The sequence below is a fragment of the Odontesthes bonariensis genome, chromosome 18, assembly GCF_027942865.1.
Source record: "Odontesthes bonariensis isolate fOdoBon6 chromosome 18, fOdoBon6.hap1, whole genome shotgun sequence".
Lineage (NCBI taxonomy): Eukaryota > Metazoa > Chordata > Actinopteri > Atheriniformes > Atherinopsidae > Odontesthes > Odontesthes bonariensis.
Window position 1 is genome coordinate 32,347,296 of NC_134523.1, and position 129,153 is coordinate 32,476,448.

General features: G+C 42.4%; 5 protein-coding genes, 3 long non-coding RNA genes and 3 other non-coding genes across 11 annotated transcripts; 8 read left to right on the forward strand and 3 right to left on the reverse strand.

Annotated features, from left to right (window-relative positions):
- The first annotated feature begins 22,024 nt into the window (after positions 1–22,024).
- Positions 22,025–28,939, forward strand: LOC142367602 (uncharacterized). The gene is made up of 7 exons (XR_012767130.1): positions 22,025–22,074; positions 24,469–24,538; positions 25,912–25,939; positions 26,118–26,151; positions 27,088–27,125; positions 27,652–27,833; positions 28,458–28,939. It is a non-coding gene; the product is annotated as an uncharacterized LOC142367602 (long non-coding RNA).
- On the forward strand, positions 25,972–26,044 carry LOC142368353 (small nucleolar RNA Z40). The gene has a single exon (XR_012767321.1). It is a non-coding gene; the product is annotated as a small nucleolar RNA Z40 (small nucleolar RNA).
- On the forward strand, positions 26,758–26,890 carry LOC142368358 (small nucleolar RNA SNORA18). Its single transcript, XR_012767327.1, has one exon. It is a non-coding gene; the product is annotated as a small nucleolar RNA SNORA18 (small nucleolar RNA).
- Positions 27,158–27,295, forward strand: LOC142368355 (small nucleolar RNA SNORA8). Its single transcript, XR_012767324.1, has one exon. It is a non-coding gene; the product is annotated as a small nucleolar RNA SNORA8 (small nucleolar RNA).
- A 10,080-nt stretch (positions 28,940–39,019) lies between the features above and the next one.
- txnipa (thioredoxin interacting protein a) lies at positions 39,020–43,166 on the forward strand. Its single transcript, XM_075449181.1, has 6 exons — positions 39,020–39,389; positions 40,003–40,078; positions 40,188–40,335; positions 41,300–41,659; positions 41,832–42,137; positions 42,235–43,166. Exons 1-6 carry the CDS (start codon positions 39,134–39,136, stop codon positions 42,280–42,282), a joined length of 1,194 nt encoding a protein of 397 aa, XP_075305296.1. The 5' UTR covers positions 39,020–39,133; the 3' UTR covers positions 42,283–43,166.
- A 7,849-nt stretch (positions 43,167–51,015) lies between these two features.
- LOC142367131 (uncharacterized) lies at positions 51,016–61,249 on the forward strand. Its single transcript, XR_012767021.1, has 5 exons — positions 51,016–51,119; positions 51,447–51,472; positions 51,557–51,704; positions 58,201–59,195; positions 59,512–61,249. It is a non-coding gene; the product is annotated as an uncharacterized LOC142367131 (long non-coding RNA).
- LOC142367130 (uncharacterized) lies at positions 60,111–62,980 on the reverse strand. Its single transcript, XR_012767019.1, has 3 exons — positions 62,039–62,980; positions 60,490–61,777; positions 60,111–60,334 (listed from the first exon to the last, which is right to left on the reverse strand). It is a non-coding gene; the product is annotated as an uncharacterized LOC142367130 (long non-coding RNA).
- A 5,301-nt stretch (positions 62,981–68,281) lies between these two features.
- snapin (SNAP associated protein) lies at positions 68,282–76,810 on the reverse strand. The gene is made up of 4 exons (XM_075449641.1): positions 76,671–76,810; positions 76,312–76,358; positions 76,042–76,160; positions 68,282–68,878 (listed from the first exon to the last, which is right to left on the reverse strand). The coding sequence occupies exons 1-4, from the start codon at positions 76,784–76,786 to the stop codon at positions 68,771–68,773; spliced, it is 390 nt and encodes a 129-aa protein (XP_075305756.1). The 5' UTR covers positions 76,787–76,810; the 3' UTR covers positions 68,282–68,770.
- Positions 76,811–77,237: 427 nt separating this feature from the next.
- chtopa (chromatin target of PRMT1a) lies at positions 77,238–83,884 on the forward strand. Its single transcript, XM_075449512.1, has 6 exons — positions 77,238–77,537; positions 78,353–78,442; positions 79,538–79,688; positions 80,916–81,093; positions 81,747–81,890; positions 82,573–83,884. Exons 2-6 carry the CDS (start codon positions 78,378–78,380, stop codon positions 82,773–82,775), a joined length of 741 nt encoding a protein of 246 aa, XP_075305627.1. The 5' UTR covers positions 77,238–77,537; positions 78,353–78,377; the 3' UTR covers positions 82,776–83,884.
- Positions 83,885–87,478: 3,594 nt separating this feature from the next.
- pex11b (peroxisomal biogenesis factor 11 beta) lies at positions 87,479–96,244 on the forward strand. The gene is made up of 4 exons (XM_075450068.1): positions 87,479–87,777; positions 88,513–88,628; positions 92,405–92,606; positions 95,184–96,244. Exons 1-4 carry the CDS (start codon positions 87,722–87,724, stop codon positions 95,593–95,595), a joined length of 786 nt encoding a protein of 261 aa, XP_075306183.1. The 5' UTR covers positions 87,479–87,721; the 3' UTR covers positions 95,596–96,244.
- A 7,449-nt stretch (positions 96,245–103,693) lies between these two features.
- ilf2 (interleukin enhancer binding factor 2) lies at positions 103,694–114,714 on the reverse strand. Its single transcript, XM_075449547.1, has 14 exons — positions 114,391–114,714; positions 113,872–113,931; positions 111,619–111,661; positions 111,326–111,430; positions 111,149–111,226; positions 110,856–110,958; positions 108,801–108,866; positions 107,821–107,937; positions 106,507–106,585; positions 106,325–106,412; positions 106,082–106,143; positions 105,880–105,994; positions 105,688–105,778; positions 103,694–104,435 (listed from the first exon to the last, which is right to left on the reverse strand). The coding sequence occupies exons 1-14, from the start codon at positions 114,393–114,395 to the stop codon at positions 104,248–104,250; spliced, it is 1,200 nt and encodes a 399-aa protein (XP_075305662.1). The 5' UTR covers positions 114,396–114,714; the 3' UTR covers positions 103,694–104,247.
- Between the last annotated feature and the right edge of the window lie 14,439 nt (positions 114,715–129,153).

Below are 129,153 nucleotides of genomic sequence, written 5' to 3' on the forward strand. Positions count from 1 at the left end.
TGGTTCCATTCTTCCAGTTTTGGGATTCCGTGTAAAATCTTGGGCATCTATGCTGATTGCATCTGGGCAATGCTTTTGCAGTCTACTGATATTGTATTTATCAACCTCTGCATTTGTAGCATATATGTGAATGTCTGTAGAGTCTTCACCAGTTTCACGTTGCTTTAATGCAAAGACATCATGCCCACTCAGATCTTCATTCTTTTTATGAACTCTGAGACGATTCAGCATTTCCGCAAACTCTGCATTTTCTTGCCTTAAAACTTTGGTAAGCTCAGCAACTTCAAACTTGTTGTCCCACATGTTGATTTCTGTGTTGTCAGAAAAAAGAGGTGTGCCTTTGACAGGTCTCAACTGAAAGAAGTCACCCACGCAGATCAGGGAAACATTTGCAAACAAAGAATAATCACCAGTGTTTGATTTGACGTAGTCTGCCATGAACGTAGGACAAAAGACGGTGGTCAACCATGGACACTTCAATGATCAAAATCTGCAAGTTTCGCATTTTCATCCTTAAAGTATTTACCTTCTCATCACCAAGAGGTTGATAAGGCAGTTTAACATTTGCACCAATGGAGAATGTACTGTGAATAGTTGCAGCACCAATGTTATATGCAGCCACACCAGTGGGCGCTGTAAGGAGCACAGTCAGATCATCTGGATTGTCAGCAATCTGTGACAGCAGTCGTGTAGATTCGTACTGGATGGCTTTGATCAAATGGGATTTGCCCGTTCCTGCTCCACCAGTAATGAACAATCGCAACGGTTCAGGATTCTGTCCAAAGAGTATCTGCAGACACCACCGACGTACAGCATAAAATATTGCCGCCTGCTCTTCATTCAATGTTCGCAATAAACCTAGTGCAGCATCTTGGGGCATTGTCATGTGATTAGTTTCCAGAGTGCACGTTGTCTGTGGATTTGCTGTCAGGTCAGGAATAAGAGCACCAACATCACTGCCTTCATCTACAGCTTTGCGTTTCATATCCAAACAACTGAGACTTTCGCTTTCTGTTTCCGGACATATCTGAGCCCAAGCGTCTTCTAAATCAATGTCGTTATCCAGCAACTGTTTGGCTTTGTCAATCTCATCGCTTTCTTTTTCAAATAAAGCTTTGTTGGAGTCCACAATTGACTGCACTTTCTGGATGTCAGAGCCACATTTCACAGCGACACTTGTGTAGAACTGTTCGTATGTTTCAAACTGAGGCGGTCTGAGGTGGAAGTCCTCATAATAAGGCAAAAACAGCTGCAGCAATGAATGGAACAACATTTCTGGATTTTTTGTGTGTGAAAACCTGGGATACCTCACAACAGCAGACTGTGTTCTGGTCCTTTTTCTGATAAAGCCATGCTACTGTCATCAGACTGTTGGAGCTGAGCTCTAGCTTGGAGCACATGCAAAGGCAAACTCATTCTAACAGGATTTTCGCCAACAGGAATAAACTGTACATCACGAGAACATTCCTTCAAGTGCATACGTGTCAAACGATACACTGCCTCGAGCTGAAACTTCTGTTGTGCAGGTAGACGCTGCCGAGCTGTTTGAACGCAGCTTTTGCATCAAGATTGCCATTCATCGCCTCCTGTGCACGCTGTAACAGCAAACCCATTTCTTGCTCTGCTTTTGTGATGTATGACAGTATATAGACCACAACAGAAAAGGCGTTGGTGATATACTGAATGTCCATGTTTCCTTGCCAAGCACGCAGTAAGTCTTTATTGTATTGGTTCACCCAAATATCAGACGGATTCCGCTTATGGACAATGCTTTTCTTTTTGGAACATATGCTGTATGCTCTCTCAAACAGGCCTTGATGTATCCCAAGAGACTCAAAAAAAGCATCAGCTGTATCAAAACTCAGGTCAGGATTGGCCAGCGCTGTTTTCACCTTCTTTATTGGCATTTTCATCTTTTCCATTCAGGTCCTCTGAGTTCCCAGCTCTTGTAATGAAAGTACGGCTTGATGGAGGTCGTGGGAAAATGAATCGGCACACTGTATTTTTCTTACGGCATGTTTTTGAGTGTTTTGTGCTATGTTTTTGTACGCTGCTCACAACCTCATGAAGCTCTGCATCAGACTCTGGTGGAATATCACAGGAAATGTATCTGTCTATGAAACTTACCACATCAGCATCACTGTCTTTATCAATCTTTGGTGCATCTTCCACCCAAAACAAACAGTGAACATGAGAACCACGCTGTTGGAATTCAACTCGATAGAAGTAGTCCTTTATTTTGCCTATGGGTTCAGCTGGTGACAGGATTACGTCACGAAGAAAACAATGCCATCGATAGTCAAACATTCGCTGCAGTAACTGGATTTCTTCCAATCAGCCCACATTTTTGAGACCAGTCAAGATCCTCCACAGGTGTTTCTTTTCCTTCCAACCTCAAAAGAGAAGCAAGCATTTCAGGCCATCTCAGATCAGCACTGGACATGCTTATGAAAAACGTTGGAATTGACAGTTGTCGAATCATACTGAACAAATCTTTCTGTACTGCCATCCAGTAAGGTGGGGTTCCACGAATTCCTCGCAAAAACTTGTACCCTTCATCATTTCGGAATATTTTACTTAGTGAATCCGAGTTCAACAACATGTCTGATGCTTCTTTCAGAGATGATTTGCCACCACCTTTGCGCATTGCCACCGATACACCAGATATGACTTGATGCACTTCTGATATGTACCGTGCATAAAATATGTAGTCTGTGTTGCGACCAAAATGTCCATCAACGTTGAGAATGCGACAGTTCAGATAACGTGACAGAGTTATTTTTGATTCCCTTTCATCGTGGAATGTTGGTCCACCCAATGGAAACAGAGCAGGAAAGCATTTGGCCTCGTTGGTTTTATCAGATAGTAAACGAACTGGACTGTTGCCTTCAGCTGGTGCCACGCTCAGTACATCTTGGAAATTTTGATCAATGATCTCTGAACCCAGATTGACAGGTTGCAATGTGTCTGACAAGAGGCCACTCTGGTCTTTAATGTAGGTCAGTTCCTCCTCTGCTTGCTCTGGCTCAAGTTTACTTTCATCATCACTGTTATTTTCATCACTGTTAGCTGGCAGCTGTTGGGTGTTCGCATTTTCCTCACATTGATCACTTCCATTCAAAGTGTTTACCCATTCATCATTAAAAATGACATCATCATACCACTTATTGTTTGAGATCAAATACCTCAGTGCATTCCTTACACGATCAGTGTGGACATACATGTACTCATAATGACCTTTTTATGTCAACTTGCGTTTGAGTTTGACTCTTATCATTTTGTCATCACACTCATTCCTTGGAAGAATGTTTGTCACGCTACTGTGATCAACCGGTACAGAGACACATGGACCATGGCAAGCTCTTTGGCGGCCTCGTGGCAAACACAGCAGCTTCATGAAGGGAATGTGACGAGCAATGAGATGTTGCTCCAAAGAATTCAGACATTTCAGCTCAGGTGGAATTTCATCCAAATGCATGTTGTTGGTGACACTCTTCTGGTAGTTTTCCTCCAAGCATTTTCCGATGACAGGAATGGCAAACCCATAATTTACTACAAGGACTATCAGCCAAATGACATTCTTGCCCACATTCAATATCACAAACATGTAAATATTGCAATGTTATACACCTCTTAGCCAGCGCAGCAATCTCTGGTCTTCTGCTTTCATAATGAGATCTTTTACACTCAATCACTTGTTTCCTGAAAAGTAAGCGATGACAAACAGAGCATACGTATTCAGGACCACGGCTTACGTCTTGACGAAACTGACTGATGACAAAGTCAATGTTTTGTTGCTTCTTTTTCATATTTGCATAAGTGTCACTGCTACTTTTCAGTTTATTTTCACGAATTTCATCACATTGATGATATTTCTTCTTGCTATCCTCGTTGACCTTATTTTGAAACACGATGTTGCTCTTATACTTCTTATGACTAATCACGGACTTTATTTTGAAACACGATGTTTGTCTTATAAGTGTTTTTTGAAGATTCACACTTTGATTTTTTATAATTTGGATCAGAATCATATTTATTTTTACGCTGTGCAAGTATATTTGTCTTGAACTGCACATCGGTTCCATAGCTTGTGTTGAAAGAATCACATTTCTTTTTCTGAAACTCAATTTTTGCTGTTCTTATGAAAATGTTTAAGAGAAGTCTCACGTTTGGCACTCCTAATGCACTCATATTCATTATACTGCTTCTTTTGATTCTCAGTTTTTCGCTTCTTCACATTGATGTCACTGTATCGTAGACGTTCTTTTTCTGCTTTGGTGTCTGACTCAGTGAACTTTCTTTTCCGCTGGGGTCTTAACGTTCCCTCACCAATAGACTGGCATGTTCCGGCACAAGGACTCTGCGCATTTCGATTCTTGACACATGTTACAACCTCATAATGATTGGCGGTGTGATTTAAATATATACAGTTCTGAATACATGGGCGTACAGTAGGTCTGTGCATGTTCCATCTCCCATCATTTAAGGTGAAGATAGTAGTTTGGAATAAATCGGCAGCAACAAATATGTCGATCTCTTTTGCCCAGGTCCCACTGTAGTATATCCTTGATTTGGTTACATAGTCCTGTACAGATGTATATTCATCTCTCAAATAAGTCTCAAACTTATTGCTGTATTTCTGGAGGTGTTTCGTTACAGCCTGTCTAATTTTCAAGTGCTTCTCTTCATTATGACAAATGCTAAAGGCAAGACTACGGAAAAAGCAATTCCCATCTGGCTTAATGGTTTGTATCTTACAAGGACAGCCCATATCATCAACACTGGTTGCTGCTTTTAACTCAACATTTTCATTAGAAAGTCCAACAGTTTTGCAAAGTGTATCCTGATCACTACGAGTTAAAGGTTTAAATGCCTGCTTTGGGACATGTGCGTCAGTGATAATTACGTCATCGCTGTGTGTTTTACAAGTCGTCTCGTGCAGTTCAAAATCGCCTTTTGTTTGAGCACGTTTAGTGTTTTTTTGCAGAAGTGTCTTTTCGATTTACCTTGTTTTGTCCAGTACCATTACGTGCAGCCTCCGATCGATCGATTGTAGCCGTCAGCTTGGTGTCATCTTTACCCAACAGAGTTTCAGGAACACATTCAGGCTTTGCAGGCTTCTGTGAAACATAACTTACAACACGTCTCAAAACATCGCTGTACAAAGGTCTGGTATTCGGGTTCGATTCACTCTTTGTGGGTGCAGTTTGGTTGTTTACATTACCTGGAACAGTAGTTGACGTTACTGAGCAACTTGTAGCCGTCTGATGTTTGTGCAAACCTTTCGGGCCTGTTACCGCATCGCTGTACAGCTGACGTACCTTCGCATGTTTCAACGAAGTCGTGCTACTACGGGAGGTGTCGTTCTGTGATCGCCGTTCATTGCCAGTTGTGGTTACCACAGCACTAACTCCTGTTACCTCAAACCGTGGGTTGCTTACTCCAAATGATTGTGCAGAATCATACACAAAGCTGACCAGTGACTGTGCAGAGCTAAAGTATGTAACGCAACTTACCCTCTGACCTTTGTGATTAACCCAGGTGTTTGCATGTGAATTAACAAAGGCAAATCTGGTCTCTCCATTCACGATGGCCCAAGTATTTCCACAAATAGTCAACAAGCAAGCATCATGAGTGAACAGCGCGCGCTGCAGTGCTTCATCAAAAGGCAAAGTCACATCACATAAAGCAGGATCGTAATTGTCAACACAAACTAACCCAGTGTAAGAATCCCCAAAGCTTAATGTAAAATTGCAATTCCACACACTGTGTTGCCTAGGCAATTCTGACACAGCGATGTAACCTCTTCCTTCAACATGGTCTCTGATTTGATCATGTGCACTCATGGACTTATACAACAGTTCCCTTTATCAAAACATCATCCAGATCTCCAGTTTCCCAGGTCCAAATGTTCTTTACCTTGGATTTCAGAACAGCTGTCAGACTGATGGCACCGCACTGCTTGTTGCCCACGTTACCAAAACGCACATCACCTTGATGAAAGGAGCCCGTCAGGAAAGACCTCTCTGGAAAATCGTCAGGCTGAGTCAAAGTAACACACTTATTAGTAACATTGGGTTCATTCATGCAAGAAACATTATTTGAGGATAGCTTGATAGCACAGTCAAGAGAGAGAGAGCTTGGAGATTCAGTTTGGAAAGAAGTTTGAGAGTTTGAGATATTTTTGCCAAGTTTTGTCAAGCAAGGTATTTCAGCAAGTTTTGTCAAGCAAGGTATTTCAGCAAGTTTCTTATGAGCCTTTGCAGGCACTTTTTCAGGTATATTTGGCACCTTTTCTCCAAAAGGTATATTTGACACCTTTTCAGGCAATGTGTATGTTTGGGCTTTATAGGTGCAAGGACGCCCAACCTTGCTTCCAGGAGACCCTAAGTCACCCTGGGTGCCTGTCGCTGCTCTTTTGGTGGAACACACCTGCAACACACAAATTCAATAATGTCATTTACACCTAATTCTTGCTCTTTTTTAAGCACATAATACATCACGTCCTCCGACATCTCATTCGCGTTTTCCTACAATCAATACACAACCTGACTTACTGTTTTTACACTGCGCTACATGTGCTGCTTTTTGTAGAAAAAAAAAAAAATAGAAAAAAAGTAAAAGATTGCATAGCACTGAGATTGGAATTCTTAGCGAATAATGCAATGTCACTTGTAAATTATTTTGCATATTTGCCTGTTTTCCTTAAGTTAGTGCTGTTAACACAACTATTCTCTGCACCAGACCCTGTCAATCAGTGATATATTTTAGACATGTGAAAAATCACCTCTGAGAGCCCGCGATCAGCCAGTCTCTTTTTTGCAGCTGCAGATTTCTTGGAACGTCCCATCTGCAGGGTGATAGTGTACAAATACGGTGAGGGCATAGAGGGGAGTACAAGGTCAGTGCTAGGACAGGAGATGCTCTCTGAAGAGCTGGGTCTTCAAGAGTTTCTTGAAGATATTCAGGGCCTGTTCTGGTAGTGCTCAGTAGGTCATTCCACTATTGTGGAACGACACGTGAAAAGAGTCTGGATCGTCTTAAGCGTGGTGTACATTGCTTTTTACATACTGACTGCACATAACACTTCAGCAAAGCAAAGACATACTAGTAGCTGGCAATAGTACTCCAAGTTAGAATACTATTTTTCTATTTATTTTTCATAAACGACTTGAAAAGAAATTTAAGACAAACGCATTTTACCACATTAACATCGTAGTGCATAACCTTTACTCACCTTTACAAACAGTGGTTTGCTGTCTCTGTATCTAAAACATACAAAAGTAATTAGTACCAAGCTCTGTAACACATTCAAAAGGTTATATGTGAAATCGCAAACCTGGTGCACATTAGATGGCCACTGACTACAATTTACTCTACATTGCAATTACTCTCATTACCCATACTGATTATTTAAAAATAAAGAAAAACATTTGTCCTAACAGGCAACAAATATCCAAAAACCCCAAACATTTTTTTTTTTTGATTAAAAAAAATATTGTGCTTCCATTATGATATTAAAACATGAGGTAGGCATAGGCTAACTGCCATATTTCCACATTGCTTTTTGTATACTCCGACTACAGATTACACTTAAGCAAAGCAAAGACACGCTAGTAGGTGGCAATATTGCTCAAAAGTAGAATACACAATTTACTCTACATTGGAATTACTCATTACACATACTGATAATGGTTATTAAAACAAAAAAAACATTTGGTCTAACATCAAACCTAAATATCCAAAAATGCCAAACATTTTGTAAAAGAATCTTGTGCTTTCCAGAGCCAAAATCTTATCAAAATTAAACTATTAAAAGTTTAAGACACCCAAAAAAATGCCCAGACTTTGAATCTCAGCCTTCGTCATGCTGGACATGCATATCTGAGACACCGAAGCATACAACCTCCACAGACCACCTGAAATGTCTCTGGATTCACAGTCTCAGCTCTGATAATCTACCCGTGTGGGTCTTCTCATTTTTTATTTTATTTTCTTCTTTTCCCCATGTACGAGCTTCTAAATCTGAACACCTTCAATTATAAAGGAAATCAGGTTTAAATGTGTATATAGTAAAGAAACAAGATTCCATGTGAATGAACGAAGAAGCTCTTACTAGCATGTAAAGTTGAAAAGGGAATGTGTGCAGGGTAGTGCACTCTTTAAATAAGGAGTGAACAGGTGAACTCAATTGGGTAAGTCAGGTAGCAATTAAGAATAGCTTATTAGTGGAATGAGAAAATCAGTTGTGTTCAATATCGGAAGACATGTAGCCAAGGTGTTTTAAATGAAGAATTCCTTCCATTTCAATCAGCGCTGTTCTTATTTTGTGTTGACTGTTTTAAAAAGGTGTGTACATTGCAAGTTTGTGTAAATAAATTTTTTCAAATGAACTATCATCTTGTATGTGATTCTTAATGGGTTTTCTATGTAATTTTTGGTATTCTGATCACCCTGAACTGGGTCCTGTATGGAAACTACATTAGACTGCTCAAATCTGAATGGAATTACTCTAAAGAGGGTACAGAGTCTTTAAAACACTTTGGTCATTGAAAATTCAAAAAGGTCATCTGAGATTTTCATTTGGACCATCCAGAACCTGTATGAAAAATTAAATATGGGTTTAATCATTCATCACATGATATTTATATCAAATACACTTTATAATTTGAAACCTGTCCCAAAATTCACAGAAGTCCTCGCCTCCATGTTCATTTTAATTTCCATGAGGATCTCCTTTCTCTCACTACATAGGAAAAAGTTCATGCATGCATTAATCATGACCACCAAAGTGAAAATTTCTAATTGATTACATAACAGATGAAAGATTCCCATCACTGTTGGCTGAGAATCACTCCTGTAAAGTATATTCCTGTACACTGCTGCTGGTTGGACAGCGGAGCTCCTTTTCTAACAGGCTCATCCAGCTCTGTCACAAGGAACGATTCAGGAAATCCTTCCTACCAGCAGCCATCACCATCTACAACACCTCCCCTCTGAATGGAAGAGAACTTCAAGCTCAATAGGCTTGAAGTCTCTCCTAAAAAACTTTTCATACTGTAGATTTGTATATAGCGAATGTTTATTCACTATTTTATTCTATTTGCTTGTTTTCATATATTTTACTGTATGCTGCTGCAACAAAACAATTTCCCAAATTGGGATGAATAAAGTATTTATCTATCTACACATTATAGATATGTCTTCCTTTGAGCTATCCAGTGTGCTGGCTTTGTCCAATTGAAGAAAAAGAGTACATCGCTCATCTAGCTGATGTTCCATATTAACCATTACAAAGTCCATTGGAGTTTAGCATTATAGGTTGTACATTGAAGTAGAGTCACTGTCGTGTACCTTATAGTAATTGCTATAGGTCAGGGAAGGCCAATCCGCAGCTCGGGAGTCGCATGACAATAACCTCAAGACTCGAATTCTTATTGGCTAAGAATGTGAAACGGTAATTTCTTTAAAATTATGGAACCATGATGGTCCAGGATGCTAAATCTATGGTCAGTTTGTAATGAGAAATGGAAACCAACAACACCACCTGGAATTGTACTCCAGGAAATTAAATCGGTAAAAGGACACAGGTTCGTCTTACTACAAGAAGGAGACAAGATTCAAGTTGAACAAAGTTTATTAGTGTGCCAAACAAGTCAATAGTTAAAAGATTTCTTTTAAGTTCCAGGATTTTAAAATCACAAAAATAAAACAATTCGATGGTTGTTCACTAGGGTTTGGGCTGAACAAACAATGTTTAATTTCAGGGGAAACTGAGGCTTACCAGTGAGGGGGTATATCCTTCACGTTCTTCATCCAGTGAAGAAAACGGGACCACCCTAGACACTACAAAGAAACCACAACAAACGAGAAAAAGGGTGCTCCGACAAAATAAACACAAGACGAGACACCGCCATCAGGGGTCACCCCCGCCACCACACAGAGTCTCAGTTCCTGGGAGAAATAAACAAAAACAGCCTGAATAAAACGTTGGCGTCACAGAAAATACAAAAATTCGGTCAATTCGATTTAAAAATGGTACAGTCAAAGCCCCAGCCAACAGAGGAAGATTAATAGTGTTCAATATCGGAAGACATGTAGCCAAGGTGTTTTAAATTAAGAATTCCTTCATTTTCAATCAGCGCTGTTCTTAGAACCTCTTAAAGGATAAGACCGTTTTTTTGACATTGGGCCCTTGATTTCACATTATAGCATGATGTTCTACTCACCCCTGCTTGTTGTTGAACATTTGGAGCTGTTCCGAAGATATTCGAGAGGCGTCTGGCTGCTCTCTTGAGATATTCGGCCATGAAACGGTTTCCTATGGGCAAGTTTATACAGGCACAAACTATGCTGTTTATAATTTATTAATTACTGTACATTAGCACTGATAACGTGGAGGTGCGTCGCTTACTTAAAAAAATCCGGGTTATTGTAATTTGGATTTTTTTTTGTCGTAAAGTGGGTGTTACTGACTTCCTCGTCGTGCTACTGCCACAGACAGCCCACAGACCTGCTGCCTATTTATTCATTCGGCTAAAATTCAAAATTAGTAACCCGGATTTTTTTTAAGTAAGCGACGCACCTCCACGTTATCAGTGCTAGTGTAGAGTAATTAATAAATTATAAACAGCATAGTTTGTGCCTGTATAAGCTTGCCCATAGGAAACCGTTTCATGGCCGAATATCTCAAGAGAGCAGCCAGACGCCTCGCGAATATCTTCGGAACAGCTCCAAATGTTCAACAACAAGCAGGGGTGAGTAGAACATCATGTTATAATGTGAAATCAAGGGCCCAATGTCAAAAAACCGGTCTTATCCTTTAAGTGACCATTTGCGCACCAAAGGTTGTCCTTATTACTTTCTTTCAAAAATATTTTTATTGAATTTTCCATATCAACAGCAATGTGAGGGCACATCCAGCATAAAGAGTAGAAGTAATAATAAATAAATAAAATAAAGTAAAAACAAAACAAACACCTTGGGTATACAGACAGTAAAATAAAAATGAAACAAACCCCTTGGGTACGCAGGTAGTAAAATAAAATAGACAACACAAACCCCTTGGGTATATAGAAAGTAAATTAAAAATAAAAACATCTTGGGCAGGTTGTCCTTATTTCTTAATTTAAAACACCTTGGCTACATGTCTTCCGATTGCTAATTGCTCCCTGACTTACCCAATTGAGTTCACCTGTTCACTCCTTATTTAAAGACTGCACTACCCTTCACACATTCCTTTTTCACTTTTACATGTGGCTGCAGTGCAGGTAAGAGCTTCTTTGTTCATTCACATGGAATTTTGTTTCCTTATTATGTACATTTAAACCTGATTTCCTTTATAATTTAAGCTAAAGCTAAGAAGGTACATGACAACGCGAACAAAAAGGCCAAAGATCGAAATCCAGGAAGACATCATTGGGTACATACATGATGTTTCGTCACTCAATCTCAAAAAGAATACCCAGTAGTTCACTACCACAATGCAATCTGGGCAGGTGTACCACCACTTCGTATGCTTCAAGTTGGATAAACGGGAGAACTTCAGTCGAGCGTCGTTGGCTAAGACGTGTTTGAGGTTTACGTCTGTGCGTAAAAGCATGGGTAAGTGTTTTGGGAAGCTTTTTATTTATTGTTTTTAGCAACATGAATGTTAATCTAATTGTTTCTCTACATAGGCCAATCTGACCCCAATGGATTCGACATCATTTATTCTGAGAGCAGCGGTCACACGATGGTTGAAGCTGCATTTCCATGGAGGCAGCGTCACAGCAAAGTCTCCACACTTGTAGAGGTGGTGGCTTGCGGGAAAAACCAAAAAGTAAGTGCAGTCACGCAAAATCAACACTTACTGGCTCAGACTATTAGGTTTAGGCCAAAGTTGTGCTTATTTGGTTTGCTTTGTTTTTTTTACAGTTGGATGTTGTAGAGGTAAAAATCCTTCCGGACATGGGCACATCCAAAAAACGTCAAAATAAAAGGTGTAGTGCTGCGGGAGCTGGAGGTGGGCGACCCAACAGGCAAAACCACACTGACGGTGTGGGTAAGAGTTACCAGGTGACCAACCTGGCGACTCGCTGCTTCAGCAGCCGTGTCACACTGACCACCCCTCCGTCCTCCATCATAAAGGAAATCCAGAACTGCAGAATCTGCAGCAGCTGCTGACACCCGACGACGTGAACTTTGAAGGGGAAGTTTTTTTTTTTTTTTTTAAATAGCTTGAAATACAACTGCTGTTAAAAGCAAACACTTAAACAAAACTTTTACTCACCATCACTAAATGTACACACCTTTTTAAAACAGTCAACACAAAATAAGAACAGCGCTGATTGAAATTGAAGGAATTCTTCATTTAAAACACCTTGGCTACATGTCTTCCGATATTGAACACAATTGATTTTCTCATTTCACTAATAAGCTATTCTTAATTGCTACCCGACTTACCCGATTGAGTTCACCTGTTCACTCCTTATTTAAAGTGCACTACCCTGCACACATTCCCTTTTCAACTTTACATGCTAGTAAGAGCTTCTTCGTTCATTCACATGGAATCTTGTTTCTTTACTATATACACATTTAAACCTGATTTCCTTTATAATTGAAGGTATTTGGATTTAGAAGCTTGTACATGGGGGGAAAAGAACAATAGTAGCCTCAATAGTATTTAAAAAAAATAAAGTAGGCCCGTCAGACACAAAGCGTGCAGCAACAAGTCCACCAAGACCTGCATTTGGTGCAGTCTTTCACCTGCTTTGTGCGTTTTAGTTTTTTAAATGGCTTGAAATACAACTGGTGTTAAAAGCAAACACTTAAACAAAACTTTTACTCACGTCACTAAATTCTTCCAAACCAACACTCTGCTAACATTTCTTGTTCAATTTCTGAGTGCACAAGTGATGTGCCCTCAGATGGCTTGGTGTCAGAGGTAACTTCCAGATTTGCAACATCCGTTTTCGCCGGGGACAGTGAAAGCACCATGCCATTAGAATTGACATGGACTTCTTCTGCACACAAGAGAGCCTCTTCTACGTCCTCCATTTGCAGGCCTGTCACAGACCCAAAGCGTGCAGCAACAAGTCCACCAACGCATGCGTTTGTAAGTAAGGTGCAGTCTTCCCCCTGCTTTGTGTGCATTTAAAGTGTTCCACTATAGATGACAGGGTATGCCGACACCTTTTGCATCATTTTGCAAAAATCACACCTGTAAGTCACATCCCTTGAGGGTAAGTCGTCCTGTGTTGCATGGCACCGACAACATCGGTGCTTTGCTCGGATCTGAACAGCGACGACGAAAGGTGTTTGTGGTTATGAGTATTTTTTTTTTTTTTAAATACTATTTTGTGTTGACTGTTTGAAGACAGCGTGTGCTTTGCCAGTTTGTATAAATAAATTTATTTCAACTGAAAACTCATCTTGTATGTGATTGGTGTTCTTTCCGCTGCAATCTATGGCAGCCCCATTAACACAATGCGGGAAAGTTGAAATTTGGCACACATAATCAGCCAAGTGCCAAAGCCAAGAAATTTCATACCCCAAGAGTGTACTCTAGCGCCACCAAAATGTCAAAGTTCAAAATACATTAAGCTTAATAACTTTGGACTACTTAGTCCAAATATCACAAATGATGCGTCACTGGAATCCCTGGATGCAGTCGGGGTCAACGCACCTCATGACGTCATCTGCACCATATTGGATAATCCGCCATTTTTCATTAAACCTACAAAAAGCATTTCAGGCCACGCAGATTGTCCAATCTCGATGGGACTTGAGACACAGAATCTTCAGACCAAGCCGCACAAAAGTTATCATGTGGATTTTTTTTCATTTCACTTTCATTTGCATGTGGCAGCCAATCAAACTCCAAGCCCATGCGCAAACAAGACGTTAAGCCATGTCTTTGCCATTTATTGATGTATCGATGCCAAACTTGGTGCATGAACTCACGACGCCTTCCTGAGCAGCCCAAGCCTTGCCTATTGTGGCGTCCTGCTAGGACCCCCACATCGCTGCTTGCAGCTATATTTACATTTATTTTCACAGTGGGATGCCATGACCTAAACATGTGGAAAGTTATAAATCATCTCTGTCCATTCTGCCTTCTTACACTTGCTCTGATTTAAACTGCTACTGTGTCAATGCTAAATTATGAAAAGAAGTTCTAACTCAAAGGTCACAACAATAAGGATCAAAGGAAATATGTGTCCCTGTACAGGTCCCTCACTGTGTCAGGAGAAACTGAGTCCTTTCAGGCACTGGAACCTCCAGGGACTCAATGAAGAAAAGACTTGAGCCTGAAAAGTTGTCCACAAGACAAAATGTATAAAATATGAAGTATACTATTAATTTAAGATGGCTCTGTCAGAAGTCAGCCATGGTGCCTGAGAACTTTAAGCAATGAACCTGTATTTAATTTGGCCAAAGGTCATTTCTATCCGTGCCCTTGATTTAGCATGTGCATGGTGGAATGCCCTCTCCGCCCTTGTTCCTGGATCAGGATATGGCGTGAGGAGGTACGGCCAGCATGCATAGCCTCTGTCCCCAAGCAGGACACCACTGAACTCTCCTGCAGAATAAGAGAAATGTTGGATGGATATACATGTGTTAAGACTTCGCAATTTGATGCAATATGTGCCTTATATGGCTATCTATAATAAAGTATGACGAGCACTTTAAATTCCTTAAAGATCCTATGGCCTGAAAATAAATGGAGGCTTTTATATATTTTTATAGGCTTTAGTGGTCCCCTAATACTGTATCTGAGTTTTTTTCCCCAAAATTCTGCCTTGGTGCAGAATTACAGCCAGTCCCAAAAATGAGCTTTCCTTAGGATCCCTAGAATGAGCTGTTTAGTGGGGGTGTGGCCTTACTTACGCCCGTGGTACCTTGCGCAAATGTTTTGTGAATCGCTATGGCACGTAGATGGCACGGCAGCCCTATGCCTTAAAACTAGCGAAACCTGTTGAAATGAGCTTACTTTGACAATATGACAAACTAGTTACTGAACAACTCTCCTAACACAGTCAAACATCAAGCAAGTGCTACACCAGACACAGCAAAAAAGGCGTGCGTGAAGGGGAAAGCAGGAGTGAGGATTTTGACATTCTCATCTGATTGCTCTGGTTTGTAAAGATGCACGTAGCGCTAGCGCTGGAACCATGAATGAATCATTATCCTGATGAAATGCACTGAATTTACGGATTCATTCTTCTTCAGGAAGCTTGAATTAGGGGGTTTTGGTCTGAAATGAGCGAGCTAACCATCTCATGGGCATGCAAACACCTCCAACAGCCCAGTTAGCAGAGATAAGAGCTTGCAGATGCTATTAGCTGCATAGCTAACGATACAAACCCTTTCCTGTGGTAACAAGCTATGTAACTATACTGTACATACAGGAAAGCAACACAATAATAGAGCGTTAAATTACTTACTCTCGGGAATGAGATCCTTCCCCAAGTAAGGGGGCGAATGGAGCAGGAGATTGACAGGCGGATCGGTGCGGTGTCTGCAGTGATGCGGGCTCTGCACCGGCCCGTCGTGGTGAAGAAGGAGCTGAGCCAGAAGGCGAAGCTCTCGATTTACCGGTCAATCTATGTTCCTACCCTCACCTATGGTCACGAGCTGTGGGTAGTGACCGAGAGAATGAGATCGCGAATACAAGCGGCCGAAATGAGTTTCCTCCGCAGGGTGTCTGGGCTCTCCCTTGGGCTCGGTATTGGCCCAAGTTCTGGAAACATTCGTCTGTGAAATATTTGGCGCACACACAAATCTCTTCGGTTCTGTCGTCACTTTCCCAGAAAAAACCAAATCTGTTCACTGGCTCTTTAGAGGTTCTGATGCAGGAGCTCTAAACAGATTTTTTACATCCATGTACAGCGCAATGAGCTGGCCAAAGAGCTGTGGGCGGGGAAAGGCAGTTTTGGCATAGCCATCAGTGACGCGCGGGTCGACGAAAAAACATCCCTCAACAGACCGCTTTTTCCACTAACCCGCCCGTTAACTCAGATCGCAAGAAATATTTATGAAAAAATGTTGACCCGACCCGCTTTTAAAAAAAAGTAGCCAATGGTCTTAATGAACATCCTAGCGTCATTGGCAACGCACAACGGACCTCATATAGCCTACCTGCATTCATTTTTAAGGTGTTAAATTGTAAGATGGCATTGCTTGTAAGTTTATGTTGACAAACTTCCCCCGCTTCAGCATTCAAAAGTTAAATTAGCACTCAGCATCTAAAAGAATACAATAGAGGAAGCCTTCCTACAACAATTGGCCATAGGCAACTTCGTCACATGACAAAGCCTGCACTTTGCTCATCATCTTTGATGATCTCGGCGAATGAGTCCCAAACCTTACTTTTTCTGCTTGTGTGTTTGCGGAGCTTCCACTCTCCCAACTGGACCTTCTCTCTTGCCGTCTCCATACCTACTGTACTTCTGACCACGTACGTCATCTCTGCGGAAGTTATTCAGCCAATTAAGTGTATTTATTTAATAGAACATTGTGCCTACTGTTTGAATTACAAACGTTTACCACGTTATTTTTTAATGTTTATCTCAAACGACAAAACAACCCGACCGATTGCAACCCGAATATCATCAAAAATATTTTTTTATGACCCGCAACTGCGGGTGACGGTGGATGCCTGCAGGCGCCCGCTGGCTTCGGGTCAGCCCGCGCATCACTGATAGCCATACATGGGCTCTGGGTGGAAACAACCTCCACGTCATAAGCGGCGGCTTTCCCGATCAGGCCATCTGCATGGTCACATTTCCAAAGGCGGAGAATAATTTCCAGTGCATGGTTTAGGTCTATCGTCATTTTTAGCCACTGGGGGACCGCAGGCAGGCTAGAGGAACTCATATTAATGTTAAACAACCTTAAAAAGTGAAAATTTCATGCCATGGCTCCTTTAAGATGACCTTTACATCTGACCTCTCATTAGATTACCAACATTATGCCTATGCTATATACACCTTACTTCAAAAGTACACTCCTTCGGGTCAGTAAAATTCTCGCGCCTTGTGCAAACCTCTGTGCCAGTGAGGATGCTCGGAAGATCCTAGAATCATGAACCGATCCCGGCCATTTAGCCTCAATGTTGGAAATGAAATGAGCTCCATCACAGATCATCTGTATGCACGGAGGATAGGAGTCAATAATGAGGTAAATCAAATCAAATCAAATCAAATTTATTTATATAGCACATTTCATGTGTACAATTCAAAGTGCTTTACATAAAATAAAAGCATTGCAGCAGGGAGTGTAAGAAGCATTAAAATACATAAAAGAATATAAAGAGAAACAAATAAAATAATTTAAATGAATTTAAAAACAAGCAACAGTCCAGATAAGTTCAAAGATATTTCATGCATAGACACATGAGAACAGAAATGTTTTTAACCTGGATTTAAAAATGTCTACATTTGGTGAAAGTTTAATCTCCACTGGCAGTTTGTTCCACTTGTTTGCAGCATAACAGCTAAATGCTGCTTCTCCATGTTTAGTCTGGACTCTGGACTGGACCAGCTGACCTGAGTCCTTGGATCTAAGAGCTCTGCTGGCTTTATATTCTCTGAACATATCACAGATGTATTTTGGGCCTAAACCGTTCTGGGATTTGTAAACCATCAGCAGGCTTTTAAAATCTATTCTGTGACTGACTGGAAGCCAGAGTAAAGATTTTAAAGCTGCTGTGGTACTTGGTTTCACAGGGCATAAATGTAACACTTCTCAGCATAACTCAAAGGGGTTGATGTGGTGTTTTTCAAAATGAGAAATCCAGTTCAGAGTCTATGGACAATTATCCCCAAGTATACCTGTACATTTAGGATATGGAAAAATGTTCGGTTTACTCGTCAGCCTCCACGGGTCCAGCAGGGGCCTGGATGCGTACATGGGTACAGTGTAGTGCACCGATAACATGGGGAAGCCTGAGGGAGATGATGAACTTAATGCAAATACTTTTTTTTACATTATCGGCTTCTGTAATGTGGAGCAGCAGCCTGAAACTCAAAATTCTTCTGTACACATGCCATCCACATGTGTTAAAAAAGCTCCACACGTGACGCTCCCGCTCAGCCGTGCTCAGCCAATCACACCAGCTGCTGTGTGTCTGAAGAAGGGGCGCATCGATACAGGCGGAAGGACATATAAGCTAGTCCCTAGCAACTGGTGGGGAATACAATAGGGCTCGGGCACGTGACGTCACTACGTGAGCGGCGGCCATACTGGAGGCTCAGAACTGTTTTGTTTACATTGTTTTCCACTGCGCGCAGACGTACTCCCGCCTGGTCTAGGAACTTTCTTCGTTGGTTTATCTATTTTACTTATTGTCTTTGCCACTATGGTCGCACGTTGCTGTGTCGTGGGGTGCAATAGCGTAAGCCGTGACAGGAATGGGGGGGAAATCGTAAATGGTTTATCTTTTTAACGGTTTCCTGCTTGGAGGCACACCCACGGAGACCAAGTGTCCGAGATAACAAAGCGTCGTCGACTAGCATGGATCGCTGCTGTAAGACGACCAAGCATAACTTTCCACTCAATCCCGGTGTCGATGAGAGTGTGTTCTCTGCATTTTCATTCTGGTAAGTTACAGACTTTTGTGTGCTGAGGTAAAGATCCCCGCCTTCACAACAGGACACTGTCAGTTGGAAGCAAGGGATGTCTCAATGGGTTAAAAGCGGAGGACAAATTTCGTGTGTATGCATGTATACATGACAATATATCTGATCTTAATCTTAATTTAATGTGGAAAATACAAGGAAAATTGCCCATCTCCAAATTCACATGGAAAGGGCGATTGGAACTGTCAGAAACACCTTTTTGTCAGCAAAAGTACCTATCAACATAGTTTTGCCATGCGTAGGTGAAGACAAAACATTCTTTGACAAGATTGTGTCTGTATGTTGTACTCTGACCACCATGAGCAGGAGTGTTGTGCAAAGTTAAAGTTGTCTGAAATAAATATGCTTTGAGATACAGCCAAGTGTGTGTGTTTCATTTTTTATTTACAAGTAGAGTAACATGACAAAAGTGTAAAGTGTCATTATAATTGAAACTGTTGCAAAGTATAAGCACTGACACCACATACTATATACGCAATTATGTCCGAAAGGGTGAATTTAGGCAGTAAATCTTCGTCGACAATCCATTCCTTGCTCGGTATTTCATAAGGGTCCAGTCCGTTTATAACGCCAATCTTCTGCATGTACCGATCTCTGGCTTCCTTCTGTAATGTATCCCGGTATATCCCACATCCTTTCTTCGATTTTAACATGCTTTTCTCTCACTTTTCTCTCACTGTTTGGTCCTTGATCTCCGTCTTGCCTCAGGGTTTGTTTACGAGATTGTGCCTCCAATATGGCGACCATATCCCAGAATGCAACGCGTGTGCCCGAGCCCTATTGTACCATAGACATAATAAACATTATACATATAATATATATATTATGTCAATGAATAGTACTGCGTTGGAAAAGTACCCGTTAACACAAAATTAGTGCAGACTTATAAAAGTATCGACACTTTTAATAAAGTATAGATCCTAAAACGGAAGTTAGGGATGGCAAATATGGATAGTTATGTTATGTATAGATCCGCACAACACAATAAGTCAAGTTTAAAAACTGAACGAACCAAAAAGTGCAGCCGCCAAACGACTGAGCACATGATATTTCTGCACACCTGACAGCAACCTTCAGACAGTGCACAGCGCCTTAGTCATTTTACCCTGAAATAACCGAAGTACTGCGCATACATTACGTGAAACGAAAGATTTGCGGGTGGGGTTAAGCCCCCAATGTTCCTAACAACCTATCCTAACAACACTGCTTTTAAGATTTGTTCATTTCGCCGAAAAATAAAGAAAAGTGTTTGGGAGTGACATAGTAGGCTGTTTTCAAAGATTGCATCTGCCGTATCTAAGTAACGCAAACCTTTTCTTTTTGTATTTAACCCTTTTTTTTTTCTTTTTTTTTGTAACAACACATCAAATACAGACAGAAAATGCGGGGTACAGTGCAACAACTAACCAAAAGAGGAAAAAAAATTATAAGTTGCCATTAAATCAATAGTCCTTTCAGCATTTCGGCTGTTCAGTCCTTCTAAAGAGTTCAAATAAAATTTGAGTTCGTTTTTGAAAGCAACAAAAGATGGTTTCCTCCCTCCCCATTTACATTTATGAATATGGTATTTTCCCAAGATTATAAAAAGGTTTAAAATAAAGACATACGGTACACAAAAATCATCTCTTTCAAAGAAAAGTAAAATATCTTTCATACTTAAAGAAACATGACAAGACCATACCTCACAACACAGACGCTCAACCTCAATCCAAAAAAATCTTGAGTAAAAACATTCGTAAAATAAATGAAAAATAGACTCAGACGTAATACCACAGAAAACACATAAATCTGGTAGATCAATTTTGAATCTTTGTAAAAGTGTGTTTGTGGGGTAAATTAAATGTAATATTTTAAATGAAACTTCCTTGACTTTATTATTTAGTACATATTTATTAAGGCCAGGCCAAATTTTATCCCAATCAACATAGGCAAACAAGCCATTCCAATAACTTTTACACCTTGGAGTAACAGGTATTTGTATCATCTGTCTTAACCATTTATTATTACATTTTCTATCTCTAATGTTTACACCATTAAGAAATATATTACTTTAAATGTGTGGATTAGACTGCTCGCAGGGAGTTTGAGATAGTATTCTCATAAAACCATTAGGAATAGCATCAAATACAATACTGTACTCTCTAGGCTGAATTGGGACAGCAAATTTATTTAAAAATTCTGAATATGTAAGGAACAAACCTTGATTGTTAATTAACTGAGAAAAAAACAAGATGTCATTACTAATCCAATTTTCAAAAATTATAGATTTCTTTTTAAAAGTAATGAGATGATTGTTCCAAATAATCTGTTTGTGAGGTGAGAAGTTGTGTGTGTAGGTCAAAAGCCAACAGAGGAGGACTTGTTTATGAAAATTAGACAACTTTATGGGGAGCTTATTGACCTGGAAATTACAGTGAAGAAGGAATTCTAAACCACCAACTTTTTGGAAGATCAGGTTTGGAATAAGGTACCATATCTTGTTCTTGTTTTTGATATAGTCTTTGATCCAATTTACTTTGAACATTATATTAGAGGAGTGAAAATCTAGTGCATTTAGTCCACCACGATCATAAGGGTTACTTAGTATTTGTCTGTTTAGATAATGTGGTTTATTTTTCCAGATAAAGTTAAATAAGGATGAGTCTACTTCTTTGACAAAAGATTTTGGGGTATCGAGAACCCTAGCAGGATAAACTAATCGAGACAGACCTTCCGTTTTAGAAAGTAATATGCGTCCTCTAATAGAAAGGTCTCTCATTAACCATAAATTAAACCGGTTTTTAATTTTAGGGATGAGAGGATGAAAATTGCAGTTGACTCTTTCTGTCTGATCTTTACAGATGTCAATACCCAGATAGGTGACCTTATCTGATACGGGAATGCCTTCAAGTTCAATAACAGAATAATTGTCTTTTAGTGGGAAGAGAGCACATTTTTTAATTTTTTAATGGTCAACATTTCAATTACTAAAATAAATAAAAACGGTGCAGCAGGGTCACTTTGCTTTATACCTCTAGATATGCTGAATCTGTGAGTGGTACCACCTGAGAGTTTCACCGAGCTATTACAATTACTAGCCTATATAAAGTTTTGATAGCCTTCTTAAAGAAATGACCAAACCCCGACAAATCTAAAACATCAAATAACGTGTTATGTCTTACTGTATCAAAAGCTTTATATATATCAATAAATAAAATAAAACTGTTGTCAGTCAAAAGTTCTCGATAATCAATTAAATCAAAAATTAAGCTAATATTATTACTAATATGTCTACCTTTCATAAACCCAGATTGGCATTCATCTATAATTGAAGGAAGAAGTAACGCAAACCTAGCTGTCGAAAAGCAGCTTCAACTGACGTAACGTAGCCTATAAATACTCCTGCTGTACGTCACTGCGTCCTCTTTCCTGCGTGGCTTCAGCCGGTGAACACGGCCGCTCAGCAGCTTGGGTGAGTAAAGAAATAACTGCCACATTATTTTATGAAACACGCAGAACCCATTCGGCTTTAACAGGCAACTGTAACTTGATGAAGACGCTTTTGGATACCGCTTTATCTTCGTGTATTTAGCCTAGCATTGCAGCTAGCTTGATTACAATATTACAGCTTCCCCAAATATGTCTTGATTGCATTAGTTTGTGATGATTGGTGCCGTTTGGAATCCCTCCTTAATGGTTAGTGAGTGCATGTTTGTGGTCAGACGGCCTCGTTGGGAGGTCGGAACACGACACGGTCTGCCTTCGCCCTAGAGTTCAGCTTGTTGGATCAGATCAGTTTCTCCCTCGGCTTCCCTAGCCTGAAAAGTGCTGCACGTTTCGATAACCTCGTGCTACAAGATCACTCAAATCTTATGTCAAACAAGTTAAAACCGCGCACGCAAGTTCGTACATTTTGGATTTAACGCAAGACTTCTTCTTCAGTTATTTCTGTGATATCAGGGGGCTAATTTCCTCACCAGCGCCACCTGCTGTTTAAGAGGAGAGCTGCTGGAATAATCTGGTGTGGTACATTGTTGCATGTGGACGTCCCTGATCTAGAGTAACTATATAGCTAGATAATTTCTCCCTGAAGCGCTCAGGTCCAAAGATAACGACTTCAGTTTTGTCTGAGTTTAGAAGCAGACAGTTCTGAGTCATCCAGGTCTTTATGTCTTTAAGACATGCTTGTAGTCTGACCAACCTATTGGGTTCATCTGGTTTTATAGATAAGTACAGCTGAGTATCATCAGCATAGCAATGGAAATTTATGCCATGCTGTCTAATAATGTTACCTAATGGAAGCATGTATAAAGTGAAACTTTCAGCAGTGCAGTTTCTGTGCTATGATGCACTCTGAATCCTGACTGAAACTCTTCAAACAGATTATTTCTGTGCAAGTGATCACAAAGCTGAGCTGCAACTATTTTTTTCAAGAACTTTAGACATAAAAGGGAGATTGGATATAGGTCTATAATGAGCTAACACTTCTGAGTCAAGAGTAGGTTTTTAAGTAAAGGTTTAATTACAGCAACCTTAAAAGTCTGAGGTACATATCCTGTCAACAAAGACAGATTGATCAAATCCAATATGGAAGTGTCAATTAATGGTTGAATCCTTGAACAGTCTGGTTGGGATTGGGTCTAAAACACAAGTTGATGGTTTAGAAGAGACTATTGCTGTCGTTAGTTCAGAGAGATCAACTGGACAGAAGCCGTCTGAATATAAATCAGGTTCTAAAGATACTTGATACATTATCTTACCAATTTGTTGTATTTAAAATGAAAAAATTGTGTGGATTTTTAAAAATGTATATTTAACTTGTCCAGTGTCTTAACCTGCTGCGTGATAAGGAGATGATGCTGGACCTTTTAGTTGGCGTGGGTTGAATGGAACTGAAAGTGTTTGGCTGGTTTGAGGTGATTACGGGTCGCGTGCTGGCTGAAGAGCAGTGCAGCCTACACCACAGCGCTCCATACTGTTGGAATTTTCCTATAAAGTGGACTGATTCCAGAGCAACGGTGGTTATAGAACGTCTGTCAGATTTTGCTTTCACCTCTGCATTATTGGTTGTAGAACGGTGACAATGAGGTCTGACACAATGACTGTCTGCAGTGATTCAGGTTGACGTTGGATGTAAAGGTGGCTGTCAGTGCTCGGAGGCCGTAATGCAGCGCCTCTGGAGTTTGCCTTCCAGTAAAAATGCATAAATAAGGCCCGCGGTCTGGATGATCTTAATCTAGAATTTGAGACCCATTTCTGCAACAGCCACTGAGCTCTGTGGTTCTGGTGTTCAGGGGGTGGCGTGCAAATGTCACTCTGCTGCTGTGTGCTTGTTTTTTGCTTTGTTTTGGAAACTTGGTTAATTTTCTTGAGCATGTGGCATTAATGTTTGCAAGTCGCTGCTTTATTTTCTGCTCGTGCAACCGTAACCCGTCGATTGACCCGTACGCTGGTTTCATATTTTGCACCTAAATTCACATGTTGGGATATCAACAGAGATCCTTCTGTGCTTTGTTGGAGGTGGGTTTCTGCCTCGCTCTGTATTGTGGACGGCTGCTTCTGTGCATCTGCAGGAGTCTCCTGCCGTGAAGCGTTGGTGTGAACAGCAGCTGCAGGGAACCTGTCCACACTACATAAAAACAGCTGAAGCAAATGATTCTTTTGTAACTGAATCAGGATGCACTTCATGTTGGTGCAGCTGGTTTTAAAGGCAGAAATGATGGCAATGAACCGACGAGCATCGGCTAGAAATGCCTTTCCCAGAGAGTCAGTCAGTACAGGCTCAGATAGATGGTGTCCCACTGAATCCTCAGTAACTGCTGCACATTTGATTCCTGACTTTCTGCTTTTTTTCTCTTACCACCAGGGGGCGATCTAGTACTGGACCATAATGATGAGCTTTCAGGGCACTTGGTGCCCAACCAATCTGTTACCAGGTAAGCTGGACTATAGGGATATTGTAGCAGTATACTCTAACTGCAGGGCCCTCGGGCCTAACGTGGTGCTTTGCATTAGCACTGAGCTCTGGTCTAAAGTCACTGTGCTTTAATCTTACTCTTCATGACACCACTCCCCACCAGGGTTTCAGGAGCTGCTGTTTTTACAGAAGTGTGTGCAGCTGAAACCAGAAGTTTATGTCCACAGTTTAAAACGTTTTTTGTTTTTTTTTCTGTCTGAGATTAAATGAGACTAAACTTTTCCTGTTTTTGGTCGGTTAGGATTACAAAATGATTTATTTTTGCTAAATGTCAGAATGAGATGCTGTCTTCATTGTCACAGGTTTACATGGATTTCCTTCATGTTTGGTAGCATTGCCTTTAAACTGTATGTTTCCTTCCAACATGAGTTCTCACAGTAGTTTGCTGTAATTTTGTCCCGTTCCTCCTGACAGAGCTGGTTTAACTGAGTCCGGTTTGTAGGCCACCTTGCTCACTCAAGTTTTTTTAAATTTTTTTTTTAACTTTGTTTGCTCCGCCCCCAAAATTGCTATGGGATTGAGATCAGGTGTTGTCCGTAAGCCACTTTGTAACTAATTTGTCAGCATGCTAAGTCATTCACCATTGGGGAGGGAATGGTACCCAATGGTGAAGCAGAGCTGTAGAGGTCGGCGACCCTCTTCCTGATATCTTGGCTGACTTCTTTTGATATTCCCATGATGTCACACAAAGGTAGTGTGTTTGAGGTGTTCATTCATTTAACTCAAATGTTGTCAACTAACCTATCAAAAGCTTCCAAAGCCATGACATCATCGGCTTTCCCAAATTGTTTAACGGTCTAATCTTAGTGTACGTAAACATGTGAGAAATTCTGGCATTTGGCAAGTGGAAATACTTTTGGTAATCCTAAGACCGGTGAGGTTCAGGTCTCATTTAATGTCAGATGAGGAAAAAGGTTCTTTTTATATGGTGCATGTAAAATTCTAGTTTCAACCCTATTATCTTGGAGGGATAAAACAGACTTTAGAATTGGCCTCTGATTGGCTTTTCAGAGGAACTTGGTCATTAAATGAATAACATTACTACTGAAACTATGCTGGTGCCCAGTTGAGGCAGTTTTTATTTCCCAGTAGCTGTAAACGGGTAATGCAGAGTGGAAACGCTCATTGTTCTGTACTACGTGCACAGTGTGAGCGCTGGTCCTGTCAGGTGGGCCGTCGGGCTCACACACTGCATAGAGCAATCAGTTCTCTTGCAACCCACTGATGTTAACCCTCTGCGGCAGTGTTACTGATGAGAAATAACAGGAAGTCACACATTTGGAAGTGAACGTGTTTTCCTATTGCCAAATTTAACTTGTCACTTTTCACCAGGTGTTGGAGATGACCTCAGGCCAGCATAGTAAGTCCTGCTACAGAGTACATGTACTGTGGGGGGGTTATGATGAGTGGCAAAATATGTTCAACTGCTCTGAAGTGTGAATGACATCTGCCTTTCTGAACTATCTGTGCTGAAAAGTGCATGTGCTCCCTGGTCGGGTGCAACCGTCTCACTTTCATCCTTCTGCTGCCTCCTGCAGGTTTCCTCACCGTGGCCCTCACCAACAATACACTGTAAGTAAATGTACAAACGAGAAGAACCGAAGTTATTTCTTCCATTTTGTTTTCTGTCACAGAACATGCCTAATATGATGAAACTAAGTCGAGCCGAACTTTAGCTGAAAGGAGCTTAGCCAGCCAGCAGCCTCTCACCTGGTATCAGCAGTGATTAAAAGTGAAGGCATGAGGGACGTTCTGGGGTTTCAGAAACTTTCTAAGTCTGACATGTGCAACACTTAGCAGTAAAGCTACATGTCACCCCCACACAACTTGGTGAAGGCTGGTCTCATAGCATTAAATAGCCTTGCCACGGATTCCATGGGAATATAGTTATCCCATTGTTTTTACATGGAAAATCTACCCAGTAATCTGAAGCATTTCCTTTTAACATTTAGGTGACGAACAAAGGTCCAGTGTAGTTTTTCTTGCTGTAGATGTAATTTCTATTATAGCTGAGGTTGAATTTTCAACAGATGTCGTGTATTTAAGATTTTTAAGAAATTTGAATTGGCAAGTTGATCCTTTTTTTGGCTATTGGCCAAGAAAATAATTGTATCTACATTTAAGCACCCTTATATAGCGTATGTCTGAAGCGATGTCTGCAGCTGGTCGGACATTGGCTCTGAGGTCTATCCCGACGGGCCCTTCACTGTAGGGCCATGTCGTTGGAAATGCCTCGGACAGTAAATCTGTGGTTCGCTTTACCCACATGTTCCCTGCAATGAGCTTTGTGGGATATTACTGCAGAACACGTGAGAAGCATTAAAGTCAGAAGGCCATTACCTGACAGCACGATTTCTATAAAGTTTAAACCAAACCTCCATCAGGAGGTTGGACCGTTCCTCTGGAATCTATTCAGCATCATTTAAGATATTAACTTTATCTACATATAATTAGAACACATCTATTACTGGGTGGTGTAAAACTCAGCTAAATGTTGTTTGTCCTCAGGTCATGGATTTGGCAGAAATGCGCACATCATGCTTGTGGTAAGTTGAGGTCCCCTCACAGATCTGTTTAAAGCACTGTGTGGTATCTGCAGCCAGTTGCTCCGTCTACTGGTTTGTTCAAAAGCCAGTGCTAGAGCAACTCGGCGTCTGGCATCGTTGGTCTCTAAGCTCCCTGTGTTTGGAGTCCTGGTAGTATGGCTGAAACATCCTTATCTTGAAAGCTTTAAACTTTTTTCTTTCACAGAGTATACTAATCTGTGATCTGAAAGCACTGCCAAAAACTGTTCAGATTTGCACTTGTGGTTTAATGTTTCTATGATTCCTGCATGCATAAACACACCACCTTATCTGAAGAGATGTGTAATTTGCTAATCTGTTTGCATGAGCATGGTCATAAAGTTGCAGTCTAGTTTTCCACATGGGTATTAACAGCTGTGAAAAGGATGAAGTGACTTTGTGCCTAAAAGCTAGTCTTCCTCTGCACTTAAAGTGGAAAGTGCTGTAGAGAAGGCTCAAATAGTTGAGCTGTGCTAGAGGAATGTCACAATAAAATTCTTTTCTTTAGATGTTGGCTGATGCAGAGCTGGCCTCGTAACTACGCCCCAGCAGGAAGATGACGGCAGGCCTGTGAGCTGTCAGGTGATTGGGTAACTGGGGTCATGTGTCATCTCGTCCATATATAGGGGCATGCTCCTATATATGGATATACGCGGATCATCCAAAGGATGCTGACTTTCAAACTTATCGGTGAGTAGATGAACGTCTTTTGCCAGAAATGAGGTCCAGGTTTTTTATAAAAATAAAAAAAACACTTACTAACTTTAAGAAAGCAACTTAAGAAAATGGCATTTCCATTTAAAACAAAGTCAGCCACAATGTTAGGCTATCGAATAGTTTTGTATTGCATGTTTTTTCTTATACAATTTTTACAATGGAAGTTCCAAGTGTGGCTATTCTATAACTTTTGTCAGGGGTGGTAAAGGTTCTGCCAAAATCTTCACTGCCAATAGTTTTGTTACTGTAGATCAAGATGCAAGATGAGCTTTGAGGTTTGTTCAACTACAGGCAGCCACTCCACACCACCAGGGAAAAACTGAAGTGGAGGATTAAAATTGCTTAATTGTATTTTAAGTCAGTCATATACTACTGTTTAGGAATGGTCATATACCAAGGCTTTCAGGATTCTGTGTTCCTGCTTTGCTGTGGAGTTGACCTGAAAACAAAAAGCATCCCAGTGGGCTTCTTCAGCAGTGACTGTAGAGGACTCACTGGGAACAGATCAATCTGCCATTAACATAATTCTTTTGGATGAATGTACCACTTTGGACAAAACCACTAAATAACAGTTCGGTCTTGCCTGTCTTTTTTCAGAAGCACATTGGTGACAGATCAAGATCTGAATAGTTACCGACACAAGGTCGTCACAGATCCGAGCGGCTGAAGTGAGTTTCCTTCAGAGGGTGGCTCGGCTCTACTTTAGATATAGGGTAGTTGAGCTATTCCACCCAAGGAAATTCGGAGTAGAGCCGCTGCTCCTCTGAATTGAAAGGAGTCGGTTGATGTGGTTCAGATGCCTCATGGGCATATCTAACCGGGAGGAGGCCCCGGGGCAGACCCAGAACTCAACGCAGGGATGGAATTTTTCCTAGGAACAACTAGTTCCCTCCCAGACCTGTTGCCTCTGTTACCCAACCCTGGATACGTGGAAATGATGGATGAACATCGGTGATCAGCTGAAAGCTGTCAGCCCTGCTACATGGTGTCCTTGGCTTTGGAATAAAATGTAACCAATAATGTGTTTGAACTGAGTTTTCCTCATCTGTAATAATAAAATCCCAGTATTTGTTAAGTAATAGTTTGTTTTTTGGTTTTTTTTCCCATATCATTTTTTTCAGTCAAAGGCTGCATTAATGTTGGTGTGGATGCGTTTTTCAGTGTTCGTGGAATCTAAAAGGCGGGAGTCCATGAATGATCGTGATCAGAGATCATTTAAACGTTTGGTGAAATCAAGTCATAAAAACAGAACTCATGGTTAAGTTTAATAGTGAAAGAGCATTTTTACAGGCACAATGAGAAGGGAACTCAAGTGATTGGAATTAAACAACTGTGTGGCCTTATTTTAAAATAAATGCTTATCAGTGAGGCTAAGCAGGGGAAAGAAATTACTTCAGTTTGCTAAAGGGCATATAGATAGGACCTCAATAGAACAAGGTCATGTAGTCTGAGTCATGAGTGATGGGCGCATCATCTCGTAAAATGAAACATGGATGAAGTGATGCACCAATGGTGCCTACAGTCTAAATGTGCGGGGGCAGTGCTGTGATCTGGGGGTGGCTGCAGTTGGTCAGGTCTAGGTTCAACATTATGTGCTGAAAGAATGGGGTCTGCTGACTATACTGAAGGGCCAGGTTATTCCATCAGTGGATTTTATTTTTTTTTCTTCCCCATTGACCCTGTCAACTTAACCTTTAATTAGTGCATAATTTAAGTCAAACAGAATGTCAGCATCATGGGGTATAATGTATATATTTTATGTGTTCTTCAAAGTAATTAAATATACAATCCATTAGTCAAGCAAACTTGATTGGAATAACAGCGGACTATTTTAGGAAACTCCTACGACAGGTCTGGATCACTGTAAATTCTGTTCGTACCTGAATTAAATCACTTGTACGCACGACTTAAGAGCAAATCTGTGCGTATGAACGGTTCTTGCATGAGGCCCAATGTGTGTAAGTTAATAAAGATATGTTTTATGGATCGTTAATGTTTTTCTATGCTCTGTGCTGAAAAACGCGACTCACCTCTGCAGCTTTCACAGACTGGGCGGATTACCGGAGCCAGCAGCATATAACCAGCCACACCGAGAGGGGGCGCAATTTCCCCATTGCACTTATACATAAAAAGTGCATTTTTTTTCCCCCTTGTCCTGTCCAGCATTATGGCAGCAGAATTGTAATCTGAATACCGTTAATGCCAAACACATTTGCTATGCCAAGGGAAGCTTTATGAATGTAAAGCTCCCCTTGACGCCCATCAACTACTTATTTATTTATTTATTTTTGTTACAATATTTAACATGATATGATAATAGTGCCGAACCGGACCGGGGCACAGAGAGAGAGGGAGAGCGAAGAAGAGGAAAAAAAGGAACAGAAACATGAAGAGACAAACATAAAAAACAATGAAAAGTCAGACAACCAGCTGCTACACCTGTAAAAACAAAACTGAAGACAAATCACGGCTTTCGTGGGGAATCCAGCCTTAGAAGCACCAGGAGCACCTGTAAGCAGACAAGCAGAGAACAAACACACAAACAGACAAACAAAAAAGCACAAGCAGCAGCAATCACATGTAATATAACTGTGGATACAGATGACCTTAAACCACAGGACAACACAACAGCTGCTCAAGTGAGCATGCTACTGGGCTAATGATTGTGTGTGTGAGAGTGTGTGTGTGCGTGTGTGTGTGTGTGTGTGCATGAACATGCAATACACATAGATGGTCCCACATTATAACCATGCTTAAATATCAGTGTATAGTGTCACAATCCCCACCCCCCCAGCAATCAGAAGCAGGCCGAGAGGGCCCCCAGACCCAGGCCACCAACAGCCCCCAAGGAGCACAGAACCCGGGAAGCCCACCATAGGGACAACCACGCATCCCCCCAGAAGACAGCAGAGGAAGCCCCCAGACAGAGCCCCCACAAGCATTGGGCAGAGCCCCCCCGGTGACCAGAGGTGGCAGCCTACCAGCCCCGCCAGGCTCCCGCCACCCAGACATGGGCCGTGCGCCGGAACCGGCCCCCGCAAGCCCGAGCGCCACCAAACCCCCCGGCAGGGGCCCCGCCCAACACCCGAGAGGGCCAGGCGCCCCAGACAGCCAACCGGGGAGAAGCAATGCCCCCCCCCCCCATCAGGAACAGCACAAGCAGGCCAGAGGATAGCAGGACCCAGACCCAGACCCAGTCACCCCATAGATCATATAAGAAAAAAAAAAAAAGCAAGTATATATATATATATATATATATATATATATATATATATATATATATATATATATATAAACTAAAAAAAAACACATCCACACACACTCGCACAGCACATGCATCCATCCCCCACCTCCGCTGGAGTGTGGCGCAGTGGGCACATCCGGGGGCCAGCAGCCCCCCAGCCACCACAGACCCCGAACCAGCAGGACAACTCCTCCTCCTATATGTGAGGGTGTGTGCGTGTGAGAGTAAGTGACATGTGTCACTAAACTACATTACTTGTACTGAAATTTTCATGTCTCTATGACAAAGCACCAAAAAGATCAACAACCTCTCACTGAAGTTGAGCATTTTCTGGACGAGTTGAAAAGCATGGCCAGAGCATTGAAACATTGAAACATCTTGATTCTTTCTCATTAAGAAACACATCTCTGCTTCAGCTGTCACTGGAGTGGATATGAGGATGTTCAACAGAGCCACAGTCTGTTTCTGCGAAAGTTGTATCTCAGTAGAACCTAATATAGTGCACCACAGCAGCCCTTGAATTCAGGATTTTTGTAGATCTTGAGCTTTGCCTTGTTCAGCATGGTTTTTAAGGTTTACACAGACTTTTATGGTTGCTGTAATTAAATCTTTACTTAAAGGGATAGTTCGCCTCTTTTGACATGAAGCTGTATGACATACTATACTAGCAATATTATTCATGAACATTTTCTTACCCCCTGCTGCGTCCTGTGAGCAGAGTTCCAGCCTAGTTTTGGCGTTGACGAAGGTAGTCCGGCTAGTTGGCTGGGGCTTAAAAAATAAAGCGTTTTGCTTCTCAAAACAATATGCGTTCAAAAGAGTAATACATTTGTATCACAAAATCATCCCTCCAGAAAAAGTCAGACCTCACAATTGCTTGGAGCTATTTTCTCTCCCTTCGTAATGATCACGTATCATCATTAGAGAGAAGATTGATGGAGTCCTTCCCACTATTATCAGTGATGTATCATCAAGTACAGCAGCTTTAGAAGTATCTTTAGAACCTGATTTGTATTTAGACGGCTTCTGTCCAGTTGATCTCTCTGAACTAACAACAGCAATAGTCTCTTCTAAACCATCAACTTGTGTTTTAGACCCAATCCCAACCAGACTGTTCAAGGAGGTTTTCCCATTAATTGACACTTCCATATTGGATTTGATCAATCTGTCTTTGTTGACAGGATATGTACCTCAGCCTTTTAAGGTTGCTGTAATTAAACCTTTACTTAAAGCAATACAATGTAACTTCTCAAAAAGCCCATTATGGAGCTCCCCCTACAGGCTTGGAGGTAATGTACGGTTACACTGTCGTAAATACAACACCCTTTCGCTTTCACGTTTGTTGACGAACCGGCGAGGAGTCAGAAGGTGCAAGCTATGTCGACCGAGAAGGTAAGAGTAATCAAATGTACCTGGGAGCGTGAGAGGGGTCTATTTGTTTTTGCGGTAGGTGTGCCAGAAAGCAAGTCGAAGTACTTCCGCTCAGCTCCCGGGCCGCTCCCGGGCCGGTCCAGCAAAGTTACATAGCACAATTTTTCCAACTCAGACCCCCGGAGGGCATAGGAGACAGGCCAATCGTAATATTAAAACTCATTCCAGCCGCACAATTTTTTTCAAGCTGTTATTTTAAGGTAGAAATGTTACATAGTATTGCTTTTTTGTTCTAGAATGCGCTGCTGAGGGTGGCAGCACGTTGGAGTAGCTCTGTACCTCACATTGAGATTTTTCTTTTTTCTAAATTTCATTCCTGTTATTTCTTGGAAGAAATTGCATTTTTTTGGACAACTGATCCTTCCTGCCTTGGATGCGGTGCAGCTGGATTAATTTTTCCCAATACTTTTGTATATTTTACTCTTTTGTTATGATGCATAACCATAGCAACAAGGTGGTTTACAACAGGGAGCAGCTGATTAACATTGGAAAAGCAGAAATAATTCGACAACTGAAGCCAGAAATCCCACTGGAATTGAAAAGGAGGCGTCGTGGATGCAGAGCAGGAGCAAAGAGGAGAGAAAGAAAGAAGAAATTCAAACCATCTCTGCCATCCGTCATCATGGGCAATGTAAGATCATTAGCTAACAAGTTGGATGAACTTCTAGCCTTGACAAGGACTCAGCAAGAATATCGGGAATGTAGCATTATGTGTTTTACTGAGACATGGCTACAGGATCATATCCCCGACTCCAGCGTCTCTCTCTGCCGGGCTTCCTGACTGTACGAGCAGATCGAGATTTAAAGAGTAGCAGGAAAAGGAAAGGGGGTGGATTGGCAGTGCTTGTCAACAACAGATGGTGTCACCCAGGACATGTTACTGTGAAGAGTCGTCTCTGCAGTCCTGACATTGAACTATTGGCAGTAAGTTTTCGTCCATATTATTTGCCAAGAGAGTTCACCAGTGTTGTTTTGGTGGCTGTTTACATTCCACCCTCAGCTGTTGCCGACACTGCATGTGATGTCATCAGTTCCGTTGTTGCTAAGATACAGACACAACACCCCAATTCTTTTGTGGCAATATCTGGTGATTTTAATCATGCCTCACTCTCTGCTACACTGCCAACTTTTCAACAGTTTGTCAGCTGCTCTACCAGAGAAAACAAGACATTGGATTTGTTTTACACAAATGTCAAGGATTCATACATTTCCAAATCAAGACCTCCCCTGGGTAAATCAGATCACAACCTTGTTTTTCTCTGTTCAGCATATAAACCCCTTGTCCAGAGACTACCTGTCACAAAAAAGACTGTTAGAAAGTGGTCACATGAAGCTGAAGAAGCCTTACAGGGTTGTTTTGATGCAACCGATTGGATTTCTCTTTGTAAGCCAAATGGAGAGGACATTAATGCCATGACTGAGTGTGTGACTGACTATATAAACTTCTGTGTGGACAACACCATCCCCACCAGAACAGTGAGATGCTTCCCTAATAACAAACCCTGGATCACCAGTGAGCTAAAGGAACTATTGAACAAGAAAAAAAGAGCCTTTAGGGAGCGAGACAGGGAGTTACTGAGGAGTATACAGAAGCAGCTCAAAGTCAAGATCAGAGAGAGCAAGGAGGTGTATAGAAAGAAGTTTGAGAGTAAACTGCAGAGGAACAATATCAGAGATGTGTGGTCAGGAATGAAGAAGATCACAGGCCTCAAGCAGAGGGAGGATCGGATGGATGGAAGTCTGGACAGAGCAAATGAGCTGAACACATTCTTCAACAGGTTCAGTTCAGGAACAAGCTCACCATCCTCCCCTCCTGTTCCCAGCCAAAGAGACATCCCACCCTCCTCTGACCCACAGCTTTCCTGTAACATCTCCACCTCTACCTCAGTCATGGATTCTTCTGCTTCCACTAGTTTGTCTTCAACCCAATCAGGAGATGCTGCTGTCCCCTTTGCCTCCCCCTCCCACTTTTCTGTTTCTAGAAGTCAGGTGAAGAGGCAGTTGGAGAGACTGAACCGGAACAAGGCTGCAGGTCCAGATGGTGTCAGCCCCCGAGTCCTGAAGGCCTGTGCAGAGCAGCTCTGTGGGATTCTGCAACACCTTTTCAACCTTAGCTTGAACCAAGAGATGGTACCACTGTTGTGGAAGACATCCTGTCTGGTTCCGGTACCAAAGAAAACTCACCCTTCAGACATCAATGACTACAGACCTGTTGCCCTGACATCCCACATCATGAAGGTCCTGGAGAGACTCCTGTTGACCCACCTGTGTAAGCAAACCAGCACATATCAGGACCCCCTGCAGTTTGCTTATCGCCGTGGAGTTGGAGTTGAAGACGCTATCATACACCTGCTTCAACAAACCCACTGTCATCTGGACAAAGCAGGCAGCACTGTGAGGATCATGTTCTTTGATTTCTCCAGTGCATTTAACACAATCCAGCCTGATCTGCTTCGTCTGAAACTCCAGAAGACTCAGGTGGAGGCCTCAACAATCACCTGGATTAATGACTACCAGACAAACAGACCACAGTTTGTCAGACTGAAGAATTGTGTGTCTAACCAGATGATCAGCAGCACAGGAGCACCACAGGGGACTGTACTCTCACCATTCCTTTTCACTCTGTACACTTCAGACTTCCAGTACAAGTCAGACTCCTGTCATCTACAGAAATATTCAGATGACTCTGCAGTTGTCGGGTGTATCAGAGATGGACAAGAAGCTGAGTACAGAGAGCTGATGGACCGCTTTGTGGCATGGTGTGGGAACAATCATCTCATCTTGAATGTTAACAAAACAAAGGAGATGATTGTAGATTTCAGGAGAAACAGGATCAGATCAAACCCTGTTTCCATCATGGGAGAAGAAGTGGAGGTGGTTGAGGAATATAAATACCTTGGTGTTCATGTGGACAACAGACTGGACTGGAGACACAACAGTGAAGCAATCTACAAGAAAGGACAGAGCAGACTGTACTTCTTGAGGAAGCTAAGGTCCTTCAAGGTTTGCAACAAGATGTTGCAGATCTTCTACAAGTCTGTTGTTGAGAGCGTCATTTCCTCTGGCGTCATCTGTTGGGGCAGCAGCATCAGAACCAGGGACCTAAAAAGACTCAACAACCTGATAAAGAAGGCTGGTTCTGTTCTGGGGACGAGTGTGGAACCTCTGGAGACAATAATGCAAAGAAGGATTTTGCATAAAATCAAGAGAATTATGGACAACCCTGAACATCCTCTCCATGAGACTGTTATTGGAAAACAGAGTCTCTTCAGTCAAAGGCTTCTTCAGTTTGGATGCAAAACGGACCGCTACAGGAAATCTTTCCTGCCCACAGCCATCAGCATCTATAATAACTCCTTGATTTAATTGAGCTACATCAACATTTAATTTCCCTCTGGGATAAATAAAGTATTTTTGAATTTGAATTTGAATTGAATTGAATTTAAAAAACCTACTCTTGACTCAGAAGTGTTAGCTCATTATAGACCTATATCCAATCTCCCTTTTATGTCTAAAGTTCTTGAAAAAATAGTTGCAGCTCAGCTTTGTGATCATTTACACAGAAATAATCTGTTTGAAGAGTTTCAGTCAGGATTCAGAGTGCATCATAGCACAGAAACTGGACTGCTGAAAGTTACCAATGATCTCCTCTTAGCCTCTGATAGCGGACTTGTGTCTGTGCTTGTCCTGTTGGATCTCAGTGCTGCATTTGATACGGTCGATCACAGTATCTTATTACAGAGACTTGAACATGTTATTGGGATTAAAGGAACTGCATTAGGCTGGTTTAAGTCATATTTATCTGATAGATTTCAGTTTGTTCTTATAAATGAAGAATCTTCCTCACACACCAGAGTAAGTCATGGAGTTCCTCAGGGTTCTGTGCTTGGACCGATTCTTTTCACTTTATACATGCTTCCATTAGGTAACATTATTAGACAGCATGGCATAAATTTCCATTGCTATGCTGATGATACCCAGTTGTACTCATCTATGAAACCAGATGAACCCAATAGGTTGGTCAGACAACAAACATGTCTTAAAGACATAAAGACCTGGATGACTCAGAACTGTCTGCTTCTAAATTCAGACAAACTGAAGTCATTATCTTTGGACCTGAGCGCTTCAGGGAGAAACTGTCTAGCTATATAGTTACTCTAGAACTGTCTTCACTGAAGGTCTTACCAGTTCAGTTGATTGAAGGAAACAAGTCAGCTGTGCTGTTGCAGGGTTGGAACAAAAACCTGCACCCACACGGCCCTTTCATGGATCAGTTTGACACCCCGTCTCTAGATGGTATTTCCTTGGCTTCTAGTTCTACAGTGAGGAACCTTGGAGTTATTTTTGACCAGAATTTATCATTTGACTCACATATAAAACAGGTTTCTAGGACTGCCTTCTTTCATCTTCGTAATATTGTTAAAATCAGGAACATCTTGTCTCAGAGTGATGCAGAAAAACTAGTCCATGCATTTGTTACTTCAGAATTGGACTACTGTAACTCTTTATTATTGGGCTGTCCCACATATTCTCTGAAAAGCCTCCACCTGATCCAAAATGCTGCAGCCAGAGTTCTGATGAGAACTAACAGGAGAGATCATATTTCTCCAGTTTTAGCTTCTCTTCATTGGCTCCCTGTTAAATTCAGAATAGAATTTAAGATTCTTCTCCTTACATATAAAGCTCTTAATGACCGAGCTCCATCATATCTTAAAGATCTCATTGTAAGATATTTTCCTAACAGAGCACTTCGTTCCCAAACTGCAGGTTTACTTGAGGTTCCCAGAGTTTCTAAAAGTAGAATGGGAGGCAGAGCCTTCAGTTATCAGGCCCCTCTCTGTGGAACCAGCTGCCAGTTTGGGAGGCAGAGCCTTCAGTTATCAGGCCCCTCTCTGTGGAACCAGCTGCCGGTTTGGGAGGCAGAGCCTTCAGTTATCAGGCCCCTCTCTGTGGAACTAGCTGCCAGTTTGGGAGGCAGAGCCTTCAGTTATCAGGCCCCTCTCTGTGGAACCAGCTGCCAGTTTGGGAGGCAGAGCCTTCAGTTATCAGGCCCCTCTCTTGTGGAATAAGCTGCCAGTAAATGTCCGGGAAGCAGACACCCTTTCCACTTTTAAGACCAGGCTTAAAACTTTCCTTTCTGATAAAGCTTATAGTTAGGGATGGCTCAGGTGATCCTGAAACATCCCATAGTTAAGCTGCTATAGGCCCAGCCTGCTGGGGGGCCTCATCTGTCACACCTTTCCTCACTTTGCTCTCTTCTTCCCCTGTTTAATTTCTCAAATGATATTATGTATATGTAACATTATTGTGGTCATTAACTCGTGTTTCCCTGTTCCAACAGATATCCTTTGAATGGTGTTACAGTGTTTGTTGTCCCCTCTTTCCTGTCTTCTCAAACCCCAGCTGGTGGAGGCGGATGGCCACCCTTCCTGAGTCTGGTTCTGCCAGAGGTTTCTTCCTGTTCAAAGGGAGTCGTTTCTCTCCACAGTCGCCTCAGGCACGCTCAGGACGGGAGATTGGACTGAAGACAAGTTTCGGTGCAATCTGTTGGTTTCCTTAGCTAGGAAATAGTTTTTGAATTGGCTCTATATGAATGAATTGGATTATTTTTAAATGAATTATGATTACAATGAATTGAACTCCAATTGGTTTGAATTGGACTATATTACTTAAGTGCCTTGAGATCACATTTGTTGTAATTTGGCACTATATAAATAAACTGAATTGAATTAAATTGAAAAAATGGTGGATGAGGTTTAAAGATATAATACCAAAATACAGTATATTTGGACGTATCAACAATATTGAGTATGAAAAAACAACTTTCATCAGCACCACACTTGCTCACCATATTCACACCGCTGCTGTATTCACATAGAGGCATACTTGTAGTTGGCAGAAGTCAGGAGCAAATTCAGACCTTTGTTTTCTCACATGTAGCTCTAAGCTTAAGAATTGTATCTGAGACTTCATTAAACTATTATGAAATTTGATTGAATATTCACATAATAAAGACCAAAAACTACATTTGTAAGTTATTATGTGTAGTTTCTAACTTCACTCATCAGTTAAACTTGCATACACTATAAAGGTAACTACATCGTTTACTTGCCAAATGCAATGTTTCATTCCCAAATAAGTGGGAGACTATAACTCAAACATATTTCCCGTTGGTGACAATAGTACGCTGTAGGTTTGTCAGGAACACTGAAAGTAACACTGAAATTACTCATATGTCTGAGCAAGTCTTCGTAGGCCTCAAGGTGTTTACTGCAAAGTAAATTTTCTGTCTCCAACTTCCTGTGCTAGCATCTACTAAGCACGCTCTACATTTTCCCAGACACGCAGTGTCCACGCGTCGATCTCATACGCTGATTGGCTGGATCTGACACAAACAAAGGTTTTCCACCAATGGGAGTGTTGTGCACGCGCTGAGCCAAACCGTTCATTCTGGCTCCTCATGCTCAGCTCGGGCTCGTCATATAAAACCAGCCCGTTTCCCTTTGTTTACAGCAGAGAGAAGTGAAAGGTTCATCAGTCCCGTGCATAGTACTTACACGTAACAGCACCTTTCTGTTGTAGGTGTCAGATAGCAGTCATGGTGGCAATGACGAAGAGAGTGAAAACCTTCCAAATCGTTTTATCAGACCCTTGTAAGTCTTTTTACTGCGGCGGCGACAAGCTGTGTGGCCGGATAGAAGTGGAAGTTAACGAGCCGACGCGCGTGTCGGCGCTGAGGGTTCTGGGTCTGGGCTGCGCGAAGGTGGAGTACGCCAAAGGAAAGCAGCGGTGCCGACAGGAGGCCGAGTACCTCCGACATGAAGAGGTGCTCCGTCTGCAGGACCAGCCCACAGGTACAGACAGCTGCTTCATTTCAACTTTGTATCTGATACAAGTACTGTCCATGAGCTGTAATGTGAAACCGTTTGAGCAGTTAAAGCAAATTACACCGATTTTTTTTCTCCTGTGGTCACTTAACTGACTTAAAGATGGCCCTTTAAGGGTTTCTCTCCACAGTCGCCTCAGGCACGCTCAGGACGGGAGATTGGACCGAAAAAGAAAAAGTTTTAAGTGCAATCTGGTGGCTTCCTTAGCTAGGAAATTGTTTTTGAATTGGCTCTATATGAACGAATTGGATTATTTTATGAATAATTATGATTACAATTAATTGAATTCCAATTGGCTTGAATTGAACTTTATTATCTAAGTGCCTTGAGATGACATTTGTTGTATTTGGCGCTATATAAATAAAAATGAATTGAATTGAATTAAAGATGGCCCTTACAGATGTAACTCCCATCGTTAGAGAGATATTTTCTGAAAGATGACGTAGTTCGCATGTCCCACCCTTATTCTAACCCTAACCCAACAACAGGGGATACTGTCTTCTTGCAACGCTTTGTTCAACGTAAAATAAAAAGTAAACATGCAGTTAATAAGTTTTTGTGATTTATGCTTTCCTTTCAGACTCTGACGGGTCCATCGTCTTGAGACCTGGCAACAAATATGAGTATACGTTTGGATTCGACCTTCCCCAACAAGGGTAATACGGAGTTTTAAATGTCATATTTCATGTGGATGAATAGCTCTCCACTGACTGATATTACAGAAAGTACTTTGATCCTTAATGCTACTGTCATATGTGCTCACAGGCAGTTGGTGTCGTCATACAAGGGGAAGTTTGGCTATGTTCAGTACTATGTGAAAGGCCTGCTGGAGAGGCCCCAGCAGCCCACGCTCGAGTGCAAGAAGGCCTTCGAGGTGGAGGAGCCTCTGGATGTCAACACGCCAGACTTGCTTGTGAGTGAATCAATCAACAACAGAAAATCATTATGTTAAATATAATTTATTACTTATATATATATATGTTAGGGCTACTAAAGGCAACACAATAAATGGAGGTAATCCATCTTAAATACAAAAATAATATAAGCTGAGCACGCATCTACCAACATTGGCTCCAGTTCCCTAAACGTTTCGGTACAATAACCTTTCAGATGTGCAGTGCCTAACTCTGGGGCCAACACTGGGCGGTTGGCCAGTGTTGGTACACATGGCTGGCTTATTGCTGTTAAATTGCCTTGATGTCCGGGGCTAATTATTGGGTGAAAGGAGGGCCAGAGAGACAGTGCCATAACTTTGTTTTAACCAGGTCCAGATGGTCCTGTCGCTCTGGACCAAGCAGTCATTTTTTTTATGCCATAAGCAAACATCATAAACACTTCTGCACTCACAGAGGAAGTTCCCATGTGAAGAAGCCATGTTTACGTCGTCACGTTTTCAGCAACGAAGTTTCATTTTGCCACGGTTACCTTTAGAAATGAAGTCTGTTAATTAATTCCATTCCCAGAGGTTACGGGAACTGTAGAGCATCAGAGATGATTTCTGAACCTCAGGGTTCACCATTGAGCTACCACTGTGTTAGATTTAGCTTTTTAGAGAGTAATTTTAAGAACAATTATTTACATTGGTGTTTTCAGGGTTTTTTGTAATGTCAGCTTTGAGTGTTGCATGCATAGTCTGGACCAGTCATGGTATAATTCATAGGCTGAGAAAGTGAACATGATATACAGCATTCACTAATAATTCTGACTAGTTCTAGTTAAGTCAACATGACTTCCCAGTCTGGCAGCATGTTTATGTATGTGTGTCTGTAGCAATACATGCCATATATGCACATGAGTGTGTGTGTTGTCTGTGTAAAATGTAGGTCTAAAGCTCTGTTTGAGTCTTCCGTTGAACTAAGTTCTTTGTGTCTCATCAGTCTCCAACAGGTGGCATGAAGGAGAAGAAAGTTACCTGCATGTTCATCCCTGACGGCCAGGTGTCTCTGAATGCAAAGATCGACCGCCGTGGGTTCTGTGAGGGAGAGGACATCTCCATCAATGCCAAGTTTGAGAACACCTGCTCCCGCATTGTGGTACCCAAGGCTGCGATAATCGCCAAACACACCTATCAGGCCAACGGCCGCACCAAAGTCTTCCGTCAGAAGCTGTCGTCGGTGCGTGGAAACCACATCATCTCCGGCATGTGTGATGCATGGCAGGGAAAGACTATCCGGGTGCCCAAGATCAAACCCTCCATGCTGGGCTGCAACATCATCCGAGTGGAGTATGCACTCATGGTAAGTCTGTGGGGTCTGCGGGGTCTGTAGGGTCTGTAGGGTCTGCGGGGTCTGTGGGGGTCTGCAGGGTCTGCGGGGTCTGTGGGGGTCTGCAGGGTCTGCTGCTTTGGCAACAACTTTCTGTGAATGAAAAGGCAGGACTAACGCACAGGTTTCTGATTTGTTTCACCAGATTTACGTCCACATACCCGGTAGTGAAAAGTTGATCCTGGAACTACCTCTGGTCATTGGGACTGCAGGCCTCGGTAGTCGTAGCAACAGTGTCAGCAGCCAGGAGGGTTCCGTCAGCAGTGCCTCCCAGAGCTGGGTGTCTCTAAGAATGCCCTCTGAGCCTCCAAGCTACTGTGATGTGAGCCATGACTGCCGCTTGGACCAACCCCTGACGCCTCTTCTGGACGACTTTGACGGTGACGACAGCCCCATCTTCATGAATGCCCCCCCTGGCTTTCAGTTCCCACCACTTCCATCATATACTGAGGTAGGCACTTTGCTTCTGTTGGGGACGTTTAACACACTGTTCGGGTGAAAAAGGCTCTACATCTGATGATAATCTATCTGAACTATTGTTTTTCCAGACTGAAGAGGAGTACAAAAGCAACGCACGCATGCTGCCAGTCTGCTGAAGTCCAGGAGGGGGAATCCTGGAGCTGGAGTCTGGCTCTAAAAGACCATTTATCTAAGGCACTTAAAGAGCAGGAGGTCCAAATGGCTGATGAGAAACTGTTGGCTTCATCACCCAAGCAGATCAAGCAGCAGTCTTCCTCTGGGTGCTCTGTGGCAGAGACCCTTATGTTGAGCCACAGTTGTGCTGCGTACTGCTTCTCTGAGTAAGCTCTTCTTTCACAGACACTGGCAGCATCTCGATGTCTGTTCACAGAAACCTTCTGACTTCGGTGCCAAGCGTTGTACGAGTCAGATCCTTGCCTGCTAAGACATGTTGGTTTTTCTCCGCGGTGCTTCGTCATTCCAGTCAAACCCTTTATTTTTAAGGGGACTTCTCAGAAACTTAAAAGAACTTCTTAGCACCATCCTTATTTTCATGTATGCCTGTGTTTTATATGTCTTTTGTTCCTGTATCTTTTTGCACTTTTTGCCCTTTATTCCACTACTGCTGTTGAGTTTGTGTTTAAGTTTTTGATTGACAAATGTTTTTTGTAATTGTATTTTTTGTAAGTTAAACAATCATAAAATATTGAAGCCCCACATTAGATTTTCACATTTCCTGCTTGGATATTGGCTGTCCCTGACAGGTTGACTGTACTTCCAGCATGCATGCTCAGATTTCGTGCAAAGCACCTTAACGTGACCAACTACTCTATGGCCGGCAGTGGTCTCAGATACTTCACTTCTTTGTGGTGGTTGCTCAGTTTCTGTACTTTCAGGGCCCATTGAAAAGAACTGTTTCAGACTGATTTGTAAGAAAGTATGTTTGCAGTGCATCCTTGATACATAAAATTATTTTTGTATGAAAACCAGATTTTTTTTATTAAAGAAATGCTGAAAAATGTCCCGACTGTCTGCTTTTTCCCTTTGAACTGTAAGGGTCTCCAGTTTTCAACACCTCATGGAGAGAATACTTAAACTGTGTGTGTTTAAATATTATTATATTTGGACCACTACTAGCGGTTGAATGCACTAAAACTGGAGCCTCGGCCATCTCCCTTAACTTGATGACTCAACGTTAGCTCATTTCACACATGAAATATATAACATTAATGGCTTAATTATATTCACCATTTTCTTAAAGCAATGACGCCCGGTCATTCACATCATGGTTAATGTTCCGCTGAGAAGGGCCGAGTATGCACAACATCAAGTGTTTCACCATAACAGTGACAACATAACCATGGCATGGAAATGTTGGGTTTCTCCATGATGCTTTCTCATTCCAGTCAAAGCCTTTATTTTTTTTAGGGGAATTCTAAGAAATGACTGTATTATTCAAATATTTCCCAGTGTTTTACATGTCTTTTACTCCTGTATCTTTGGCACTTTTTGATTGCCATTTATTTATTACTGCTGTCGAGTTTATTCCACTGCCATTTATTTCACCACAGTTTCACCATTGCATGGTTCCGTAGTTTTTGTGGCATCATGGGGAGAACATGCTAACTGACATGGAAAGGCTCTGCTTAGATTTGAACCTTCTTGCTGTGAGGAAAGCACCATTCCATCATGCAGCACTTGTTTTGTTATCTCATTTCTGACCTGTCTGAATGCTTTTGATGCTTTAGGCTTAAATCCTCAAATGACCTATTATTATCTCATTGACATTACATGTAATTTCATATAACATATGATATTCATAAATGGTTGATTCAAAGTTTTTCTTACTAACAGCATAATTTGGTGACCGCAGAATGTGAGGTTGAAATCTGCATTAAGATGTTCTTTATTGTCATAATTGGGAGAGATTTTATATCTGCTGGTATTTTTAGATGGGCAGACTAAACTACCAGAGAAGTTGGGAGATTTTTTTTTACGCAGAAACAACTTAAATCTATGATTTGTTAGTTTGTTTGAATTTTAACTGACACAAGTAGAACGTTTTTTTTTCAGTGTTGTTTATAACTTTAATATATTTAAAAAAAATCTAGAATCTGATGTTAGCATTAGCATGTTAGAGAGGCATTGTGTTCAGTGTCTTGTAAGTGGCCACTTCACAAGAACTCGTTCAAAGTTAATTTTGGATAGATTCAAAGTTTTTTTTTTTTTTTTAAAGTATTTTTTGGGGCTTTTATGCCTTTAATGAGAGGACAGTTGGAGAGAGACAGGAAGCAGGGGGCAGAGAGAGGGGGGATAGACACGCAGCAAAGGGCCGCTCGGTGCGGGACTGGAACCGGGGCCCGCTGCAGCGAGGACTGTAGCCTCTGTACATGGGACGCCTGCTTAACCCACTACACCACCGACCGCCCCAGATTCAAAGTTAAGTAGATCTTGTTCATATGGTTGAGTTTATATCTTTCTTTTTCCCCTCTTCTTTGATTGCTTTTAACTGTGTTTTTAGTTTTTAGTTTTTAATTTTTATTCTATTTTTTTCTCTTTAAATTGCTGCTTTATGCTGTTCTTTTAAATGCCTTGTCTTTATGTAAAGCACATTGAGTTGCCTGTGGTATGAAATGCGCTGTATAAATAAAGATGCCTTGCCTTGCCTTGTTCATAGTTCACCATTTTAAAACAAAGTTTACCGTCCCAGCCTGTAGATAAAATCCTGCTCAGTGGCAGGGCATCACAGGTGAGCACAGAGCTGGTTGCCCGCACAAGTCCAGACAAAATAACAAACTAAAGTTCAACTTACATCCCATGTGCTCTTCTCTGGCTTTCTTCTGGATACAGTAACCTAGTACATCCTTCAGACTCAGCTGTTTTGCCACTTGTCATTTTCTGTTGTGCTGTTTTATGTAGGTGTTGCTAATGCAGGTGAATTAGATGAACCTATGGTATTCATGCCTGTGCATACATCATCATTAGGTCTCTGTTTTCCATCTAAGGACACATTCACTGTGGGAGAGGAGTGGGCTCACTTCATGTTTGTCAGTTAAAAACAGCTTCTTTCATTTCAAAATGCACAGAAAATATGAACAAACACTGAATGTGGTCCACCATCGTTCTTTGTGATGACACATTTAGATCATCTGGGAACTGAAGACACTAATTGATGCAGTTTTTCTTTTTTTAACACAGGATTTAAGCTTTTCAACAGTCTATAGCAGGGCCAACACAGAGACAAATGAAACAAACAACTGTGAACACTCACTCCGAGGGTCCGCGTAGAATCATCAGTTCAGGTAACATGCATCTTTTTGGACTGTGGGCCACACTGGCAGAGGGAGAACATACAAACTCAGCACAGAAAGGCCCCAGCAGCAGTGCTAACCACTACCATGCAGCTGGATCTGGTTAGCTCATGCTATTTGGTAGCCAGAAATCTATCTTTCTAGCTCCATGTGCTTTTTGCGTTTCTTAGTTCTGCTAATCAGTGTATCAGTAGGTCCAGTGGACATCCAGACCATCTTCTCAAACAATTTATTTCCCATTCATATTGCAGTATTGTCTGTAGAAAGTGCTGACGCTCCTCAGTATTAGTTAGTGTCAGGTTCAAATACCTACAAATTTATAAAGAAGCAAGAGAGACGTTATAGGACTTTTTAACTCATGAGGAGAACCAACGAGGAGACAGCTTTCACAGCTTCGTCCTGATCAATTCTGACCATCTCCTCACGCCTCCTCTATTTTATTAGGGAAAATGGGTGTCTCCAGAAAGGAAACAAAGAAAAGGGTATCCTATTACAACACATCTCAAAACACAGGACAGGGGGATCCAGTTTCAGGCCGCATTCCTAACAAGGAATTTTTACGACCATAACACAAATGAACAAGGCACACTTTGCTTACAATCTTACTCAATACAACAAACAGAGTTTATATGGGATAACTACATCACATGCATTTACAACTCAACATTTCCCTCCTTTTTATCACATAAACACTCAAATTGTCATTTCAACAATGCAATTTCTTCTTGCGAGATTTCCAGCAACAGAAGCATGTTTTTAGGAGCGCATACCTGCTTACACACAGAGAGAAAAGTGATTACACGTAGACATGTGGATCAGTCTGGTAATCGAGGAGAAGGAATGATTTCCCTTCTCGTTCTTCATCATCATCATCAGTCTGGTAATCAAGGAGAAGGCATATTTGAGTCAGCTGCTGCTTCGAGGGTAAAATAACAGTGTTATCAAGACAGAGAATACAATAACATCCATACAAGGTCAGAATTGCTGCAAAAACAGCAATAACAATCAACACAGATCAAATTGATGTTCTATACTTCCCAAATGCATCTATCCATGAGTCCCACATGGTAGTGCTCTTTCAGTCCAAGATTCGTAGGCCCCAATGTGATGCTGCCATCTTTTGCCGTATTATTGGGAATAAATGTGCAACATTGCTTGTCATATATCACACACAAACATCCCTGTTCAGCCAGCAACATGTCCAGAGCCATACGATCTTCTGAAAGCCATAAGGGAAGATGCAGCCTATGAAAGCCAATTGTTCAACAATTGCTTGAAACCCATGTTGTGTCATATTACCTAACCTCTGCACGTTGTAATGGATGTAATTGATTCTGTCTTAAGTTTTGTTAATCGTACACCACCAACAGAGATGACTCAAAACCTGCTCCCACCTGATCAACCAGATTGTATTCATATGGGACTCCTCTAGGAACCCCTATAGCGTCTATATCAATCAGATCTTAAACAAGCATTTGTCTAGCTCTCCAAAATTCAAGTAAGACAGTTCTCAACCTAAGAACTAGGTCTGCAGCTGAAATAGGATAAATCGAAACAGGTAACAGTAAAGTAACATTTACATACACCATCACATTATTTGGAAGTCTGTCAAAAACCTTGTTATCACCACACCATCACCAAATGTCGCCACGGGACATTTAGAAGTTTAAATGAAACATTGATAGTTATTATAATTTGACACCAATTTGTGGACATTTTACCAAACGGATTCTTTCCTGCTGTCATATTTATACAGGTAAAATCTCCTTTAGCCATCTTTTAGAAAACAAAGTTTTCTTTTTATCTGGAAAAGCTAATGGAAAAACGATGTCAATCAGTGCAACTGGTGTTGCTAGGCCTAGTTTTATTCATTACTTCTAGTAAACATTCAGGTGAAATCAGACCAGAGACAAACTTCGGGAATGGGTCTAAGACCCAAACATACCACACAATCTGTTTGTGTTTTATTTAGCTGCAATCTCTGTCATTAAAAACCAGTCACTCGCTATATCCCAAAAACTCCTCTTCACGCTCTCATCAGAGAGGTCTCCCAGCACCATGCAAACACACCAGCCCCCACCGGTGCAGTCAAGCTCACACAGGACAATCTGTCCTCTGTGTGTAACTTGGGGGGAAAAGAGTGATATTAGTCAAATTAACAATTAAGAAAGTCTCATCGGTTTTCTGTTGCATTTTTATGATTAATCTGTAATGTTTAACATAGTCAGTAGTCTTGTAAGCACTCCACCTTTACCTCTGAAACTTATAAGTGGCTGAGTTGAAAAGCTATCACAGAGATCCTACTTCGAGGTAAATAAACCAAAGGAATTGTCAAGTACATCTGAATCTTGTTTACTGTACATTCTAGATTTTCTGTTGCCTGGGCTCCTAGCAGGCCCACAATTAATACACTCCACTTTAACCACATGCTTACTGAATACAGTTTTAGTATTTGGTTGTGATTGAAATCTAGATAGCACTCATCTCAGTCTTCTGTGAGGAATGAGGGTAAGTTGTCAACTTTGATTTATTTGTCCCAGATAAGACAGGAACCAATCTGTCTCTCCTCCTCTCCAAAAAGGGAGTCTTTGTAAACACAGGCCTTAGCTTTGGTCCATTTTATGGCAGTTGTTTGCTCAAGCACCACTCCCAAAATTCTTTCACAGGTCTAAGGTTATAGTAAATTAGAACATCTCTGCTTAAACTCCTAAAAACTCTCACAAGGGCTGTGGACATCTTCACCATACATTGAGACGATGATATGCTAATTCATATCATCCCCTTTGAAGTCTGGACTTTCCCTGTGTGTTTTGAGTTGAAACAGAGACCCACCATCTACCAAAATGACCTTTTTACAATGATCAGTGTATCCATGTGCTTCTTTCAGCTATTTTAACTGCTGTGGGGGTGGTGAGCAAACCTCAGTAATCGTTATCAGCTTTTTTATTTTCTTAAATTCTAGCATTGTTCTCATATTATCAGCTAGATTACTCTCATCATTTAATTCCCATGTATTCTAAAAATTTTAGGAATTCTATATGGCCATGCCAAACAGAGTTTCACAAGGTGTCAGTCCTGAGGAACTAGTTATATTATAAGCATTTTCACTAGGTCCAAACACTGATAATGGTCTTCCTGCTTTCTCCATACATTTCTTTAGTCTGTTTTTAATTGTTCCATTCATCCTTTCTAATACTCCTGCACTTTGTGGATGGTACGCACAGTGGTGTTTTAGGTTAATGTGGAACATTTGTCCAATCCTATTCATAATTTGGTTCACAAAATAAGTTCCATTATCACTATATATTCTTTCAGGAATTCCATATTAGTTATTGCATCTGGATTCTTCGTTGAAAAGAATTCTATCCATTTTGAACATGCATCTATGATGACTAAACAAACCCTTTTTCTCTCACTTCTATTTAATTCAAGAAAATCCATATGAATTACTTGGAAGGGTAGTTTCTGGAAAGCACCTTTAGCCTGGCCTTAGATTAGGCTTATGCTTAGCGCATGTCAACCACACTCTACAAAATTTTTTTTTATTATAAGTATTAAATCCATAGTAGTATATAATGTTGATGTACCTATACCACTATCCCTCCTTTTGAGACATGCGTTACGCTATGGCTCAATATTGCAGCCCATCTGTATAGATTTTTTCCTAGGATAAGTTTTTTGTTTGTATATTTCATTTATTTATTTATTTTTTCTCTCGTCATACATAGACGTCTTTCTTCAGTGTAGCTTTCTTTTATTATATCCATTGATCTATTTCTGACTCTGGCTCTACTGTTATATATCTTTCAAAACTTCTGCTTTAAGTGGTAATTCTGGAGTTACATTCATTATTTCAATGTGCCCTGCTGCTGCTTTAGCCGTTTCATCAACAAATGCATTTTCTTTTAAGACTAAATCTGTGCGAAATGTATGCACAGCGCACTTGCATACTGTTAATCTTTTTGTGTTTTAGCATTTGTTAATAGTTCTACATGTGTCACGGTTTTTCCTATAGATGTTACCATTCCTCTATTTTTTCTTCTCTTTTTTTTTTTTTTAAAGTATGTACTGTAGCATGTGCATACTGGCTATCAGTATCCACAGTTACTCTTTTTATCTGTCATTAGTTTACATGCTCCCGTAAGAGCCACTAATTTTGCTACTTGGTCTGAATAATTAGATAGTAGCTGCTGTGCTTTTTTTTTTTTACTCTTATTATTATCTTAATTGTGGTGTAACTCACCACAGCATATCCTGTTATTATATTACCCAACACATTTTTCCTAAAAAAACCCATCTACAAACAATACTTCTCCATCAGCTAATGGCTGATCTTGTAGATCTGCTCTTGATTTTGCATTTTTCTCTGCTAGCTCCTGACAGTCATGATTTGTTTGCAGTTATAAGGCTGATATTGCATGTGGCTCTCTTAAAATAAGTGAGTGGAACAGCACTATCGTTGCACTTGTTTCTACAGTTATTAATGCATCTTATTACAGCTCGAACACATTATGCACATGCCACAGTATCTAGTTTAGATAAAAAAATAAGCTATTGGTTTCAACTTTGCTCCATGCTGCTGTGTTAACACTGAGGTCATAAAATGACCCTTGCAGTCTACCATTTGAATAAGAGGTTTGCTGTAGTCTGGCAATGCTAATGCTGTACTGGAGACTAACTTCTTTTTTTTTTTTTTTTAATTTCGCAAATTCTTCTGGTATCTATTTGAGGACAGAGGACATTTTTAGTGTATCTTCATACATTAGTTTGTTTAATGGTGCTGTTATTTCTGCATAATTTGGAATCCAGGCTCTGCAGTAATTTGTCAGTCCTAAGAATGACATAATTTGTTTCTTCTAATTACATGAACTTCTTGGCAACAATGTTGCCACTTTCTCTTTTGTATACACATACAGAAACCATTTTCTTCTACCTTCCCCTACATACTTTTTCCATCAAAACCACTTAAACATCCTTGAGCAAGATGTTACATCAGCCAGAGCAGCTAATGTTTACATATCTTGCCCTGACAATCAATTTCAGTGCCAAAACCCATCTTTATCCATTGTCTCTCTGTTCTCTTCACCATTCAACAACTTTCTCTTGGTAGTCTTTCATTTTTCACCATCCTGCTTTAATGGATTTTGTCTAATATCTGTTTTAGCACTCATCTGAACAGGCAGAGTTTTTCTGTTATCTGTCTAACATCAGTAGGTCCAGTAGGTCTTTGTCACCGCTGGACTGATAGTAAGGCATACCGGGCATTTGCCCGCTGGCCTGATGACTTACTGGCCTGCGCTTTTTTTTTTTTACGAAATATAATATAATAAAGATTTAAAACAATATGTGGATAACGGTATATAAACCCTCCTATTGGTGCATAAACTGGTAGATCGGCCCTTTAGTCATGATTGATTGAAGCCTGGGCCAATGAGGTGAGGGGCAGGCCAGGGGCGAAGCTCGGCTCTTTTGACTCGGCTCCCAAAGAAGAGCCGGCTCCCGAACGGCCACCTCTGGAACCTGATTGGACACCTCAGGTGTCACTCCAGTTGATTGACAGGCAAGTCTCGTTGAAAGATGAGTGAGAAACGCGGCGTCTTTGAAATGAGTGGCAGTGTTGTACTGTCAGAGTGAACCTACTTTCCTGGAATACATCATTTTGAGTTAAGTTTTAATGTGATTTCCAAATTAATCATTGTTTTTAAAGATTGCACATTTAGAGAAGATATTTTGTTGCCAATTGTTAGGCTAAACGAGTAGGCTAAAGTTATGAAAGGCTACTGTCACGTTAGCATGAAGCTATTATATAGCACTTTAATCATTGTTGGTTTTCAGTAAGTGTATAATCAACACAGTTCATAAGGATTTCATAACTGTAACGTTAGATGAAACTGATGAAAAGCTTTTTTGTTATTATAAAGGTATAAAAGTACAACTTTAGCCAAGCTACTTCACCTGACTGACCTACATGATCTGGTTTAATTTTATAGCAGCTCGGCTTGGAGTTGGTTTTAAAGTAAGTTAAAGCACAAGAATGGAGACAAAGAGTTTAAGATTAACACAATATTGAGGTTGAACCCGGCTGTCTTATTTTGTGTAGGGACAGATAACAATGAAAAGACTTCTTTGTAAAGAAGCACAAGTCAGACCCAGATCAGACCCCAGCCATGAAACCAGCAGCCCTGGCAGCCCCCAACCTGAAGCAAGTCAGTGTGGGCAGACACAAGGAGCCAGGCTACCACCACCAGGTCAGAGTATTCAAAGGCAGCTAAATGCATCTCCACTTTATAGAAGTGGAGCCTCACTTTGCCCAGATTGTTAATGTAAAGAGGGGGATGCGTATGTCCTGCTGGTGAATATTGTGATCACAATAGTGTGAGTGGGTGTGTGAGATGTGTGATGCATGCATCATTTTAGCTGTTTCTCTGTAGACATCAGTAGTGACTGGCCAGACCTGTGGACTGTCAAACAAAAAGAAGAATTTAAATCCAAGTTTTGTTGAATGATTTAAAATAACATTCATCCAAAAAAAGGATATTCAATATTTGCAGGGATATTATATACTGTATATCTATTTTATCTGATTGGTTTTGATGTTTGGAAGGGAATGATTTTTGGTAAAATATGAACAAGGATGCATTGTCACTGCACCTGATCAAGTCATAATAATTTTGTATTAGTGAGTGGAAACAGTGGTTAAGGGACAAAAAAAAAAACATGCTGTCACAGCGCACTTAATTTTTTTCCCCTTCAATACCTGGTGATGGCCTGGTCTTGGTTAAAAATGCCCGGCCTGAAAAATTTCCCCAGTCCAGCCCTGGTCTTTGTGACCCTAATTTATGAGGGCCTCTGCTCAGGAATGCTTCATCTGACTCACTAAAGTCAGAGGTCTTTACATCTCATGTGGACAGTGAGTTTAACCGGACTCCTGCATGGACTTTAACCGTCCAGGGCAAAGCTTTCCTAATGAGTCCTGTCTCAGCACTGTACCACGAGTTAACTGACATTCTTTATTATTTTTTATTTTATTTCTAATCTTCTTTTTATTTTAGTCTGTAGCTATTTCTCCTGTACCCAGATCCTCCCATTTCTGTTTTTTTTTTTTGCTTACTAAGACATGCAATGGTCTCCACTCTCTTTTAATTTATTTATTTTGTCTGCGAGCTACTCTTTCTAATTGTTTTTTCTGATCTTCATTATTTTTATACCAAAAGTAACATACAAGGCCTCACTAACATATATCTTGTAATCTGGAAGACATTCCCTTCAGTTAATAGGGCTGTGGCTGTTATTGTATTAGCTGGATCTTTGTCTAGCAGATCTAATGTTAAAAAAGAATGACGTGATAAGAACAAAGAAATCTCCTGCCTTGATTTCCTCTGTCCTTTTCACAACAATCTGTCCTTTTCACAATCTTTATTATCTATCAGCTGAATTTCTGGTTTTATGTCTCCATTCAGAAACAAATCTTGGTAATTCAACTGAAACTTCAGGGCCATCTAGTAATCTAGTTTAGCTCTTTCTTTGGACAATTTCTGGCTAAATGCCCTTCCTTGCCACATCTCCAACAACCCGTAAAAGAATTCCTACAGAATCCCTGTCTTGCCCCCCTGCCTCCTCCTCTGTATCCTCCTCTGCTTCATGCACCAAAACCGGAATGAGGAGGAATAAGAGGAGCTGAGAGGCTCGCTATTTATTTATTTTTTAATCAACCAGAAATGTTACATTCTCCATGCCTTCCTTCTCTTCCTCGTTATATCCCTGATAATATATATATAATTTTAAATCAATAGTTCACCTTACTAATTTAATTTAATTAATCTCATAAAACCATGGGCATGGACTGTCTTTTACTTTATTTATATTAGAGCTTCCACAAAAGTTTACATAACTATCCTCAATGTAAATACTCTAGGAATCACTAAAACACTCCAAAATCTCCTTCCCAAAGCAGAATTTCTTTAAAGTAATTGGCAGTCGGAGTCTGTCCAGTCTTAAAAAGTTATCATTGCCGTCAACGTCAGTCTGATACCATTCAGTGGAGAAGTCAGTTCTAAGTTTCTCCGTCGAGTCTCTAGTCAGTTCAGTATTATTTCTGAACTAATTTAGTCAGTCAGTAACATGCACCAACCCACTCTGACTCGCCAGTTTTTTTTATTTTATTTATTTATTTGGCCAACCTTTTTTCTTTGTTATAACTTCATCCTGCAGCACAACTAATTTTTGTTTATTTTAAGCTACCATTAAATCCATAATTTTACTCTTTTTGGAAGGAATTCAATTTTATCAGGATCCTGTTTTCCTATGAGTTATCAATCTTTGCACAATAGCTGTTCTCTGCACAATTTATCTTCTTTGCTTCTTTATCTTCTTTATACACACTTTCTTTTTTACTGTTTACTTCCCCCGTTTCCCATTTTGAAAATTTAGTCCAGCTTTTCAACACCTAGGGTGTTCTAATAACTGGTTATTTTTATTCAGCAGGGCGGAGAATTAATTTTTCTTTTGTGGTATTTTTCGCTTCAACTCTCTCAAGAGCGGAAAATTCTTGCCTTTGCATCCACAAAAGACTCTCCGCTTACAGTCCTGCTGTATTTTATGAGAGGAAAAAATATCGAATGATATTTTCACTCTCCTTTCACACATTCACATTCACACGTACGGAATTTATTCGCGTCTGTTAACGCAGGACCCCGCAGTCCTCGCGGGTATTCGTCGGGCCCCGTTGTCCTCTTTAAGTAGTTTCGGTTTGGGCTTTCTCTGGACCCCGTCGTCCTCTTTAATCAGTTTCGGTTCGGGCTTTCTCTGGACCCCGTCGTCCTCTTTAATTAGTTTCGGTTCGGGCTTTCTCTGGACCCCGTCGTCCTCTTTAATCAGTTTCGGTTCGGGCTTTCTCTGGACCCCGTCGTCCTCTTTAATTAGTTTCGGTTCGGGCTTTCTCTGGACCCCGTCGTCCTCTTTAATTAGTTTCGGTTCGGGCTTTCTCTGGACCCCGTCGTCCTCTTTAATTAAATTTATTCCACGGAATTTAAGCGTCTTTTTCGCGGGACCCCGTCGTCCTCTTTAACCTGTCAGTGCCTAGGATTACAGGGTTTTTTACGCGCTGAACCCTCGTTCACGCTTCTCTTTTTAAGTTTAAACATACTCACCTATAACGTTGTCTCTAGCCTTCTTCCACGGATTTTCCGTCAATCCTCAGATCCCAGCTAGCGAGTCAATCTCCAGTCCTGGAAAAGGATTTAAAAGACTCACTAGAGCCTTTTAGCCGTGCACGGACTTTCTGGATACTACCTCGCCCGCTGGAATCATCAGATCTCTTGGAAATCCGGCTCGAAGGACCAATTAAATGTCAGGTTCAAATACCTACAAATTTATAAAGAAGCAAGAGAGACGTTATAGGACTTTTTAACTCATGAGGAGAACCAACGAGGAGACAGCTTTCACAGCTTCGTCCTGATCAATTCTGACCATCTCCTCACGCCTCCTCTATTTTATTAGGGAAAATGGGTGTCTCCAGAAAGGAAACAAAGAAAAGGGTATCCTATTACAACACATCTCAAAACACAGGACAGGGGGATCCTAGCCTGATTAACATAGACTTTCAAATCTCTTCGAGATTCTGGTCTGACCAAGACCATAACGAATACGATTCGAAATGGCCTGGTCAACCCGCCTCCCTCGGGTTGCTACTGGTTGAGGCCAGAAAAGGCTGTGCCTAAGCTTAAGCCAATCACACCACTCTTTCCTCTGACGTATGATTTAGCTACCAGCGGGGCTAACTGGTAGATTAAACTCTTACCAAAGCCAGTAGGGAGCAAGCCAGGCGAAAACGTCTTTCCTGTCAAGAAACGATTCAAGGGCTGTTCTTTGCTCGATTTTTAACGAGAATCTCCCGTCGAACACTTTCATTACAGCATCTACAGCAGTGTCAAAAGCTTGATGCTGCTCCATGTTGATATTGAATGAAGCGCTTCCGTGTACAATCCATGGGTTGAGTGGCAGTTCAACCACGTCACTACCTTGAACCCGCCTTGGTTGGCGCTGCTCAAAGTTGATTGCTTCCCGACAAAGTGGGTGGAGTTCCCATTTTTTCGGGAACTCGAATCCACCTGAATGAGCAGTTGGCCTGAGTAAGTGTAGCAGAGCCGAAGGTGTTGCGTCACTGCGAGGGCGGAGCCTGGGTAGGGGGATCCAGTTTCAGGCCGCATTCCTAACAAGGAATTTTTACGACCATAACACAAATGAACAAGGCACACTTTGCTTACAATCTTACTCAATACAACAAACAGAGTTTATATGGGATAACTACATCACATGCATTTACAACTCAACAGTTAGCTTTAGCTTAGGCTACCCATGTACCTACAGAACTGGAGTTATATCCACTAACTTTGTCCACGAATTACATGCAAAGACAGACACAGCAGTGTCCTGGTTACAGTGACGTAGATCACCTATAGAAAGAATCACATTTTAGAGCTCAAGTGGAAATGCAAGTCAAGGGAATGTGTTTTGACATTAGAGTTTTCAGAGTTTCTGAAAGCCAGGTGCTCGTCCTTTTGAAGATTTTGACTTATGAGTGATTGCGTCCCTGTAAGTCACCTCTATAATATGGTGCCAGCTTTCTTTCTTTCTCACTTCTACTGAACAGAGATGTTGGAATAGATGGTATATGGTGCTGCAGAGGATCTGAAACACTTAGAGACAGGGCTCAGACTGTAGAACACGTTGTGACTGAAAATCTTGAGTGGATGTTGAGTAGCTTACTACGGAAGTGTATTGCTGCCACTCTACGAAAAAAAAAGAAGGCTCAGTATCACGTAATTACATGAAAAGTTTATTGTTATAACAATATCTTTTTCACGTTTTAACAATATATTTTCACGTTATAACGTAAAAATATCTCATCTTGAAATAACGTGATAAATATATTGTTAAAACGTGAAAAAGATATTGTTATAACAATAAACTTTTCACGTAATTACGTGATACTGAGCCTTCTTTTTTTTTCGTAGAGTGGCAGCAATACGCTTCCGTAGCTTACAGCCAGAGACCTGTACATGAATTTGTTTTCCTTACAGGTCTGTTTCCTGCTTCGTATTGCTTACGTTGTCTGAACGCTGAGACCAATAGATAAGGAAGGTGTTTATCTCTGAGGCACCAGACACGGGTTGGGCATCACAGCATGAGAATGAAAAACAAAACTAAAAGCTGGCACAAGATTAGCAACAAGTTCAGGCCAACACAAACACACGTGCACATGCTTTTCAAACTTTTTGGGACCTGGACACGAAATTTGAGCACAAGCATTTCTGGAGTTTCAGATTGATCCATGACGCTCCTGTTCAGAAGTGAAATGTCTAAGAAGGGGCTGGACAGTACTCTGCTCCTTTTTTAAGTCCAATATAAAAAGCATAAAACTGCTTTTTTTTAACTCCATCCTATAAGAAAACTCAGACTACAAGCATGTCTTAAAGACATAAAGACCTGGATGACTCAGAACTGTCTGCTTCTAAATTCAGACAAAACTGAAGTCGTTATCTTTGGACCTGAGCGTTTCAGGGAGAGATTGTCTAGCTATATAGTTACTCTAGATGGTATTTCCTTGGCTTCTAGTTCTACAGTGAGGAACCTTGGAGTTATTTTTGACCAGAATTTATCATTTGACTCGCATATAAAACAGGTTTCTAGGACTGCTTTCTTTCATCTTCGTAATATTGTTAAAATCAGGAACATCTTGTCTCAGAGTGATGCAGAAAAACTAGTCCATGCTTTTGTTACTTCAAGATTGGACTACTGTAATTCTTTATTATTGGGCTGTCCCACATATTCTCTGAAAAGCCTTCAGTTGATCCAAAATGCTGCAGCCAGAGTTTTGATGAGAACTAACAGGAGAGATCATATTTCTCCAGTTTTAGCTTCTCTTCATTGGCTCCCTGTTAAATTCAGAATAGAATTTAAGATTCTTCTCCTTACATATAAAGCTCTTAATGACCGAGCTCCATCATATCTTAAAGATCTCATTGTAAGATATTTTCCTAACAGAGCACTTCGTTCCCAAACTGCAGGTTTACTTGAGGTTCCCAGAGTTTCTAAAAGTAGAATGGGAGGCAGAGCCTTCAGTTATCAGGCCCCTCTATTGTGGAATAAGCTGCCAGTAAATGTCCGGGAAGCAGACACCCTTTCCACTTTTAAGACCAGGCTTAAAACTTTCCTTTTTTATAAAGCTTATAGTTAGGTCTGTTGAATCTGATAGTGTGTCTGCTAGTGTGTCTTGTTCTGCCTCCACCTCTGGCACCCTCTATACTTTCATTACCCCCTACCCGAACCAGGGTTTGAATCCCATTCCCGCCTATCTTACCTCTTTTATTTCTCCCCCTACCCGAACCAGGGTTTGAATCCCCACCCCGCTGTGACTGGTGTGCAGTTGGTGAGAGGCTGAGGTAGCTTGTGGCTGTAAAAAGATGGTTGTTGTGGTGTGAGGAGCAGATCTATATAGGGAGTATAGGGAATTACTCACTGAGTCTGGTCCTTTACTTTATTATTTATTTTTTCGTTAGCACAAGTTTCTTGTGTTTACCTTGAATAGGGATGGCTCAGGTAATCCTGAAACATCCCATAGTTAAGCTGCTATAGGCCCAGACTGCTGGGGGGCCTCATCTGACACACCTTTCCTCACTTTACTCTCTTTATGTATATGTGATATTATTGTGGTCATTAACTCGTGTTTCCCTGTTCCAACAGATATCCTTTGAATGGTGTTACAGTGCCGCCGCCGCTGCGCCTCCCCCCCCCTTTCTGTCTTCTCAAACCCCAGCTGGTCGAGGCGGGTGGCCACCCTTCCTGGTTCTGGTTCTGCCAGAGGTTTCTTCCTGTTAAAAGGGAGTCGTTTCTCTCCACAGTCGCCTCAGGCACGCTCAGGCCGGGAAATTGGACCGAAAAACAAAAAGTTTTCAGTGCAATCTGTTGGTTTTCTTAGCTAGGAAATTGTTTTTGAATTGGCTCTATATGAACGAATTGGATTATTTTATGAATTATGATTATTATTAATTAATTGAATTCCAATTGGCTTGAATTGGACTTACTATCTAAGTGCCTTGAGATGACGTTTGTTGTATTTGGCGCTATATAAATAAAAATGAATTGAATTGAATAAGAAGTCAAATTCTAAACCGTCAATATGACTTAAAAGTGGTTCGATATTTGTTCCACATCAGTCAGTTTACATGATCTGAGTTTTTTTTCCTGCATTCTTTTACAATATGACGTATTGGAGGAATGAAAGTATCATTAAAGGAACATTCCACCAGTGGAGACATGAATATGTATTGAAAGTGGGCCATATATGTAGTAGAATAGTAGCATAAATTTCTAATTTGGTGCCTTCTTGATCAAGAAAAGGCAGAAAATGACTTTTTTGTGCTTTTGGATTAAAGACAACAATCCCCATAGTGCATTGCAATGCTCGAGATCCTCAGGCCACTCCCCCGAGAGTAGCACCGACTACGCTACCTGGAAATCATGTCACACAATTTCTAGTGAAGAGTTTGCGAAATCATTAGTGAATTACTCCTCGTTTGTGTTTCGAAATGGTGTGCACTTGCATGGTACCGGGATGTTCAGCCAGCACAAGAAAAATACACGGAGTAAGTTTTCATAGATTACCCAAAGAGTTGGACTTGTGCAAAAAGCCAGGAACTTTTGGAACTGCTAGCAATGCTAAACGCATTTGCCTGGAGGTAAGGCTATTTTTCTAACTCGACTCTAGCGGCTACTGAGAACACACACTGATATAGTCGTCTGCTGTAAAGCAGCACATCTCATATGATTTGGCTGTTTACAAAGTAAATATCTTGTATGTTTTGGTCGCTTGCTGTTCTAGTGTGTCTGCCTCGCTAACTCCACTCGTCAGCAAAGTTAGCAATGTAACGTTAGACACTTTGCTATGTAGATCTAAATAAGTTCGTTATTAGCGATGTAAATCCACCATGTTTTACTGTGTTAGTCTGACGTTATTCAAATGTTTTTAACGTTATTGAACGTATGACATTTCAGACTAAAACGACGTCGACGTCTGCTGCAGAGTTGTCCTCATCACCAGAAAACATTGAATCCCAGACAGCGCCAGACGTCAGCTGTACCTTAACCCATTCCTCGTGATACATTTTGTAATATTACCATGTCTTATGTCCTAAATGTCTTTGTCTTATATGGTCTTTACCTTATCCTTGCACTGCCTTACCTGTTTGCACTTCCATCGAGCACCTTACTGTATACTCAATCACAGGGTCAATACCTTTTTTTAATAGTGTGGATAATGTTGTTTGTGTGTCTTTATGTTCATGACAATTCTTATTTTGTGAATTAAAAAACAAAATGTCACTCCTTCTCTCCTGTCTCCCTTCAACAAAGTTTAGAATAGCATCATAAACTTGGAAGGAGGTAACTGATTTGCAACAAACTTATAATGCAATGTATACTTGTAATGCTTCATAATTTATAGTAATTATAGGTAGGCTATGATCACAATTCTGTCGTTTTGTCATCTGAGGTAACAGTAGCTATATTGTTCCAGTTCTGAAATGTTGGTCGTTAAATAACTCGAATACACTTGGAGCAACATTAGGCTACTAAGAACCACAACAACGTACATTTAACCATTTAATTAAATAACTATACAAACAATACAACTGTTGAATGAATATGAAACAAGGAAACTATCTCCTGAGCGTCCTCCACTTCTTGGTGCCCGCAGTACTGGCCGTCTGGAGCTGGGTAGTTCTGGCGGATAGCCTGCACGACACGAGGCCCTCTGCCCAATCTCTCTCCTTGCAGGACCCACTCAAGAAAGTGCCGGTAGGCTGTTGGACGAAATTGTCTAGACAAAACATTGATCACAAAGTGAGTGATGGCATTTGAGCCTAGCGTGCCACAGTAGCTTGCATAACTGCAAGCTATTTGTGCAATGAACATGCCACGTTAGCGTGTTAGCAAGAGTACTCCTTGACATAGTAACAAAGAAAACAAACTTACTTTACAGAAAGACGTCCATTTGGCCCTGTAGGCTTTGGCTGTCGTTTCCAGTTGACTTTAGGTATTCTAAAGTAGGTCTCCAGGACGCCACTATCCATATGGGGTGCGAAACTCGGGTGATCAACAACACACACGTCCGTGTCATCCTCCGATTTCGTCCAGAAGAAATTGGCACCGCTGGAATTCTCGGCAGCAGACAGACTCTTGTTCAGTGTCCATTGGCGCACAGTTAGAGCACAGGCACCACCAATTCGCCCCAGCTCGAGCCATATCTTCTTCTAAATCCCAGTCCTCCGTATTGCATCTGTCTGAGTATTCGGTACCTTCGACCATGTTAGCTGCAGCTCTCAAAAGCACTGGCACTGCTCTGTGATAGGTCTGTTAGCGCATTAGGTCCAACCCCCCTATGGGCGGTGTTAAAGGGTGGGAACTAGCGCTTGTAGTTTCTACAGAAATCCACCCCTCTTCCACTTCCTCCTACAATGACGCAAAATGGCGATTTTTGCGTCATTGTAGGAGGAAGTGTAAAGAGGTGAATACGGATTTCTCCCGTCTCAGGGGGAAATGAGAGAGTGTTGCATGACCATTCAAAAGTATGACTGGGTTTCTAACAATGCAAAGCCTAATGCAAATGGGTGGAGTGTCCCTTTAACAGAATAAATTCTGTCATTTGCTTGTATAAATATTGTGTATTTTCAGTTATTTTCATTCTACTTTTTAAATGTCTGTTGGACTACACTAGCTGCATGCTAACTTTGACACGGCTATTGGATGCTGGATTAATGATCTATTTATCCATCTTTCTATTTAGTGATTTATTGATCAATAGAAGAGACTCGATCAAAGTCGTGCTGCTGTAGGCGGCCACACAAGCTTGTGAATGATGGAGTGTTCCTAACTTTTCTAGACACTGCTTCTGCATATTGGCTAAGTTTCTGTGAAATAAATAGTGACATATTGTAATATGCCATGTGCTGTTGAAAGTATCTTTACTGTATTTACCTCTTTTTAAGACAAACACCAGAGGACTTTTTATGTGATCTGATACGTAAAACCCTAAAACATTTCATTTCATTTTCACAAACGTTGTGCTCAGCAAGGTCAAGGCATCAAAAGAAACATTTGTCTTTCTGGAAATGCTCTAGAAAACATTAAAAATGTCAGAAAAAAACCTGAATATGTGTTTGACAGCAGTCATAAATAAGCAGAAGTTTTTATATGTGAGGAGCCGGTAACTGAAGCAGAGCTGCAGAGCTACGTCAGGACATAACAAAGTGCATGTGGGGACCTGTAGGGGAAGAACGGGGCAAACGGAAAGAACAGAAAGAGTAAACAGAGTTAGATAATGTCTGGCTGCACCCTCAGTACGAAATCAGTTTCACCACATGTAAAAATGATCCAGGCTGGAATACAGTACTTGTGTTTTCAACTCTACTCCCACTTCTGTCCTCATATTTCTGAGCGTTGATTCCAGTTAGTCGGACTTTATAAAAAATAACTATTTTTTAGTGTTTCTTATGCTAAAGGAAAGACTGAAGGACACACTGACCCTCAAGTTCAAGCCCATCCTGGCTGATCAGGGCGGCCAGCGCCATACTTCCCAGTCACTTCACTCTGTTGGGACCCTCATGAGTAAAAAGGACCAACGCTGTCCTATAAGGTCATGTTGTGCCTCCATGGGTTGCCTTTGTTTACACCACAAACGCAGACCCATTGACAAATCAATGGTCTCTAAAGGTGTCCCACCCCCTGACTCTAAGAGACACTGTTATTCTCTCCACCTCCAACACATCTCCTTCCTCCCCAGTCTTCAGTTTCATGGGCAAGTATGTAAAAACATGTGGCCGGCTGGGAATGAGTTGGAGGGGCTCACCACTCACATAAGGTGGGGGAAAGATCCAGGGTCCAGAGTGGGATCGCAGCTGGGCTTAGTGGGATGAATCCTGACTTTGATCATTTCCCAGCCCAGTCTGACAGAGGAGGCTGGGATGGGATGCAGGAGAAAAGCTTTGCATGTCCAATTCATTATTATTATTTTTTTATATATATATAGCACCAAATACAACAAATGTCATCTCAAGGCACTTAGATAATAAAGTCCAATTCAAGCCAATTGGAATTCAATTCATTGTAATCATAATTCATTTCAAAATAATCCAATTTGTTCATATAGAGCCAATTCAAAAACTATTTCCTAGCTAAGGAAACCAACAGATTGCACTGACACTTGTCTTCAGTCCAATCTCCCGTCCTGAGCGTGCCTGCTGTGGAGAGCTCCAGTGACTGAGATAAACAAAGGAAACACATGGATTGGGATAGAGTGAGCTTATGTCACAGATGCTGTGCTCTTTGACTTACTTTAAAAAAACGTCCCACATGAAAGGCTTTTCCACCATGAGCGTGTCACTGCCATGTTTAGCATGTCTCTTTCTAAGTGTGGGATGTCTGTCAGCTGCTGTGTTTTTGTCAGTGAGGCAACAACAGAACTTCATGTTCCAACCCCCCCCCCCCCCACTGTTACACCGTGTGCTCCGGTAACACAGCTGTCTCAGACCTTTTACAGACACACTTCAGGGTCATGTGACTCCTGTTGTGTAATCTGTTTTCCTGCTGCACAAGAGGTGGAGCTCTTTGTTTCCACACGTGTCAAAGTGTGAAAAAAAGTGTGAAAGTGCAAGTGTTAAAGTGTAAAGACTTAAGCAGGAAACTTAAAAGTTTACACAAACAAACAATTGATCATGACGAAAGGAACAGATGCATTTGGAACCATGACACTGGAATCCACAATAATAAGACAGGAATAGGCTTTGTTTTGCAGTACCTCTGACTGCAGACCGCAGGTCGGGGGGCACGCCCATGTGGAGCTCCGCTTGACTCCCTTTGCGGGCGCCATCTGGTGGCGGAGACCCTGCAGCACATTCACAAACAGGAAGCAGCACCGATTTCCCTGTAATAAGGAAACTATATTATTATATATATAATATATATATATATTATTTATACAATAACTAATATTTTTTTTATATATTATTATATACAATTATAACAATATCAATATTAAACAATTATAACAATATCAATATTAAACAATTATAACAATATATATTAGATAGATAATTATATATATATATATAATATATATATTATTTATACAATGAATAATATTTATATATATTATTATATACAATTATAACAATATCAATATGAAACAATTCTAATAATATATATTTGATAGATAATTATATATGAAACCATTACAATTATATATATTTGATAATCATACATATGAAACAATTATAATTATAAATATTAGATGGATAGATTTTTTTCTTTTATTCCTGTCCATAATTTTATCCATACAATTTTAATTATATATATTAGATAATCATATTTATGAAACAATTATAATTATATATATTCGATAGATAGATCTTGTTTTTTCTTCCTGTCCATAATTTGATCCATACAATTATAATTACGGTATATGTATTATATAGATAATTATATATATGAAACAATTTTAATTATATATATTTGATAATCATATTTATGAAACAATTATAATTATATATATATTAGATAGATAGATCTTGTTTTTTCTTCCTGTCCATAATTTGATCCATTCTGCCTATATTTAAAACAAGTTTTTATAGCTTTTCCCCAGAACAGACACAAAAACATACACCTCTGTATAGAAACCTACTGTATATGATTGTACCAGAGATAGTCTGTACATCTCAGGAACCATGTATGTGTCAGGAGTTGCAGAGGACTGGACCCAAATGCAGACGCTGGTAGAGACAGGTAGGTGAAGAATAAACTTTATTTTAACTGGCAAACTGAACTCACAGACAGCAGGAGGAACAGAGGAACACCAGGCTATAACACAGGACAGAACACAGGAAGACAGGACACTGAACTTCAAAATAAAACAGGAGCACAACAGGGAACAAAAGACAGACCATGACAGCACATTTGTAGCAGTTAGGGTTCAAACGCAGAACACGCCTGCATTTGCCTTTTGTCCATAATTTCTTTGCAAAACGCCTCATAATCATCATACAAGGTGAAAAGTTCCAAACCTGTTTCATAACTCATTAAACTTACAGCTTAAAATGTTGTTTCAATAATGTTGGACAATAAAACATATCCCTGTTTCAGGACATCCAGATTGCTCAATAAGAAAGAGGAGATCAGAGCAGAGCTCCAAGGGATGTCCAATCACATGAAGATTTTCTTGTATCCAAACTCTTACTTGTGTCTCTTCAGCTTTACACGAGTGACTGACCAAATATACAAATATACCTGAAGCACCTTGTTTATATGCAGCAATGATGCACCAAAAGATCAAAAAGCACTAGCGCTGGGCGAGTTAACTCGTTATTATCACGTTAACCCGTTAATTACTTAACGCCGATAAATATTTTATCGCGCATTAACGCAGGTTTTATTTTTTATCATTTTTTTTATTTGAAAAAAATATATATATTTTTGGGCTTTTGTGCCTTTAATGGATAGGAAAGTTCAGAGAGACAGGGGGCAGAGAGAGGGGGAACAACATGCAGCACAGGGCCGTCCCATACGGGACTTGAACCGGCTGGAGCAAGGACTATAGCCTCTGTACATAGAAGAATAGAATAGAATAGAAAAATACTTTATTTATCCCCCAATGGGGGAAATTCAAATTCGTCAAGTAGCTCAACATTTTTTTTAAATATTTACAATGATTGAATTAACGACAATAAAACAACAATAATAATACTACTACTAACTAAATAATAATAAATGACTAAATGGCAAAATAAAATAAATAAATAAATAAAAATCAATCAATCAATTTGAGAAGAACTCAGCAGTCACTGTTATAAAGCCTTCTGGCTGTGGGGACAAAGGACCTCCTGAAGCTCTCAGTCCTGCAGCCTCTCACTGCAGCTGCTCCTCTGTCCTGCAGGATGCTGTGGAGAGGATGTTTATTATTATTATACATGGGGCACCTGCTCAACCCACTACGCCACAAACCACCCATTTTATTAATTTTTTTATTATTGTAAAAGTCTGTTGCTCCCAGGCTTTTATTTTGTAAAAGTCTGCTGCTGTCTGCTGCGGAACAGGAAAAGAAAGTAATCGGCGGATCCACCAAACATGGAGAAGGGTACGGAACTTTTACTCGGCCATTTTCATTTTAAAGTTCTTCCAGACGGCGGAGTCGACAGAACCAAAGTCATCTGTAAACACTGCCAAGTTGAATTGTCTTCTCAGCGTAGTAGTTCCAGTCTAAAATATCACTTAAAGGCAAAACACACAACTGATAGCAGCAAGTCATTCAAGGAAACAGACAGTGGAGCGAGGCTTCTACATAAAAACTACAGAAAGATGCTGATGTTAAAAGTGTGTTTGCACAACAAATGTTATGGCACTTTCATTCATATGGCAGCACATTTAAAATAAAGCTAAATGCTAAAAGCTATACACTACTTTAGGATTAATTTTGGGATTCTGCGTACAAATGCGATTAATCGTGATTAATCAGGGAAATCATGTGATTAATTAGATTAAACATGCTCAGCCCTAAAAAAACACTAAATAAAGTGCAGTACAACAGCTTCACACAACATTTCAATGAATGAACTTGTTTTATAACTCACTAAGCTAACAGCTTCACAGGTTATTTCTGGATAATTGGCTAATGCAAACAACACTTTCAGAGGCCACTTATTCAATTAAAAGCCAAAAGCACACACACAAACTCTACAAGGTTGTTCCTGTGCATATACAGTAAACATCTGGATAAGGAGAGAACAGATGAACACCAACGTTCTTTAGTTTCTGTGCTTGCTCTCACTCTCAGAGATGGGATGAGAATAAAAGAAACAAATGGGGTACAGAGGGAGAGAGGGAGAGATCACATTTCTTCAGCCTACACTCCGGACAAAAGATCCTCGTGGGAAAAAGAGGGGAAATGTGTCTGTTGCACGAGCTTATTTTTGAGGCTGTGGACCTTCTCCAGTAGCTTTGCCCTGTCAAGTTCCAAAAAAGGTTTTTGAAAAGCTTCAAACGTGTTCTTCAGCTGCTTCGGATATTGGAGGTTGAGGGCATATATTCCATCATCATTGTGCATCACCATCACCTTCATCGTTTGGTCTGTGCAGTCCTCACATTCCTACATGTCAAAAAGAAAGAAACAAAAAGCATTTTTAATTTGATTTAAGATGCTGTTTCAATACATTTCAGTTTATCTTGCAGAGTATAGGAGAGCAGAGGGGAGTGGACAGAAGACGAAAGGAGAAGGGGAGAAGAGGGGACACCAGAGGAGAGCAGAGGAGAGCTGAGCAGAGGAGAGCAGGGGAAGACATGAGGATCCTTTGAGTTAATCAGTCATCTGTTATCAATGCGACATACCTGGCAATCATAGAAAAGATCTTCTTGTCTTTCACTGAGGTAGCTAATGAGGCAGCAGACAACTGCATGCTTTTTCCTCAATGCTCTGTGTCTGTAGGGAGAAACAATTGAGTAAAAAAAATGTTAGTGGATTCCATACACTAAGACCAAATTCCTTCAAAACTAAAACATTTTTTAACATTTCACAGATTGATGTTAAACTGTAGTTTGTTAAGTTGGTAAGGAGCGCAACTTTGTGCACAACAAAGCAATTGTTTACAAATGATATCTATATCAATAATGACATATTTGTGAAAAAAGTCAAATAACATACTGCTGTCCCTGGGCCGCCTCCACTGCCAGCTCTCGTCTTTTTCTTTTTTTTTTGCAGACACACCCTGACGGAACACGTCAGCTCACTCGCTCAGAGGTGTTTGAAAGATGGAAAGTAGAAAGAGCAAGGGTGGCGTGGAGAATTAAAGAGGAAAGCTCTGGAAACACACGCAGCTAAATATGCAAAAATGGGAAACTTCTTCAGGAAAACGCAGCAATGCTGAACTCTGCCTGCAAACCACCGTTCAACTTCATTAATTATCAAGTCAATGAATTGTGTGGCGTTGTGGCATATAACACAACGTTATATAATTTAAATAACAGTATGATGTGACGCCACATAACTGGGAAACTTTGTCTTGCAGCCCCTCAGAGTCAGAAGATGCAGCACCGAGCAGCAGCCATGAGCCCACAGCTCCAGAGGGGGCAGGTAGGATTCCTCACTGAGTGAATATTATTAGAATGAATATAATGTAAAGTATGGTGTAGACCTGCTCTATATGAAAGTGCCCTGAGATGCTGGATGATTCAGTGCTACATTAATGAAACTGACCTGAATTGATCAGAAGGCTTTGTAAAAAGGGAGATTTGTGCTGAGAATTATGACCATTTTTAATATTTGAGAAAAATACACGAAATCACAAGGCTTTACAGAACAGTGCGATATTGTAGACCTAACATGTAAGGTTATAATTACATTATTTTAATAACAGGTTGTGATCTACAGTGACATGAAACTCCCACTCCGGCCCTGCTTACCAGCGTGAAACTGTCTGAGGTCAGAGCACCAAGCCACTTGGCTCCTTAATAAGATATTGTAGATGACATGTCTACAACAGGGTGAAGCTCTATGCATCAAACCCTCCTCGGTTTGCACTGAAAGGCAGCAAAGACACCATAGATTGTGCCCAACTCTCAACCTTCCAACCTTTTTCTTTTTATCTTGGTGTAAAGTTCATATGAGGTGGTCTGTGTTGTCACCAAACTTCCCTCACCGAAAGGTCCACTGAGCGGGCCATTCTGGAGGGCAGAAAGAACTACTTATAATGCATTGTGACAGAAGTAAGAATGGTAGACAATGAATGGAAGGGTTTTCTTTAATATCATAAAAACAACAATGTAAAAAAGGCATCTTGAGTCTAAAGTATTACATCAACTTCAAATTAGTTGGGGTACTTTTTAATAGTTTTCTCATGGGCAGAAGTATTTATCTTACCAGTACAGTTGGTGTGTGTGAACTAGTACATACATGTTCCTAAGAATTCAGGAATATTAATCTCCTCCAACAGAATGAAGTCAAATGGAGACAAAAAATGGCCATTGTCTTTCAGCGGCCACATTTGTAACAATTTACAATGCGGTAATACCATACAGCTCATTACTTTGTATCAGACAGTAAGCCATCTGAAGGATTATTATTTTCAGTAAAAAGCAGTGGACATAAGCCAGTCCTTCAACAAATATCTAAATAGGAAAAGGAAGACTGCCCCTCCTGGTGTTTAGGTGTCCTGTGTTGACCTATCAACATGATGGTTCCCAGTTTTGCCATGCAGAGCAGGGGGGAAGGAGGTCAAGGTTTACTGGGGGAGCGGGATGTGAATGCTCCTGATGCTTCCAGCATGGTCTTCCTTCGCGCCGTCTCCTTGGCCACATTGTGGTTGAGTCGCCTCAAACGTTCCTGGGGACAGAACATTTAGTAAAGGCTGTTGTTTCTTTATTGTTTTACAGTCTGCATTTTTGCCAACTTGATCAGATAGTAATTGGGATGGTATTACTACAAGCAGTAGCAGTAAAGGATGTCAGCATATTGGTAAAAGAGTAGTAATACTTTTTGTGGTAAAAATAATACTGTAATCTCACTGTATCGGTAGCAGTCGTAATATTCAATTCAATTCAATTCAATTCAATTCAATTCATTTTTATTTATATAGCGCCAAATACAACAAATGTCATCTCAAGGCACTTATGAGCGGTAGTATTATCAGTATCTGTCACGGATATTATAGTAGTCATACAGGGCGGGCGGCACTCAGTGGTTAGAGTGGGTCGTCCAATAACCAGAACGGCGGTTCGATTCCAACTGTCACCGCTCAAAGACAGGTGAACTGACAGCTGGAGGGGTGGCAGTCCACCTGCCCTTGAGCAAGGCACCATACCCCCATGCTCCCTAGGCGCTGGGAATGGCTGCCCACCGCTGTATATGGCATCTGTCTCCATGAGTGTGTGACCCTGTGCATGTGTGTTCAACAGGTGCCGACCTGGGTGGGTTAAAAGCGGAGGACAAATGTTGTGTATTTACATGTATCTACATGACAATAAAGTCTAAATCTTTATCTTAAATCATATATTATGGTTCTGTACTGCTGCTGGAACCTTAATTTCCCAGAGGGAACCTCCTCGAGGGATTAATAATTCTATCTATCTATAAACTGTAGTAGTGCTGCAGTTGTAGTATAGTCCTAATACATCTAAGACATATTGCATATTGCACTCTAGACTTTTGCAAAGTATTACATGTTGGTAATGTAGGTGACAACACTGAATGCAGTCTAACCATGTGCTGCTGAGCAAGCAGCGTACGGCAGGTTTGCTACTGGGGACCAGCGTGGCAAAATAAGTTCAAGTTGCTGGGAGAAAAAAAACAAGGAGATTGATGGGAACTACAGTTTCTACAGTCCTTTCCAGAACAACTTGGGTATTTTTACTAATGTTTTGGCTCCTTCCAGGGTGATGATATTCAAAAAATTGTTTTAGTATTTTCTAGGGCTGTGACTCGATTAAAATTTTTAATCGTGTTAACTACAGACTTTGAAATTAATTAATCGAAATTAATCGCATTTTAATCGCATATACTTTATCCTTTAGAAAAATTAACATTTTCAACAATATTTCAACAAACACAGAACATATCCCTATTTGAAATCTGAATGTAGCATGCATGAAAACACAGTATCTAGAATCTTGGATGTTAAGCTGCGTTGGGCCCCGTTAGCTTCCACGCTAGCTGCTACATGTTTAGCGTTGAGGTGATATTTGAGGCTTGATCAGCGGCGGCGCCAGTGATTTTTCGTTGGGGTTGCTATGCAGTTGCTGCATGAATGTGAGGGGTTGCAAGTCAAAACACCCCCCCCCCCCCGCGCATCAACGCAACAACGTTACTGACCCATTACTCCACCGTCTGCATGCAGCCTTGCATAGTGTAATGTAGCCTTGCATACTGTAAACTTTAAGTTATCAGCGGAGCTTACTGCTCACAAGCAGACAGATGTCGCACTGTGCGTTGTGGTGGAACAGCTGAAGGTCCAGGGGCAGACAGCCCCAGCCCGTGTACGCAACCACACGCACACACAGGCATACCTGTCCATCTCATTCATTCATAGCCCGTTCACTAAGGATAAAATAGCCAATCCACAAAGGCTACTTTGCCCACTGTGTTCCTCAAATAAGTTTTGATCAACTTCATCTTGGAAAAAAAGAGCTGGGAGTGAATGAGCTACAGTGCGGACTTTCTATTTCATCTCATCTGACGCACAACTTTCAAGAGATAGTTCTACCCGGCGGGCTTCCAACAGTAGCCTCGTACAGTGCTAAATCACACAGGCACAACATTACGTTCAAACTTGTTAAGGCTGATTTAAGCCTGATTTATGCTTCAGGCGCAAAGCCTCTGACGCTCGGACGCAGAGCCTCTGCGAGAGTCAAAATCTTGACCACTCCCCCACGCAGAGGCTCTGCGCGCGTGCACCTCAGAAAAATCCTGACTACACGTCGGACGGACGCAGACCACCAACGGAAGTGCGCAGACAAAAGCGGCTGTGATTGGTCCTCGGTGTGCCTTTCCGGTTGTCTGTGTGGCTTCCTCCTTTGCATTTTCGCCAACTCCAAAAAAAAGCTGTTCTTCTTCGATGTCGAGCAACTCCAAATCCATATCTTGCATACACTTTTTCTTTTTTGTAAAAACAAACACTTCCGCCGGCGCCGCCGAAGTTCTCGTCACCGCCCACCGAAATTCTCGCGAGGGGAAACTGCTGTGCGTCCCGAGAAATTCCAGACCGAGGTTGCAGAACCATAACATGAAAAGTGGTTTGCGACCAGAGCAAAGCAACACGTCAAGACGATAGACGCAGAACTATAATCTGCCCTTCACTCACACCAGTCTGTCCGCTGCCACAGCGGACACATAGCCTACTCAAGCCAATCTACTCTCATCACATTATGGCAGAGGAAGCACGCTGGCAACCTAACATAAAGTAAAAAGTGTGTCCGTTATTTTCAAAAGATGGTGCTAACTGCACTGACACTAGGCTACTTAGCAAGTAGCTCCAGATAGACTGCAAGCACCTAGAGTCGACTAACAAACCAAGTCACAAGAAGACTATTTGATAATAGTGTTTCGGCGAGCACATGAAAAACAACTGGGATTTCCTACCTTATTTGTGTTACTTGAAGAAGGACATTCTCATAATCGCCATATTCCAGTTAGAATTGCCAAATATCCATTTAGAATTGCAGTTTAGCTATGTTATGAGTGAATGGGTGCTAAAATGAGAGGAAAACTGTAACATATGACTATTCAAAAACGAATTAAACTGAGAATACAATTAAATAGGGTTTCTATTTATCTCCTAAATCTGCTTTATAGAAATATTATTTTAGACCTCCGATTTCCCCGGGTAATTTAGAACAGACCTGATTGGCTGACTGTAGAATGACATCACCACAGCTACTGTAGATCTAGGAACAATGTGGATAGCTGTTTCACCAGTAAAGCTGGTGTTTTATACCTTTCCATATGTATATTTATCAGCTAAAGAACGAAAAACGGGGATAGGTTACCACGCAGCAACATACGTGATTCTTTACTTCTTAATATTGTTGTCGTTGTTGCACTGCACTTCTGTTCTTTGTGAGCAGTAAACCTGCCTCTAGCCCCAAAGTTGGGGTAGCTATGGGGTTGCTGAGCACATTCTTGTCGACGCTTCCATCCGTCTGTATTTAAAAAAAAAAAAAAAAAAAAAAAAATTATAGTGTGCGATTAAAATGCGTTATTTTTTTTAACGCGCTAATATGTGTGTAGTTAATTAATCGAAATTAACGCGCTAAAGTCCCAGCCCTAGTATTTTCATTCAGTGGGCGTTAACATTTTGTGCCATTTTTCTTGTTATGGATATCAGAAAATGCCATTTTACAGCCGTTTCTCATTATGTTAACAGGACCTTATACATGTATGCATATAAATCTAGTTGCTCGGCCTACTATACTGAGAAACAGAGAGATATAAGATTCCATTGTATATGTCAAGACTCTCTTTTCTCCAGGTCATAGTAGTCCTTGGTGCTCGGAAAGGAGACAACTGGAATTCTCTCTTTGTTTTTGAAGAGATTTCCCCGATCATTTAAAGGGTGCTTCAGTCCTCACAGACTGAGCGAGTATCCAGCTATAAGCTATTGTTTGGACATGCCAGACTCATTGACACTATATACTGTATGTGTGACCTGACCCACCCATCCGTTTTCTGAGTTTTTAGGTCATTGTCACCTGGAAGATGTTTACCTGTGTGACCAACATGTTACAGTCACAGGTGCGTATGGTTGAGAAAGCACCTGGGGAGGGGAGTGAAGGCTGCATTGTTAGTGTTCGGCAGGCCCTACCTGAGACCACCTCCTCTGTTAAAAGTTGCTTTTTTCCCTGTTTACCTTAAGTCCCTTTCACACATATAATACTTTTCATTAATCTGGTGGTATTTTAATGTGCCAGTGTTGGGATTTACAACCTGATTAACTTCTTTTCTGGAACATGTATAGATGGAAATCTGACTTGGTCGGACCTTGTAACATTTATGAGAACTATTGATACAGCATAAGTGAGAACTTTAAACATTATCGGACAGACATGCACAGCAGCAACAGTTTAACTTTATATACGATCAGTTTTAAAGTTTGAATTTTGTTCTTCTGTAACAAAATTCAAACTTCTGCTTCCAACCCCAAAAAACTCTTCCAAACTTTCTCAATTCCCTCCAACCCCCACCCCCTCTCCCCTCCTCTTCCCTCCTCACTGACGATTTCGCCGACTTCTTTGACAAGAAGGTTAAAGATATCCGATCTTCCCTCCCTCACCCCCCAGCTGTCCACACCACCCACACCTGTCGCTCTCCCACTCCTCCCTCTCTACCACCTTCTCCCTCACCTCCCTCTCTGTGCCACTTCTCTCCCCTCTCTGCAAATGAGGTCCTTCACCTTGTAACATCTAGCCGCCCCACCACATGTTCCCTTGACCGAGTCCCTTCCCCTCTCCTTCATTCTGCTGCACCTGATCTTCTTCCTTACCTGACCCACCTCATTAACACATCTTTGACATCAGGCTCTTTTCCTTCTGCTTTCAGGACTGCCAGAGTCACTCCTCTTCTAAAGAAACCAGCTCTTGACCCTTCAGAGATCAAGAATTACAGACCGGTATCCCTTCTACCCTTTCTGTCCAAAACTCTTGAACGTGCTGTCTTTAAACAACTGTCCTCTTACCCCCACCAGAACAACCTCTTGGATCCCTACCAGTCCGGGTTCAAGGTGGGCCACTGAACTGAGACGGCCCTCCTAGCAGTAACTGAGTCCCTCCAAACTGCTAGAGCAAACTCTCTCTCCTCTGTCTTGATTCTCCTGGACCTGTCTGCAGCATTTGACACAGTGAACCACGACATGGGGGTTTCTGGCTCTGCACTCTCCATGTTCTCATCCTACCTGACAGGTCGCTCCTACCAGGTCACACTGAGAGGGTCTGTCTCGAAGCCACGTAGGCTCACCACTGGGGTTCCCCAAGGTTCGGTCCTGGGTCCTCTTCTTTTCTCCCTCTACACATCATCTGTTGGTTCTGTCATCCACTCCCATAACTTTTCCTACCACTGCTATGCAGATGACACCCAGCTGATTCTGTCTTTTCCCCCTTCTGACACCCAAGTGGAAGCACGCATTGCTGCGTGCCTGGCAGACATCTCGGGGTGGATGTCGATGCACCACCTTAAGCTCAACCTGGACAAGACTGAGCTGGTGTTTCTCCCGGGGAAGGGCTGCCCGTTCAGAGACCTGGCGGAGTCATCCATGGTGATCATGGACCCGTTCCTGCCGATTCCTCCTCTACAACATCCGGAGGATTCGCCCCTTCCTCACCGACAGGGCAGCACAGGTGCTCATCCAGGCTCTTGTCATCTCCCGCCTGGACTACTGCAACTCCCTCCTTGCTGGCGCCCCAGCTTCTGCCATCAGACCTTTGGAGCTGGTTCAGAAAGCTGCTCCTCGTCTGGTGTTCAACCTCCCCAAGTTCTCCCATACCACTCCCCTTCTCCGCTCTCTACACTGGCTCCCTGTAGCTGCTCGCATCCAGTTTAAGACTCTGGTGCTGGCCTACAGGGCAGTCAGTCAGCCCAGTCACTCAGCGGTCCTTGCGCACCATCAACACGGTCACGGCTTTTCTCTGTTCTGGCACCCCGATGGTGGAACGATCTCCCGACTGATATCAGGACAGCTGAGTCGCTGCCCATCTTTCGCCGCAGGCTGAAAACCCATCTCTTCAGGAAACACTACCCTGATCCGCCCTCTTAGGACATCACCTGCTCCGTCCTAGTTCCTTACGCACTTATTGTTTCCTAAATTGTCTTTGTTTTCTAAATTGTCTTCCCATCTGTCTAGGTACCTAACTTACCGCACTTACTCTAGCACTAGTTTTGCTCTTAGCTGTTTGGTTTTGGAAGGAAATGCACTTATGATTTCTTGTGACCTGAAGTTCTTTTGCCTACCGATGTTGAACGCACTTATTGTAAGTCGCTTCGGTTAAAAGCGTCTGCAAAATGACCGCAATGTAATGTATATACGATCAGCTGTTTGTAGAAATAAACAAGTCACGATATTAAATAATTACATAACAATCTGCCATTATTTTATCTACAATAATTAATCTACAACAATTTGTTTGTGTTCAAGATGAGGTGACTGTTCCCACACTATACTACAAAGTTCCCTATCCTCAGCCTCTTGTCCATCACTGATACACCCAACAGCTGCAGGGTTGTCTAAGTGTTTCTAGAGATGACAGGACTCTGAGTTGTACTGGAAGTCTGAGGTGTGGAGTGTAGAGAATCAGTGAGAGTACAGTCCCCTGTGGTGCTCCTGTGCTGCTTACCACCTTCTCAGACACACAACCCTTCAAACTCACAAACCATGGTCTGTTTGTCACTTAGTCTATAATCCAGGTAGTTGTGGAGGCGTCCACCTGGATTTTCTGGAGCTTCTTACATTACAGTGCAGGCTGAGTTGTATTAAAAGCACTGCAGAAATCAAAGAACGTGATCATCACCGTGCTGCCTGCTTTGAACAGATGAGCGTGGGCTTGTTGAAGCAGGTCGATGATGGATCTTCAATACGAACCCCAAGATGATAAGCAAACTGTAGTGTACCCAGGTACTGTAGCCTACCTAGGTGAGACAATAACGGTCTCACCAGGACTTTCATAATGTGGGATGTTAGGGCAACTGGTCTGTAGTCACCGATGGCAGATGGACGAGAATGTTCAGGTATTTGAACGAGGCAGTATGTTTTCCACGGCACTGGTACTTTATCTAGACTCAGACTAAAGAATAAATGAATAAATGTACAAGTGACTTAATGCCTGATACGCCATTTTGACGTCACGGTGCGACACCGCCGTGACAGACGCGGCAACCATGCTAGCGCCTTTAGTGTATGTGTTCCCCTTCAACCGTCAGTGTACACAATAATAGATCAGCGATCACAGGGAACCTGTGTTTGGGAACCTTGAAAAGAAGCCTGAGACTAAATTGGGGCTACTTACCTGAGCATTCTGCAGAATGTTGTTAACCAGCACAACTCTGCGCCTTGCATTCAGTAGCTTCTTTACATAAGGGTCCAGGTCCAGCGCCACCTTCTGATGTTCATTTATCCGACATAACTCTACCAAGAATGTAAATCACACGACAGGACAAAGGTTAGCAATCACATTGTTTTTTTTTCTTTTATTCAAAAATGTGATTTTTAGATATTGACAGATTAATAATTACTGAAAAAAATACGTGTTTTAAATGGACAGACACCAATAAATTACCTGTGGCCAGATTGTCTATATGCTCCCTTAATTCCACCTGGCTTTCTCTGCAAAAACAGAAACATTATAATAATAATAATAATAATACATTTTATTTATAATGCACTTTACATTTACAATTAAATCCCAAAGTGCTAAATTTAATTATTAATTATCACAGACATCTGCCAGAGGAGCAGAAAACACTAAAAGAAGAGTGTAGGGCAAATATCAGTTCAACTGCAGAGTAGTTGTGCAAGTTCATTTAAAAAACAAGGCAGTCCCAAGAAGCCGTAACGTCATGTGACAAGATGATCTGGTTATGTCTTACTTATTTCGCTAGGTGACCGTTTAAATAATTTGAAAAAACTAAAAATTACCTGACTGAGTGCACATGCAAATCGAGCTGCTGTATTGCTGGTTTGAGAAGGTCAAACAGCCCCTCTGCAACAGCATCTTTGCCCGAGGAAGCTTCGACCATAGTCACAGCAGCCATATTAGTGAACCACAACAACCAAACCAGACAGGAAGTGACGTACCGATGACGTAACACCAGAACCAAAATGCTGCGTTCGGCAACAACTTGGAACTGGGTACTTCCGTGTTCTAACGGAGAAAATGAACTAAAAACGTCCCCATAAGTAGGATCTTATTGTCGGGAACTGTTGTAAAGTCAAATCCATCCCAACTATCACTTTGTGTGTTATCTCATATAAAGGCAGCTTACCATGTAGCCGTAAACCCTTAAATTCGTTATGCTGTCACAGTACGTTTCCATAAGTTTTAGTTATGCAATTAAGTTAATTATTTATTTTGCAGTCAAAACTCTAACCTAGAGGCAGCAAAGTTTCTTTTTGTACTTGTACGTCGAACACGTGGAGGTCAATATAAAATAATTTAACGTTCTGAATACCTACTTTTTTGAATGCAACACATGAACCTCTCCATTTTCTTCGCCTGGAATCCGTCTGCCCGAGCCGCACCATTTTAGTCATTTAGCAACCGTGTCTCAAAGGAGACCGCGTCTTCAAATTTTCAACTACTAGAAGCCATTCAAAATCAATTCCAGACGTCTTCGGTCACATAGTTTGAATAGGATTAAGAGCCCCATCTATGATAGAAATATTTTCAAGAAGAAGACTATAAAAAGGACACCCCAAAGGGACACACCGTGCTGGAGCAAGCTAGCTGCTAGAGCTAACCCTAGCTGACTTTTCCAGCTTTTCTCGGCTAACGCTACGCCCACAGTAAGTAAATACTGCTCGGTATTTGGACTCTTCGTAAACTTTTTGCGAATCAAAATAAACATTTAAATTTTTTGGACTCATTTACACGTGAATGTGAGGCATGTTTTTTTGTTGTTTGTTTTTTAAAAAATCTCAGCTAAATTTCATCAAACACTTACTCCAAATCGTTTTTTTTTATAGAACCGACAATTCAAATTTTTTTTTCCCTATAGCAAGAAAAATTAATTTCAGTTCCATATTTTCGCGTGTAAGTGGTTAGACAGATGCTAAGCGGATCGCCTTACCTACACTAACGTCTTAATGGTTTAAGTTCACATTACATTATCAGCAATGCTTTCGATCGGTCGTGTTTAAAATGGAAATAATCTGCCTTCCCTAAACGTTCAGTAACTCTGGGATCGGAACCGTGAACAAAAGTTTGGAATACCACAGAAGCATATACAGTATGACACGAGATGTGAGGTCTAAACTTATATATATTGGACATAAGTGTGTACCCAAGGCCGTTTACTTGAAGCTATTCTCTGTATAGTCTATAGTGAGGAGTGCTGACAGACTACATTCTGAGTTAGAATCAAAATCAAATTTATTTATATAGAATGTGTCATTGCGATTCAAAAGTTCTGTATTTGACAGATGTTTTAACTCTGAACAAAGTCAACCCTAGTATCAGTTGAGATTTGGACAGACTAACTAATCAGAAATGAAATGTTGCTTTTACCAGGTACCGCACACAGGATGTTTAAGCTTCGAGCTTTTTCCTTCTTAAATGACTACCTGATTTCTATTTTTTTTTTGTTTTCTCTCCTTTCTAGGTGTCTGCAATCAAAGTTTCCCAAAATGAGTGCTCCTTCCTCCCAAAAAGTTGTCCTGAAAAGCACCACCAAAGTGTCCCTGAATGAGCGGTGAGACGCCACGCACCCTGTCAGCAGTTAGTCACCAGAAGCAGAGGCCAACCTTGACTTGTTAAGATTGTAGTACTTTCTGCGGAAGGCCACTTTGGGGGGACCTGACCCGACATGGATGCTGTTCTGACTGTTTTCTGTGTGTGCACCGCTCACTCAACTTTGTTGACCCTGTCGACCTTTGCTGACACACCAGCAGGGTTAGGAGTCATTGCAGTATGGGACAGAAGGGCTCTGCTTGGGCCAGATATCTTGTGTAAGCAGTGCACACATGTAGACACAGGGTGATGGCAGTGGTCCTGCTTGGTAAACCTTTTTCAGCCGGCTGGACCAGACTTCTGTCCTAAAAATTCCTAGGCACTCATGCTGCTTGTCAAAGGTATACTTGTGAAGTATACACGTTTTAAAGGGACCAGGAAGGGTTAAACAAAACGGGGAGATGGTATGCCTCCTTATCCTTTCTGATTCTCTGGTTTTTCTCTCTCAACCCAGTGGAAATGAAGCACATGCTCCTTCATATGCATGTTCTATCACTCTTTCTCTCTGTCAAAGTCTATGCAAGACCCAAATTCTCAGCCCTAGCTTGGACGTGACCGAATCCACCCCCAACCACCCCCTCTCCCCTCCCCACCTCCCCTGCACCACCACTCAATGGCGTAACGATAAGTCACGGTCCATGCTGTAAGTGGCTGAGGGGCCAAGCGCACCTCATTGTCCAGGGCCTCCGCTGCAGCACGACATCCCAGCCAGTCAGCCGGGGGCCTGTAAGTGGCAAAATGGAGCTCCTCTTCTGGAACTTTCTCTCAGCTTCTGTCCTTTAATCTGTCTTTTTTCTTGATCTCAGTTCACCTTAGTTGTGCTCATTTAAAACAAAACACTGAAGTCAAATAGAAGTAATTCTGGATTGTCATAATATTGAGAGAGAAAATAAGTGCCGACAAGTGGAATGGAAGTCTTGCTTGACGAAACAACCACCACAGTCTTTACCCATGATGTGAGAAATGACTTGATATGGAACCCTGCTTCCTCCTCCTACTCTGTATGTCCCATCCCCTTCTTTTACTTCCTCCCTCTTCTTCCCTCCCACCTGTAAAGCTTCACTAACATGCTGAAGAACAAGCAGCCCACTGCGGTAAGCATTCGAGCCACGATGCAACAGCAGCATTTGGCTAGTGCCCGCAATCGCCGGCTGGCCCAGCAGATGGAGAACCGGCCTTCAGTACAAGCTGCTCTGAATCACAAGCAGGTGAGGCCAAGATAAGATAGCTTAGAGTAAACGCGTCATCTTAAAGCAGTTCTTTCCCAACAATAAACTGTTGTCACCATGTTTATTTTAAAGAAAAAGGAAATAGTTATGGCGAGCCTGCATAATCCAAAGGGGGCGTGACTCATGGATTGATGTTCATAATTCTTAGAACTCCTTTTGTATTGAGCCAGTAAAAGAGCTCATGAGGTAATGTCGTCTTTCAGTCAGCTCCTGAAATGCCATTCAACTGTTTGATTCAAAATCACCTAATAATTCGGTGAGAAATGGGACCTAAAAGAATAGAGGAGTGGTGTATAACGCCCACTACTGACGAAGATGAGACTTGTCAAGGTTGCACATTGGATTTGGTTCTGTATTAAAACATACCCTGATTTTACTGCATAGTTTTAATCCAAACACAATGAAAAAGGCTAAATGATCCATCACTAGTTAAATGACCTACTCCAGCTTTTAGTAATACCCCCACGTTACTTAGGCATCAGTGGTTGTAATCCCAATCTGCACACACTCGGTTCCTTCGCTCCTCCACTCAGTCCCTCCTAAATGCCAGCAGAGGAGGCAAGGCCAGCCCCCCGGAGAGATTTGGTGGGGTAAGAGGGGTAAACCAAATTAGACTTGCTTGCTTCGGAGTGGTATTTTAAACAGATTGTGACTAAATGGGATGTTACATCATCTAATAATTGTTTGGCTGTAACTCTTAAATTATTTCTGAGAGATGAGCACTGAATTTAGTGTTGGTTCGTTTTACAGTGTAGGATTAACATGCCGAGCCCACTTCAGATGCTGAGGGTGCCAAAAACTTGTACTAAGCACATACTGTATCACTTATAGTTCTGTCAACAAGTCTTCTGTCCTCGGTTACATTTTCCAACTGGAGACATCTTTTAAATTGACGTGCTATGCCTGGCACAGTGACAGAAGGGAGGAGAGGAGGAGGCTCACATGAAAAGAATTACAAGTACCTTCCTTGGACATTTTCCATTTGGAAAAGCTTTTCTAAACTCTTCACCAGGCCAGTTACTTACGGTGACATACTGGCCTAATTAAGTACAACTTTTTTTCTCAAGCTCCAAGCTGATTCGAACACAGTCTTGGGTTATCATTGAACTCCCTTGTCTACCCATTCCAGTTTGACTTTCCTCAGCATTGCCTACGATGTTCAGTTGATTTTAAGTCGGTCATAATTCCATCTGATGAACTTGTCAGAGCCTGAAGCAGCGCCTGGGGAAAGGCAGCATCCAAGCCAGGCTGGGCCGGCCCATGGGCGCTCTAATGCGCGGCGGAGCTCCAGGAGGCAGAGGAGGGATGCGGGGCATGACCAGGGGAGGCTTCAGAGGAGGAGTCAGAGGAGGATTAATTAGGGGAGCTTTGTCTTCTCTGAGGGGTGTGTATCCACAAACTTGCACATTGTCTCAGCTGTGAGTATAACTGATAGTTATGCCCCTTTTCCACCGAACATTTTTGTACCGGTACAGCTCTACACGGTACGACTCTACCCTGATTGGGAGCTTTTCCATCTCGGGTTGAAGGTGGGACCCGTTACGATTTTTAGCACCGGCTAGTACCTGCTTCAGAAGTGGGTCTAGTCTAGTCTAGCTTTAAATAATCACCCGCCATGTATGAAAACACACCTGCGAGAGCAACAGAGAATAAACAGAATTGCGAAGATGGAAGACCAGAGAAGGAAAGCCAACCCATGGACAGTGAGCGAGGTGCAGGTATTGCCAAAGTTTCCTTTCTTTTTCAAGTGTATTTCGTCTCGCCTCTTCTTCTCTTCGCCTGAAACCGACGTCACGTTAGTGGTGACCGGGCCGACTCCGCCCACTTCCAGGTCACGGTTTGGGTGGAAAAGGAAATGGTACTGGTGCCGTGTCATGTCGCACTATATCGAACCAAGTAGAGTAGGGCTAGCTTGGCGGTGGAAAAGGGGCATATGTGTTAGGTTAGGGTTCTACTATTGAGGCTTTAAAATGTTTTAAAATCATTTCATGTTTCTACAAGGTATGCAGTGAACTTTGATGTGACGTTGTGTTACAGGGAAGCGAATGTCCACAGGTGGCCCCATGCGAGGACGGGGCTCTGCTGGTCGAATGGCGATGCGTAGAGGAAGTCGCCAGCGTGGAGGTGCTGGAAGAGGTGGAGCTATGTCCCGAGGAGGAGTTCGAGGTGGAGTAGCCAGAGGTACTTCACCTGTCTAACTTGCTGGTTATTATGAGATAGATGGAACTTTACATTTGCACCTTTTAGAATAAAATGATGGCCTTGGACACACAAATATTGGTATTTGTATCACAGCAACACTTTTTAATGCGTGTTTACATGAAAATGCTGTTCTTGGGCACTTAAACAAAACTTTTTGGAAAAATCAAGGGAGAAAGTATTTCTGACTCAGACTTGAACTTTTCCGTGTGGACTGGAAAACCCAGTCTTTTGACTGAGCATGTCAGGTAAAGCGTCTCCATTTCGTTGGTTTCCGCTTTGTTTACATGGCAGCGACAGAAGGTTAGCATCAGTGCCAGCTTGGCTAACTAGACCCTTTACATATTTGCACATCAAGCAGACTGTACTGCCTGAAAGTGAAATGTCTGAACGGGTCCTAGCGTACACTGCTACATAGAACAACATCTTGACTCAGAACCTGAAGCCAATGTCGGCAGTTTTGGACCCAGGTGAATGTCGAGTTGGGCCATTTTTAGCACGAGGTGGTTTTTGCTAAATAACGGGATTCATATGTCTATGGCATCGGTGTGCATTTGAGCTTTTAAGAATACCCGTGATCGTGTGTACTTCAAGCCATTAGGTTGAACTGCTGATTTGTGGTAATTACCATTTGGTCACAGTTGCTTTGTGTTGTGTTGGACAGGTCGTGGAGGACTACGTGGAAGGGGTGGTTTCCCTGGGCGTGGTGGTCGTGGCCGTGGGCGGGGCAGAGGAGTTGGTCGGCCAGCTGTTACCCGTGAGCAGCTGGACAACCAGTTGGATGCCTATATGTCAAAGACAAAGGGACACTTGGATGCAGAACTGGATGCCTACATGGCCCAAGCAGACCCTGACGGCATGGAGTGATGGACTTGTGTACATGTATTCACTGCTGAACTGTCTAGCTAAAGTCACACGTACAGTATAGTGTAGCATTGATGTAATGGTCCAGATGAAAGTGGTGACGCCCAACTACTGTTCATTTCTACATCAACCTGCTTTTGAAGGAACATTTTTTTTAAATTGTGGAATGAGTGTGTGAAGAGACATTTGTAAGCATCATCAATCCCAGATGTCTACAGACTTCCATGTCTTTTCTTTTATTCTCTTCTTTCTTTTTTTTAGAGACAAATCTGTGATAAGACTGCTAACCTGTAAAAACCAACCCTTTATTACAACTAAATTACATTATACTATCTGTTTGTTGGAGCTTTTTAAGTTATTTAACTGGCTTATCTTAAAGACTTGCTAAACAAAACCTTTTTAAAAACATTGAACTTGAATAGAAATACTAAGTTTTAAGCCAAGTACATTTTGCATTTAAAAGCTATCATATTTGGGAGACTATAGAGCATCTGTTATCCCCAAGGCATGAACATTTCAATTGAGACTAAAATGATCTCTTCAGTTGTTCATTTTGAGTTTTAAATATGCTGAGTTAGAGTTGGCTGATGGTTAGCTTAGCCACTTCACCAGACTGATGGTTAGCTTAGCCACTTCACCAGACTGATGGTTAGCTTAGCCACTTCACCAGACTGATGGTTAGCTTAGCCACTTCACCAGACTGATGGTTAGCAAAGCCAGTTTGACAGCCTTTCAAGACAATTTGTTATTAAGTATTTGATTCATCATAAGATACCAAAAAGATTGTCATTATTTATGCTTTCAGGAATATGTTTAATGACACTGCAATAAAAGTGCATACCATTCCAGCTCCTTTAGCTTAACTTGATTTTGATGATTTTTTTCCCCGTGTTTTTTAAGAGAATGCATTAACACCATTGTATTGTATTACTATTTGCCCTGAGACAGTCTTTCGCATGCACAGATCCTAAATCCTAATTTTAGGATAGTGTTTCTATGCTCAAACTGTAGGATAAGCCTCAAAATCATATCTCCATGGGCATCTACTACTCACAACCAAATGCTAAAGTTATCTGTCCACTGCTAATTAAAAAAGTGACTTCTAAAACCCACTACATGTGACAATAAAATCACCACACTGCGTCTAATTAGTTTACTTTGAGATTTCAGCACCATGTTGCCATGAAGTGAAGCTGAATTTTCTCCTTATAAGATGGAGCTCCTGTCCCAGCATGCAGCATAGTGTGATGTGCCCTCACATTCTTTATAGACAATACAGAGGTAAAGTCATGCATGGGTTTGTTAGAATGCCACATCTTATTGCTGCATGTTCTGAGGGATCTACTGTATGTACAGACCCAGAATTCTAACTTCTGGATAATGTTTCTATGCCCAAACATCAGATCTTAGTCCATTTCTAATCCTTACAACCAAATGTTTGACATATATGTTTGCTTCAAATTAAAAAAAAAATTTTTAATTAAAGTTTTTTTATTGAACTTTTCTTAGGCTTGGTACATGGGAAATTAAACATGTTTCTTTATACAGGAACAAGTAGTATATGAGTAAGAATTAATTCTAATAACCGACTTCGCACATATTTGTCTCAAAAATAGGCAGCTGACACAAAGACAAGGTGAGTACATAATGATATCTGACTGCTGAGGCATACAGTATTACAGGATCCCACTTGGGGAAAGCACAACAAAACTAGAGTCCTAGTGGTGGTCATTATTTACCTTTATATAGTTCCAAAACCTGCCCCAGGGGGTCACCCCCTCCTCCCTGTCACCACTCAATCGACTAAGCATACATTCATAGGATGCAGTTTCAGTCATTCCACACACCCATTCTTTCACATGTGGCATTTCTGATGAGTTCCAATGTCTTAAGATGACTCGACAAGCTGTTGTTGTACCCACTGAGATTACAGAAAAATGACATTTGGTTATATTGGGTAATTGAGACTTGTCCCCCAGTAGGCAGAGCTCAGGACTGAGGGGAATCTCTGCTCCAAGCCAGTTACTCACCATATTTAGAATCTGAGTCCAGAAAGGTCTAATCAAGACACATTCCCACATACAATGAACGAAGGTACCAATTTCCTCCTTACATTTCCAACACAAGTCATCACCCAATAGTTTAATCCTGTACAGTCTGGATGGTGTGTAATAGTATTTATGTAATACATTATATTGTGTAAGCTTGCCTCTCACATATTTACCACAATCAGCCACAGTTACTGCCCATCTATCACAATCAATCTCTCCACCAACGTCCCTCTGCCAAATCATCTTTAACTGGTCATAGTCAGTTGCGAGACAAGAAACAGCCATTTTATAAAATTGTGAGGCTTTTCGTTTTCTAAGTGGAAGTTTCATATAATCGCTCATCATATTATCAGTAATATTGTATGGCTTCGAAGAGATGCAACTCCTCATTTTCAAAAATGATCTTTTCCCACCAAATCAAATTTCTGCAACAGCTATATGGCAAAAACACTCCATCTTCAAATAGATCATTAATGGTGACATGCCACTGTTTCCAATACACTGGTTTCTTCCCAATGCATACATCAGGATTCTCCCACAATGATGAATATCTTTGTAGAGTATGTGTAAGTTTAAACATTTTATGTACTTTACTCCAGACATCCCTTGAATGTAGAAGTGTTGGACTTGTAATGTTAGACCTTTGTGATAAGACTTCCATAGGTTGGAAAGGCGAGCATATCTCCTTTTCTACCTTCATAAATTCAATTTTTTTTTATTACATTTTATTGAGAGTCAACATTTAAACATCTTTGTCAAAATAGATATTTAATGGATTTTGGCACTGAACTGGCTTCTTGTTCAGCTGACATAACACTCCTGGTAAGGTCCATCTTCTCTCTCCTTTTGTCTTTCTCCATCTCTTCCCCCACAGAGTGGACTGTTTTTAGCCAGACAGCTAAATCTAACCACACAACAATGATTTTAAGCTGATCGAACAGGAGAGAATTCATAAGATGAGGAATGTGATTATTCACTTAAATATTTAGTTTTTTATCTAGTCTTTCCAAGTCACTTCGAAGATGCAGTCCAATTCAAGCCAATTGAAATCAAATTCATTGTAAGACAATTGTAATACAATCAAATTAATTCAATTCCAAATTAGGCAAATTAAAAAGAAAAGAAAACCAACAGATTGCATTGATACTTCTTTTTGATCCAATCTCCCGTCCTGAGCGTGCCTGAGGCGACTGTGGAGAGAAACGACTCCCTTTGAACAGGAAGAAACCTCTGGCAGAACCAGAACCAGGAAGGGTGGCCATCCGCCTCCACCAGCTGGGGTTTGAGAAGACAGGAAAGAGGGGACAACAAACACTGTAACACCATTCAAAGGACACCTGTTGGAACAGGGAAACACAAGTTAATGACCACAATAATACATAAAGTCATTTGAGAAATTAAACAGGGGGAAAAGAGAGCAAAGTGAGGAAAGGTGTGACAGATGAGGCCCCCCAGCAGGCTGGGCCTATAGCAGCTTAACTATGGGATGTTTCAGGATCACCTGAGCCATCCCTAACTATAAGCTTTATCAGAAAGGAAAGTTTTAAGCCTGGTCTTAAAAGTGGAAAGGGTGTCTGCTTCCCGGACATTTACTGGCAGCTTATTCCACAGAGAGGGGCCTGATAACTGAAGGCTCTGCCTCCCAAACTGGCAGCTGGTTCCACAGAGAGGGGCCTGATAACTGAAGGATCTGCCTCCCAAACTGGCAGCTGGTTCCACAGAGAGGGGCCTGATAACTGAAGGCTCTCCCTCCCAAACTGGCAGCTTATTCCACAGAGAGGGGCCTGATAACTGAAGGCTCTGCCTCCCAAACTGGCAGCTGGTTCCACAGAGAGGGGCCTGATAACTGAAGGATCTGCCTCCCAAACTGGCAGCTGGTTCCACAGAGAGGGGCCTGATAACTGAAGGCTCTGCCTCCCAAACTGACAGCTGGTTCCACAGAGAGGGGCCTGATAACTGAAGGCTCTGCCTCCCAAACTGGGAGCTGGTTCCAAAGAGAGGGGCCTGATAACTGAAGGCTCTGCCTCCCATTCTACTTTTAGAAACTCTGGGAACCTCAAGTAAACCTGCAGTTTGGGAACGAAGTGCTCTGTTAGGAAAATATCTTACAATGAGATCTTTAAGATATGATGGAGCTCGGTCATTAAGAGCTTTATATGTGAGGAGAAGAATCTTAAATTCTATTCTGAATTTAACAGGGAGCCAATGAAGCGAAGGCGGACGGCCCTTTGCTGCGTGTCTCCCCCCTCTCTCTGCCCCCTGCTTCCTGTCTCTCTCCAACTGTCCTATCATTAAAGGCATGAAAAGCCCCAAAAAAATATAAAAAAAAGAAAAAAAGAAATATGCTACAGGTGGGTGCAAACGTTGAACATGAGGACATCAAAGTCCACATATTTTTGTTAATATCCCAGATATCAGCAAGAAAGGCAGTATAGACTTGGAGTGAAACTGCAAAGAACAGTAAGCATGACAACATGAAAATACTGCAAAGAAGTTTAGACGTTGTAGCTAATAGTTATTTTTTCAGATTTTTGAAGAGAACAGGGATTCATAGAGGAAATAGTGCAGTTTGACAGAAGCTATTCAGATACACTCCAATCTAGGCGGTGGCGGTAATGCTCTGACCGCCTGTAAAAGGAGGAGGAAGAAGTAGAAGAAGAAGAAGAAGAAGAAGAGGAGGAGGAGGAGGGAGAAAGAAGAAGAAAAAGAAGAAAACAACTACTACACAAACGGGCAGGATTCGCTCATAAATACAGCGAGGTTGATGGATTAAGGCTTTGTAGCAAGTACAATTCAAACCTCCTGAAAAGGGAAAATAAAGAAATCAAGCCGCTGTTTATAAAGACAGAAAACTACTTACTACCGCGGAGGGTTACAGGCCAAGAGCTGCGAGCCAGAATGGACTCCTGGGTTCGGTTCAACGCCCAGAGTCAGGCCAAGGAGAGAGTTCTGAGGTAATGTTAAAAGTTTAAAGTCTCCCAGTCTGTTCGAAAGGTGAGTTCTCTCAGATCATCCCACTCAGAACAAATAGCTGAACAACTAACTTAACATGGGTTTGTTTTGAACTGGAACACAATCATCTACGGCCAGCTGGCCAGCTCCTACAACATGCCAGCTTTCATACTTCTGGACAAAAAACATCAGAATAATGTACAAGTACAGAATTAGCTATTAGTAGTACAACAAATGTCTAATTATCCTGAGCAGAGTAAAGTGAACATAAAAGAATTGATGGATAACATAAAGGGCTTTTTTTTCAGAAAAAACAACATTTTAATTGAAATATTTGAAAGTGGAAGTCAAACTATTTGACTTGAATATGTCAACCAAATGTACTCATTTGGGCTTATTTACACATTACTATGTGCCCAGCGCTGCGACAGACCGGGCTAATGTGTTCCTGTGACACTGTTAGCTGACTTCCAGCTGTGCAGCAGATGTGCATCTGTGGCTGCTTCGTCAGGAAGTCAAATGTTTTCTACATGCTCATTTTGTTTGTGCAGCCATGTGAAGTTTAAAAAGTCACAATTTACATTTGACCCCAGTCACATCTCTGGCTTGCTTTGAATTGACTACTACTTTAATTTTTGTATTAGTTTGGGTGGATTCAAGGCATGTTTTCACCAAATCAAATCCTGTTTCCTCTTCCATGAAACGTCTTTGCTCAGCTGTTAACTGTGCTTTCACAGGACGGCGCAGTACACCTGCATGGTGTTGGGCTACACTTTGAACAGGAGCAAAATGGCGACTGAACTCCAGAGAACAGTCAGTGACCTGGAAACTCACATGAGCCTGACAAGGAAACGTAAGTGAAACAGCCTTTTAAGCCTTTTTCCCCTGTGAAACGCTGCACAAGAAAATATCGGACACATCTGTAAAAAATGTAGAAAAGGAATTGATGAAAGACTTAATGTGGAAGTATTTGGAGAGAAGAAGAAATAAATGTGGTAAATTATGAAATGAGTATAGTTTAATTAAGTCATTTCGGGTAGTTCTCATTTGATTTAGCCTTTCTCATCTTGAGAAACAGGATCTGCCTCCATTGGGTGTGAAGCCAGGCTTTCCATGTCCATATAAAACATCTTGCTGAGTGTCCCGTGCCCAGATATTCCCCAACACTGCTGTCTGTGTCACACTTAACATGGACTGTATAGAATTGTATATTGTATTTAAAATTTTATATATAGCGCCAAATCACAACAAACGTTATTCCAAGTCACTTTAAAGATGCAGTCCAATAAAAAAAAAATCATTACAATCCAAATTGGTCAAATTCATACAAAAAGAGAAAAAAGTTGCCAGGCAATAGAAACCAGCAGATTGCATCAAAACGAGGCAACAGTAGAAATAAAAAAACTCCGTTTAGAACAGAAACTAAGAAACCTCCACCAGAACCAGAACCAGGAAGGATGGCCATCTGCCTCCACTGACTGGGGACAGGAAAGAAGAGCCAAGCAGCACCATGACACCAGGCCAGGGATACCCGCTGAGAGAGGCTTAATGACAATCAGAATGGCATGAAGGGAAATTAAATGAAAAACTACTTTATTTATGCCAGTTTTTTTTTTTTTTAACAGTTAGTACAAGCTTTTATTACGCATTATTATAGCTGCTGACAGGGATGAGCCCCCCCTGTTACAGTGTAGCCTTGTACTGATCACACTTCATTGTTTCATGTAGGATGGGCAATGTTGTTCCTCTGTCCATCAGATTGTTCAGCATTCTTCAGTTTAAAATCGGCTCCAGAGCAGTCCCCAGCACGGAGCCGCTTTCTTTATCAGCTCCAGAGCAGTCCCCAGCACGGAGCCGCTTCCTTTATCAGTACCAGAGCAGTCCCCAGCACGGAGCCGCTTTCTTTATCAGCTCCAGAGCAGTCCCCAGCACGGAGCCGCTTTCTTTATCAGCTCCAGAGCAGTCCCCAGCACGGAGCCGCTTCCTTTATCAGTACCAGAGCAGTCCCCAGCACGGAGCCGCTTTCTTTATCAGCTCCAGAGCAGTCCCCAGCACGGAGCCGCTTTCTTTATCAGCTCCAGAGCAGTCCCCAGCACGGAGCCGCTTCCTTTATCAGCTCTAGAGCAGTCCCCAGCACGGAGCCGCTTCCTTTATCAGCTCCAGAGCAGTCCCCAGCACGGAGCCGCTTTCTTTATCAGCTCCAGAGCAGTCCCCAGCACGGAGCCGCTTTCTTTATCAGCTCCAGAGCAGTCCCCAGCACGGAGCCGCTTCCTTTATCAGCTCCAGAGCAGTCCCCAGCACGGAGCCGCTTTCTTTATCAGCTCCAGAGCAGTCCCCAGCACGGAGCCGCTTCCTTTATCAGCTCCAGAGCAGTCCCCAGCACGGAGCCGCTTTCTTTATCAGTACCAGAGCAGTCCCCAGCACGGAGCCGCTTCCTTTATCAGCTCCAGAGCAGTCCCCAGCATGGAGCCGCTTTCTTTATCAGTACCAGAGCAGTCCCCAGCACGGAGCCGCTTCCTTTATCAGCTCCAGAGCAGTCCCCAGCACGGAGCCGCTTTCTTTATCAGCTCCAGAGCAGTCCCCAGCACGGAGCCGCTTTCTTTATCAGCTCCAGAGCAGTCCCCAGCACGGAGCCGCTTTCTTTATCAGCTCCAGAGCAGTCCCCAGCACGGAGCCGCTTTCTTTATCAGCTCCAGAGCAGTCCCCAGCACAGAGCCGCTTTCTTTATCAGCTCTAGAGCAGTCCCCAGCACGGAGCCGCTTTCTTTATCAGCTCCAGAGCAGTCCCCAGCACGGAGCCGCTTTCTTTATCAGCTCCAGAGCAGTCCCCAGCACGGAGCCGCTTTCTTTATCAGCTCCAGAGCAGTCCCCAGCACGGAGCCGCTTTCTTTATCAGCTCCAGAGCAGTCCCCAGCACGGAGCCGCTTTCTTTATCAGCTCCAGAGCAGTCCCCAGCACGGAGCCGCTTTCTTTATCAGCTCCAGAGCAGTCCCCAGCACGGAGCCGCTTTCTTTATCAGCTCCAGAGCAGTCCCCAGCACGGAGCCGCTTTCTTTATCAGCTCCAGAGCAGTCCCCAGCACGGAGCCGCTTTCTTTATCAGCTCCAGAGCAGTCCCCAGCACGGAGCCGCTTCCTTTATCAGCTCCAGAGCAGTCCCCAGCACGGAGCCGCTTTCTTTATCAGCTCCAGAGCAGTCCCCAGCACGGAGCCGCTTTCTTTATCAGTACCAGAGCAGTCCCCAGCACGGAGCCGCTTTCTTTATCAGCTCCAGAGCAGTCCCCAGCACGGAGCCGCTTTCTTTATCAGTTTGTTCAGTTTCTTTGAATCACTGCCTCTGATGCTGCTGCAGAACAGATGCTGCAGAGTTCCAGAAGATGTACAACAGCTGTAGTACAACAGCTTCTGGTATAACTTTACCGGCTGAATTGTATTTAAAGTGCTGGAGAAATCAAATAACGTGAGCCTAAACATGCTGCCTGCTTTGTCCAGATGATTGTGGGCTTGTTGTAGCAGGTTGATGATGGATCTTCAACACTAACCCCGGGATGATGAGCAAACAGCAGCAGTCTCTGCAGAACTGTTATGATGTGGAATGTTGGGCCAACTGGTCTGTGGTCCCTGAGGGCCGACGCATTAGATCTTTTAGGTACAGAAACAAATAAATGGTAAATGGACTGTACTTGAATAGTCCTTTTCTAGTCTGACCATTCAAAGCTCTTTCACACTACATGCCACATTCACTCGCACTCACACAGCACATCTTAGTCCATAGTGGCTTCACACTTTCTTCTACTCATTCACCCACATCCACACACTGATGAGCACATCGGTAGGCAGCGTGGGGTTCAGTGTCTCGCCCAGGGACCCTTCCACATGTGGCCCGCAGAAGCCAGGAGTCAAAGCACGGACTGATTGGCAGGCGACTGCTTTTTGTCCTGATCTACAGCTGCCCAGCAGGGCAGGATGTCTTCCTTCTCCTGACTCAGGCTAGGGTTGAAAGGCGGCTGTAGAATCCCAAATAGCTGTTCTGCAAAGGTAACCTGGTCCCTGGGGCCGACACCATCTGGAGCTGGGGCCTTGTTGTGGTTCAGTCTCTCCAGCTGCTCTTTACCTGACGGGCTGGAGGGGTGGCAGAGGAGGTTAGGGTTAAGATCCATGAGTCAGGGAAACTGTGGGATGGGGTTTGTCTGTGGAGCTGGAGGCAGACGGGGAGCACCTGCAGAGCAAAGAAGGGCAACAACAGTGTGGTAAAGGAAAAATACAACAAATTCAAATATACCAAATGTGTAAAAACACGTTCTACATTCATTTTTTGAAGGATTAAAATGTTGTTGTTTTTTTCATTTTCAAAATATTGCCTTTGGGGGCGGTCGGTGGTGTAGTGGGTTAAGCAGCCGCCCCATGTGCAGAGGCTACAGTCCTCGCTGCCGCTGGCCCCGGTTCGACTCCCGCACCGAGCGGCCCTGTGCTGCATGTCTTTCCCCTCTCTCTGCCCCCTGCTTCCTGTCTCTCTCCAACTGTCCTATCATTAAAGGCGTAAAAAGCCCCAAAAAATACTTAAAAAAAATAAAAATAAAAATAATATTGCCTTTGTGTGGCCCTCCTGACATTCCATACTTCCATTCCACAGTGCTCCGTCTGGGGAACTCTGTGGAGGCCCTGGAGGCTGCCAAGAGGGCGATCCACCTCTCTGATGGCGTGCTGAGGCTCTGTCTGACCATCGCTCACCTGAACAGAGCCATGTACTTTGCCTGTGACAATGTGGTGTGGGCAGGAAAAGCAGGGCTCCTCCTCCAACTGGATCAACAAAAATGGAGTCAGAGATCTTTCAAGTGAGTGAATCTGTGTTTTAGGGATGTGTTCTGTACCGTGGTGCCGCAGATGCTTCTCAGTCTAACTGTGGGATCAGAATGAAATCAAAGGTGTATAACATTGGCTATGACGTTTACTTGCACTGTAATGTTCTGACTATTGATCTGATTGGGTCTGATTGATCTTTGTTGACAGGATATGTACCTCAGACTTTTAAGGTTGCTGTAATTAAACCTTTACTTAAAAAACCTACTCTTGATTCAGAAGTGTTGGCTCATTATAGACCTATATCCAATCTCCCTTTTATGTCTAAAGTTCTTGAAAAAATAGTTGCAGCTCAGCTTTGTGATCATTTACACAGGTTAGGGTCACACAGTGTAGAGGGTTAGGGTCACACAGTGTAGAGGGTTAGGGTCACACAGTGTAGAGGGTTAGGGTCACACAGTGTAGAGGGTTAGGGTCACACAGTGTAGAGGGTTAGGGTCACACAGTGTAGAGGGTTAGGGTCACAGCGTGTAGAGGGTTAGGGTCACAGCGTGTAGAGTGTTAGGGTCACACAGTGTAGAGGGTTAGGGTCACAGCGTGTAGAGGGTTAGGGTCACAGCGTGTAGAGTGTTAGGGTCACAGCGTGTAGAGTGTTAGGGTCACAGCGTGTAGAGGGTTAGGGTCACAGCGTGTAGAGTGTTAGGGTCACAGCGTGTAGAGGGTTAGGGTCACAGCGTGTAGAGTGTTAGGGTCACAGCGTGTAGAGGGTTAGGGTCACAGCGTGTAGAGTGTTAGGGTCACAGCGTGTAGAGGGTTAGGGTCACAGCGTGTAGAGTGTTAGGGTCACACAGTGTAGAGGGTTAGGGTCACACAGTGTAGAGGGTTAGGGTCACACAGTGTAGAGGGTTAGGGTCACACAGTGTAGAGGGTTAGGGTCACAGCGTGTAGAGGGTTAGGGTCACAGCGTGTAGAGGGTTAGGGTCACAGCGTGTAGAGGGTTAGGGTCACACAGTGTAGAGGGTTAGGGTCACACAGTGTAGAGGGTTAGGGTCACAGCGTGTAGAGGGTTAGGGTCACAGCGTGTAGAGGGTTAGGGTCACAGCGTGTAGAGGGTTAGGGTCACACAGTGTAGAGGGTTAGGGTCACAGCGTGTAGAGGGTTAGGGTCACAGCGTGTAGAGGGTTAGGGTCACAGCGTGTAGAGTGTTAGGGTCACAGCGTGTAGAGGGTTAGGGTCACAGCGTGTAGAGTGTTAGGGTCACACAGTGTAGAGGGTTAGGGTCACACAGTGTAGAGGGTTAGGGTCACACAGTGTAGAGGGTTAGGGTCACACAGTGTAGAGGGTTAGGGTCACAGCGTGTAGAGGGTTAGGGTCACACAGTGTAGAGGGTTAGGGTCACAGCGTGTAGAGGGTTAGGGTCACACAGTGTAGAGGGTTAGGGTCACAGCGTGTAGAGTGTTAGGGTCACAGCGTGTAGAGGGTTAGGGTCACACAGTGTAGAGGGTTAGGGTCACACAGTGTAGAGGGTTAGGGTCACACAGTGTAGAGGGTTAGGGTCACAGCGTGTAGAGGGTTAGGGTCACACAGTGTAGAGGGTTAGGGTCACAGCGTGTAGAGGGTTAGGGTCACACAGTGTAGAGGGTTAGGGTCACAGCGTGTAGAGTGTTAGGGTCACAGCGTGTAGAGGGTTAGGGTCACACAGTGTAGAGGGTTAGGGTCACACAGTGTAGAGGGTTAGGGTCACAGCGTGTAGAGTGTTAGGGTCACAGCGTGTAGAGGGTTAGGGTCACACAGTGTAGAGGGTTAGGGTCACACAGTGTAGAGGGTTAGGGTCACACAGTGTAGAGGGTTAGGGTCGGACTGAGGGATGTTCGGAACCAAACTATTGAAACATGCTCTGCTCATTGGCTCAGCTCGGGCTTCATCTCTTGTGCATGTGTAAGGGAGCAGCCGTGGATCTGGATCAGGATCTAAGTCTCCTGGCATTCTTCAGTGTTAATGTATGAAAACAGCTTAATTCCACAGCTGAGCTGTTTGTGAGACAGAAAGCTCCTGCTGTTCAAAGTCAGATATATTTTCCTCTCGCCGCCTTGATACAAATCAGCTCCAGCTGAGCTTCATCAGTGTTCTGAAGGTCTCGTTGCATGTGCAGGTCTTTGCCTTGAATGTGTCCCTCCTCTGTGTACATGTAGTCATTCTGAGCTGGTTCTTCTGCTGTCATAGGTTCTCACAGGGTTGAAGAAGTGCTGGTAGTCACCCACACACGTCCTCCACAAGTCATTACTCATATTTGCACTTTAGATGCTGATTTGTCCATGTGTAATGATGTAGTCAACTTAACCATTTCTTAGCTAGGAAATTGTTTTTGAATTGGCTCTATATGAACGAATTGGATTATTTTATGAATTATGATTATTATTAATTAATTGAATTCCAATTGGATTGAATTGGACTTACTATCTAAGTGCCTTGAGATGACATTTGTTGTATTTGGCGCTATATAAATAAAAATGAATTGAATTGAATTGTATCTGTGGTTCATAGTGACCCAGTTTAAAGCTCTTAATCAGGATTTTTCAACATAAATAACGCACTGTGGTTTAACTCTACAGGTACTATCTATTTGCTCTCATCCTCAATCTGACTCGAGATGTGTATGAGCTCTCCCTCCTCATGGACTGTGAGACGCGTTACAGAAGAACCAAATCCCCGAACTCACCTGGTTCCAGCAGCATCCTCCCAGCTGACCACCTTCCCTCCCCCTCTTCACCCGCCACCCAAACCACTGTAGCATTTCCCGTCATGTCATCGTGGCTGTGCAGACTCCGTCAGGTGGGGACTGTCCTTTACGCCAACCCACCACTCCTGTTGGACCTGCTAAAGAACAGCTGCGATATTTTCATCCCCCTGGACAGGCTGGGGATTTACCCCACGGGGCCGGGCTTTGTTGGGACCTGTGGCCTCGTCTCTTCTGTCCTCTCCATCCTCGCTATTGTCCACCCTTGGCTCAAACTCAAACCATGAACCCATTTCCACTGAGCTGGGATCCACCTGTTATTGGGGTCTGATTGCTTTGTCCACAGTGAAGGTTTTGTGATGGCAGAAGGTTGCATGTTGTGGGGTGGTATGGTGGTACCACCCCACAACCTGCAACTCAACTGGACATTTATTCAAACTACTGTTTGTTTGTTTTCTTCAGTGTCGTACTTTACACTCACTGAGTTTGTATTTTCAAATAAACTACATTTATGATGAAGAGACAGGAAATTGATTTAGAAAGAAAAGAAAATTCAAGCTGTTGCTTCCATCTCTGGGTTTTATGATTACTAAACTGTTTTTTTTTTTTAAATATTTGCATTGAGCCACAACATTGTGGACACCATGGCCCTAAAATTGTGTTTTCAGACAGAATTTATATTTTGACATATTTGTCTTTTGTGGGTGATATTAATTCATGTACTGAAGATTTTGTCTTTGCATTTATTTGTCATTTTTTGTGCTATTTATTTTGTGGCTTTATGATTTATGAGGACCCCCTAATTTCTCTTTTCATAGATGCAACCTTTTTGTAATCCATTATCTTTGGTCTGTATAACTCCTGCTGTCTTGGCAAAGAGACCTTTGATCATAATGATGCTTGTTCCTGTTGAAATAAATCTTTAAATAATTCTAACGATGATTATATATTTACAGCTGGTGTCGATACAGTGCAATTACGATTAGAAGTCTGCAGTTAATTGGCACGATATGCACTGGACGACGTGCTGGAGATGTTTCGGAGCTCATGTCACAGCAGTGACCCCCCCAAGTATTCACCGTTTGCCACAGCTTTTTAAGTCATACTGCTCATGACAGACGAGCAGCTCAAAGGGTGTCTGCCATCATATGGTGACTGCCTGGCAAGTCTTGGATATTGACGGAAGGGAGGTAATCTTGTTGGCTGCGAATGTCAGAGAAGGAAACCCCTAGGAATCCACAGAAGAGTGCGAGAGAAGTTGAGATAGGTTGGCTGAATTTTTTTTTTTGGCGATGGAAAGTAAGAACCAAGAAAGGTGGAGTAACAAGAAAAAACTGTGTCAAAGGACAGTTGGTAGGGGACTTTACCCGGTCCAAAAAATGCAGAAGGTAGCATCACAGATTCTGTGGTGGATTTAACAGATTTTCAACAGCATTCATTAGATGACCAGACTACTGCTGGAGAACTGTATGAACAGACAAAACTGCCTTTTCTGCATTTTTACTTACTACCCAAAAAAAGGACAGGAACAGGGATTGGCAGCCAGAGAACAGCAGCTGAACAGTTACGGGTGTATTTGGATCCGCACTGCTCCAGTCCCTCTAACCACATGCCTGACTGAGTCTGAAGCAACAAGTCCCAGATGTCATATATGTGGGAACCAGCAGTATTCTGTCAAACTCAGCCAGTGCTGTTCTTTTCTTGGTTTACGCTACTGTTCAATTCAATTCATTTTTATTTATACAGCGCCAAATACAACGGCACGGCACTGTAACACCATTCAAAGGATATCTGTTGGAACAGGGAAACACGAGTTAATGACCACAATAATATCGCATATACATAAAGAGAGTAAAGTGAGGAAAGGTGTGTCAGATGAGGCCCCCCAGCAGTCTGGGCCTATAGCAGCTTAACTATGGGATGTTTCAGGATCACCTGAGCCATCCCTAACTATAAGCTTTATCAAAAAGGAAAGTTTTAAGCCTGGTCTTAAAAGTGGAAAGGGTGTCTGCTTCCCGGACATTTACTGGCAGCTGGTTCCACAGAGAGGGCCCTGATAACTGAAGGCTCTGCCTCCCATTCTACTTTTAGAAACTCTGGGAACCTCAAGTAAACCTGCAGTTTGGGAACGAAGTGCTCTGTTAGGAAAATATCTTACAATGAGATCTTTAAGATATGATGGAGCTCGGTCATTAAGAGCTTTATATGTAAGGAGAAGAATCTTAAATTCTATTCTGAATTTAACAGGGAGCCAATGAAGAGAAGCTAAAACTGGAGAAATATGATCTCTGCTGTTGACATTTGTCCCGTGTGTAAGAGCTTGATGCTGCCATTAGCGTGGAATAGTGGCGCTGTTACAGCTTCCCAGGGGACATATCTGGAGTGGACAGTTTCAGTCTAGATGATACCCTACCACTGTCTCCACAATTATCTGGCCCTGTGTCTTCTCCTCCACTCCTTAATGTCCCACAGGAACCTGCTGTTCAGAGGTAAAGAATGAAGAGAATTCTTGTTCTTCTCCGTTGCCAGATGCTTAAAGAACTCATTCTTCATTTTTGGGATGAAAGTGTCATGTAGCGTGACATTTCCATCCAAGTGATGCTGCCTGATGGAAGGTTGGAAAAGGCTGTTGATGTTGAGGGAGTTTTGAGGGATGTGCTCTCTGAGTTTTGGCAGGATTTTTATGAGCAGTGTACATTGGGAAATGACTTTAAGGTGCCTTACCTACATCATGATTTTGGTCAGCAACAGTGGGAAAGCATTGGCCAAATCATTGCCTCTGGTTGGCTGAAAGAGAAGCACCTGCCTATAAAACTTGCACCTGTAATATTGAAGCAAGCTGGCCCTTATGTGGGCTGTTGCATATAAATATTAAGAATATATATTTATTGCTTTTTTTGTATGTATTTAGGCTTAAACAAGACAATTCCACAAAAAAGGTAGGCCTGTCTTTGCTGACATGCCTCTTCAATATCACATGGAGGCCTGGGTCAATGCCTGTGGAGTGACAGACTGGGGTGGTGGTTCCCAGTTTTAAGAAAGGGGATCAGAGAGTGTGTTTCAACTACAGAGGAATCACGCGACAGCCTCCACGCTAAAGCTTACTCCATGGTGTTGGAGAGGAGGCTCTAGCTGATTGTTGAACCTCAGTTTCGGAGGAGAAGTGGGGTTTTTGCCCAGGTCGTGGGACAGTGGACCAGATCTTTCCCCTTGCAGTGTTACTGACAGGATCATGGGAGTTTAACCATCCAGTCTATATGTATTTCATAGACTTGGAAAAGGCTTACAACCGTGTTCCCCGAAGGATTCTGTGTGCTGAGGGATAATGGGGTACCAGAGCTGCTTTTACGAGCTATCCACAGCAAGAGCTGTGTCCACATTCTTAAAACTCGGAAAAACATCTTTGAACAGAGGAGGTGGTCTCGGGTGTCACCTTCCCAGCATCTTATACGCAGCATTCAGTGGGGTCACATGACACTGAATGTCATGATGTGTTAAGGGAGGACAAATTAAAGTTAAAGGATTTATTCTTTCAAAAAAATATAAACAAAAGGCGCAGCAAAGCTGGAGTTATAAAAAAAATAAAAAAATAAACTGGACACAAAAATATCAAAACAGACTTAAATACTTGCAGAGGACTGACGAGGAAAAACCAGGGACCAGGGACAGGAGTGAGAACATAAAGGCGAGGAAGGGAGACTAGAATTTCAGATCAGGGAACCAAAGTGTAGACGGGTATAAGACGAGGATCCGGCGAGGAGTGGTGCAACTAGAAAGGCATATATACTGGGGAGGGGATTACTGGAGCAGGAACTGGTGGCTGATTAGTAACGGGTTGCAGGTGAGTGAATGAGAGCAGAGGGCAGAACACAGGGGGGCGACAGAGAGCACACTAAGGGAATACACAAGGAGAAATAAAACAGAACTGAATACTGAGAAACAGAACTAAGGTGAAACAAAGACTGAATCTAAACAAAGAAAACACCAAGAGCACGGAATAAAAATACCAATAACTAAGTACCAAAATATAACCAAAAACCCAGATCCTGACACTGAAAGGATCGGATAATTGGCTAAATTACAATAAGAATGAGTTGAGCAAGGGTAATTCTCCTTGGATATATGGCGGTGAATGAATCGAATCAGACTCAGGCATTGGAGAAAGATGGAGAACGCAGAGCCAGATGAAGCTACGTCCCTCTACATTTGGTCTGTGATGAGCTGCTTGTTGCACAAACTCGATGCCCAACGGAGCATTCTCCATCGCGTTGTTTCTTTCTTTCTGACGGCGACAACAACAGGAATATCGTCTCCTTTGACTTCCGGGTCACGACCCCGGGAAAACATCTGGAGCATGCGCAGAACGCAAAGTCTGATTCACCACGTGCTTCAGCGTCTACAAGCAGGTTTAGAGTGACTTTCAACCCACTTATCTCGGGGTCTGAATCCGATCCGATCCAATTCTTAGTCAGATTAAGGTGTCTACATGCACTTAATAACTCAGTCTGATTGTAATTTAGCCAATAATCTGATCCTTTCAGAGCCATGTGACCCCACTGACTGTCTCTCCTCCCCAGGCACTAAGGTGCCGTTTACACATACCCGGGTATTTTGAAAAACGAAGACCTTTCCCTTCGTTTGTGCCTTTCGTTTACACACAAACGGAGTTTTTTCCTCCGAAAACGAAGCTAAAAAAAAACTCCGGCAAAAGTGGAGATTTTTTAAAAACTCCGTTTAGCGTTTGTGTGTAAACTGGTTGAAAGACGAAAACGGAGTTTTCAGAATGGAATGCGGAGTTGTCGTCATAGTACAGAGCCCCGCCCCTATCCACCATAGTGGCAGGATAACGCCATTCATTGTTTATCTGGCAAGCATGGAGGTACTAGCAGCATTTATTTTGTTGAGAGCTATACTCGCTTGTGTGATTTTGAAAATTACACTCCTACAAAGTATTGAACAACAAAGGCGCATTACGGCGCGGAGGGCAACAATTGCGGAGCTTCTGTTGGCAGACAGAGCCCGGCCATACCACCGCCAGCGACGGCGATTCTGGATTAGACCCGGACGGACTGCTTTATGGTGGGAAAATTTTGAAAATGGCTTTGTTGTCCCGGAGGAATGGAGGGAAAATTTCAGGATGTCACGATTTTCACTCCTTTCCCTAGCAGAACTGCTACGCCCGCACATCCAGGGTGAGAGTACTCACATGCGCGCTTCTGTTGATGTTGTGAAGAAAGTTGCCTGTCAGCGGTTCTCTATTAGGCTTCTGATTGGCTTGTGTGGAATTCTCATTGTTCTAACATTGCCACCGTCAGGCTTGGCGTAATTTAACAGCTCCTGATAGCGTATTTCTCCGGATCAATGTAGACGGGGTTTTTTTTAAAAACGGGGCTGTGTGCACCTAGTTTTTTTTTTGAAAACGAAGGTTAGAAAATATGCGTTTTTCAAAATACCCGGGTATGTGTAAACGGCGCCTAAGTTTCACAACCATTCACACCTTCAGGCAGGTAGACAATTCAGAGGTGATACTGACTCTAACGACATGTGAAGAAGTCCAGTTGTCCTTATTCAAGTTCTTATGACCTGGACTATGACCTGGACTATTGAGAATCTCCATCAACATAACTTTAAGAAAGGTCATAAGATCAGTTTGATTGATTGATTGATTGATTTATTTATTTAAACTCGAAAAATCATTGAGGGTCTGACCCTCATTTACAATGATGTCGAGTAAAAAAACAAACATATAAAATATAACAATATAAAAAAATATAAAATAAACATATATAGTTATATACCCTATTAGCATGAATGACAGTAGAAAACATCAGATCAATTTGTGTATAGGTGTGTGTATGTCTATGTGGGACTTGTGTTGTTTTTTTTATTAATATTTTATTGGCTATGTGAAACACTTTGTGTTGCTTTTTTGTTGTATGAAAAGTGCTTTAGAAATAAAGATTGACTGATTGAGAAAAACATTAGAAAGTATCTAAGATCATATCTCAGGGAATCAGACACACAGCACCTGTGCCTTTTTCTCTGGTTCTGCACTGGTTCTGAGGGAAAAAGCATCAGTGTCAGCCTCACAGAAATGCAAGCCAGTTGCCCACACATGTGGGTGCTATTTATGAAAACTACCCAGACTTCTGACACTTTCTTCATCTCTACTATATTTTGTCTTTTCTTCTCTAATGAGACATGGTTGGTGGTCTGTGTGAGTCTCTGCAGGATGTGTGTGACTGTGACAGAGTCCAAACCATTTTCATTCAGACCTTCACATCACTGTAAGATGGGTATTCTCAGTACCGAGATCTAGTCTGATTTTTCTTGTAGCAAACCATTGTGTTCCGTCACAGCATTGATAAAATAACCTGCAATAACAGGGGGGTCCCTGTTGGTTTTGTATGCTTCCAGCCATATCATTTCCCTTGAGAAGACATCTATGCAGACTGGAAAAAATCAAAGTCTTACCAAGTATATTTGTCTCATTTCTAGTCAAAATATCTCATTACACTTAATACTTAATACTGCCTAACAAGCACCATTTCAGCCAGATATAGGGACTTGTTTGAAGACAATACATCTGGAATATCTTGTTAAATGAAAAGCTAATTTAAAGATCACTTTTATCTCAAAAGTCCTAAATAAAACATAGGATTGGCATGTTAAATTGAGTTTTTAGGTTGTTTAGAGGCCAAGGTAGCTGAAATTCTGTATTTTATGGCGCCCGTTTTGAAATTCCAAAATGGCCGCCACAGGTGTCTGTTCAAGTGGCAACATTGGTTTTTGGAATCCCCAAGGTCTGCAGATTCCAAAAATGTATAGGTCAACAAATTCCCCCAAAATTCCCACAAAAGTACATTTTTGTACACAATGAACCTGACTAAAATAAAAATATCACATCTTATTTCAAGAAATCTTGACAAGCCGATTTTCACTAGTTCCATTGGCAGATTTTTTTGCTTATTTCAAGCAAAAACGTCTTTTATTTGTTGTTTTTTTACTTATTTTTGGAGGGGCATTTTTTTCCAGTGCATCATTTATACATACCAGAAGGCTTTAACTTGTTATACCCATCTATGTGCCACCACTGACGTAAAAGCGTCGTCTAAGATGGTTTTGTGCTCGCATATCCACTCCACTCATCACCGTTGCTCTGTCTGGGATGATCCCAGCCATCCAACATTTCTGCTGCGTCCCCCTGTAGCCGGGCTGTTTGCCAAGACTTTTGGAGCTATTGGTCAATGAAAGATGCCACTGTGGCGTCATGTTTTACTTTGTCTCCGCCAAAGATGGTTCTTTTGGAGCATTCTCTCCAGGGTCTGATATGGTGTAATTCCTCTAAAACCAGTCAAATTTCACCATTTGTATATTCATATCTAAAGTAGTCTTTAATGATGATAACGCATTTGTATCTGCTAAGCCAACTTTTGTCTCATCTGCTTGGTGGAAATGAGGAAAGCCTATGGAATGTATATCATAATTATGACTTCAAATCTCATCATTAATATTTCTAATCTCATAAATATGGATTTTGATCTCATAATTATGACTTTAAATCTCATAAAAATGACTTTTGATCTCATGACTTTTATGACTGCCTCCATAAAAATGGTCTTAGTTGCAAGGAAATTACTGCTATAAGAAAATGTACAAAACAATCCATATTTTAAAATAAAATACAGAGCTTTGACACTAAACATTCAAGCAGACACGATCTGAAACTATAAGTAGTTGAGTCCAACTTGGGCATTTAATTATGCGCACTGGAGGGGAATGGTTAGTCTGTCTGCTCTCAGAAGGCAATGTCCCACAGCCTTGGTGGGCTCTGAGGAGGATATTCCACAGCCTCTGCATAATCAACACCCCGATCTGCCCCCAGAAGGGCAGAAGAGAATGTCTCATAAACAAAATTCAAGCCTCCGTCAGGTTTACCCTATGAAAGCCTATTCAATTTCATTATTGACCTAACATCTAGACCACAGTGGAAATGGCTAAGAAAAAGTCTTTTAGTTCCTTGAAAAAAGATCCAGACGATTTAAATTGGTTTTTTTTTTTAATTCAAATGCATCTGGTTTATTAAACATTTTAAAATGAAAAAGGAATTGGTGGCACAGACCTACTAAAATGCAAGTACCGTTCTTGCCTGTGCTTCTTATCATTTTAACAAGGCTTAATTCAATGCTAAGTTTAGTCAAATAACCTTTCAGTAGCCAGATATTTCCATCTGTCATATTTTCAGTGGAACTAAAAGATATGGCCATAAATTTGTGTACTAAAATATCATTTGTTTAACCAAATCACCTCTGGGAAAAAGAAAAAAAATAGATCCCAACATGCAACAGACAGGTGTGCCTGGAGTGCAAAAGGTCTACTTTCATCTTTTACGCAACAATTTTTATTGGAATTTTCACATAGAACACACAAGCTCAATTGGAAAAAGCTCCTCGCTGTTACCAAGAGGAAGTAGAAATAAAGGGAAAGTAAAAACATCACGATAAAGTAATAAACAGAGGAAATGAGATCAGCCCTTTTCAGTGGACATCAGGCAGTCATGTGACTGCTTCTCCTATGGGGGGCTCAGCTGATGACCCAAAGCATTGAATGATAGCAATAAGCTTACCCAACAGGTTCTGCATTCAGAACAAAGATGAGAATGCACTCACTCACTGTGCTGATGTGACCTCAGCAGCCCAACAGGCTTCACAACATTTTGGAAATAAACTCCTTAAGAGAAAGAAACCTGCCGTGTACTCATTTAACACGGCTGAGCATGGAAGAACAGGACTCGTCTCCCATTTGGGAGGAATAAATAAATGTCATGGGGCCAAAAAAACAACAAAGTCTTTACAGTCTTTCAACACTTTATGAAAAAAAAAAAAAAAAAAAGTAACTGAGTTTACAAAGCTGATAAAATGACATTTTTGCGCTCTTCTTCACTCTTGAGTCTCCATGCTCTCATCTTCTCCGTCTCCTCCCTCTCCTCCATCTCCCCCCTCTCCTCCATCTCCCCCCTCCTCCAAAGCCTCATCCTCCTCATCCTTCCTCTCCGGAGGTTTTTCATAGGCCTTCTCTGATGGAGTGACAATCACACCTTCCCATGTCGACATCTCTGTTGCCAGATCTGCAAAAACAGATTACCGGATCAAACTGACGATTGGATAAAGAGAAATAAAGAAGGGAAAATGTTGGTTCCATTCCTGTAGATTTTTATGACCTTGATTTAAAAGGAACATGGATCGACACACAACAATAAACCCATTACTGAAAGCCACATACGTTCTGATTCTATTGTAAAAGATCCGACTGAAAAGGATCACCGCAAGTATGGAGAGAAGCGAGTCCTAGAAGGCAAGAGCAGGGCAGGCTGGAAGAACAGCTGCAGCTAATGTTACAACAGTCTGACAGAGGCTGCAACATGTTATTTCCTCACATTTGTCTGATAGTTTCCACTTTGTTCATGTAAGCTACAAGCCTTCCTCACAAACAAGTTGGCCCAAGCAGAGCACCCTGCGGAACCCCATGACTCATACTTCCTGTATTCCCTGATCACATCGGTGACCTTAGTCGCCTGTTATTGTGCAAAGTGAACAGACAGAAATGTAGGGAGGACAAATATATGTGTGTGTCAGCTCAACTGTGTCATGAAACAATTCATGGACCTTACAAAATGATTCATTTAAATGCCGAAGCATACACCATCAGAGTGAATTACAGCATGGCATGGTGATGGAGGCTAATCTGACTAATTGCTGGCTATAACTAACTAATGAAAATAAAATGGCCTGAACTGTAACCATAATGCCATTCCCTTAACAGGTGATTAAAGTCATAAAGGTGACCAGTTTAATGTGTGAAAAGGACAAATGGACCCATCTTTCCCCAAAGTGGTGCATTTGCATCACATCTTTTTTGGGAGATTGGACTTAAAAAACAAAAAACAAAAAAAAAAAAGTTTCAGTGCAATCTGTTGGTTTCCTTAGCTAGGAAATTGTTTTTGAATTGGCTCTATATGAATGAATTGGATTATTTTATGAATAATTATGATTACAAATAATTGAATTCCAATTGGCTTGAATTGGACTTACTATCTAAGTGCCTTGAGATGACATTTGTTGTATTTGGCGCTATATAAATAAAAATGAATTGAATTGAATCTCTTACATGTAATGATTCCCAGCAGATAATGACTGGGCAAAGGAAAATGGCGCCCTGCTAGCCTTTTAAAGGCTTTTCACTGCTCCAAGTGTCCCATACACTTCAACCTCTGGAGCACTTTCTGGTTTGTAGTGCATAGATATGAAGCATTATGTTAGTGTCTGCTGGAAATGAGAAGCCAAAGTGCACCGCTGATGGTAAGAACGAGATGAACTTACAGCTGGCATCTCCCTCCAGGCCGAGGATCTTCCTGTAACCTCCATGAGAGAGCACCCTAACCAGAGTCTGAGCTGTGAAACACACCATGTCCTGTACAAACAGACACAAGCTGAGCGTTAGCACACGCTTCAGGAGCTTCACTCACACATGACAAAGTAAAAGTTCAGGGAAAAACACTGAACCAAGCCCACCTGCTGTTCCAGAGTCATGACCGTGTGCACCCTGAAGTTTCCACTTTCACAGGGGTCAGTGATCCCCACGGAGCCGGGCAGAAACAGGCCCGCAGCCAGCATCTGAAGGCAGCGCCTGCGCAAAGTCAGACAAAAGGGTGAAAGAAATTGTCAGATCTGAAGTGAGGGCACAGAAATGGAACCTGGGAGAGGGAGCACACACCTGTAGGCCACGTTCAGGGACAGGGGCTGCCTGGAGGGGTTGTTCATCACAGCAGAGTGGCCCTAAAACACAAGGACACAAACATTTCACAGCAAGCCATTTTCATACATGAAATGTAGAAACTTTTTCCAGTTCATTAGTCATCCTCCAGCATCGTGCGACTGCTGAATATTACATCTCAGCACATGCTGAAACATTTCAGGACAGTGGCTGTGTGTAGAAAGTGTCAGCACTCAGACCTACCAGCAGATCAAGGATCCAGGGGGTCAGGGGTTCAAAGCCAGGGAAGCGCAGCCGAAGGTCTTTCAAAAGGCGAATCAGAACTTTGACCCTGAAGATGAATACAATTGATGGGAAATGACTGTATGCTCATGCATGACTCTGCAGCGCAACAGAAAACACGCCGCGCGTTAGCGCTTACTCACGTTGACTGAGAGGCGTTCTCCTCAAACCAGCGAGCATGGCGGATGGCAGCCAGAGCACTCTGGAGCACCTTGATGTCCACTGGAAAAAACAAGGCAAAAAGATGCAGCTGGGGACATGGGAATCAAATGTTTCCTTCCAGTCCACCTAAAACTGCCGCATGTTTTGGTAATCGATTCTAAACCCAAGGATGCGTAAAAGTGAGGAGAACAGGACAAAGTCCAATCAAAAAGCAAGTTTTGAATAGATTCAATGTATTTTACACAAATTCTTTTTTAAATAATCCGCTTTGAATCCCGCTGATGAGTTGGGTACGAGCTTAAAATCCAGTCTGCTTGTTGACACTACTGACTTTCCTTCTTTAGCTTAGATGCTGCTAATTATGCTAATTGTTGGCTTGGATACTGTCGATGCTAATGTTAGCTTATGTTAGCTTTGAAGGCTTTTGCTCTAGGTTGGGTTCAAAATTAATCCATTCATCCATTATCTTCAGCTTGTCCGGGGATCGGGTCGCGGGGGCAGCAGCTTGAGCAGAGAAACCCAGACGTCCCTGTCCCCGGCCACTTCCTCCAAACTCTGACACCGGTCATACAGAGACCGAACAGCCCATATCAAGCAGTCCGGCACTCCATACTCCCGGAGCACCCCCCACAGGAGTCCCCGAGGGACACGGTCGAACGCCTTCTCCAAGTCCACAAAACACATGTAGACCGGTTGGGCGAACTCCCATGCACCCTCCAGGATCCTGCGGAGGGTATAGAGCTGGTCCACTGTTCCACGGCCAGGACGAAAACCACACTGCACCTCCTGAATCCGAGATTCGACTATCCGGCGGATCCTCCTCTCTAGTACCCCCGAATAGACCTTACCAGGGAGGCTTAGGAGTGTGATCCCCCTAGCTAATTTAGCTTGTTGCTATTGTGATTTCTAGTTTGGAGTTGGGTTACTATTAGCTTATTGCTAATGCTAATACTTGCTAACCAATGCAAATTGATGTTAGCTTCCTAGCTGTTGCTAATAAATGCCAATTTATTGCTTTGCCATTATCTTAAACAAACAATAAACAATATTCATATGAACCGGACAACAAGGCACACTGTGTAATTAGGCCAAATGTCATGACTCTGCTCTCCCACAGTTCTTCCTGTTGCTGATTGACGGGGGCTAACTGATGAAGCACACGCTTCTGGGAATATAAACTCAACAGATCTGCAAATCACAGACTTGGATACGATGACTTCTGAGCTACAAAGTTGCCCCAGAAAAGTCTTGGTGTGTCCCACATGCATGTGGTGTAGTCATGTGTGAGCTCATACGGTGCAATTCCGGATCCAACTTGCGCAGGTTGGGTGGGACGGTGGTGATGAGGATCTTCACTGTGGCGTCGGCCGAACTGATCTCAAACCCCGTCTCATTGGTCAGCATGGAAAGCACTGAAAACAGCGACACAAACTTTAGTAAGATATTACAGATGCAGTAACATTACACAAAGGCTTGTTGGGTATGCTGGTACTAAAGGGTACTGAGGCATTTAAAACGGTACCATACTGAGACGGGTTCTTTATTTATTTTTTTATAAAAACGTCACCGCGTTGTATTTTGAGCCGAGGCGAACAAGCAGGTGAGCGACAGAGAGAGATAAAGGAGAGAAAGAGAGAGAGGAGCAGGGAGAGAACGGCAGCTGCTGCGACCTTCATCCCGCTGCAACTCGTAGATGAACCAGGTGCTCAAAGTGCTAAATGGAGTTACTTCCTAAGCTAGGAAATTGTTTTTGAATTGGCTCTATATGAACGAATTGGATTATTTTATGAATAATTATGATTACAATTAATTAAATTCCAATTGGCTTGAATTGGAATTTATTATATAAGTGCCTTGAGATGACAATTGTTGTATTTGGCGCTATATAAATAAAAATGAATTGAAATACATGTTGGTACCGGTATCGATACCAAAATGTTGGCATCGTGACAACACTGTTATAAAGTCACTAAAAGCTTGTAAAAGACAGATTTAATTTGGCGTTTTTAAATGAATAGTCTGAGCAGAAATGAGCACCTCAAAACTAAACAAAGAACTCAATCAAATTCACTTTTTCAACCCTGGATTCAATGCAACACGCCAACATTAAAATCAGCTGCTTTGTTTTGCCTGTTATCGGCTAAACCCCAAACAAGGTCTTCTCGACTGAATAGGCAAGAAGAGGTTTTGAAGGTAACCGTCTCAGTCCCCGTTAAATGCAAAGCAGCACAACTTGAGCTTGTGGAACAGCACTCCTTTCTTTACCAGTCCCTACCTTCTGTGGGGTCTTGTGCACGAAGGGTATCCACCACTTTGTTGCCAAGAGCAGCTACTGCCTCCACTGTGAAGATAGAAAACATTAACAAAACGTTAACATCCAGTGACAGAATGGGCACGAGGCATCGAATCATGTCGCCGGTATAAAGTGATGCAGCGACATCATGTAGAAGCTTCTGAGGTGGAAGTTTTCCTATGAGTGAGATGTGAAAGATCCCATCACACTGCTGTACTGGTGGAAAACATCCCAAAGCCATATCATCTGGGACAATCTAAAAGCCTTCAGCATCAGATCAATCTACCTCAGCAGCAAGAGTTACAGTCTGAATCATTACAGCGGTAGGTTTCGTGGTTTTACAAACACTGGCAAAAAAAACATCCCGGAGGATGTTCATTAAGCCGTTTTATTTTGGAGGGGAAAAAGAAAAATCACAGATGTGACAAAAACAACAAACAACAAACAAAAAAGGTTTATTTATTTTTAAATAAACTGAACATCATGGCTTTGTAAAATATACTTTATTTAGATCAAGTAGAGGACAAATGATGAATAACTAAAAAATATCCGATTCATAATTTCACCCTTCTTCTTTTCAAAAGATTTGCTTCACTAGTGAAAGGAAACCCGGTTTCTGTCTGAGGAAACTGCTGATCTTCTAGCTTATTTAAAATGGACCAACACCGAGGTCCCGGCATCAACCCCAATCCTTTTCACTCCACCACCCAGCCAGGGAACGGAGCCCACTGGAGCAGTGTACACCACTGTGTAGGTGCTGCAGCCCATTCCATTTGGAAAATTATACTCCCTTCAGCTGATTTGGTAGTTCAGTCACATGTTTTTTTTTTTTACATTGTACATTTTTAATTTTCACGGTAATTTAGTTTGCTGTTTAGCGTCAATTTACAGAAAACTCACTTTTCAAGTCTAGTTAACAAAAAGTGCATTGAGAGTGCACTGTTCTATGCTGCTGTCTGCTGGGGGAGTTGCACTACAGACACAAACTGTAGGCGCCTGGACAAACTGGTGAAAAAGGCTGGTTCTGTTGTAGGCAGAAGGCTGGACCCTCTCAGTGCTGTGGTGGAGAAACGGATGAGGAGGAAGTTAGATTCTGTTTTGGAGAACAATAAACATCCTCTCCACAGCATCCTGCAGGACAGAGGAGCAGCTGCAGTGAGAGGCTGCAGGACAGAGGAGCAGCTGCAGGACAGAGGAGCAGCTGCAGGACAGAGGAGCAGCTGCAGTGAGAGGCTGCAGGACAGAGGAGCAGCTGCAGGACAGAGGAGCAGCTGCAGGACAGAGGAGCAGCTGCAGTGAGAGGCTGCAGGACAGAGGAGCAGCTGCAGGACAGAGGAGCAGCTGCAGGACAGAGGAGCAGCTGCAGTGAGAGGCTGCAGGACAGAGGAGCAGCTGCAGGACAGAGGAGCAGCTGCAGGACAGAGGAGCAGCTGCAGGACAGAGGAGCAGCTGCAGTGAGAGGCTGCAGGACAGAGGAGCAGCTGCAGTGAGAGGCTGCAGGACAGAGGAGCAGCTGCAGGACAGAGGAGCAGCTGCAGGGAGAGGCTGCAGGACAGAGGAGCAGCTGCAGGGAGAGGCTGCAGGACAGAGGAGCAGCTGCAGTGAGAGGCTGCAGGACAGAGGAGCAGCTGCAGGACAGAGGAGCAGCTGCAGTGAGAGGCTGCAGGACAGAGAGGTTCAGGAGGTCCTTTGTCTCCACAGCCAGAAGACTGCTGACATGTTCTTATCATGTTTATTTATTTAGTCATTTATTATTACTATTAGTAGTATTATTACTGTTGTCTAATATACAATCATGGTAAATATTGAATTCTTTTTGAGCTACTTGACTAATTTGAATTTCCCCCATTGGGGGATGAATAAAGTCTTTTTCTATTCTATTTTACTCTACACCATCCTTACCCATACACACATATATAAACGTGTGTACATTTGAATTTTATATGTGTATAAAAAAGGGCACAAATGACAAAATTGAATTCGTCTTTAAACAACGCGAGCACTAACAGATGACATAATTCCCCGCTGATCACTTACATGTCGGCAGGATCTTGAGGATCACCACTAGGTCAGCGACATTGTGTCCCGTCGTCATAGTGCCCTTTTTGTACGAACCCACCTGACGGACTTCTTCAATTTGCTATCAGGAGACAGAAATACAATAATTAACAAAGAAGTGATGTTAATGAACTACTTAAATGAAGGAAAAATGTTTTGCCCTCCATATATGTAACAAAGTAACCTTCTGTGAGCTGCTCAGCTCTGCAGGGGAAACTTACGTTTCTTTAAAAATGACAGTGATGGAAGAACAGTGTAGATGCACAACTTACCACTTCAAAGTTACCAGGTGCAACAATCAGGTTGTCGATGACATTATTGATCTTCGTGACCAAAGACAAGATGGAGGACTGCATGCAAAAAGAGACCAATTAAACTTTATTTCAATAACATCAAACTACATGATGAAAACAAGTTTGGGGGGGGGGGGCACAGGGATGTGGCTGGACCTGCTCTGAGGGAGTTGGGCTCAAGTCCTGGTTTCTCTTCAGAAGACATTCACTGAAGGGCGTCTCATCAGGGACAGGCTTCACTCTGGGAAAAGCCATCTCACACTGGTGACAGAACAGTTTGCTTCAGTACTCACACTGCTGCTCATGTACATACATGCAGTGCTGCTCCCATCTACATGTCAAAGTGATGTTTAAGTGGAAGATGTGTAAGTTTGCTACTCTTTAAAGCATTCATGGACATGACAGTGTCAATATGCACAGGTTGCAGCCTCTTCGTTGTTCTTACTCACCACATAAAAATCGAATGGGATGTGTGGGACAAATGGACGGTACCTAAACAGTAATGAAAAAAAATAAATAAATCATCAAACTTCCGTAGGAAACATCCAAGAAGATCCAACACAGGGCCTCAAACGTGGCTAAACAGAAGGCATTACTGCACACTTATACTGTTACCATTACACCCGGTTCGGATTCAGCCGACGCACCCATCTTTGGATTACAAATGAGTTAACGTTGTTACCATATGAAAAAAAACACCAGCAACAACAATAAATAACACATAAATAACAGGAGTTGCTGTGTTTTAAGTATCCTAAAGAAAGCTGCTTAGAAATCCAGATCTTTGGCTGAGGATATCAACATAATGAAGTCTGGAAATTCACCACAAATGCATCTCCGGGGACACATCCTCACAAGCTAAAGGGAGATGGTTTGAGAACACTGAAGGCAAGACATGAAGCAGAAAATGACTTTTCATTTTCTCTACAGCATGCATGGAACAGCAGAGGAGGCTCAGTGGCCGTGGCTCAGCGGTTAGAGTAGGTCGTCCAATAACCGGATGGTTGGCGATTCGATTCCCACTCAAAAAGATTGGTGGAACTGACAGCTGGAGGGATGTCAGTCCACGGCTGAGGTGCCCTTGAGCAAGGCACCATAACCCCATGCTCCCTGGGCGCTGTGAATGGCTGCCCACCGCACCGTGTATGGCATCTGTCTCTTAGTGTGTGACCCTGTGCATGTCAACAGGTGCCGACCTGGATGGTTAAAGGCCGAGGACAAATTTCGTGTGTATGCATGACCAATAAATCTGATCTTAATCTGATAGCAGGTTTTGGCCTCTTTCTTGCACAGAACAGGTGTGACAGTTAAAAGAGACACTTTTTTATGTAAAGTGTCTGAGTATTTAGAAAAACGCTTTTAAATAATATGCATTATTATTATTGTTATTTTAAAGTGGAGCAAATGTTGCTGAAATTGGTCACATGCAGCCCTTTCTGGGACAGGTCTGCAGGGCAGTGTTCATACGTTTGAACATGGAATGCGGGCAATTTACAGATTCATAGTATCTGATATAGAAGAGCCCTTCTAACATCCTCTGGCAAATATTCATGTTCAAGCCGTTTGTCCATTTCCCCAAAGACGTTAGAAAAGGAAATCATCTGATATTTAATAAACAATTCTCACAAATCTTCGTAAACGCAACATACTGACTTGGAAAAAAAACACCTGAAGTCCTTGTCCTGTAGTTATAAACCCTCTAAAAACTCATCTGTGCACTTCCAAACTGTAAATTTGGAATATTTCAGCACAAAATAATTTTTTTTTCATACCCTCAAGATTAATTTTAGATATTTTCTGGATATTTGCATTCAGTTAAAGAAATGCATTAATGTCACATGGATGTGATGCATTAATGGCTGCCATTGTCGGCCGTGACATTTAAAAGTAGTCAGTAGAACACAGACATTAGTCAGTGGGGTCACATGGCACTGAAAGGATGGGATTATTGGCTAAATTATGGTAAAACAGAGTTATTAAGTGCATGTAGACACCTTAATCTGACAAGAAACTGGATCGGATTCAGACCCCGAGATAAGTGGGTTGAAAGTCGCTCTAAACCTGCTCGTAGACGCTGAAGCACGTGGTGAATCAGACTTTGCGTTCTGCGCATGCTCCAGATGTTTTCCCGGGGTCGTGACCCGGAAGTCAAAGGAGACGATATTCCTGTTGTTGTCGCCGTCAGAAAGAAACAAACAACGCGATGGAGAATGCTCCGTTGGGCATCGAGTTTGTGCAACAAGCAGCTCATCACAGACCAAATGTAGAGGGACGTAGCTTCATCTTGCTCTGCGTTCTCCATCTTTCTCCAATGTCTGAGTTTGTTGTTGTTGTTGGTGGTGAAGCGTCAACAGGAAGTGGCTCTATTAGCAACAGCTGGAGTGGGTACAGCGCCACCTATCATACCGGGGTATGACACGCTTTGTGCCAATGATTCCATTCATTCACCGCCATATATCCAAGGAGAATGACCCTTGCTCAAATAAGGAGCATAACCTAACTATAACTACAAAGGAATTAATCTCACCGTGTAGACCCACTGAGTAAGGCCAGTTGATCCATTCAATGTAAATGGGAAGCAAGACCGTGGACGCCAAAAACAGATCATATTAAAAGGTCTTAAAGTTGCTTGAAATATCTTCAAACATGTTCCAGAAATCTCCAACAGTTTAAGAGAATAGCAGCTTGTAGGCTGAACTCACCCCTGGACCAGTCCTCCCCGGGATCCAAAGCGGCCTCCTCGGCCCCGGCCGCGGTCGCCCCTGCACGGAAACACAATCAAGTCACGGATGGTTGTCAACAAACCATGGCTAAATCTTACAGAGTAAAAATGCATATTCGTAATTCTTATTCAAAATGACTTATTAACTAATTAAATGAGTTGTCTAAATATCCAGGCAGCTAATAACTGCTAATTCCCTGCAGTGCTATCAGATGATGTTAGCAATCTTTAGCCAACACACATATTTCCACACTACAGTTTAAAAAAACAAAAAAAACATGAATATGCTGCAGACTGAAAGCAAAAATGGATGATTAAGAAAACGAAATCGCTGCATTGATAAGCTTCTAACAAGTGTGTTAAACGAGGAACGCCGATAGCTTCAAGTCACGTTAAGCTAGTTTTCTGCAGCAGGTAGGTGAACACGGGACCTAACGACTGCAATAAACCAATGCGATTAGAAATGCAGCAATGTCAAACGTATGTGGAACAACTTTACCTCATTGCGTACGACGTTTTGGTGATTAAACACGAAAACACTGAGAGAACTGATCACTGGAGTTAAAAGAGACCAAAGAGTCCGACCGACTAGCCTTTGTCATAGAAAGGTTCCTAACTGAGCGAAATGACCCGGAAGTATATAAGCGGCGGTCCGAATGTAATCGCTTTGAATTCGCTAAATGCTTCGGAAATGAGCTTTCTCACACAATATTAGAGTAATATTAGTACACAATATTTATCTGCACGAATCACACTTAGTACGACTTGATGAAAATAATCGAGCGTCGCCATAAAAGATCTCTCTCTCTATTTCGTTTTTTTATTGGCGGTTGGCAAACAACTTAAAGAAGCATTACCGCCACCAACTGGTAAGGAGTGTGGATCACATGACAATTATATATACCTATATTATACTTATATATATATATATATATACTCATACATACACCCTTATATCTACATATGCCTACACTTTTACATAGCCCCTACTCATATACACACTCATTTATATACTTTATATATACTAAATTCTATTATACAACCTACACTGTTTTAAATAATAAAAAATAACCTGATATCCTCTGTTTCCTGATTCTTTTTGCAATAAATGTACTATATCCAATTTCGTTTTCATCCTACTAAGATTTCTAATTAAACGATTTCTCTGAGCCTGAAGATTTCTACAATATGAAATAACATGTTCAATTGTCTCATCTTCCCCACACTCACATTTCCCTGACTGATGTTTTCCTATCATATATAGGTTTTTATTCAATCCATTATGTCCAATTCTAAGTCTTGTTATAATTGTGTCTTCTCTCCTACTTCTTTCTGATCTTCTGATTTTCCCTATTTGTCACAGCTCCTGACGAGCTGTTACCACATTCACCTGTTCCTCATCCCATCAATCATCAGCTGCTATATAAGGGCGGGGTTCCAGCTGCACATCGTCAGATTGTTGTGAAACCCAATGTGGTAACACCTTCAGGCCTCCCGTAAGCACTTTGATATCTCAACCTTGTCGCTAACCTGTCTGTTCCCCCCCTGGACCAGTTCAACCCTCTCCTCCAGCCGGTTCCTCCCTGCTTGACTCCTACCCCCCTTGGACTCGGATTCCTGGATCTTGGACCTGTCTGCTGCCTGACCCTGTTAACTGGACCACGGCTTCTGGATCTGTTCGCCTGGCTCTGTTCCCCAGTCTGTCCGACCCCGAGCACCCCGAACCTTGCAGTTCTAAATAAAGACCTTTTCATTTTGAACTTGTCGCTAAGTCCAGAGTCCTTCTGTGCCTGAACCGTGACACTATTTTCCTTTGTATTTTATACAACCAACGTCCTTTTCTTTCTTCCTCCCATAACTTTTGCCATCTCTCTTCCATTTTTTTGTTTTATAATACCCTTTACCTCTTTTACACTCAGTCTTACATTGATATCAATCAATACTCGTTTTTCAAGAACTTTAGACATAAAAGGGAGATTGGATATAGGTCTATAATGAGCCAACACTTCTGAATCAAGAGTAGGTTTTTTAAGTAAAGGTTTAATTACAGCAACCTTAAAAGTCTGAGGTACATATCCCGTCAACAAAGACAGATTGATCAAATCCAATATGGAAGTGTCAATTAATGGAAAAACCTCCTTGAACAGTCTGGTTGGGATTGGGTCTAAAACACAAGTTGATGGTTTAGAAGAGACTATTGCTGTCGTTAGTTCAGAGAGATCAACTGGGCAGAAGCCGTCTAAATACAAATCAGGTTCTAAAGATACTTCTAAAGCTGCTGTACTTGATGATACATCACTGATAATAGTGGGAAGGACTCCAACAATCTTCTCTCTAATGACTTTATCTGTACTCAGCACTAACTGGGATAAAAACTCTGAGAATTCAGACAGAAACTCAGAATAAGGGCCAGGTGGACGATACACAACAACAAACACAAGAGGTTTCTGTGATTTCCACTTTGCGTGGGAAAAACTGAGAATCAGAGATTCAAAAGAGCTCAAACTAATCTTGGGTCTGGGACTGATTAGTAACCCTGATCTGAAAATAGCTGCCACTCCTCCTCCTCTGCCTGTGGTCCGAGGAACAGCGTGCCACAGGGTGCCGCAGGGTGCCGCAGCGTGCCGCAGGGTGCCACAGGGTGCCGCAGCGTACCACAGGTTGCCACAAGGTGCCGCAGCGTGCCACAGGGTGCCGCAGCGTGCCTCAAGGTGCCGCAGCGTACCGCAGGGTGCCGCAGCGTGCCGCAGTGTGCCGCAGCGTACCGCAGGGTGCCGCAGCGTGCCGCAGCGTGCCGCAGGGTGCCGCAGGGTGCCGCAGCGTGCCGCAGGGTGCCGCAGCGTGCCGCAGCGTGCCGCAGGGTGCCGCAGCGTGCCACAAGGTGCCGCAGGGTGCCGCAGGGTGCCGCAGCGTACCACAGCGTGCCGCAGCGTGCCACAGGGTGCCGCAACGTACCACAGGGTGGCGCAGCGTGCCACAGGGTGCCACAGCGTGCCACAGGGTGCCGCAGCGTGCCACAGAGTGCCGCAGCGTACCACAGGGTGCCACAGGGTGCCGCAGGGTGCCGCAGCGTACCACAGGGTGCCGCAGGGTGTCGCAGGGTGTCGCAGCGTGCCACAGGGTGCCACAGGGTGCCGCAGGGTGCCGCAGCGTGCCTCAAGGTGCCGCAGCGTACCGCAGGGTGCCGCAGCGTGCCGCAGTGTGCCGCAGCGTACCGCAGGGTGCCGCAGCGTGCCGCAGCGTGCCGCAGGGTGCCACAGGGTGCCGCAGCGTGCCACAGGGTGCCGCAGCGTGCCACAGGGTGCCGCAGGGTGCCGCAGGGTGCCGCAGCGTGCCGCAGGGTGCCACAGGGTGCCGCAGCGTACCACAGGTTGCCACAGGGTGCCGCAGCGTGCCACAGGGTGCCGCAGCGTGCCTCAAGGTGCCGCAGCGTACCGCAGGGTGCCGCAGCGTGCCGCAGTGTGCCGCAGCGTACCGCAGGGTGCCGCAGCGTGCCGCAGGGTGCCGCAGGGTGCCGCAGCGTGCCGCAGGGTGCCGCAGCGTGCCGCAGCGTGCCGCAGCGTGCCGCAGGGTGCCACAGCGTGCCACAAGGTGCCGCAGGGTGCCGCAGGGTGCCGCAGCGTACCACAGCGTGCCGCAGCGTGCCACAGGGTGCCGCAACGTACCACAGGGTGGCGCAGCGTGCCACAGGGTGCCACAGCGTGCCACAGGGTGCCGCAGCGTGCCACAGAGTGCCGCAGCGTACCACAGGGTGCCACAGGGTGCCGCAGGGTGCCGCAGCGTACCACAGGGTGCCGCAGGGTGTCGCAGGGTGTCGCAGCGTGCCACAGGGTGCCACAGGGTGCCGCAGGGTGCCGCAGCGTGCCTCAAGGTGCCGCAGCGTACCGCAGGGTGCCGCAGCGTGCCGCAGTGTGCCGCAGCGTACCGCAGGGTGCCGCAGCGTGCCGCAGCGTGCCGCAGGGTGCCACAGGGTGCCGCAGCGTGCCACAGGGTGCCGCAGCGTGCCACAGGGTGCCGCAGGGTGCCGCAGCGTGCCGCAGGGTGCCACAGGGTGCCGCAGCGTACCACAGGTTGCCACAGGGTGCCGCAGCGTGCCACAGGGTGCCGCAGCGTGCCTCAAGGTGCCGCAGCGTACCGCAGGGTGCCGCAGCGTGCCGCAGTGTGCCGCAGCGTACCGCAGGGTGCCGCAGCGTGCCGCAGCGTGCCGCAGGGTGCCGCAGCGTGCCGCAGGGTGCCGCAGCGTGCCACAAGGTGCCGCAGGGTGCCGCAGGGTGCCGCAGCGTACCACAGCGTGCCGCAGCGTGCCACAGGGTGCCGCAACGTACCACAGGGTGGCGCAGCGTGCCACAGGGTGCCACAGCGTGCCACAGGGTGCCGCAGCGTGCCACAGAGTGCCGCAGCGTACCACAGGGTGCCGCAGGGTGTCGCAGGGTGTCGCAGCGTGCCACAGGGTGCCACAGGGTGCCGCAGGGTGCCGCAGCGTACCACAGGGTGCCGCAGGGTGTCGCAGGGTGTCGCAGCGTGCCACAGGGTGCCACAGGGTGCCGCAGCTATACCGCAGGGTGTCGCAGCGTGCCACAGGGTGCCACAGGGTGCCGCAGGGTGCCGCAGCGTACCACAGGGTGCCGCAGGGTGTCGCAGCGTGCCACAGGGCACCATTATATATATATATATATATAGATATATGTATATATCTATATATATATATATATATATATATATATATATAATGTATATAGGATGATGTAAGCCATGTATTTTGTATATATATATATATATATATATAGAAAATTTTATAAAATATTTATAAAATATTTTCATATTTCATGGCACAAACTGTATTTTACATATGATTTTAATGTAAATTTTAGGACAAAACGTGATGGTTTTCAATGGTAAAAACAGTAAATCTTACAATAAAATGTGAAATCAAACACCATTTATTACCGTAGAATCAGCAACACTTAGGCTATGTACACACGTAGCCGGGTATTTTTAAAACCGAATATTTCCCCCCCCTCCGTTTATAAAATAATTTGTATCCACATTACCTCGTTTTCGAAAAAAAAAAACTTCCACACATAACCGAACATCTGCGTTTTCAATCACATTCATAAGCATCCAAACCTGTAGATGGCAGTGCGTCCCGGTCTGATCCAAAACCGGCGTTGACGATTTTCGACGAAGAACATGTCTACGTGGAGTTGTTATGAGGGGGTAAATCACCGACCGCAATGTTGCCCGTCGCCTGTGCTCTTGGAGCAGTAGTTAGGCGTGTAAAATCAAGGCAGTAAACAGCGCCTGCACAATAATAACCACCACAGTTCTCAAGGCATCCATGCTTCTTCAGTAAACAAAGGTCGCACGTTTGACGTCAGAGCAGATTTGTTGTTGTTTTGGCGCATATTGTGACGTTTGAAAACGCAAAACTCCGGTTATCTCTGTCTACACGCAAATGCATAAACGGAATTTTCAAAAATCTTCACTTTGCCCGGAGTTTTTAAAAATATTCGTTTATGATGCGTTTTCATGTGGATGACAGGTCCAAACGTAGAAAAATATATTTGTTTTAGCAGATACCCGGCTACGTGTGGATGGGGCCTTATACTCATCTACTGTAATTTTTTTTTTTTTAACCCCTTGTCCTGTCCAGCATTATGGCAGCATGTCACGTCCATAGAACCACAGCCCAAAGACCCACAGCTCCGAGCCCCTCCCTCCCACCCACATTTTGGGATGTCTGGGATACATCCTTGAAGGGGGGGCTCTGCCGTCTGCCGGACAGTCTCCCGCTTTTTCTGCCACGTCGTTGGAAGTCTGGCCACCTGCCAGGTTTCCCCATGCACTTTGTGAGATCCTTTCACCCTTCACGCCCCGCCCTGCCCCGATGAGTATTGTCATGCTAAGTTAAGTCTTTTGTTTGTTTTCAGTCTTAGTCATGTTATGTTCTTCCCTCAGTCTAGTTTTTGTCATCCGGCTCAGCCGCGCTTTGTGTTAACCTTGTTTTTGAAATAATAAATCAAGTTTGCTTTTTGAAAGTGTCCTTCCACGCCTCGCACCCCACCTACCTGACACAGCAGAATTATAATCTGAATACCGTTTATGCTAAACATATTTGCTATGCCAAGGGAAGCTTTATGAATGTAAAGCTCCCCTTGATGCCCATCAACTACTTATTTATTTATTTATTTTTGTTACAATACTTAACATGTGATAGTGCCGAACCGGACTGGGGGACAGGGAAAGAGGGAGAGCAAAGAAAAATAAAAAGGAACAGAAGTAGGAAGAAACAATCATAGAAAACAATGAAAAATCAGACAACCAGCTGCTTCACCTGTAAAAACAAAACTGAAGACAATCCACGGCCTCTGTGGGGAATCTTACTGTAATTTTAACGGTGAAGTTCTGGCTACCACAACTGCCGGTATTTTACCGTAAAAATGACTTTTTTTTTTACAGTGTATGCTGCAAACAAGTGGAACAAACTGCCAGTGGAGATTAAACATTCACCAAATGGAGACAATTTAAATCCAGGTTAAAAACATTTCTGTTCTCATGTGTCTTTGCATGAAATCTGCACGATATATTTGAACTTATCAAGACCAGTGGTTCCCAAACGGTGTGGTGCGGCACACTGGTGTGCCGTGGGGTTTTGTGACAACCATACGTTATTATTAAAATATACAACTACATGCACTCATTTCATTATACAGAGGCAAACTCTATACCTGAAAACAATTATTAAAAAAAAAATCCTCAGAGAACCCATATTGCAGTTGCGCAGGTGGGAATTATGAGACCATGGCTGTGTTCGAAACCGCCTACTTCTCCTACTATTCCTACTAGTCATACTTTTTTAAGTTCCCTGATGTATACTAGATGCATACTAGATTCGCCGAAATGTTGAGTATTCATCATGAGGTTACTTGTCACACTCAAACTACCCAAGATGCAACGTAACGTGACGTTGCCCATCACTATTTGAACGGTCAAATTCCGTTAACGGGACGAGAGCAGTCAAAACGGCATAACCGGAAGTGCGTTGCTCACTGCGGCTAGCTTTAGTAGCGCCGAATTCGTGGGAACAAAATTGTAAACAGCCGGTATTTTGTCAGATTTTCAACACCTTGGGGGTCTAAATGACTACTTTCTCGCCTGAAAATGTGTCAAATGTTGCTTAAGTTATATATTTACAGAGTTTATAGCTTAAGGGAAATCAGCTTTTCAGGCCGGCTGATTTCGGCTCGGGCAGGAGTGAAGTGCACTGTGTGTAAACGCTCTGCATACTGTCTTGTTATAAATTGGCTTTATTCTTAGACTTTATGTATTCATATTCTGTAGTTCTCTAGATAATCTATTGTCCTAGGTTGTACGGTACACTCTGCTCATACAACGCAAATGTATGTCCAACACTTTAAGATGACGTAGCGGGATAAAATAACTGGATCAGATAAAGCGTCTCTTAGGACAGATAGGTCTGGTGCAGTAGATGCACGCCTGAAACAACACTCACACACACACATCGCTTATCACATCCAAAGAACATGACGAAGACGGTGGATGGCCTGCTCACAGCATGAGTAAATATTCAATGATGCGTCGTCAAATGTAGGTACAACCTCTGAGATAAGGGTGAACATAAATATGAAATGTTTCCAGATCTCGGGACTTGGTCGGACGGATTTCATGCGAGAACTCTGTCTCTCCAAGTCCAGCGCTGATACTTGACCTGTGACCTCCAATAAATACTTTGTTTAACTTAAGACTGCTCCAACTGGTTCTTGGGCTTCCAATATAAAGAATCGGATCTAACAGCTGGTGCCGCGACCCCGTGAATTGGACTGACTCCGAGGAAGGACTGCCGGAGCTGATTGAGGGGGTCACTTGGTTCAGACAACTCGAGGGGCCCGAGAAAAAAGGTTAGCAGAAAAACCTCTTATATATGAATATATGTGAAATTTCTGCACATTGGACAAGCTAAATTAAGTTGTCTGAATTAAGATGTCCCCTGATCAGTAAAAATCAAAGCATAAATTTACTGTTTGTTTGGTTTATTGAGTGGTCACACGTAAAAGTATAAAAACACATACTCTCACATAGGGAAAGAGCATAAGTGTCCTGCAAAAAAAAGTTTAATTCGAACAAATAAAAGAAACCGTGTGAGAGGTTTTCTTCTAAATTGTTATCCTCATGGGAAGAGTCCGTGAAAACGTCCGCAGTTGGGTGGTTAGACTAGAGAAATAAAGTGTTATCCTCATGGGAAGGGTCCGTAAACTTATCCACAGTGGTGGTCAGACTATTAATTAATAATTGAGTTGTGTTATCCTCATGGGAAGAGTCCGTAAAAACGTCCGCAGTTGGGTGGTTAGACTAGAAGAATAAAGTGTTATCCTCATGGGAAGGGTCCGTAAACTTATCCACAGTGGTGGTCAGACTGACAAATCATAAAGGACACAGGGAAAGAGTTTGTTATTTTTAATGAAACTGTGGGGGTGGTTCGCCAGTTGAAGAGATTTTTGCTGTAACAGAAAACAGATCTCAACTGGCTTGTGCATATTGGGGTTGGAATAGAAAAAGGGGGGAAGTAAGATAAGGTGTTTCAGAAATTGGTGAAGTAAAACGAGTGGTGGACTGGGAAATGACCCCGAGCGAATCAAGCGCACAGGAGTTTTAGGCTTGTGTAGAAGCTTCTTGATACGGGTCCTACCACTCGGGCACTGAGCCCTTCACCCATTCTGACTAACACGTGTAATAATATCTACATATGTCACAAATAATGATCAATGAGTGGAAAACATGTGAACCCGGCTCTTTGGGGTCGGTACTATTTGACACCTTGACGAGATGGAAAAAAAAAAGGTCCCAAAAGAAGAAGAAAAAAAGGGGACTGATAGGTTTGTAGATTGGACTAGAGAGATGCAAAAAAGAGGAATGTTTGGAGGATGTTGGGAAGGGGCTTCGCCGAAGCTGAGTGAGTTCAGTATCTTCTTAAAACAAGCAACCGGAAGTAAAGAACAAGCAGTAACACAGCTAAAAGAGGCAGGCATACTGCAAAGAGCGAGAGCAGATAGAGAAGAAAAAAAGGCATCAATATTTCTCGCAGACTGTCAGTGTTTTTTAGGTGAAGTCAAATTCTCCTGTCAGACACAGTCTTCCGCACAAATACAGCACCTTATGCCAGCAGGGCCGCAATCTTCTCCAGGGACACATCATGTCACACAAAAAGATAAGACACCTCTACACAACATAACGGCAACCGAGGAAGATAAGACAATTTTGTCTTCTCCTCCTCCTTATGCTGAGGCCCGCAGGCTATTGGACGCTCTCCAGAAACAGATGCCTCAAACTGAACCAATTAAGTCAGAGGCACTAACCAACACTACACCTCCCATGATGGGTAATTTAGTGGTTGTTAAAAATGGCATACTGCAAACAGCTCCATTCCCAGGAGATACTAACTCTCAAACACAAGCAAAAGAGTACCTGAACGCAACGACGCGACAGAGCACTAATCCATTCACCACCAGAACTCTGGAACCTCCGGCCTCAGAACATTCAAGGGATTCATTTGTAACCCGATCATGGGCTACACCATCTGAACCGGTCTACATAAATAGATCAGGGGATGCATATGGTGGTCCCACAGTACGTGACCTGACATCCGTATTCGAGCAAAGAAAACCGATTGAACAGGCAAATCGGATTGACCGGTCACAAAGTCAGAATCTGCCACATGTCCCTGCTCAGAAACTGAGTAGTGGCAATATTCACTCTTGCACAGACACCCGTCGGAATTATCATCAGATGCCATTGATAACGGCAACTACTAGTGATAGTCGCATTACCACCACATATAATCCATTCTCCTTGCAGGACACTGCAATGATTAAATCCCAATTACCAGACATAAATAAAGGGGGGGCACCATGGATTAAGGCATTCTTGGGAGCATGTGCTGGAATAATCCCAGCCCTGGGTGATTTCAGACGAGTATTTGTCTCATGCACGTCATTGGGCATGTTGACAGAAATTGAACGACACTGCCGAACTGATCTGGACCCAGACAGTACGCCCCTCCAGCAGCTTGTATATTTACTCTGGCCACAGATACGAGAGAAGTTCCCTATACATATGAGATCAGCGGAACTGTGCCGAATTCCACCTAATAGAAATGAGAGAGGGACAGCTTATTTGCTCCGGGTAAGAGAATTATGGCAGGATAGAACTGGCGAGGATCCAGCCATAAGTGACACCATTGAGATGCTGTTTAGAGGAGCAGTGGAAGCTTCACTCACTCCCTCTGTGCAATCTACGCTGAAAAAGGTGGTTGGACTAGCAAGCTTGACATATGCATTATGGGCTGCCCACGTCACTCAACACATTGATAATGAAATGGAAGAGCAGGAACAGGACAGAATGGAGTTGGCTTCCCTTCAGGCACAAGTGGCAAAATCACAACTTAGAGACATGAGAGACAAAATAGAAAAAGAAAAAAGAGTCGGAGGCTGGGCCTAAGGTTTCTAACTAAAGATCAGCTGTGCAGCAGCATCATAGTAAATAATGAATCACACAGATTAAAAGCTCCAACAGATAACTGATAATCTCCAAGCTGCTCCATAATGTTATTAGTTGTTCTCTTTGTCATAAAATACTATCACCCTAAGAGTGTCTCATCTCAATCCTGCTTCTTCTTCTCTCATTCAGCCTGAGAGCGAGGACAGTCCAAACAATACGTTTATCTACAGACTCTGAGTGATCATTGGCCGGTACTTTAAGAGTACAAGAACTACATATGATAATGGATGTTTAGTTTTATACTAGAGCAATTATTATTACCTCATCTATTTATTTTAACATGAATATGATTAAGAGAGATACCAAAGTACTTAGATAAACTGAAAACAGCTTTTCAATGCAAGAATCACAGTGAAGAGATAAGAAGCAATAAAATGTCCAAAATAAATCCAGGAAAACAAGACATTCATACAAGTTGTTGCTGAAATAAAATTTACACAAGCAGAGCGTTCAGAATATTTCCTCCTTTGATTGAAAAGCTGTTGGAACAAAAACAAATGTTCTACAAAGTGAGACTTTATGATTTCCACCTGAAGCAGGACTGAGATCAGACAGTCAGACCATGTGACAGGTTAAACTATCAGGATTTAACAGCAAGGCCAGACAGTCAGATGTCAAACAGCCGGTTATCATCTTAAAGCAGTAAAGGTTAGCCGTTATTATTTTAGAGATCATATTAACATAACTCCAAAAATTTGGCTGATCTAAATAGTTCTCCTCTGCCTCTCTTCACCAATTCTGAGTTGATAGTTATCAATATCCATATACCATTTAACTATTTAACTGCAGCAGATCTATGAAACAATTAAAATGCTCTCTTAACAAAGCAGCAAAGTGCTTTATAGAGAGGTTTAAAATAGGTTAGATTATTAGGATATTAACAAAAACACAACAAAAGGCGCTACAGGAGTCAGATATCACCAATAGCTTTCTTAAAGAGGAAAACTACAGCTGCAGTGAGACTGATTCATAACAAGACAAGATAAGTTTTGTTTTTATGACGCATTCAAAAACAGCCACAGTGACCAGAGGGCCTTACAAGAGAAACAATATATCAACACAATTAGCAGTTTCTAACCCTGCAGATAAATGATAATTGAATTAAACAGTATAGCATTGGATAGAATGGATGAAATAGAAATAAAATTTTGTTTACAGTTAAAGAGATGCCACTCAACCATAGTAACAAACTGAGAATTTTAGAACATTTTAAATAATTAGAGGTCTGAGCCGCTCTGATTGGAAAAGGAAGATCAATCCGTTTATAAGAAAAGTTTTAGTGACCTCAGCCGGCGCCCTGTTAAACACCTACATCAACTCAAGAAGCAGCTGCTCCAACTGGAAGGCAAGCAGTGAAAAAGAGAAATAAGTCATTAAATGGCTTACAAGAGAAATTATTCCAATATTTGGGGTACCAGAAGTGATAAGATCAGACAATGGTGCTCACTTCTCTTGTGAAGAACTAAGAGAAGTGGAACAGATGTTTGGAACTGGACATAAGCTCGGTGCAGTCTATCACCAGCTTCACAAGGACGAGTGGAAAGAGCAAATAAGAACCATCAAAAAGGCCCAACAAACTCTGTGTAGACACAAAGTTAACTTGGGCTGAAGCTCTCTCTATGATGTTAATTAACCTGAGATTTACTCCAGATGCCACCATGAATGTTGTCAGGTTGTCCCACATGAGGCCTGGACAGGGAGAAAAGACTCTGTCCATTTACTACTGCACCAACAGGCTCGCCCCCTGTTCTACCACAGTATGAAAACTTGTGTGAATAAGTGAAACAACTGAATAACACGGTGATGAGTATATCTCAACAGGTTACAGAAATGCTCCCTAAGGAACAGGACCGCCATACTTCACTTGTTGAAGTAGGAAACTGGGTCCTAAAGAAAGTCAACAAACGTGACTGGTCCTCTCCTCTGTGGACGGGACCAAACAAGGTAGCTGCAGCTACATCGGATTGTGTAAAGGTATGGTTGATAGGAGACAGACTGAGTAACTGGAGCCACAAGACTCGCTGTACTCATGCTCCAGATCCCACCGAAAGAACAATGACTGAGGAACCTCACCTACTGACAAAGACTGCATCACTGGGACTAAAACTCTGAACTGACCACTGACGATGAAAACAGTAAGAAAACACTGCGTTGGAGATTAGACTGTAGTACCACAGTGGCAGTAACATTAATGGTTACAATCACTGCAATGCTCATTTTCATTCTCCGCCTGGGGTGGGAGAGTCGAACATGAAAAGCTCAATAGGCAATGTTTCTGATTCAACTGGAGCCGGAAAAAACTTAATGCTAACCACAAACATTTCTGTCCTGCAGCAGAGAACAGCACAGGAGCAGAAACTGCAGTGGAGATGTTCGGCAATTAATTACTTCTCAAGTTTTCCCAACAAAATTCTGTGTGTGTTTTTTGTCTTCTTTTGTCTTTGTTTTGTGTTGTGTCTCTGTGGTGATGTGTTCTCTAAATTATTTGAAGTTTTTTTCCACAGCAAAAGGAAATTGATGGTACTGAATTCTGCAGTAATGCTGCACAGCATTGAGTCATATGAGCACACAGGGGTTATATCAACTGGTCAGTTGTTTTGTTTTGGGTTATTTTTATTTTTATTTTTTTTGTATTTTTTTTTTTTGTTTCTTGTATTTTATTTGTTTTTTTTTGTTTGTTTGTTTTATTTTATTTGGTTGTTTTTGTTTTGGTTTGGGGGACATAAGAAAAATGATGAATTGGGCACTAGGACTGAACCTGTGCCCACTAGTGAGGACAAGAAAGACATGTCCTGAGTATAAGATACAGGGCAAATGAAAATTGCTCTGGTGTGCTGCATGATTTGTTCTCCGACTAATTATTAATCCACAGATTCAGAACCACTACAGGACTCACAGCCAAGCAACGGACAAGGAGTCCATCTGAAATTCTGGAAGGCTGTGCCCATCATGCCAAGATGATGGTTGAACAAGCACACAATCCTCAAGCACTGTCAACAGAACACAGCGGAAATTCTCTCTTGAAATCGTCCTAAAAACAAGATTGGTTAGGGAAAAGGGATGCTGAAGATCCCTCAGGAAGTGACGTACTGGTGACCTCTCCTTCCAAGATTAGGTCCGGATCAGAATGCTGAACTGATGTTCAGCCATGAGGAGAACCAAGCACCAAGCAGTGACAGGATTGGACCAGAAGAGACTACACGACTCGTCACGTGGACATCATAAAAAAGTGTATTTGTTCATCTGTTGTATTTCATGTAATCATTAAGCTGATTAATCATTGTGTGGGTATAAATCAACCAATCATTAGTATAACCATTGCCAGCGAGGTGACTCGGCTGTTTGGAGCGGGACCTTAGACTTTGAATGGTAATGAGGTGGTCGGTCGCCAAGTGGAAACGGGGCCATAGGAGAATTTTTCCCGGTTCAGCATTCGGGTTTTCGCTCCTATTCGCTGCAAAGGGTTGACAAGCCTGCTGGTAATGTTAATTGCCTTATGCACCGTTTGAGTTCCAAGATGTTAGAAATTTTTTGTAGCTTCATTATTTATTATTATGTGTTATGATGGTGCTTATGGGTGAGCAGGGCCTTGACACTGCTCAAACCACATATAGTTTTCCACACAGAAGATGGGGTCGGGGCCACATACACACAGAATAATATAAATATTTATCCTTGCATACACGTAGAGGCGTGACACTTATAGTTTTTAAGAAATGTGCTCATTTGCAGAGTTATAATCAGTGAGTTATGAAGGTTTTAACCCTCTCGGAAAGAGTTTCTGTTCCGAGCAAAATGATGGAATACTCCGGATAGAAAAGTTTTTGCTAACGCATTAGAATTGTTTATTATTATTATTGTTTATTGTTTCCCACATGCCTGTGCAATGAAGACTTGCTTGCTGCTGATAACGCAATGAAGAACAGCTTACACATTGATGCTTACATAATGATGACAAAAAATCTCCTCTGGTTGTGCTGCACCTTAGGTGGCCGCAGACTTGCAGTTTGGGGCCCTGCCAGGTTGGCTGCCGCTAACAGGGGTGACACAATACAGAATATGACACTCTGACCTCATTTTAAGGTTGACATGATGAAATCATGCCAAGAGGGGGAATGTTATAAACTGGCTTTATTCTTAGACTTTATGTATTCATATTCTGTAGTTCTCTAGATAATCTATTGTCCTAGGTTGTACGGTACACTCTGCTCATACAACGCAAATGTATGTCCAACACTTTAAGATGACGTAGCGGGATAAAATAACTGGGTCAGATAAAGCGTCTCTTAGGACAGATAGGTCTGGTGCAGTAGATGCACGCCTGAAACAACACGCACACACACACACATCGCTTATCACATCCAAACAACATGACAAAGACGGTGGATGGCCTGCTCACAGCATGAGTAAGTATTCAATGATGCGTCGTCAAATGTAGGTACAACCTCTGAGATAAGGGTGAACATAAATATGAAATGTTTCCAGATCTCGGGACTTGGTCGGACGGATTTCATGCGAGAACTCTGTCTCTCCAAGTCCAGCGCTGATACTTGACCTGTGACCTCCAATAAATACTTTGTTTAACTTAAGACTGCTCCAACTGGTTCTTGGGCTTCCAATATAAAGAATCGGATCTAACAGTCTGATCGATCAGTATGCCGTTTTCAAGTATGTAGTGTAGTAGGCG

Bases quoted from the DNA above. Each gene is read 5' to 3' on its own strand.
- snapin (XM_075449641.1), bottom strand. From the start codon at position 76,786: ATGGCTGCTGTGACTATGGTCGAAGCTTCCTCGGGCAAAGATGCTGTT. The intron at 76,359-76,670 runs GTAATTTTTAGT...CTGTTTTTGCAG, and splicing joins TTGCATGTGCACTCAGTCAG to AGAAAGCCAGGTGGAATTAA. The intron at 68,879-76,041 runs GTAAGTAGCCCC...TTCTGTCCCCAG, and splicing joins ACATTCTGCAGAATGCTCAG to GAACGTTTGAGGCGACTCAA.
- txnipa (XM_075449181.1), top strand. From the start codon at position 39,134: ATGGTGGCAATGACGAAGAGAGTGAAAACCTTCCAAATCGTTTTATCA. The intron at 40,079-40,187 runs GTAATACGGAGT...ATGTGCTCACAG, and splicing joins TTCGACCTTCCCCAACAAGG to GCAGTTGGTGTCGTCATACA. The intron at 41,660-41,831 runs GTAAGTCTGTGG...TTGTTTCACCAG, and splicing joins GAGTGGAGTATGCACTCATG to ATTTACGTCCACATACCCGG.
- pex11b (XM_075450068.1), top strand. From the start codon at position 87,722: ATGGACTCCTGGGTTCGGTTCAACGCCCAGAGTCAGGCCAAGGAGAGA. The intron at 87,778-88,512 runs GTAATGTTAAAA...GTGCTTTCACAG, and splicing joins GCCAAGGAGAGAGTTCTGAG to GACGGCGCAGTACACCTGCA. The intron at 88,629-92,404 runs GTAAGTGAAACA...TCCATTCCACAG, and splicing joins CATGAGCCTGACAAGGAAAC to TGCTCCGTCTGGGGAACTCT.
- chtopa (XM_075449512.1), top strand. From the start codon at position 78,378: ATGAGTGCTCCTTCCTCCCAAAAAGTTGTCCTGAAAAGCACCACCAAA. The intron at 78,443-79,537 runs GTGAGACGCCAC...CCACCTGTAAAG, and splicing joins AAAGTGTCCCTGAATGAGCG to CTTCACTAACATGCTGAAGA. The intron at 81,094-81,746 runs GTGTGTATCCAC...GTTGTGTTACAG, and splicing joins AGCTTTGTCTTCTCTGAGGG to GGAAGCGAATGTCCACAGGT.
- ilf2 (XM_075449547.1), bottom strand. The intron at 111,431-111,618 runs GTGAGTAAGAAC...TTCTGTCACCAG, and splicing joins TCCCATTCGATTTTTATGTG to TGTGAGATGGCTTTTCCCAG. The intron at 108,867-110,855 runs GTAAGTGATCAG...CTATCTTCACAG, and splicing joins CCTCAAGATCCTGCCGACAT to TGGAGGCAGTAGCTGCTCTT.